At 42.3% G+C, this 121,896-nt stretch overlaps 2 protein-coding genes and 1 long non-coding RNA gene across 6 annotated transcripts in view; all 3 read right to left on the bottom strand.

Annotated features, from left to right (window-relative positions):
* Positions 1-14,464: 14,464 nt before the first annotated feature.
* On the bottom strand, positions 14,465-54,520 carry LOC113949402. The gene is made up of 6 exons (XR_003528443.1): positions 54,425-54,520; positions 29,760-29,873; positions 27,909-28,024; positions 25,659-26,289; positions 23,773-23,815; positions 14,465-14,949 (listed from the first exon to the last, which is right to left on the bottom strand). It is a non-coding gene; the product is annotated as an uncharacterized LOC113949402 (long non-coding RNA).
* Positions 54,521-92,766: 38,246 nt separating this feature from the next.
* Positions 92,767-96,262, bottom strand: ADRA2A (adrenoceptor alpha 2A). The gene has a single exon (XM_027647929.1). The coding sequence runs from the start codon at positions 96,056-96,058 to the stop codon at positions 94,724-94,726; it is 1,335 nt and encodes a 444-aa protein (XP_027503730.1). The 5' UTR covers positions 96,059-96,262; the 3' UTR covers positions 92,767-94,723.
* A 13,945-nt stretch (positions 96,263-110,207) lies between these two features.
* Positions 110,208-121,896, bottom strand: part of SHOC2 (SHOC2, leucine rich repeat scaffold protein) — a 64,612-nt gene continuing 52,923 nt past the window's right edge. For all 4 annotated transcript variants that reach the window (XM_027648036.1, XM_027648033.1, XM_027648034.1 and 1 more), the window contains exons 5-9: positions 120,689-120,877; positions 119,573-119,695; positions 117,277-117,414; positions 116,683-116,800; positions 110,208-114,806 (exon numbers count right to left, since the gene is read on the bottom strand). In XM_027648036.1, the coding sequence (XP_027503837.1) occupies positions 114,598-114,806; positions 116,683-116,800; positions 117,277-117,414; positions 119,573-119,695; positions 120,689-120,877 (777 nt within the window). In that variant the 3' untranslated portion in view covers positions 110,208-114,597. The remainder of the gene's footprint in view (positions 114,807-116,682; positions 116,801-117,276; positions 117,415-119,572; positions 119,696-120,688; positions 120,878-121,896) is intronic.

Genomic DNA, 121,896 nt, shown 5'->3' with positions numbered 1-121,896 from the left:
AGACTTTCAATCCTTCTATTGCTGCAGGTGCCTACATATCACACTTTTGTTAAACACAACAACTGTGCAAGGGGACACTATGTCTCAGGAAGAAAGAACAGCTTTTAATTTCCATAATTCTCCTTGTTTTGCTCTGATTTCCTTCTTGGCTTTATGCAAGGGAGCAGCCAACAGAGTTTATATTCTGATTGAAGTATTGCCAGCTTCTCTTTCTTGGCTGAACAGAACAGTTCAGTGACCCCAGAGCTGAAATCAATTAAGCAGCAAACCCTACATACAGAGCATTATTGATAGAAATGCATGTTTCTCATGAAGGCAGCTATTACTACCCACTGCTACTACTACAGGCAATGCTTAACCAGCCAAAATCCCAGTGAAGAGGTGGTTCAGAAGAGCCAATTCCTTTGCAGAGGTATAAATCTCCAGTAATCAGTGGAGACACATTCACACACACATGAAAAAAAAGAAAGGGAAAGAGATTTCACTGTTTACCTGCACAAATAGTGAGGGAAAGGGCTTGTCCTCCTGTAATGTGACCACAATATGGGTCAGAGGAGGAAGCAGGAGGTATCAGCTCCTCCTCCTCAGGAAAGAAGGCAAAGCTAAAGCTCTCAGGAACCAGTGAAAAAATTCTTGATGATCTTATAAGAAAAGCAGCAGCAGAAGAAGTAAGTAAAAGTGCTGGTGTCTTGAGAGATTCTCAAACAGCAGCCCCTGCTGCTTAGCCTCATGCTATGTCATTAATATGGAAAGTTAGCAACATATCCTGTGGCACTCCCCTAGAAGAAGGCGCCCTCCCAGTAGTAGGCCTTGTGCAGCCAAGGATCAGCTCTGTGATTTTGGTGAGCTAACAAAACTTGCCAGCCCAGCAGGAGTCCCTTTTTGAAGGAAGGGAGAGCAGCAGGGACTCCAAGCTGCAGCAAAGCTACCATCAGAAAGCACATGCCACCAGCTGCTGGCATGCCATGTCTGTCAGTGGGCCCCTGGGATACGAACAATGCGGTTTTCTGTATCTCACAGCCAGTGAAATCAGTGGGTTTTGGAGTAGGTCTGAATCTCCTTTCATGAAGCACACATTGAAGCACTTTGATTGATTGAGACACTTTAATTAAATTTTTTGTGGTATCCTGCTCACAAGAAAAATTGGAGCCTTAAATCCAGCCTGTCTCTCGGCCTCATGCAGTTCTCGCAGACTTCAGAACTGCATTTCTGACTGCTGGTGAAAAACACAACACAGTTACCATTCAGTGGTAAATCATTACAAGAGGCTGACATGACCTTGGTTCACTGGGTCTGAAATAAGGCATTAAACATTTCTCACTGCTCATTTGAATTAACAAAAGAAAGTGAGAATGTAGAGGCTGAAGTTAAAAATAGTTGAAATCGTTCTTAGGTATATAGATCCAGACCCACAGTTATTTAGGCACTTAGCTCCTAGAAATCTCTGTGGCATAATGTCTGTAGAGTCCTGTTATCATGTCTGACATGAATTCTTACAGCTTTCTGTGTGCAAACTGAAAGCCCTGCTAGGGAAATGAAAGGTGCCACTGTGGAGGAAAATGATAGCAAAGACAAGACATGGCCCTGAGGCACTTGCCCCTCCAAATGATTGCTCATTTGGAGTACTATATTGACAGAGATCCCTTATTCCCCACGTGGAAACCTCAGGTCAGACCTTATTTTAGGAGGTGAATTAGAGCTTGTTTTAAAGGTGAGTTCTGACATGTCTTTATCTTTTGAAGCCTGAAAAAACACAGGTTTGCAAACACTGCCATAGTGCTTTCTCAAGCAGAGACAGCTCTCAAAAAATCAAGGTCCATTTCCCAAGAGCATGATTTGGTTGGTCTCCCTGAATGCAAGTTAAAACAGAAATCTAAACCAGAACTGAGAGAAGAAATTGCATTAGTGGAATTACAAGTATTCAGAGACCCTTTTCTGGTTCTCAAGATACACAAGAGGACAGAATAGAAAACAGAAAGCATAAAAATTCCTACATGTACAATACCACTGACAGGAAAGTGTTCATCTTCTGGGTCATATGCTACATTGATCCCTGAATAACACAAAGGTGGAAGATGCAGAGGGTGTACTAGGCAGCAGAGGAAAACAGTGGCATGAATTTCCTTTCCCCAGATATTTAATTGCACACTAGCAAGGACCAACACAGTGCAACTCCAAAGACTTATCTACAGAGGGCATCTGTCTCCTTAATATCACACCCTTGGAGATGGAAATTATTTGATTCTTTTTTCATTTAAATTCCTTTCATAGGAAATGTTGCCAACTCCCATACATATAGTGATTACTGAGAAACTAAATTTGTCATTTTTAGCCTCTCAAATGTCAGCAAGAGAGTCAAGGAAAAGGCTGGTTTGTTTAGAGACATTTTTAGCATGATGATGGAGAATAGCCAGCATAAGACAGTTCATCTTTCCTACCCATTTGCATGTCTCATTATGAAAATTGAAACAAAAAAGATTTATCTCCAGAAGGTAAGGTTTTGTCAAATGGGAATAGTATCTGGGTCATTAAGATGCCCTCAGTGACTGCTGGTGACAGCAAAAATTTGTGAGGAATGCATGTGCCTTGAGCATATCCAACAGAGAGAGATGAGCCCATCAGTTTAGTAATTGTGTTTAACAGCCTACTGGAGCACGAACTGCCCTTTGCAGTGTCACCATGATGAATCTCCTGCATAACCTCCACTGGGTTAAGGGCAGCCACACGATGGTAGAGAGGAGTTGTCACCCTTGTGGCCAAGACATCGGAACACTGGAAATCTCAGCACAACTTGGATCATCAGCTCTCAATGGCTGGCATAAAGGAAGGCCACTCTAACCCTTGGAGACTGGCTGAATGTAGCCCTGTAACCCAAGGAAGCATTTGTTCACCCTTTTTGTAATCTGCGCACACACATATGAATGCAAACGTACTCTGCTTTCTAGGTCCTCTTCATCTGCATGCTGGGCTCCAGCTTACATAATTTAACTGAATAAATATTTCATTACCCATTCTTCTTAGAGATGGGATGACCTGTCCTAGCTCCCAGGGAAGGCAGTGAAAGATGACACTAATCTGAGTCATATTATTCTCAAGAAGTTGGGGTAGTAGAAGGCACTAGCAGATGGATCAAGAACCTCATTAAGTCCTTCAGAAATTTACTCCCTCCAAGAAAACACCCTCAGAAGTTGCTTTTTAAGTCACTTAAAGGAAGAAGCTGCAAAACAAAAGCAAGACTGAATGTGCTGCATTATTCTGAAGGAATACCAGTTAGTTTTAGTTCATTAGTGCCTTTTATTTTGAAGGATTGCTAATTTCTTTGCAAGTTGAAATACAGTCTGCGCACCAGGATCCTTTCACCTGCCAACCAAATGCAGAAGTTTAAGTGCATTCATCTACTACAAATGAGGCTTCAGGACTGAAAGCAAGGAAAACTATTATCCACAATGAAAAACCAAGACATACAGGTTATACTGTCATGCTCAATTTCAGCCATAGGAACTGAGCTGATCTATCAGAGAAAAAAATCCTGACTTTCAGGGGGAATAATTTGGTAATAAATGATTGACAAGTGTTTACATTCTTTAATTGACATGAACTAGTGAATCACTTATGCTCCAAGGAAGAGTGGCAGTGCAGGTATGTCTCCTGGAAGCTGTTATCCACTGGCTTCTGCTAAGCCTACATAGAGTCCTCTACCAAACCAATGTCCTGAATCACAATGGCACAGAAAGTTTCCTCCCTAACCTTTTTTTTTTATCACTCCCAAGGGTTATCACTTAATTTCTCACAAGACTCAAGACAACTATCATAATTTCTCTTCTTGATCTTGTCTTTTATTGGGAGCAAGAACTCAGGAAGACCCAGGAAGATCTTGTGGTTCAATGATCATCACGTAGTATATAACTTCTGGTATCTACTAGACATGTATCTATTTCAGCTCCCTCTGGCAGAGCACACACATTCCAAGCTAAAGTCCATGGACACAATCCCCAGTGTTGATGGTTCTTACAGCAAGCCAAAGGCACCCAGCTGTGATACATTACTGTTCTATGACCAGAAACTATTAATAAACTGTAGGATCTACCAGACAAAAGAGATGTTGCTTGCTGAACCATAACAACTCGGGCTGTTTAACTTCTATCCTGAATCCTTCTTGGAGACCTGCCAGCATCTCTTGATATCACAGTTACTTAAAATGTTTGCTTAGAGGAAAAGATACCGGGGTATGATACACATAGCCCTTGCTTACAAAACAATATATGTTTTGTAAGCAAGAGGGTTTCCTCATAATGTTTGAATGATTATACTAAAAGAAGAAGTAGATGTAACAGATAACATTATATAACATATGTATATATTTTAGAGGCTAAGACCTCCTGCATCCATCCTGTCTCATATGCTGAAGTCACTGTGATGAGATTGAAGGGTTTTCTTTTGCAACATCCTGATCCAAGCAATGAGGCATCTGAAGGTTGTTGTGGCAATTACCATCCTTCAGTGGTAGTAGGTTTCTAGTTCCATGGCAGATTGCAGCATCCTTCCATCAGAATGCATAAAAAGGCAGACATTTTCATGCAGTGCTTTCACATTCTACCTGCATTGTCCCTGTGAGGTTAACCATTGGCTCCTGAATTATCTACTTTTGAGGAACTTAGAACAATTCCACTTTAAACAGGAGTCTGATGTTGTCCTTGCTCTACCCTCCTGCCATCCTTCTAGATTCTGGAATAATTTGGTTGTCTTGATACAGATAGTCAGTTTTGGATGTAACACATCACTCATTTCTGTAAATAAGGATCTTTGCATATCTGAAAAGAGTTAGCTATTCAAAATCCTTATCAGGCATGCTTGCTTGCTTGAACTGTATCTTGGATCCTTAGTTATATACCTTGCATATATATACATTAATACCTTTGCAGTCTTGGTCCAGTGATGATCTTCCCAGGTTCTTCTGGTTGAGCCTGCTGTGAAATAGAGCACACAGCGTGGTAGAAGGAGTGCTCTCTTCTGGAGAAAGAGAACAGTACAGAAAAATAGAGAAGGTTACAGATGCTTTAGCAAAAGTGACTGTTAAACTTGCAAAATCTTTTCACTCTTGGCCACTTACACAGGACTGACACCTGGGGGTTCTTGCATAGAATATGAAGCCAATTTTGCAAGACTTTTGCCATAGCACGGATAAAGACAAAGCGAAGCTTATTTCCTTGGTCACTGTCAACCCAGTTCCAGCATAAAGACTAAAAGATCTCTTCACAGGGACCAAAGGATTTTTTTGATTTTTTGTGGGTTTTGTGGGATTTTTTAGTGTTTTCATTCTTTGTTTGTTATTGGTTGGTTTCTTTTTTTTCCTTTTTAAATGAAAATGTATCAGAAAAAAGCAAAGTTACGGAAAGACATAAAAACTGGGCTTGGTGGATATTCTGCTTTCTTCTATCCATGAAAAACAGTCACATTTTCTGGGTAGTGCTTTGCTGAGTGAGAACCAACTAAAAATCTTTGTACTATTGGATCATGTGCCTAGTTAAGTGGTTCACGCAGAACCTACTGAGCTGTACAGGCTCGTGTTGCCTTGCTGAGTTTGGGATTTGTACTTTACAATAGTGTTACACCAAGACTCATTGGCAACTCTGTCTATACAAAGAATGCAGAGCAACAGTCCCTGTCCCCGGTTCTAGATCCTCTGGGAGGACTTTGGGAACATAGTTGCTGCTGTCTGTGAGAGCAGGATCATGTCCTGTGACCTTACCAAGTTTCCTATGCTCCTCATTCTCGCCTCGTTTAAAAACCACTTATGAGACTTTACTCAAACTTTCCAAATAATTTCACTTTTAAATACAACCAAGCCTGGGAAAATTTCTATTAATGGGAAACTTGGGAAAGTTGTATTTCTGCAGAAAAAAATGAAACCAACAAGATGGTATAAAGCAAGCTGTCATAAACCTTTACTCTAGTGTTTCTGTTAGCAACTGTTTTAATGACAAAAACAAAACCAAGGAAGTATTGGAAAGGGATACTTGCAGATGCAAAGGAGGAGCATCACAAGGAAGTCTTCCCCATTTTTAGTGAGTTGGGATTTGTGTAGCAAGGAACATATATTTCTTAGACTGGTTGGGGAAACGTTTTGACTGGCTGTGATGAGCAGATGTATGCACAGCACACAGCTACCTAGGAACAGAGGGAATGGAGTCAGTGGTATAAGAGGTTTTTTCCATGCTATGCATCTTGCTTGAATAGGCAACTGTTAACATGCTGGGCAACTAACAAGGCCAATGGTCAGGCACAAGGTAAAATTAAAGCCCCCTGTTTGATCTCCAAACTCTAAGATGTTCAGGTTCTTAGGGCTCAACACTTTGACTAATATAAACAGCCTGGGAGATAACAGTCAGTGTTTCATCTCCTCCTATGGAAATTCAATGGTTATTTGAAGAGCTTTTCTTCATTTTGTTTTGTTCTACTTTCAGGAGAAGGACTTAATCCTTTTGCAGCATTTATTTATTATAACTCTTTTAAAGTGACTTCTTGCAGTTTTCAGGTTCGCTTGAGATTTTAAAATGTTAAAGGAAACACTGTAGAGCCTTTTATTCTATTTGTCAGCATGAGAAAAAAAAATCATTAGGTTTAGAATTCTAAATGAGAAGATATATCAAGGAGAAAATAAGCCACCAGTATAAAGAAAAAGGATGTGATGCTTACATTCTTGGAAGGACTGTGGAAAAAACTAAAAACATTCCTCATACACAAATGCTTTAAGGCATTATGAATGGATCTTTAAAAATTCATTACAGTTCAATCCAGACTTTCAAATTCTAACCTGAGGTTACTGAGATTTCTTTGTTAAGTACATTTAAACAAAAATCTTTTTATCTTCTCCTAAACTAACAAGAATGGGAGAAGAAAGATTAGAAATGTACAATTGCAAATGCTTTTGACCCTGAAGGTCTTTGACTCTGTTTTTAAAGAAAACCTAGCCAATACTCTTCTCCAAAAGTGAAGATTAAGACAATAACAGGAGCTCAAGCAACAGTGTTTTTGTATAAATGGAAGACTTTTTCATCACTTTTTTCTTGCTAACTTGGACTTTCTTTTCCTCCAGGACCAAACAGAGTGAAAGGAACTGAAGCTGCTATTCTGGCTCTGCAAGTTCTCTTTTTCTGTGTTCCCACAGTGCCTAGAGGGTTTCTTGCACGCTGTCTGCAGACCGCTGCAAAGCCAAATGGCCCAGAAGTCTTTGAAGCCCCTCAGGCAATCAGTGTTCACCCTCCTGCTCCATGAACCTGGGATGGAATGGGATGTGGGGTGACAAGAAAGAACTCTTGCTCTCCTATTTACAAGCTAATAATGTAGGCACTGAATTCTGCTCCATCTGTCCCATCATCCCTTCACCTCTCAAAATAACTAGCACAATACTTTGACATGTTGCAGCAATGTGTAAAAAGTCAGTCCTCTGAAGGTTACAAAGGGCCTGTTCATCATCTCAATGTTTCTGTGACTGTTGACATCCCTCAGCCTGCATTCTTCTCTCCAAGAGGAAAGCTTTATGATGGGATTTCCTGACCAGAGACGTTGTGTCATCTGATTTTGAATGCCAAAGAGTGTTTATTCCTTCAGTCCTGTACTTTGTAATAATGTCATAGCCAAAATCAAGTTCTCAGAGATGAAGAAAGGAGACATGCTGTCTGAAGATGCTTTTTCTCAAATCTTACTCTGCCTGCAGCCCCCATTAGCCACTAAATCATATCCACCTGATGAATGGACCCGAATTGGTCCTGATTTGAATCAGAATTAGACTTTAACTAGTTAATGGTGTGACCCAAGACTGGTACTAAACTTGTAGGAAATGGCTTGAACAGTGCATAGCTTTGGTTGCTGACCAGAAGCAGAAACATGAAAGTAAAATAACATTGCTTTGCTTCCATTTTTTCTTCAGCAGTCAGAGCAGTGACTTGAATAGAGAACTTTTCCTGAGGAAGAAGCCAACCAAAGGAATAAAAATCAAGAGTCTCTATAGAGCAGATTCCCAGAGGGAACTAGAAATCTAGCAGCAGTTGGCTTTCTGATTCAAACCAAGAAGGAAACGTGATTCAATTAAAATGTTCTCTCTGTTATTTGGATCTGATATAGTCCCTTATTTTGCCACATACCAGAAGATCCAATGAATTCCACTAGACCTGAATCTTTTCTGGACAGTTTGCTCAGTTGGAGGCAAGACCTGACAGTAGAAATGCAAGGGAATTTATTTAATTACTTTTGACAGTATATTGCAACACGTAAACCAAGATGAACAAAATAAAATGAAAAATTTTATAATTTAGACTGATATTTCCCAATATTTTCCTTTAATTTTTAAGGTGAAAATTAATATAACAAAGATTACTTGATATTACTTCAATATGTAATGACCAATCCATATTTATGGATTGACTAATTAAGACATTAAAAGAAAATATCCAATATTAAATAGAAAATAGAAAAATAAATCAAGGAAAGTGTCTGAGAAATAGTTGTTCAATTATTAAATGGCTTGAGATTGACTCCTCTTCTTTCATCAGCATTACTATTATTATGTTTAGTGGTTCCCATTCAAACTATATGCTAAACCTATATATGAAGTTTTCTGAGAGGGAGTGCTACTGGTGTGTTTTAGGATGGGATGAATAAAACCATAGCTGCCATTAGGAGGATCCTAGAAAATTAGCATTTATTTCTCTGTAGATGGTGATGGGATTTTAGGTCTCCTCTGCTTTGTGAGCCACCTCTGGAATAATAGCATTCCAAACACACACACGTACCCTGCACATGCTGGTAACAGGCTTGGTGACTGTGAGCAGAGCAGCCATCTGCTAACTCTGAATGGTTTGCAAGTGTGAGAATGTTGTTTGTCTGGGTAAGTGCAATGGGGAAGTCCAGGTGCACTTTATGTTTATTTATGTTCGTGCAGTACCTTTACACAACACCAGGGACCCTGACTCATTACACTGGTGAAGTTATTACATTTGAGAACAGTTGCTGAACAAATTGTGCAGCCTAAGGCCAGATGTACAGAGAAATATAAGTACCCAGGTCTTCCAAGACATCTCTGAGATGTTGCCTAATACAGAGATTTCTCACTCCTGCTTGTTCAAAAGTCTTCAGAAATGAAACTCTGCAGCTTCTCTAAATGCTGATGCAAGGCACGTGAGCTTCTGAACAGATCAACAGAATGAGCACATTCCTGCTCAACCTGAAAGCAGGACTTGATTTTGGGCACCTCATCAAAGCTTTCCCATTTCTTACTGCTCTCATTAAGAGATGGGTTGAAACCCTGGCTTTAATTAGAGCAGGCATGGTGAGATGTTGAACCTGGTCCTGGGTGACTTTGCATTCCTGGACAAGGGTACAGGATGAGAAGAGCTCGCCCCTATTCGCTGCATTTCACACACAAGAAGAGACTCAGACAATTCTCTTAAAGGAGCTACCCATGCTGAGTAGGATGTGGGCTCCTTCTCAGCCACACAAAGACATCTGAGCTGCTGGCAGACAACATTAGGTTCATACTTATCTGCTCAGTGTTTCTACCAGCATATAATAAGCACCCAATAAGGGTGTCTATCTGTGACTTTCATTTTTGAATAACACGTTCTACAGACAATTCGGTGCCTAATTCAGGAAGATAGAAGCACAAGAATAAGGCTAAACAAATTAATTTATGGGGCCCTACCTACAGATCATTCAGTGATTTCCCATCTGTCTGCACTGACTTTAGGGCAGGAGCTCTGGAGTTCAGCTACAAACCCTGCCTGTAATCACAGCACTTCTCTATGCTCATCATGCGCTCATTACTTGTACCAAAAAAACCATGCTTGACAAGGTCCATCAGCTCCTGTTAAGCCAAGATCCCTGCAGACAACCTGTTTGGAGAGGGGTGAAGTAGTGTCCTCTGACAGAATCAGTTCTTTAATTCCTACCCCATAAAACTGCACTGCACAACAGAACTTCATGTCCAAGAAAGTTCTCTGTGTTGATTTGCCCTTTGAAAGAGGTCTTAATGAGAAAACTGAGAGTCCCTTCAGTGGAATTGCATTTGAAAATGGAAGCACAGCAAGGCAATTTACCTCAGTAAATTTCTGATGTCTGTAACTAGAAGCATCAATACTTTAGCAGCCACTGCTTTGGATAATTGGAAATTAGGGTGATTCTTTCACAGAAACTGGTGTGAAGGCTGACTCAGCCTGGATTTCCACGCTGTGGGTTCATTTTCAGTGTCAAACTGAAATGACTTCAGGAAGGATTCTCTACCCATGAATCAGAGGAAATAATTCATTATTGAGTTCAGCCCAGGAAAAAAATCTATTGCGAAAGCAAGAAGAGGTAGGGGACTGTGTTTAATTTGAGTAAAGGTTGGTCAAAGTTTGTTTAAAAAAGAAAAGCTTAAACTGTTCTAGACCTTTCAAGCATTAAAAGTTCATTAGCATTGCCAAGGTAGCCAGAAAACCTCAGGGTGCACCGTGTCTTAATTTGGTTATGTCTACACACTTTTGGCAAGCCATGTTATCTCTTATCATTTATTACACAGAGTGGAAAACACTGCACAAGCTGGCAGTGTGTGAAGCCGTGTGAGTCCCAGAGTGATGTTTTTTCAGAGCATATATGAACCTTTCCCTCAGATTTTAGCACATGGAAACTCAAATCCTTACAGGACTTTGATAGGGAGAGGTTGAGAAAGTTTGCAAACCGTGGACTGTTTGTATTAATGTTTCCTTCTTAAAGCACAGAGAATTCCCTTAACAGAATAAGCCATTATTATTAAAATGGAAGTAATCAGCAACATAACCACTAAGAAAACCATATTGTCAGGCAATACATTCAAAGTTCTATAAAACTGACGTGCATGCTGCTTTTACAATCCTGTCTTTTTGAAGCAGCAGAGCAGAAGTGTACACACTAGGCCAGTAGCAGTCACTCTATTGTAGCCCCGAATACTTCTAAGAGAAGACATTTTTTCTTCCTTGTGGCAGCTTTTTTCCTTCAGTCTGTGATTGTGGCAATGTCAGCACATCTCCTGAGGGAGGTCTGGAGAAGCTGGCTCCAGAGTGTTCCCATTCACCCAAGATCAAGGTTGTGTTCCTGGGTATTTCAGTGGGCTCTTGGAGCAGCCTCTGCAAGGAGTAATGGGAACTGTCAGTACTGTTCCCTCTGTTCTACTTTTCCACTATTTTATTATTCACCTCTACATTACACCATGATTTGCAGATTTGCAGTTTGGCCTGGGGGACTCTGTCTTACCGTCTTGCAAGTTAATGAAATTTTGCACATTGAGGGTTTGCATCTTTGGGCCTCTGAGGTTTGCAATATGTAATCACAGATTTACCCAGAGGGGCAGGAAGACAGAGGTCAGTGTCCTCCACACTAGCTCTTCTTGTAGCACCATGTACTTGAAGTCATATCACAAGGAAGGGGCTGTGCCTTTTATCAATAATGAAGTGACACTCACTCTAGCACAGGTGACCCCATCCATATCAGGTGCTAGAGCAAAACAAACCATCCCAACATTAATCTGCATGGTCTGGTCTCATTTTAGGATCAGAGGTCTTTTCTTATCATCCCAATAGCTCCCTGGGTTTTGTTTTGTTGACATTTCACAGAAAACACCTTGATCACCACTGACATTTCAAATGTAAAACAAATGATGTTGCAAAAGTCTCAGAATAAATCACTCTTCACATACAAGTGACATAAAATTGAACGAGTCATGGCTCAAGAACAAGCTGTAGTAAAAAAAATTCTCTGCTCTTATTTAATGAGCATAATCCACATGAATGTAGATATTTAAAGTAAATATAATTTAATGATTTCTTATCTATTCATACAGCATTATCTTTTCTCTCTACAGTGAAGAGATTGTGTTCTCCCTTTAACTATATCATGTTCAAGAAAGATCTGAAATCATACAAGAGAATTTGCTTAATAGTCATAGGTTTAACTCCAAAAATTTTTCAATCCATCTGCCTCCATCTTAGTATTTATAAAATTTTAGTCATAGTAGGCTGCAGATTTATTTCACATATATTTGGACCCTACATTTTTCAAACTAAGAAATTCAGTAAACAAAAGTACTATTCCTTTAACACTTTCTTGTTTCTATAATTCCTATTATTTTTCTAGCTATCACATAAACAGTAATTCCCCAGAAGCTGAGGTAGAAGGAACAAGACAAAATGTTTCACCAAGCATGAAGCATGGGTAGTGACTCTTATCACCACCCAACAGAGCAGATACTCTTTGCAGAGAAATGTAGCATCATAGATGGCTGCAGGGCTCTCCTTTTATGATGGTGAGAGCAGACCTTGCTGTAGTAATGATGATAAAATGTACTGAGAACATTAGGAAAAATTTTTTCATACTGGGTGATCTCTCCAGTACTTTAGTGCAGGATTTTAAAGATCACTGAAAAGCTCTTGAAATCAATGACCACTGCACCAAACCGAGGCCTGGTCATTCCCAGGACTACTACAGAGAAAGTTCAGTGCAACCTGGCTGATGGTTCCCATGTGGCTACATATAAGTTGTCTCCAGTGGGTCTTGGCTGCTTCTGCCAACCCATCTCTCAGGAGCAGTCCTGTCTTCATTCACTGCTGTCTGCATTGCCCTTCAGAAACCCAGCTTCCCTGATCATTTTGGCTAAGTGCCTCAGTTTGTTTCCCAAAACTAAGAAAGGAGATGAGCAAATCCCACAGGCTTTTCAGCCCTTGAAACATATATCTCCTGTTCCTTCTCCATAAACCATAAAAAGTAAGAAATATTTTACAATGAGGGTTGGCAAACACTAACACAGATTGCCCAGAGATGTGGTAGATGCACCATCCCTGGAAACATTCAAGGTCAGGTTGGACAGGGCTCTGAACAACATGATCTAGCTGAAGATGTTCCTGCTTTTCACAGGGGGTTGGACTAGGTGACCTTTAAAGGTCCCTTCGAACCCGAACTATTCTATGATTCTATGACATGCTCCGCTGGGTATCCCAAAGGCTGGATCCTCTGATCTTAATGAGCATACATTCCATGTGCATTACAGCACTACATTAACCCAACAGGGACAGAAGATCGGTCAAGCTCCATGTGGGAGTTACAAAGCTATGCTGAAGCGAAAATGGCAATATCCAGACTCACATCAATGTTCTCAGTGTTATTCAAGCTTTGCAAAAGCAGAATTCACTTTTTTATTTTCCTAGGAGATGCCTAATAAAATCACACTTTTGGCTGAAAGTTTATATTGGAAGCATTATCATTGCATCTCTAAAGAACAGTTCTCATTAAGCGAAAGACTGAACGGACAGATATCCTAATAATAGCTTGATTTGAAGTGCAAAGTGGGTTGAAGCACTCAGCATGCCATCTTCTAATCAGGAATGAAGGTTTTAATGCAGGGCTTCCTGACAATCACAATTTTGTAATGCTTACATAAATGACTTTGTAGATGTGTGTATGGTTTTTTAATTTGGTGCATGGGTAAAAGAGTGTATTTCCTGGTGATGCAAAGGATCTGACTACAAATTCAGCAATGCTATCTGCACCTGTGAAAAAATCTGGGTGATCACATAAGAAAGTTCCCTTATTTGCAGAAATACTTAGTAGTCTGGGGGTTATTTGTCTTAACAAAAATACAGTTAAGGATCTGTTACCTTGAATGTTTTGTACAAGTATCTGTACATATATTAAGGCAGCATTCCAGGTGTTTGCACCCTAAAGTAACCTCCATGTACCTTGAACTCCTAGGCACAGCTCATGTAAAAGGTCTCAGGATTTCAAGCTTGTGTCCTCAGGTGACAGTCAGAGGCACATAACGCCTCTGGGGAGATGTTCTTCATTTCACTCACCTTAAACATGCCTTTCTCTCCCTCCTCCCTCAATATTGAAAGGCACCTAGAAAGCTGTTGCAAGGGCCATAGCCACAACAAGAACTGATTTGTGGTTCTTCCCTCAGCCACACTTAGCTGCAGTGTCAGGTCTCTCAAACTTCTGGCAAATTAGATATGAAAAAATTCTTCTTCATTACATTGTGATAATGGAATAACCAATAACGATGGGGGAAATGGGACAGATGTTTCCTACCAAAGTATTTTCAAGCTCCATTTCTGCTAGGTTGATCCCTTCCAGAAGTCCCTTTCAGCTTAACTCACCAGTATTCTGGAAGTCCTCTAAGGCTGAAAGGAGCAAGTTACATGTCTTGTGGTCACCCTCTTAAAATAACTCAAGAAAAATCGGTGCCAGCTCCACAATGTTTTTCCTGGTTAATGATTAGTCGAGAGGAGAAGTCTGGCTGCAAGGTCTTTGATTCATGAACATATTTGTAGTAATTGGGGTCATGGCAATTCCTGTAGCTAATGCATTTTAAAAGGCCAAAGTCAGTACCCCTGAGTAATTGGGGCTGTTACTGAGCAAATGACATGCTTTGAAGCAATGACATTATATTAATTATGTGGGGTGAAATCTAGAAGTGAAAGTTTGTAGGAACAAATCAGAGCTTGATTAAAACTTGGGATAAACCATTCAAGTTTAGTCCAAAATCCAAGATCTAGTTGGTGAATGTCAGTTTGTTGTCCACCAGTAACATCAGTTCAGGAAGGACCCCCGGAGAAGTCACTTCTGACACTCCAAGCCATGAAGTGGAGCCACGTGGCCACAACAGCACAAGGTCAGTCAGCAAGAGAGGGGAAGGAGAGTGCTACTAACCCAAACCTCTCCTCAAGGGTTGAAAGGCTGGTCTTAGTGAAGTCAGGGAGGAGGAGGGAAGGAAGAAGCACTGCTTGTGGTCCCAGCTTCACCAAGCTAACGCATCTTGCCAGTCCAGGATCTCCCGCTGAGAAGTGTTGCACTTCAACCCCTCCAGAAGAGTAATTGCAAGAGCAACCAGGACAAGGCATACAGCACCAGTGGTGCATCTTCAGCTCACTGCCAGGGAACATACTGCTGTAAGAGCAAGAAAATAATCCAGGCTTTAAAAAGCAACCCTTCAAAAGAACAATGTTCTCGTGTCCCCAAGAACATAGTATTATAAAGAAAAAATTCACGCACTTCCATTAAGAGATTTGATCAAACGCACTATCAATATGAAACATACATTCCCATCCCCAGATCCTGTTTCCCTAAATATTTGCAGAGAGATGCAATAGTGCCAGAGCCACTTTCATAGGTGACCAAAAAAAAATTCACCTTTTTTCAAGGATTAATTATTAAGTATAGCAAGGATAAATTGCAGCAGCCAACAATTGTCTTATTCTCCCAAGTCCTATTCATAGTAAACATGATATTATATGGAAATTTAACTTGTATAATTATAGCCATATGCACTTTGGAAATAGTACAATATGGGCTAGGATATGGGCCAAACCATGCCCCTTCTGCATCTGCACAGTAATCACTCCCTTTACATCACTGTTCAGATATAACTATTGCTGAAAGTGGTCTGGAGCACTGGCAAGGAAAGATAGGGCTGTGCTTCTCAAGGGGACCATCACTCCAGGGCCCTGATGTATTTGTGCCCCACAGCACTCTCTGTTGTGCCACAGCAGCTGAGCACACACTTCAACAAGCCATTCCCATCTCTCCCTGCATGACAACTAACTACTGCTCTGTGGGTAGCTACTCTACTAACCAGAATTTAAGGCACATGATTTAAGTTGCTTTTTTTTTTTTTTCCCGAGCGTCTGCATTAGAGGCCTATTTCTTCATCTTACATATTTCTCACTATACTGGAAATTTTCAAGCAGAAGGCAGATGCTGGAGGAAAGACCACTGTGTGATATGCAGTGAAATGAAGATGGAATATTATATACATAAATACTTATAAACACATGATGTAGGTGATGTTTGAAGACGGATTTCTCCACACAGCATTCAGCTCGTTGGCTGACAATAGATTATTGATTCATTACACTTTGAAAACATCTTTTACTTACATAAATTTTCCTCTTCTGATGGGGACTGAACACAATATACATTCTCCCCACTGAATGAAGGCTATTATTTAAAGGATGGTGGATAATCCTGGATCCATCCCTGCCCTGGTCTTTCTGAGTGGTTCTGCTTTGCTGTGGTCTTTGCCTCAGCAAACACATGCCCTAATGCAGTTGGTTCAGAGCAGCCCAGAGATATTCTTCTCCCTTCCCTTCCTCTTTGCTAATGGATTAACCTGCTGACATTCACCTATGAAGGAGTCAGCTAAAGACCCTTCATGTTACAAATGAGCCCCACATCTTTCTTTTCCACCTCCCTGGGTTTTGGCGTCGTAGTTAAAAGAACGTAGCTGAAAGTCAGTAGAGATCTGACTTTAGACACAGAAAGACCAACTAGAGTGAGGTCATTGTTTCCTGACTTTTCCTTAATAGAATTAGTTTGAAGGTAGTAAAAAACCCCACATCTGAATACTTAATATTCATAAGAGGTTTATTCTCCTTTCAACAACTTTGAATAAATGATGGAGAATGTGATAACGCTGTAGTTACAGCTTATTCTAATGATCAAAGCAGTTCATCATTAGGGAATAAATGTTCTACCTAAGCAAAAAAAATGTTAATCCCTAAGCAAATTTATTACTTAGAAGGAAATTTCACTTAAAATTGTCCCATTAACTCTGTAAAAAGAAAGTAGGTGGTTTATATTGTATCATAGATTTTCTAACAGTCCTGCAGTATATTTAGCTGAAACAGCTTGAGTGAAAACTGGGAATAAACATTAGTTTCTGCAGTTTGAATATCATTGTGGCATTTTCCCATCTGTACAGTGCAGTACACAGGACACCGTGCTCACAGTACTTTGCAAGATTCTTTCCTCTGAAATGACACATAAGCTGGGAAAAGAACTGACCTTTGGTTTAATTTATATGTAGGATTGATCCATCTTCTCCATGTCAAAGCCTTTAGTTTTTGACCTACCGGTCTAAACAGATCATTTTTACATAACTCAGCCCTTGGGCACTGGAGCAGGCTCCCCAGGGCAGTGGTCACAGCACGAAGCCTGACAGAGTTCAAGAAGTGTTCGGGCAATGCTCTCAGGCACATGGTGTGACTCTTGGGGATGGTTCTGTGCAGGGCTAAGAGCTGGACTTGATGAGCCTTGTGGGTCCCTGGGTCCCTTCCAATTCAGCATATTCTGTGATTCTGCAATCTCCAGCTTTCAAGTGAAGTCACTACTCCTCTTCCTCAAGGCAGCTTGCTTGGCAGATTTCTTTCACCCTGGCAGGTTCTTTAAGCTCCATTCCCACCTTAAAAATAATTTTAAAGCTCTTTGTTCAAAAGAACCCCCTTGCCAGTGAATCCTGAGTGGTGTTCAAAAAGCACACGCTGTCCTCAGCCTTCCAAGATACACCTCTGAATCTCCTCTTAGGAGCAAGTGTTCCAGCTATAGAACCTTTCTACAATTTCTCTCTCTCTGTCTCTCTCTCTCTATATATGTGTGTGTGTATATATATATACTTTCATTTCTACTTCTGTCTATACAGGGGTGGCATCTCCTTTGGAAATGTCCCATTCCTCTATTTATGAACATGGCTGCAGTAGCTGGCATTGGAATGATTTCTCCTTGTATCTCACCTAGATTTCTATTTTCTATAATGAGGCAGTACACCAGTTTGGGTTTTTTTTAAATAGACCATATTTTGTGAAGGAGAAACCTTTGCTACTGGAAAAGAATGTCAGGAGAATAATGTCTGGCATGACTAGTGCTGATTCATAATCACTAGCAAAATCAAAAAGAAAAAGGTACACTTATGAATTTTAATTCCCCTTATGTATTGGGAACTGAATTGAAACTGAAAAAAAAAAAAAAAAGCTATAGACAAGCAATACTTACAACTCTATGAATACAGTTCTAGAAAGAATGTTATTAATTAGCAAGCAGATGGATGGATGGATGGATGGATGGATGGATGGATGGACTAATAACATCCTGAAAAAAGCTATGATCTTCTGACAAACCACCTAAACAAAAAAGGTGGCTTTCTCTCTGCCCTGATAGCTTTCTAATCCATATTAATGCTGCAAAAATCTCAAGTAAAATCCTCTCATCCAGAACTTGGTCTTTCATTCTTGATAGGTAGAGCTGATATAACACAACCTCTTCCCACCCTTATCAAAATAGTGTGCCAGTGAAGCATAGTGGAATTAAAGACAAAAGGAAATTATTCATTGTCAAGATGTACAGCATTTCCATACTACAGAAGAAATAGTGTGTGGTTCTTTTCCACTTTTTTTCTAATCTAACCAAGCAGCTGTTGTGCTATTAATTTGAACTTACATCGTATTTTTCAGTTGATTTTTATTATGCCTGGTGTTACTGATGCTGATCTAGACTCCACTGTGTTTCTCTAGGATGAAAATATGGAAAGAGAGGAGCTAATACCCAGGAGAACAAAGATAAATTAGTGGAAATAAATTATCCAGTTTCACGTATCAAAGTTTATTGGAAATAAAAGGAAAAACATTTATCAAAAGGTCTAGGGAACACGTGATCATTGACTGTCAGCCTGTATTAATTTAAAGAAGATTTATCATTCTCAGGGGATTAATAAATTTTTACGAGCACTTGACTAGTTAGTCATTAATCATTGTATGTTTTCAAGATCGTAACTAAACCAGAAATTCAAAAATTAATAATTAACATCTTTTAAATTATACCCTTATGAGTCTTTATTCACAGGGGCACTTGGGGACATGACATAGTTGTTGATTTAACAAGTTTGCTTATCCATCTGATTGAAGTTAATCACCTTTCTGAAAGTTATCTGTACCTTTCAATTCCATTGCATAAAAGCAAGCTGGATCAAAAGACTACTTCCTTTTCAGTGACTTTAATTGACTCTCTGGTGCTTTCAGTACAGCAAGTGGTGTGACCACTCATCTCACAGACTGAGTAGCAGTCCTAGAAAATCAACAGTAAAAGCTGAGAAGGATGGTTGATACCTGTACATGGAGAGGATGAATCACACAGAGCCTCTCCAACTTGGAAAGGAAATAAAAATATACCTAGAGCTGCATCAGTTCTCGTAGGCACTGTTGTTAAAATGCTTCCTAAGCATCTTTCCCTGGCTATGATCAGAGACAGGATGCAGAGGTAGGTGGACCTCATTTGTATATTTGTAGCCATCGTTCCTGCAGAAATCCACAGGCCTGTTTCTGTACTGACCCGGGAATTAACCAAGAAACTTTCCTCTTGGTAACAAGTTTCTTGACTAATTTCTAATAAATTTTGAAGAACAATGGGAAAAGATGCTGTGCTGTTTATTATTTTTTAGAAGGTATTTTCTGTGTTATTTCTCTATCTTTCCATGTTTTCAAATTGTGAGCAGCATTCCTACCAATATTTGACTTCATTCAGCATTGTCTTCCCTGATTCTCACCCCAAGCAAACATGGAAAAAAATCAGACATTATTATAAACACAATATGAATTACAATTATTGCGGAAAAAAAAATAAAAAAAAAAGGAAAGCTGTTCAGTGCTACACATGAATAAAAGGTCCTTGTTATAATTAGTTTGCAGTGTAGGGAAGAAGCAAAAAAATAGCAAAAAATACAACACAAGAGCTCAGAAATCAACAAGAAGACAGCATGTAAAGATGTTTAGAAGCCAAAATCTTTGCAGAAGGGATTTTGTTTTTTCTAGGAAGAAAGAATTGGTGCATTCCTGCATTTTGTCCAGGGATGCCAGCCAAAAGCCAATCCACCTGTTCTTTTTCACTCTTACTGGTAGCTGGGGAGAACAGCATGAAGTTCATTAGAGTCCACCTCTGCTGGAAGATACAGCTAAGGTTTTGTGCGCCCAACCAGCACAGTTGATACAAACCTGATACAAACTTTAGGCTTTATACAAGCAGTTATTTTGTGTCAAAGACAATTTTGGATCAATCAGCTTGTATTTCTCGAAGAATCATTGGAAAATCTGGATTTCACATGCCTATGCTTGTCAGACCAAGAAAAATTAAAAGCCTTAGAAGACATTATGTAATTTGTAAAAACCACTTCCCAGAAAACTTCTGATTGCCCTATTTGCCACACCACACCTGGCAGAGATGCACTCCTGAGCCTTAAGGCGACAATATGAAAGGAATTCCTTTCCTTTTGAGAGTTTTTTTAATTATTTAATGCCCATGGACTGGATTCTCTGAACCCAAAATGTTCTGGATTCTGTAAAAAGGAACATACAGTGGAAAATCAATGGATTTCAACTTTGTCTACGTAAGCACCCTAATTATTTTCCAGTTTCATTGCTCTGCTTGATTGCAATTGCAACACACGCAGCACTCAGTAGCCTTACTGGCATTACAGAGAGCCAACTTTTGGATTGCTTTTTTGATTAATCACATTTTTATGCTGAAGTCTAAAGCTAGTTAAAGATTTTTGAGGGAAACATATCTTTCTGTCAGAAAATGTGCCAGACTAAATTTATTTCATGGAACACATTGTTTTCAGTAAAACTGAGCATCAAAAATGGAAACAGAGTGTGGGACATCTTGTACAATAATAAAACAAACAATGCAAATCTAGAGTTAATATTGGAAAAGCTGAGATCCAAAGTAATAGATTTTCAAAAATGGTATTCTTGATGCTTCAAGATAAAGGAAGACTTTTTTTTCAGTTCTTCTCATGAAGTGTCTAGTCCCTTTTAGCTCTCTTGAATGGGGAGTTTATCAAGACTCGATATTAAAGTTCCTACATTCACTACCACCTCACACTACTTGGGCTTGTTTGATAAGAAGAGCTACTGCAAATAACACACTAGTACTCTTAAGTGAGGCACAAATGCACCGGGCTCTTAGAAATCATTTAGCTTCAAGTCAGAAAAAAGGAGAAATAGCTTAAGTATCTCAAAAGGTCTCACCAATATCTCTTCAGCTGTCCCTCCTTTAGTCCATTTTGAGATGCAGATCCATGTTTAATAAGTATTCAAGTATGTACTTGGTTTTAAGCACAAGTAAGAGCATGGACACCTACTCATGGGCTTGGAATGATATGTATAATTATACTTTACTAGTAGAGAAATTTATTCTAGAAGATCTTGACAAAGACAGTGTTTACAAGTGTATTTCCAAAACTCCTGGTACATCTAGTCCCCATCTCAACGGGAGGAAGAAGGAACTACAGGTGACAAATACAGTTTGCTTAAAAGATGTTTTTTTAAATCTGTAACTCTCCTCTGTGAAGAGGAAAATGCAGATACTATTTTCTGTGTTCTTTAGGGTTTATACTTTTCTGTTAGATTCTATATCTTTCACTAACCTTGGGTTCAACAAGGATCATTTCTGCCTATCCAAACCCCTCACTGGGACAGCTTTACTGCCTAAGTTCTGTTCCTGTAGAGCGTCTCTCTATGTTAAGCTGCTGACAGACACAAGGAAGGAAAAAGCTCAGATTTGCACAAGTCAGTTATTTGAAATTCTTTACATTCTCTTTTGCATGACCCTGTTACACTGCCGTCAATTTTTTATCAGTCTTTACTCTTTTTATTTTCCAAGCAAATGTAATTTTCAAGGAACTTATCCAGCTGGCAAACGTGGAAAATGAAACACACTGTCCAAAGAACAAGGTTTGCAATGTTATGAGCTTCATATATTTTGCATCAAATAACAATGTCCCACCAGCCACCACCATGACTTAACCACCTCAGATCTAGGTGAGCTTTTCCATTCCTGACTTTCCTGTGCAGACCAACAGACAACATGTTTTTCACTTGTGCTGAATCTTTCTGTCATGTCCACAAGTAACCAGTGCAAAAATGTTCACCTCCTCCCAAAACAATCATCAGATAGTCAGTGATGCCTGATGGTATAATCCTTCTAGACTCTGAGTTGAGCAGGATTTCTGCTGCTAAAGGCAGCCCCTTGAGAGACCACTCAGTATCTTTCACTATCCTATCATACCACTGCATGACTGCATTGGAACTGAATTTACATAATACAGCACAGGGACAGTTCATCACTTCTTTCTATAGTCTTGAGCCAGCCTTGTCTTATATCTTTATAACTCAGGATATTTGACAGTTCTCCCCAACAGGATGCTTAACAACAAGGCTGCAATGGTGCTTAATCACCCTGCTGTGAATCTGGTTGGACCACAAAGCAGTTCTGCTTCCAGTTCAAGAAGGAAATTTAAAAAGTAATTTAAAAAAGGATTTGTACTTAACAAGAAATAAAACTGTAACCACGTTGCTCCCTTTCCTGTTCATTTCATCATGAGAAGTATGGAGTTTAAACAGAAGGAAATTTGAGAACTTAAATAGTGTGCCAAGATCTCTCTGCAAGTGCATTCTTCCTTACAGCAATGACATTACAGCATGCAAACACCTTGAGGAAATGCAGGTGCATCAGCTGTCACAATACATGGAATAACAGAATTTTTAGGTTGGAAAGGACTTTTAATGTCCAGTTGTTAATCCAGTATTACCAAGTGCAGCACTAGGTAGGCCATGTCCCTATGTGCCATGTCTACACATCTTTCAAATACCTCCAGGGATGGTGACTCAACAGTTCCCTGGGTAGCCTGTTCCAGGGCTTGACAACTCTTTCAGTGAAGAAATTTTTCCTAATAGCCAATCTAAACCTCCTCTGGTGCATCTTGTGCTCATTTTCTCTCATCCTCTCATCTTTCATAACTTGGGAGAAGCGACCAACCCCCACCTCACTACAACCTCCCTGCAGGTCAGTACACGGGGTACCACATCAAAAAATTATTTATCAAAAAATAATTCAGGAAAAGAAAGTATTCCTGCCAATATAGCAGAGAAAGAGTTCAGAAGCAGACAGGCTTTCCTTTGCAGATAGAATCCTTGTCTCTAGGACACAACTTGAGATTCACGCTAAGCCCTTGGCCTTGCCAGTATCCTTCCTCTGTTATCAGAATCTTTGCAGATCACCCTATTCTGTGTAGCAAAATTTGAACATTACATCAGATATTCCCAGGGAAAATGTCATTTTGTGGCCTGTCTACTGAACCTGTTCAACTATTTACACACAATAACCCCCATTTCAAAGCAGGATCTGAGACACAGCTTAGCCACCAGAGACAGGTCTTTTTATTTTCAGTTTATTTTGGCCACAGTTCATGTGTGCTTTTGTGTATTGAAAGTTACAATCCTTGGCCAAGCCATTTCACCAGATATATTAAGAATCTGATCCATCCCTTGTTGAATGGTGGCAGAACTCCCACTGACACCATGAAAACAGGATTAAGCACTAATCTTTTGCGTAAAGAATGAATGTATTTTTTTCAGCTCCTAAAGTGCAAACACCACCCAGGTCCCTGCATTTTTCTGCTGTACATTGTTTAATATTTGCCCAGTGTTGGGTTTGTTATAGTTTTTATTTAAATCCTCTTTAAAAAGGGAAAAAAAAAAAAAGAAGAGAGGAGATGGAAGTGTAGCATTCACAGCTTTTTTAATTATGAGAGAAATCATGAGTTCTTCCTGACACTAATAACAACATGTGGGAATTATGATGAAAGAGGTTGCTGAAAAAATCCTGTGATTTTTGCAAAGAAATTCAGAGGCCAGCAGAAGAAGTGTTATGGAAAATAAAGCAGGATAATAAAGCACTAAAGGGAAAAATGGGACAGATTGTATCTAAAGCAAATTAGCCCAAGTTCATTTGACTTCAGTGAAATTATTAAAATTTACCTCAGTTTTGGCCCATGTACTAATTGCTCAACTTATGAATAGCAATGAAATTTGAATATTTTATGTTTAAATTACAAAAATACTGGCTGGATTTTGAAAGACTATAACAATTTGAATTCATACCTACCTTATCCAAACTGCTGGCAGTTTAGCATAAATACTAAATATGCCTGGAAAAGGGGAAAAAGAGATTAAAATATTTAACTTTTTTTTAAAGTTTCTTGAAATGACAGATAGCAAATACACCGTAAAAGAAAACAGGACTTGAGGTAGGACTGTGAACTCAGCTATAAATCTGGAGTGATTTCAGTAAAATGATTATAGATTTTCAGCTTAAAATCTTTCTCTGGACTTTTCAATGTATTAAAAGTAAAGGTGAGTGGATTTGGGGTTTTTTTAGATCTACAGTTGTGAAAACTCAGGAAACAGAGACTGATAGCAAAAAGCACTACATTTTATTACTGTTGATGTTCAAATTACTCATCAAATACTGTTTTATTCCATTTGTTGAATTTTACTGTGAATTTTTACTTTAATAATAAGGCACCAATCGACTTTTTCTGGTAAAAGATAGGAACCCTCACAGTATACAAGTAACCCATCCCAGCTGCCCGGGAGCAATATCTGCTCTACAGCATATGGGCCCATCCTGCAACAATCAGAGTCTTCTCACATCTCTGACTGTGGGGACAGTGGGAAACACCCAAGGAAGCAGAATTTGCCAATTTGGTAACTAAAAAAGTTGTGTGAGAGCACTTGGAAGAACAGAACAGTCAGAGACATGAAAAAACCTGCCAGGGAGCTGTGGCAGACAGTGCACTGAGATTGCCCTGCTCTGTCATATACCACATCTTCGTGTCATACCGCACTGGAGCAGGAGCTTGATTCCCTTTGACAGTCAGGTTATGGGGTTTTATTCCTGACCTCTGACAGATTTTTTTCTATCTTCATCCCACTTTGCAGCACGGCTCTGATTTTCAGCTGAGATAACTTCTCATAGTTCTTTCCCACAGCCCTGGCATCGCTGCACAGGGGGTGATACAAGACTTATGTGTTGCTATCATGCATGAAACAGTCCATAAGGCCTCAGCACTATGAGTGTTGCCACCTGGAAAATGGAATTTTTGCAATTCCTATCTGTCTGTTTTAGGCATATTTCATCCAGCAGAGAGAAAAATGACCTCAGGTACAGGTACATCTATGACTCTACAAGGAGGGATGAAAACTCATGTCAAAAGGCACTGAGTATCTCTGTGCAATTGTTCCTTGGTTCTGTAAAGTTCCAGGAATGGGCCACAGGGTCAGTGTCTCCTGCCAGGGTACTGGCACATATCTCACCTTTTCCAACAGAAGAAGGAATAACAACTGTCTTCTATAACCTTGTAGAAGTCATCACACCAGAATGTTTCCTTGGCATAAAGGAAAAAATCACTCCCTGGTGTCCTTTCTTCTTCTCTTTCATTGTGCTTTGTGGTCAGGACTCCACGGCTTTTGAAATGCCAGCTTCTGGGCCTTTAATCAAACACCTGGTTCTTTTCAAAAAGAAAATCATAAAAACAGTTCTTGAACATTCCTAATGCTTCTTCTAATACATCTTAATGTCTATGAATGCTCTTTCATGGCTTTTTGCATCCAAACAGAAGGACAGCCCAGACATACTGTGAATGCACAGTGAAACTCTGAGCATGTTTGTGTAATGTCAGGTCATCAACGTTAGCAGTGCACCAAGTCATTTCTGAAAAGAAATTAAGAGAAAATACCAATCCAGTCCTAAAACCAGCAACATCAATGTCTGATTCTGAGATGATACCAGGAAATTCCCTAAAGCCACTGCTATTCCCTTAGAACAAAATTAGCACAGAAAGTGAAGAAGGCCTGCAGTCTGCTTTGAAAAAGGGAAAGCACAGCTTTGTTTTTATTTTAGCCAGTACAGTAATGAACCCCAGCTCAAAAACACTCCCCACCGTTATTTAGACAAAAACAGGGCAGGCCCCACTTGTGTAGGAACTGCACCTGTTCAGCTCTGGAGACAGCAGACTGGGTGGCACTCGTCCATCCAAGCAAGACCAAGGGCAAAGGTCCTTGCTCCCCTCCTCCTGATGTGTTTCTGAAATGTCACGGGAACATGGAATTTCCTGGTGGCCCCAGAATTTCCTCCAAGGATGAAGGCACCAGAAGCATGTGGCTGACCTTGGCAGCCTTGTTTGTTTTATGCATCCTGCTTCTTAAGGCTTGGATTCATTGCTGAGATCCAATGTCCTTTGGGTATTTTCTTGCTGGAAGGGAAAGTTTATGCGTATTTTGGGAAAGTATGTTTTGATTTGGTTTGCTTGTTGTCCCTCCTTCAGGATCTATTTTTTCCAAGTGTCAAAAAAATAAGATGCTAGGTTTCAAAGGGCCCTGCAACTGCACCAAACATGATCCAGATGCCAGACAGAACACACTCATTGTATGAAGCTGTCAGCTTTGGTTCACCCAGCCACCACCACCTCAGCAGCTTTCCCCATAGCTTACTTTATCCTCTGCAGCAGGTGAATAAAATGCCTGTTGGAATGATTTGCTGATAAGGTAATAACACTTCTCTTCCTTCCAAAATATGTTTACCAATAAGAAATCCATTCTGACCACTGTACTCAGGTTGTTCCTGGCAAAAAAAAAAAACAAAACAGGAGGGAGGGGGAATCTTTAAGGAGAAAGCGGCCCAGCAGAGCAGGGCTCAGCCCAAGCAGAAAGCAGACATAACAGTGAAGTGAATGCTATGGACCATTACCCTGGGAGTTGCCTGGCAAAATTCTAAGGGTCCTGCCCCAATGTTCCTCTGCCCAGTCATTAAAGAGAGAGGCAAGTTGGAATTAATAGCTTTGACTGCCCTTAGACACAGCCACGTGCAGCACATGACAGGCAGAATGCTTGGAAAAGAGGGAGACTGAGCCACATCCATATGCCAAGCTGCTCAGCAGCTACTTCTGCATTCTCCATCTGAAAAACTCCCAAGGTTGTTTGATTTCATCCCATACTCTTGAAAGCCTGGAGTCCTGATATGATGTGCCCCAATCATTCTACAGAGTTGGATGAAAAGCAAAGTTCACTGTGTACAACTTTCGCTTCCTGGCTCTGCAGCTCTCCACCTCCAGCTGCAAGCTCAGCAACACTAAGTATTCAAGCACAGCAAAGCACTTTGCTGCAGCTGTGCCCAGCAACAGGAAAGCACTTCCACTAACTTTTCCTGTCAGTCTCAGCACTTGCCTGCTGTTGCTCACCTCCCCAGGAGAGCGAAGCTCCCACTCAACTACAAGAGCCACCTGCTTTCCCCTCAGCAAGCCGCCCATCTTCTGTCATGCATCTTCCTTATGGACAAGGTTTGGTCCCCCAGCCCTTGTTCACCCAGGTCGGTTTGCATTGTTTGAATAATGAGCTCCATTTCAGGAGGATCTTTCCTCCAGATGGATCCAAAGTATTTCACAAACTGTTAATTAAGCAAGCCAAACTCAGCAGAGAAAGCTCTTTTTAACACTGCACAACAAATCCCTTTTGGATGTTAGGAAGCAGATGTTTTACCACCAGCCCAGCACAAGTAATGAAGGCTATGGGTAAGGAAACTCAGTCCAGGGAGGAAATACCTGAGTGTATCACAGATATCAAGTCAGATTATTTATGATTTCTTCTAAACAAGAGGCACCATAAAAAGGAGGCTGCTTCTTTTCCTCCTCTGCTACCAGGGAGGGGTTGCTCCAGACCCTCACTGAGCTCCTGGAGATGCATGTCCCGGTTCCTGCCTCCGTGTTCTGAGACAGTGTAGTCTATGGGGAATAAAAGTTACTAAAGGGTTTTTCCTGCTTTTCAGTTTTTCATTTTCCTTATGGTCTGTTTTTTCCCCAGAGGCTAAAGCCTGGTTCTTAAAGGCTCCTAGACTCCATAGTAGTGATGGGGGTCAAACCCCCTGAATTCCCAATAAGATTTTTAGACTGTAGTGTTGGAAGAAGAAAAGTGTCAGCAGAAGAAATAAATATCTGCAGATCTAAAATCCTCTCACTCCATTGGCTTTGGTCATGGCATATGGGCCCTACAAGCGTAAGATGTGTCCTCAAATTATCTTCTGCCTAATTCTTCGACTTTGCTGGGGATGGATAAGGCCCTTGCTTACCTAATGTAACCAAAGAGACAAAGCATGCCTGCATGCATGTCCACATTCAGGAAAGCTATGGAATGCACCATTTCCCATGGGAAAAATGGAGGACAGCATAGGCCAAAATGTCCACCTACCTCTCACATGGCCATGTCTCCCACCACTCCCCATGGGTCGGTTACACAGGAAATGTCAGCCAGGAAGACTGAATTGAGGTCCCTCTTACCACATCAAATGCCAGGAGGACAGAGTACTGTAAGGCAGAATACAGGGATTTGCTACTACTATAACACTGAGAAAACCCTGGTCCAAACAGTCCTTGTCCCAGAAACCTAGAGTGAAGGTACCTCAGGAAGTATGGAATTTAGCTGGACACCAGAGGCCAGCTATGGAGATAACCAAGGATGTTGTGCCAGGAGGTCAAGGACAAGTGGAGATTACTGCAATTTCCCTGTCAGGGAGGAGCTTTGACATTGATAGTGCCAAATTAAACAAGGCTCATTTTATGCCAGGATGGGGCTTTACTAATCATACTTGTATCTGATTGTGTCCCACTTCATGTTTTCGAGGCACTCGAAAAAGCTATGACTAAAGAGGTAACTTCAAGGGGGAAATTTCCATTTTAAACTAGCATCTTGCAAAAATAGAAAAAAAAATTGTAATATAGACAGCTGACCAAAGGCTATCCTATTTGCATAATGAATGCTCCCCATCAAACAGAAAAATTAAAGCCCTTTGAGTTCAGATTTAACATTAGCTTCACCCTTGAAAACTGCCCCAGGGTGCAGAAATATGCATAAGTGTTTCTACTTTGGTACCAGAAGTGATTGTACCTTCAGGAAATGCTTTTTAAACCAGTTTCTGACTCTCACTTAAACTACTTAAACACCTTCTTGCAGTTCCCATGCTGAGTTTTGTTACAGATTCCATCATAAATGCTGAATCCCAAACAGATCTCAAAGTACTCCCTTTTGAAAAGCATAGGAAGTCACACAGGGATGAGGGATGCTCATTTCCAATAGGATTTGCTACAAACCATAGACCCCCGCCTATGTCGGATGGCTTTCCGAAGTCCTCTCATTCATGTAATAATGGCATTGATCTGCAAAGCTCCTTGATGCCTGGGAGGCTTGAAGAATGGTTAGAAGTCTTGTTTGGGAAGTTTTCTGAAGTTTCTCATTTTTCTACTGTTTGTAGGAAAGGTTTGTATAACTGCAAGGTAAGAAAATTGTTCTTCATGTTTCATTATTGAGAAAGCAGCCACCACTGAGAAGACACAATAAGACTTTCTCTCTTTTCAGGTAACAGCCCACTAGACAAATTGAAGTCTGTTATTTCTGCAGAGTTCCTACTAATATGGAATATTTTCAAATAAGCAGCACATTTTAGAACAAGACAATACAAAACATGAGAAAAAAAATGTGTCTCCTGTTTAATTTCCCTGCAGTACGGAATTTGGGTTTAAAGAAGGAGAAACCTGTGAACACAGAAAAAGACATAACTCCGTTTTTACAACGATAAAAAAACAAACAGATAAAAACTTGTCACTTGACTTGCTATTTACCCAGAATTTTCTAAATTCTGCCAATGAATTTCTAAATTCAAAGTATACCTAATATGAAGAAAAATAAACAAAGCGTCCCTATTAAAATTTTTTATGAAAAGCACATAGTACTCTACTTCTTACATTGCAGCTCTTTCTGAAATGGCACAGAGGAGTCTCGACATACAGTGATCACTTCCACCTTTTGCATTGTCAGTTACAAGAAAATCTAACCTGAAAGAGGACTTTGGTTAGGAACAGGGGTATACTCCTCAACTTCCTACAAAACATCTGCTGAAGTAGGAATCAGCATCTTTTCCTTGGTAAAAAGGAAGGGTTTACCTTTTACAGGCTACAAATACTGATCAAATATTGTTCTGTCTTCTTGTGATTCTCCATTGTCTCATCAGCAAAATGTACACAACTATTTAACTATAAGCATTACCTGGGATAAGGACAATCAGCAAAGGGAATTGGCAGGCTCTCTGTTTCTTGGTGTCTTCTGGTTAATACAGGAGTCAGAGCAGGACTAGAAGCTCTGTTTTGATGACCTGCTGGACTGCAAATAGGTTTAATTAGAACAAATGATGTGTTTAATATTATAAATACCTCAAAGGTCAATTATGATCTTAAAATCTCACTTGACAGCCTATATGTTAGCTTGCAGCTTGAACTTATGCTTGAGCTCAAGCCCTAGACTTTCAGTTGACATGATGGCTGCAATCTAAGACAGACCAAGTATCTCAGATGAAGTTCACACAATCAGATGAAAGGAATTGGCTTGAACTGATTTTGACTCATAATTGGGGCACATGGACAGTATAGTGGATTTGGGTATCATTTTGAAAATCATAGCTTAAGAAACATAGCAGACAGGAAAACGTTTGCAAAAAATCTCAGTGCCTGCACTTCATGATCAGCTCCACGAAATAAACAGATCAGCTCTAAGTAGTCTGTGGTTCTAATTGCTATACCTTATCCCCCATATTAAACATTTCTATCACTTGGCTGAGGAGCAGACACTGTCCTGTGGATTAGCCATCAGTAACAGCCCAGGAGTAACAACTGATAAATGGCACAGTTTAAGATCCAGCCAGTGTTTTGCACTTATTTCTAGAATATTATTACATAATGACGTGCAGTGAATAGAGATGGAAAACAATCACAGCTTTGGCATGGAATTTCTGTATATACAAAATGATTGCATTTACAGAGTATATTATTACTGACACCTAATTTAGTCTGTCAGAGTGGCACTATGAGGGACTAATTAAAGTCAAAGTAGAACAAATGCTTGTACTTGAGAAAAACACCAGGGATAACATGGACAGATTTTACCAATCTGCACGCCTCGTTCCTGTCAGTGTGAAGAGTTTCTGAGGTGGTACATTTTACCTGCTTTAAAGCAGAGTCTATTCCATGAAGATAGTTATAAGCTTCAAAAGAGCAGATCACTGGTACTCACTATTTGACCAGTCTTGCTCACTTGAACAAGCTTAAGATCGTGAATTTTGAGCCTCCAATCACATTTTTAAAGTTTTTGCTTGCTTTTCATAATCACAGAAATCTATATCCCAAATATGATAACTTTCCCATGCCAAGAAGGAGAAACCAAAGCAAGCAAGCAAACAAACAAAAATGACAGGCAGGACAAAGAGAAGGAGGGGGGGAAAGAGAGAGTGTGGTATTCCCAACAAAACTGTGGGACCAACTGTCAGTTGCTTGTATGAAGCAAAGCCCCACAGCTACCAGTGTATTTTGCTGGGCATTAAATTCATTCAGTCTAGGGCTGTGGCGAAGGGAGAAAGGACGCTCTCTGTATTTGTCAGTATGAGTGTTCTTGTGTAGACATTCTTCATGTTTCTTGTCCTTACTGACACTACCCTGGACCATGGAGGCTGCATCTTTCAGTGATAGAGGGACAGCAGCCAGCACACAGCAAATCTGCCAGACTTTATCTTGCTGAGCACTGGGCAAAAAGCCCAGTAGCCCCTTCACAGGAGCAGTCTTGTATGCAAGGAATTGGGTGCAAGAATTCAAGTACAAAACTAATTGAAAGAAAAAAATGGTATTTTTCATGTAATTTTGATCCCTGCCCAAATATTAATTTTTATCACATATATTCACATGTTCTGGCAGGACAAACATGTGTGCCTTGACTGCATTGGTCAGCTCATGTTAATGGGCACATAATCCAGAAAGGTATTTCTGCTGCACATCAAGCAGGGAGGCCTCTAGGCTTCTGAGGCTGTTTATGCCAAGCACTGATTATTTCAGCAAATGAGGATCTTTCTCACCAGAGGTCAATATTTTGAGGATGCCCTGAAAAGATATGTTTTAAAATTCACTGAAACTACAGAACTTCAAGACAACTAGTTATAGAGAGATTTCATCTAGTGACTGGGCTTCTGCCCTCAAATGCATTTGTAATCATTGTCGTGCTTGTTTTCACCATCTCTGGCTGGAACCACATACTCCTGAATACTCGTACCCAAAGCCAACTGCTTCCCCACCCTTGTGGCTCAAATTCCTTTCCAAAGGTAAGAAGAAACTTTGTTTTAAAGCTGGAGAGAACAGAACAGGTTGAGGTGAATATGTAACTTTGTGACTGCTCGTGGTCTCTTGGAGACTTTTGATCCACTGAGCGTTTCATTTTTGACATGACATGCTGTCGAAGTTTGAAAATGTGGCAAATGACCTGAGCAGCTGGGCAGATCCCACGAGAATGGTACTAGAGGTGGGTGTACAACATATGCATCCAGGTAGCATGCCTTTTCTTTCTACGATGCCAGCCAAGCCTGAAGGGACAGTGTCTGGTTTTAGAGCAGTCCTGTCTTTATTTATCCTGAGATGGCTTTCAGAAGGGCAGGAGCTGAGCTTTCCTAGAAGAATAGTCAGAGGCTGGCGTACAATTACACTGTATTACACTCAGTCAGATAAATCACTTTTGGGGGAAGAGGTTCATAACAACTCCAGACATGCCTAATAGTTCCACTGTGAGTCTCTGGACAAAGCCCGGGACTGGAAACAAAATGAAATCATTACATAAAATTATTTGTACTCCTGTAATGCTTGAGAGCCCCAGCTAAAATGAGACCTTACTTCAGTGAGTGCTGTGCAGAGTCAGCCAGAGGCAGTTCCTGCCTGAAGTATCTGCTATCTCAATAGAAAGGAGAAGGACAGGGATGCACTTTTTCCCACTTTTCCCAAAGGCATGGGCCCAGAGGAGGTCTGGGGCCAGCCAAGGTCAATGTGCATGACTGCAGAGAGTAGGGGTTTTGTACCACCACATAAAACAGGTAGTTTACTGAGCCTTATTTTTATTGCTGTTATTATTAAATACATTATCAGAGCCTCCTCAAGCAGTGTTAATCAAGATGATTTCCTCAAGCTACACTCCAAGAGGTATATTACACCCCCTACCAAACTTATTGAATTAAGTGAAGTATGTGCATTATCTTTGCTTATGGCTTTCAAAGCCTATGAATGCTACTGTAATTGTTTTCATAAAACAGATCAATAAGTAGAGTCAAAATAGGCTCTGCTTGCCTCAGGGGGAAGGCATTAAAAGTATCTGGATAACAGCTTTTTCAAGAGGTCTTTCTGCCTGCCAAACAAAGGGAACTTACTGCAAACTCTCACCTTCTCAGGAAAAGACCTTATTTGCAAGGCAGTCTATGAACTGGTTTTGAAACAGAAGATGGCAAGAGCTTTCATTTGGAATTAAGGAATCAAGTTAGCTGCCTAGGATTTTTTTAAAAATTCCTAAATCCTAAAGCATTTTAAATTAATTCACATTTTAAAGTACCTCCCTCCTTCCACATGAGTGTTGGCAGATTTCATGTCACTTGGATGCAAACAGGGATCTGCTAAATACTCCACAAAAAACATGCTGGTAAAGTTTATGTTCCCTTGTGGACAATGGGAAACACAAAAGATACCAAAGGCCAATAAAATAAATGAAATAAATCTTCACTTCTTGCTATGTTGAAGAAACTTTTTAGTGTGTTTATCATTTGCTTCAAGACAAAATATGCCTTGCTATTTATGCAGCAAGTTACCACATTTCTAAAGACATAAATAAAAATATCAAGGTGAAACACTGAGGAGTTTATTAGCTTAGTTATTAAGAGCTCTTTACACTTAACAACCTAAAGCACACACAGAGCAATTTGTAATCAGCACTTTTTAAGCTCTGAATAATCCATTCCTTAAGCAAGCTTTCCTGCTTCCTTGAAAACATCTTTCATGCCTTCAAACTTTCAATGAGGAAAGCCAAATTCATTAAAGCAACCTCTTCACTATGCTTTTCTCTCTCTCCCTTATTCCATCATATCTCCTGTTCTCAAGTGAGCTAATTACTTGGTAGTTGGAGCTACAAAGCCTCCTGCCAGGGCAGGGCTCAGCCCTGGGAGAACATCTCTCAAGGATGGGATTCAGCTGGGTAAGGGACCAGTGCAACCCAGGGATGTGACAACTGGCAGAGCTATTAGCACGAGCCTGAGACACTTGGTCCCTCTTCCTAGTTACACCCTTTCCTCTAACCAGAGATCTTCTCCTTCAGATCTCCTCCTTCCACTGCCACGTCCTCTTCCATCAAGAATGCGTTCCCCTACTGCTCTATTTCTCCCTTATACACAAACTCCCATCCTCTCCCATCTCCTTCACCTCCTCCAATCACTGCAGTACTTGAATACCTTCTCTCCCTTTACTAGTCAGTTTTTTATATTTCATCCTCCTTCTTTCTTTTCCCCTTTTCTTTATTGGTTTTCTGTCTTTTCAATACAATCTACCTTGGAAAAAATATTTCTGCTGCTAACTAGAATTTGTGAGATGTACTGTGCTTATTCAAGCCTTGTACTCACAATACCCCAGTTAGGTTAATATATTCTCTTAATTATCTTACTGACTGGCTGCAATACATCATCTTAAACCAAACTAGTAATATGTAGTGCACCTAAAGATATCTCCTAGAGTGTAAATGAACCTACAGTTTCTTGCAATGATCATGCAAGTGAGACACCTTCTGGCAAGGGTAACATGAAACACACACAGATAGTTTCCAAATAACACCTTTTTTTTTAAGTAATCCATGAAAACATACCCAATGCCAAGAGTTAAGTAGGATCAGAGAAGCAAAATTCATGTTTCAGATGTAAATCCTGAAAATCTGTGCCAATTTTACAGACTTCCCTAGAGGTGAGAATCACAGCATAGGCACTTCAGCTTCTTTCTCTGGCTGTCCGTTTAAATGAAACTTCTCTCGTCCTCTGGACTGGAAGGTTTTAGGGATCACCTTGTAGCAGTTCCTTAAATTTTCCTCAGATTTAAAAGGTGAAGAATATGTGTGTCTGCAACACCCACCTGATAGCTTTCAGGATAGCCACAACACAATCTGGCACAAGAAGATATTCTTTGACCTCTCCTATAAGCTTTAGTTTGCTCTTGGTGTTTTTAAATAACATTAGACAGAGAACATTTGGTGGGGGAATCTAAGAACCTAATACAGAGAGCCAATTCAACTACAGTTGGTGGGAGAAGGGGTGGATTTGCAAGAAGACAATGAGAAAAAGAACCAGTAAATAGATGAAATATTAACTTTATTTATCATGGGCCAGGCTAAGGATCTGCCTCCCACCAAAAAAGCACTACTAGAGCTATGCCAGGGAATATCCTGGGCAGCACCTTATTTGTCTTGACACAACAACACAACAGCAAAAAATCATGCTGTAATAGTCAGCTCTTTTGATTGTTTTTCAAATCTATATATTTTCTGGTATTTTATGAACACATTTTCTGAGGATGAGGAAAAAATGAGACCCAGGATTTTTGTTCTGAAATAATGCAGTATTTCCCAAATCTGTAATGAGTAGAAATATTTTCATGATTTAACTTACTTAAATTTTGAAGGGAAGATCTTAAAAAAAATCCAAATATTTTAGTAAGGTGCTAATGCAACAGCTCAGGTTAAAAGTGGCACCAGTGTAAACTAAAGGGAGCACTAAGTCCACATTCTTACATTTCTGTTACCAACACTGAGATCAAATAGGATCATGCTGGCAACAGTGTAGAGAAAAATGGTTATCCAAAAACTAATCCTAAGCAGCTAAAACATAAGATACATTACTGAAATAGAAGATGACACATACATAGCATCATCACCGGAATCATTTAATTTAATGTAACAACATCTTGAAACATTAAGGAAAGCTAAGTGTATAGGAAATTTCAAAACACACATCAGCTTCCTAAACTCTCATAACCTCTTCCTAACCTCAGAAGCATATTAGACATATACAAAAAGAGTCTATTCAACTGGCTGTAAATAGGAAAAGAACAGATTCTGACACACAGCTCTGTTTGCTGTTTATGGATGTGATTGAAAACAAGACCTCCCTTGCACTGTATTTGGATGATTGACTCATATAGTCCTTGTTTGTATTATCAAGGTTTTGGAGACCATTGGTTCCGAATGCAGGAAATAATTTTCTCTCTGTTCAGATTGATTGTAATTTAGTGCAGACAGAGGTAAGGACAGTTTTTGCATTTTTCTGCAGCATGGTATATATTTTCACAAGCATTTTCCATCCTTTTTTTCCTCCCACAGTAGTTTTAAAACATTCTTAGCTTTGATGGCATCTTTTTTCCTTGCTGGTGGTACCTGCTGGTGATTAATGTGTAGTTAAGAGTTTACACAAAACCATCATTGAGCAAATTAAAATGATCTAATAGTCCTTACCATCTTTATACTTTCTGAAACCTTTAGAGAGGCAAGCATACCTGTGCCATTGCAAGGGAAAAGATCCTGCAATGTTTAATCTGCTTGTGATTTCTGGGAACCCGTCCAATGATGTATGAGTGCCAGGGGAAGACGGTACTGTCTCTCTGGGGACTCCACTGGAGCAGGGCTTCCTGGTACTTCCTTAGCCTCCACCGCACAAAGTCCTTGTGCCTGAGGTGGCTTCCCTTAAAGGGAGACTGCAGTGAAGGGGGTTATTTGCTGCCTTAAACTTAGGCAGAGACTTAGGCATTCCACAGCAGCACCAGGAAAGCATAAAGGACCAAGGAAGGGACTATAACCCCTATTTTATAAAAGGAAAATGTGGCTGGTAAAACCTTGTCTCCTTTTTCTTCTCTAACAATTTTTCGTTTTGTAGCAATGATCACACAGGTCAGAAGAAAAAACTTGGGGTAGAATAGCCCATTGTGGTTCTAATATTGTCTGAAGGAAGGTTGCCTGAACTTTAAGCCTTCAGAGACCTGACAGTTCAGCCTAAGGGTGTTTTTTAGACTTTACTTTAAAAAGAAAAAAAAAAGGAAAAAGTAGCTATTTTCCACAGGAAAAAAGAAATGAACATGAGTTTTTGTAAGAAAAACAATTTTTATAGATTTCTTTAGGCTGAAACAATAAGTTATTTGGGCTTGGGTTTCTGCAAGAAGCCATAGTATTGTCTGGAAAGTCAATCAATTAATAATAGTTAACACCATGGGAACAACTCCAGAGTAAATTCCTCATCCTGCTGTACGAACTTCACAGAAGTTGTGAACTACAGACAAGGGGGACCCAGATCATTTCATTCATTCCATTCTTGACTTCTAGAAATACCCACAAGCTGAAAACTCTAAACGAGGTGGAAAAACCCTCAGACACTAATTTTTTACCCTGCTGGGTCTTGTGAAGGGAACAGACTGATCTGCCTGGTCTGCAACCCAGCAGACAACACAAGAGGGCTCTGTGGCTGCACAGAGCTAGCCCCGCCACTTGCCACTCCACTCAGCCTTGGATTTTTCCTCACCTGGTCCTTCTGAACCGGTCACTGCTGGCTGCTGGCAGCCCGTCTCCATGGGCACAGTGGGAGAACGAAACCTCCTTTCTCCTGCCTCCAGCTGGCCCCAGCGCTTCGCTCACTTTGGTGGGGGGACTGGGATTCCTCTCAGCAGCATTAGCTGGGGAAGTGACCCAGCAGCAGAGCAGGCAGCAGACCTGCCCTGGGGGGTGATGGGCTTTGCAGACAAGCCGTGCTGAAGTGCCTTCTGTGTCTCTCTACAGAAGATCAAGGCAGGCAAAGCTCTTTGTTTCATTTTAGCTCTTTCTCTTCCGAGATCATTAAAACTTCAGCTGCAGGCTGGGAACAGTTCCCTCTCAAGCCTCCCTGCTCCCATCTCATCCCCATCTCCATCCTGGGGTTTCTCCCTGGTAGTGCAGTCACTATTCTTGCTGCAGGAGCCACAGTCTGAGCTGTGAGGTGGCTCTTTATCTTCACTGTTTTGCCCCCACAGCTCATTTAATTTTTCTCAGAACACCTTTCTGGAAAATTTCCCTACCCATCTCAGAAATCTACGGGATTCGTTACAGAGAGAACAATCTGCCCTTCTCGCTGACAAGCTCTGACATTTGCTGAGGGCCCTACTCAGCCCCAGGAATATCAGGTAGTTGCTGGTCCGATCACAGCTTTGGCATTGATGGGTTCCTCCCTGTTCCTGCAAAAGCGTCACAGACACCTGTGAAAGCCCTCCTTAGAAAATTCCCTTGCAGCACAGAATGAGGGCTCTTGTCTTGCTAACTGACTTTGCCTTTTCAGCCCATCAAAAGTCATATATGGCATTTTTTCCAAACTCTCTCCTTTATTCTTTTGAAGCTGACACCAGTGAAAATCCCAACCTATTGATGGGAAAAAAAATTAATCCGGTAGAAGCCAAAAGTCTATGGAATGTCTCTCTGGAGTGTGGAAAGTTCTATTATAGTAACTGTCGCAGTTGGTCAAACATCCCTGGGCTGCCTCAGTGTGAGCATTTTAACAGTCTCAAAGACAGGGTAACTCGAGCACATGCAGCAATGTCTCTGTTCAGAGCTCACAGGTGCATCCATCTATGCAAGCAAGAGCAGCAGGAGTTTACAGTGGGAATGTTTTCAGCATTAACTGGTATTTGCTCAAACGACAGACAGGTTGTAACCACGTGTCAGTGCAGGGCACTGACCCTTACACAGGGCTCCTCTGAGTGTGTGGCTGTCAAAACTCTTTCATCTTCATCTGGTCTCACCTGCACAACATACCCAAAGGAAGGCCTAAACACCTCTTCTGCAACAGCTTATTGCAGAACAGTTATTCAGTAAAAACATGTTATCACTATTGTCCTTCTCCCCCCAGCAAAGGGCAATGCAGTCCACACCTCCAGCTGGGTGTCCATAACTGTGGTACCAAATGGCAGAGTCAGGGCAGGGCATGGGATAGGAGCAGGCCTGAACCCTGCCTGCCCCCTGCCCCATCTCATCCATGCACAAGCCTTTTTCCTGGTTTGTTTCAATGAACACACTTGAATCTCTTCTCTGCAGGTTTTGCAAGAAGATCCCTGGAGCCTGCTGCACTGCTAGGACTTGTGCATCCTCTTCCCAATCCATAACATCCAATAACAGCATCCAGCAAGTCCCAAAGGATTGGGACAAGAGGTACCCATTCTCCCTGCAGCAGGGTGACAAGGGCAGAGACAGGTATGGCCAGGGGAGCACAGGTCTTGCCCATCTGCAGACACACATCCCTGTCAGCCAAGTTTCCAGGTGGCAGATCAGAGGAGCCAGCTGCTCTGATGTAAATGAACCTGTTTTCTCTCTCACACACACAAACACAAGCCATGGATGAAAGAAGTTGTGCTGGAAGTTTCTATTTGCAAGGAGCAGTTTAACACGAATAACTCAGACAGAATGTGGAAACCAGTGCTCAGGCTGAGATCCCAGATAAGAGAGGCAAGGGGGAGCAGGCCCATTTCTCGACATATATCTCAATGTGCAATGATGAGAAAAATGTTGGGGCCAGCTCAGGGCTCCCAAGAGCAGAGGCATTATTGAAAGGTCTTCCTTCACAGCTGGAAACAGCCTGCTGTGGAGACCACAAGGAGAGACATGGGACTGCAGTGGGACACATTGAGGGGCAAGGAGGGATGGAGAGGGTGATCCTGTGGTGAAACTGCCACTCAAAAGCCATTTTGTCAGTGCCCAAACTTCAGCCCTGCCAAGATCCTCACAAACATTTCTAGGCTACTGAAATACAAATAGCATCCTGAAAGAAAGAGCCTGGGAAAGGGTGGAGACTGGTTGAAAGCCAGAGCAGCAAAGCAAAGGGAGGTCATCCTCATTAAGTCACTGCTCTGTGCCTGTGAGCTGCTCAGTGCCCAGTTCCTGCCACCCCCAGACTCAGCAGTGATCCTTCAGCCATGGAGGAGTTTGGAGAGCAAAAGCGTACAAGCAACTGTTCCTTGAACATGTTTGGAGAAGGGCAATGAAGTTTCCTTTCCAGAGTGGCATCACATGGAAAATCCTAGGCCAGAGCCTTCCACAACTTGCCCTCCACAAAGGCACAACCTCCTTCTCTCCCTCTCCTCTCATTCATGCTTCTCTGTGTCCGTGACTGAGCTCTGCCTGCAAGAGACAATTCCATTTCAGTGCAACAGATTCAAACCCTAATTGAGTTTTCCCATTTAAATCAAGGCAGGAACAGCTCTGCCAGCCTGCAGTCATGAGAGCTATTTTTGAAGAGAATGTTCAAACTGGCCAGGAAGTCAAATACAACATTTTTAAACCATTTTAAAAAGTGTGTGTGTGCACACGTGAGTGCATTTCCCTCTGCAAGGAAATTGCTCCCTGTGCATGAGAGGAGCCAGGTTGCTTTAATTGTGCAGCTGCTACATGCCTTCTTTGTGGCAGTGGAAAGCAAAAAAAATCTTCAGTTTATGTGTGTATTTCTGCTTTACATAACTCATTGCAATGGAAAAAAACATAATGCTTCTTCTCCTCTTTTAGCCCCATCTCATCCCAGACACCATCTATCTTCATGCCACTCTATGGCTGCTTGCACAGTGGTGTCTCCTCCTTTATGCTCCTTAGTTCAAGTGCACAGTCCAGAGTTTATTTGGAACAGCTTATACCCCTCTCTGTATAGCATAAGGAAGGACTGTTTTATGATGAAGACATCAGATTAAGACTCACATCCAGCTTTCACATTCAATACTGATTCAAACTTCTGGTGGAACTCAGTTATTCATCTTCTATTAGGCAAAAGTGCAGTAAAACTTTGTCTTTCATCCTATTCTCACTCAAGGCATTTTCTATTCAGCAAGATTTCGCACAATGAACACCTATTATCCTTTACATTTACATTGTAAACCTGTATTTTCTATCACTTTCCTATATTCTCTTCTATGTATTGTATGCTTTTTAAAGAGCTAAGTGAACTCCTTGGTAGATGTTTAGATCTCTACTTTAATAGGCCTTTACAGTTAAATCAGTGTTAGGAATAAAAGTCAATACATGCACACTGAGATAGTTTCAATTTCATTGATTCTTTAGTAAGAAATAGTCATGAGAGTGATTTGCAGAGTTTACCATCCTACAGATAAATTGACTGACATGTTTTGAAGATTCAAATACTTTAACAAAGATGTTTTTCCTTGGACAAAAATGTTTGCAAAAAAGCCTGCATTTTGCTGTAGAACAATTAACAATTAAATGATGATGAGCCCATCATAATTTTGTGCTATAAACATATATTCTCAGCTACAGTGAAGTCTTGCTTTGAATTTGTCTCAAAGCAGTATTCAGGATTTATCAGTTCCTAGTGGCCTTGATGATATTTGGCATTAGATAACATCCTGTTTTCTTCGTTGCTAAAATAAGTTGGTTGCATACTCCAATCAAAGCATCACAGAATGGGTGAGGTGGGTGGGCACCTCTGGAGATCCTCCAGAGCCCTACCCAGAGTAGGGTCAGCTGCCACAGGTTGTTCAGGGGTGTCTAGGTGGGTATTTAACAATTCTAAGAATGATCTTCCACAGCCTCTCTGGACAGCCTGTGCCAGTGTTGAACCAGCCCCACAGTAAAAGTGATCTTTCTTATGTTTAAATGAAATTTTCTGTATTTCAGTTTGTGCCCTTTGCTTCTCATCCTGTCCATGAACATCACTGAGAAAACTCTGATTCCATCTTCTTTACTCCTCCTTACGTGTTTGTACACATGGACAAAACCTCTCTGAGCCTTCTCATCTCCAAGCTGAACAACACCAGGTCTCTCAGCCTCTCCTAATGTGCCAGATTCTCCAATCACCTGATCATCTTCATCACCCTCTGCTGGACTTGATCCAGCATGTCCATTTCTGTCGCACTGGGGGGCCCAGAACTTGAACCAGGACTCCAGATGTGTCTTAACAGTGCTGAATAAAGGGAAAGAATCACCTCCCTTCACCTGTTGGAAATATGCTTTTTAATAAAGCCCAGGATGCCATTGGCTTTATTTGCTGCAAGAGCACATTGCTGCCTCACATTAAACTTGGTGTCAACCAATCTCACCACGGCCTTTTCCTGTACTGAACTTCAAGAGATGGCTGTTGGCTCATTTTTTCCCCTATTTCTTCAGTCCCTCTGAACAGCAGGGATACACTCACCCAGGGTATCCACTGCTGCCACTTCTGTATCATGTACACTTGCTGAAGCGAGTACACTTTGTCCCATCACAAAGGCAATTAACGAAAATATTAAACAGTATGTAGGACCCAGTGTCAACCCCTAGAGAGCACTACTAGTGCTGACCTCCAGCAGGACTTAGTACTGCTGGTGTCACCCCTTGGGGTCCAGCCATTAAGCCAGTTTCACCTCATGTCATTTCTATTTATTGGCCCCCTAGTTCATCAGCTTGTCTCTGAGGACCTAATGGGGAACAGTGTTGAAAGACACTTCCTAAAGTTAAGATAAGCAACATCCACCCCTCTCCTCCCATCCACTAAACCAGTTATCTCCCTGTAGAGGCTATCATCATCCGTGTAGTGAGGAAGGTCTGAAATCCAAGGTCATGGCATTGAAAGGCCAGTTTTATTTTCCCACTGCTTGTAATTGTTAGTCCTTGGATGAGTCAATTCTGGCATGAGGAAGGTAGATGTGATTTCTTCATTTCTGTTTTACATTAGTAGATCTTGTTTACCCTCAATCTCAGATATTTAAATGCATTGCAATATTCTGGGTATAAAATTGTGCTGTGACCTTTAGAAAAGGATCCTGAGGCTAAAATATCAGTTGTGCCATTCCAAAGACAGCTCATTTCCCCATACGGAGCTTTTTGTGTTGCTAACAAGGAGCCTGGTTTTTATGTTGTTCTCCATGAAAACAGAAGCTCAGCCTTGGCATCATCTCTCCTTCAAGTAGCCGAGAAGTGAAATTGGCCCATGTTTTATGCCAAATGTAGTTGATAGCTTAGCTGAAAATTGGATTTCCTTTAGAATAGAAAGCAAAGAGCAGCTCTTTGAAGATGGGTTTTCTGGGAGAGAGAAGTGGTGATGAACTAGGCCCTGAAATTACTTCCATAGTCTAAACTCTGAAATATTTTACAGTCAGATTAAAGAGGAAGACTCTTCCTGCCACACTTAGCCCTTCAAAGCCAGCTCTCTTCAGAGATGTAAGAGTAGACAACATATATTACCAATGCAGACTTATTCAGAGATCTGGAAATAAAACTACATATGTTTCTGGATTTGGCCAACGTTGCTCAGAGCTCAGACATACCTGGTATGTCACTTGAGCTGAAGAAACAGTCCACTCTCATCACTCTGAGAAGTAACATACAAGAAGTAACATGGTTTGCTGACATCCTGGGAAGGGCCCATGAGTGTGGTTGGGAGCTGAAGGCACAGGTAATAACTCTGGGAGGACAAGCTTAAGGAGGAATTTGGTAGCTGTTTTCTACTACCTGTAAGGATTTTATGAAAAAGCAACCAGGCTCCTCTTGTAGAATCACAAGGATATGATGAGAGACAAAGACCACAAGGATACAAAGAAATAAATCTTCACTGTGGAAGACTTTACCACTGAAATACAGGGCCAGTGAGTTTGTGGACTCTCCATACTCAGCCCAAAATCCTGAGCAACCTGACCTGCCTTTGGAGTTGGCCCTGCTTTGGGCTGGAGCTTGCACTGGGCAACCTCCAGACGTCCCTTCCAGCCTGAACCATTCCTTGATTCAGTGGCCCGGAAGGGATGTAGCAGAGCTCCCATTATCTTGGGCTAAGACAGGATATCCAAACCCTTACTGCAGTTTAGAGATACACAAGAAGATACTAAGCTCAGTAGGAGTCCTGTTTGCATCAGAAAACATACTGAAAACTTTGGTTAAAGATTCTATCAGTAGGCATTGAAGTTTCACTAACTTTCTTGTAATAACTCCAAGTCTGTTACTAATATATGTGAATATTCAGATTCTATACATATTTTCAAATTAGCAGAAAATTTCAAAGTTATATCTGCTCTTCACATAGTTTCCCTGATAGTAAAGTTGTTCTTCCTAGATTTGCAAGAATTCCTTCACAGAAGTGTAGTCTAGATACACTAGTATGTTTTTCACTTATGAGATATTTTTAACAGATGTCGGTTATAGATATGATTTGAGAGGAAATGCTCTTTTTTCAGTAGTTTGTGGTATCACATGAAGCATCAAATTCTGGACAAGTATAAGTTTCCTTCTGATAACTGAATATGAAATATATATATATATCTATGATATTGCAAAGATATCTGTTTTAAAAGTCTCTCATATACAGAACACTCTCCCTTTGCAGTTGCTGCTGCTTTCTCAATAATTTATCTCTAATTAATTATTGAGATAACATTTTTTTAAAGTATAAGTAAAATCTTACAGCACAAAACACAGAACCATGAGTTCAATGTTGAACTGCTCAAGTAGAGACTGAGCAGAAAGGCAGAAGAATTGCTATTAGTACACAAATAGATGAGATAATGGAAAAGGGAATATACTGCTCAGGAAGCAGTTTTATAAATGTTATTTTTCAAGTGTTCTACAGGTTGGAAGTCCCCATTTAATAACAGCATTTTAAAATTGTCATTAAGGTCTTAATCCTTTAATGTGCCACATGTGGGTGGCTGCTGTCCAGATGCCAAGTGAGGCTAGGGAGGATGTGAGCTTCATGAGACATGGGACTTCTTCAGCTAAGCATCATCACATTGTCCCTCCACCAACCCCCTGAGACAACAGAGAAGATTTTCAGCAAAGCGTAACAAGAGGAATTAAAAAAAAAATTAATGGGGGAAAAAGCATCTGAAAAGCATTCCTTTCAGCAACAAACTCAGATTTCTAAGGTTTCTTTATAATTTGTTAGCAAAGGTATGGTCACACATCCCCAGTAACCAAGAATGATTTTCAATACTGATATATATTGAATTTATACTGATACTAATACATATTTAAATAATTTACTTTCCCTTAGCTGAGCCACAGAAATTGAAAGCTATAGTGCTTCCAACATCCTGCAATGCAGCATGAAATGGATTATCTTAAACAACCTTTTCTGGAAATGGTCAGCAAAAATGTATGCAAAAAGTTGCATCCCCTCACCTGAGAGATGATAATTTCATTGCTTGCAACTATCTGACCATAATTTTAAGGAATTCTTTGTGGACCTCAAAAGAAAGCTTGCATTGCACTTTTATGCCAAGGCAACGGACACAATCTGAACAAGGACAATCCTCACTGAAACACTTTTTAAAAGAATATACAAAATTCCACCTAACATCCTGTATCCTTGGCCCAGTCTAATCAACGTGGCCAGTATCTGAACCCCAGGAAACTGTAGAGATCTCTGGGAGTGAATGTCACACTGGTAATCATGTAGAAGAGCTAATCACTTTGCAGAATACAAGGATATTTTTGTCTCCACATACAGGCTGAGCACTGTAAGTCAAGCCATTGAAGTAATTACAATGGAGTTCAGCAAGCTGCATTTCAGGCACAGAAGAGTTAAATTAAAGCCACTGCTCTCAACATTAGGAAAAAAAAATGCAAAAGCATACCTCAAGGATGTAAGCTTTTTATAACCTTTGAAGAAGCAAATTTTTGACAATACTTCACAGAGTAAGTACTGGAATACAAACAGCTGCAGCAGTACACATCATTGTCAGTTAAATTATGAGATTGCAGCTGACACAAAAGTCAAGCCCAGCAAATCATTAAAACTTCCAAGAAGAGCTTTATGCCTATGGGGTTCATCCTGAAATTCACCAGAGCAATTCACTCATGGAAGTCCTCATGCCTAAATATCTGCAAGAAGATATTTGTAACTAGGGTGTTCATTGTTCAGATTTAGGTCAGAAAGTTAAAAGAAAATTGGGACTAACATAAGGTTCAGCAAAATAAATAACACATGTCACTGACCTACGTATTTAGAGCAACTCTATATCTTTTATCTAGTGGGTAAAGTACAAAATATCTCGGGACTCCTTGATCCTACCTCTGGTTTTGATATTAACATATTTCCCATAGTTACACAGGCACTGTAACCTAGACATATATGTGCCAACAGTTCAAATTATTGGTGCCATTTTATGTGCCAAAGCTGGTTTCAAGTTGGTATCAATATAAGAAATGAAACTTAGTGTAAATAGACCAAACTACCTGAAAAGTGACAAAAAAAGGCAGCCAAAAAGTTCTGGGAACCTGAGAGAGCAGAATTTCTTTCTGTGTTGCTGGATGACATGGCAGCATTCGAAGGAATCTCCCTTTGAGATAGATCACTGCCAATCCTGTTCCAATTCTCACCTTTTGATTGAAATATTTCTTGACCTTGAATACCCTCCCAAACATCAGGAGTGAGAGGAATCTGAAAAGGGGGAAATTTAATCTTCTGTGCTCTATCTTTTGTCAATGAAGAGATATCCTTAGTACCTCTCCCCATGGCTATCTGTAGCTAAACTAGTAACCCAGTACTAAAATTCTCTTTTCCACAAATTTTGCCCACAGCGGAGGTCACAGGGACTGTGCAGTGGACAGATTTGGAGGCTGTAACAAATGAGGCCCCCAGGTGCAGGACCCTAATACACTGCAAAGCAACACTGCAACAAGATGTCCACCAAAACCATCTGAAACTTGTGCTGACAAGGATTAAATGGGGGAAAGTAAGAAGGGAAGCTGAAGAAAAAGGGGGAAAAAAAATCAAAACAAAACAACAGAATGGAGAAAGAGAAAAGGATCTCAGTGGAAGAACTTCTGAGTCTGAGTCACTCGACTAAAACTTTCTGTAAAGTTCAAAAACCCAACTGCATTTTATGTGTGAGCCTGAAAAGATGAAAGGAGCAACGAGCAGAAGGTTGTAACTTTCATGTTTATACACAAATGCTCTGAAAGAACCTGCCTCTGCCTAACACCTTCATTCAGTACTTAGAAGTGCAAACACAAATTAAGCAAAGGCTTTGAAGTCCTCAGCTGTGCAGAAGTCCCAGCAGAACAAGGAGTTCTGAGCTGAGGCAGAGGCAGGAAGGTGCCTACAAGTGTTGCAGGAGCACAAGTGGCGCGGAAGCAGAGACAGAAGACCTGTGTTTTAATCCTCTGCGTTTTGCTTGTACCAAGAGTCTCATTGAATCCATAGGTAGAATTTGTCTTGGAATACCAGGAAAGTCCTTGTCCTGGCCTCCCAACATCATCAGAAGCCTCTCTGTCAGCTATTGTTGGCCTCAAGAACACTTGGTGAGCACACACTTGCCAGGGCTGGCAGGCTGTGAGTGGATGCAGCAGGAAGGGAGACATCAAGGGGAAGAGGCTCTGCTCACCCTTCCCAGTGCTGCTAGGCACAGGATTGCCTTGGGCCCAGCAGTCCTCCACACCTTCAGCAACAGGGCACCACAAGTACCCCAAGAGAGTCCTCCAAGCAAAAAAGCTCAAAATACATGGTATTCAATGCACCCTCTCCAGCCTGTACTGCCTCCATGGGCCCGCACCATCCCACCCCTCTGACCATATTGCTCTGGCTTCTTTGATTAGATTGCTCTACTCAGCAGATACACTACAACACTGCTCTAGCCTTGCCCCATCCACACTTTGACGAGAAGAGTGCTACTGAGCTTCCAACACCTGTCAACACAAGGGAACAAGAAAGAGGGGAAATAACTAACCTAGGATCATTGGAGATGTACCATAACTATCCAAGTTGGTAGAGAACACCAAAGAGAAAGTCAAATTCCAGTAGTGTTGATATGCACGCAAAAACCAAAGCCCTACATCCCAGATGAGAAGCTAACTCAAAAACCTTCCAAAAGTGAGTTCTTATACTTGTTTTTGGAGCCTGAGGGCTCTGAAAGGAAATATTGACTTTTACAGAAAGGAAATATTGACTTTGGCAGCACAGTGTACATCCTCTAGGGCTCCAAGCCTCTTCCCATTCCCCCTACTTCTTTTCTCCCATAAAATCCTCTTAGGAATGAATGAACTTTGTAATAATAATAATAAAAAATCTGCTTAATGAGTTTTCTCATGTATGGCCAAGAGCAAAAAACAAATGTTTAACCTCTAACCTCAAGGCTAAATTACAGCATGGTAAGTGATGAGGACCCACTGCTTACTGTTTGCTTTAAAACACAAACAACGTCACCATTTTCAGGTAGCAATTAACACTCCTGCTGTGTTCAGCACTGAAGTGTTTTTTTCTCAGTGGAATAAAATAGTTCAGGGTTTTTTCCCTCAAATTTACAAAATATCTCTGTAAATGTAAATCATCAAATTCCTGCTGAGTATCCAGATGTTGCTGTTAAAATACATGGTCATATATACATATATGATAATTTATCTATATATATGTGTGGATATATAATCTATATTCATCTAAGTTTAAAAAATGTATAAATATGTCTATGTGTGTCTGAATATACACATGCAATGGAAGACAACTTGGATCCCATCTTGGACACATTAAAAATTCATCTGGATATGGCCCTGGGCAACTGGTTCTAGGTGTCCCTGCTTGAGCAAGGAGGTGGATGTTCTGCAATCCTGCAATTCTGTTTTTCTTCCCAAATGGAATTATTCAAGTTGGCTGTCTTCTAATGGCACACATCTCTAGAGCTTATGAACAATTTAGCAGCATGTTTATCCAGTTCCTAAGGTCCAGGAAGAAGTTTTTCTTTGTATTTCTTTGTTTTTCCTTTTGAGACCTGCTGTGAAAAGTTCATTGTGTTACTGTTAGCAGTTCAATAAGTTTCCGACTGAAGTACTGAGCCCAATGACAAAAGTTAACTGTCCCTACAGTCAACAACTTCATGGAAGATTTTAATCTCCAAAGTAAAATGCCTCTACTGCTTTTCCCAGAAGGACAGATTCTGCAAACACAAATTTTACAAAAAAAGTTTTTCTTCCACTCAGTGGTGAGCTTTTCATCCTTACAGCTGTCTCTAGGTCAAAATTAGATGGAAGAGAAAACTTTTCTAAGCTTGTCATGAGAAATTTTGTGTCCCAAGTTACAGAGAAATATTAATGAGTGTACTAATGGATAGAATAAGGAGCTTTAATGACTTACATTTGGCTGCCTGGAGCCTTACAATCTATGAAGGACTGAAAGAAGGCTCCCAGAGGGTCTCATGATGCGCTGATTCTCAAATCAATCCTTGGATGGGTTTCCTGGGAGTGCTCACAGACTTAGTAGTTTCAGGCACCAATTCAAGAAAATTGTCTTATTCACTATCTGCCTTTGTGAGATACTCCAGAGTTTTCAGCACCCAGCAACTGAAACTGGAAACTTCTAATTTCTAACAATTCTGCAATGTGCTTAAATTCAAGTGTAGGTTTCAAATCCCTGGATTAGGCCATATTTTTAAATGTTTTCCATAGTTTGTCTGACAATTTTCTGAACTGGGTTACACAGTTCTAAATCTGGTATAATATGCCACATAACCAAGTTAATTCCAGGCTCTTGCTGTTCCAACCAACAGGAAGAGATGTTAGGTTGATTTGGGATCCACAAGGAGCTTTGGTGCACAAACTCTATTTGGTGTCTGCTTGGAGATAATTTCAGTTGTAGTTGCTTTGTAGGCCTCAAATATGATAAACAGTTGCCACTATTTGCTATGGACTTTTTTAATTTTATTGCCTTCTGGCAATAAATATGTTTGCTTAACCACAACAAAGCCTCAAGGACTCTGCTGCGAGATCCTTGAAACCTCCAGCAAATAGGAATGGTCTCTTTTCTGGTCTTCTTTACATCTAGGGCAGGATCCAGTATTACAGTAGAGAAGAATGAGGGATATTTTTTAGGAGATTTTCATCTTTCATCTTAGCCATTTGAACCCCTGCTGTTCCTGCCACAACAAAAGAATGTCTTGAGTTCCTATAAAAACATAAGCCTGATAGAATACTTGAGAGTAGAAAACCAGGTAGTCCAAACTGTATTCTTGCAGTGAATGACAAGAAAGAAATCACAGAGCTGAAAGGAAACCAAGATAATCTTTATGTGGTTTAAAGGATAAGTCTGGCGCCGACTGCCAGAGAATAGAGCAATCAATGGCACCATTGGCCTATCGAAATGGAGAAATGATTTTCATAATGCTGCATAATGACAAAAGATGGCTGATGGCTAGATTTATTGCTTGTGGTTTCTTATACTGAAGAACATAAGAAATGCCTCAACATTTTCAGCATCGGATGGAATTCCAGATCTTGACAGGCAACAACTGAGCTAATTATGAGGAACATCTTGGAGGGAGGGAAGGCAAAGGCTCCTCCCAGCATGTCAGAGCTTTCATCAATCAGTTCTTGGGTCATTAAGAAGGTGGAAGAAGCAAATTTTGTTCCCTCAGTCTTGCTTCTGTCTGATCTCCTTGTGCCCCTCAGATAATCTGAGCCTGCAGTTCTGCCAGAGGGCCACACTAACCCTCAGCCACTCTCCACAGCTTTGCTAAGGCACTTTCTGTAGCAAAATAAAGACACCGTTTGCTATGAGAAGCTGCCAGCATGCACCCATTTTTGGAGGTTTGCTTCGATTTAGGCACCTGGTTTGCTTTTTGATTCCCAAAGACCAAAACGTCACAGCCTTTGGAAGGGTAAGTAGAAAGCTCAGCCCCAGGATTTCCCCCATTCCTGCTCCGTATCTATAGGGAGACTAGATTAATTCCCCCCAGACTCACTCCATGACTCCTCTGAAATCCACCTGTGCTTTCTCAGTTAAATTTCCAATCAGCATGTGAAATCTCTGTCTTTCTCCAAACCATGAGGTATCTGCTGCTATTTACTATCAAAAAACCAACTCTGAAGGCTTGTACTGAGGTGAAAATCTCTCTGAATTACTCTCTCTTGCCAAAGATGAGACATTTAATATTTTCTTTTTCTCCCTGGAGACAGTAAAGATGAGAGAACAATGAAAACAAAAATACAGCAGAATGTATTATCTCCATGAGGTGGAATCTGTTTGGGTTTTTTCTGATCAGTACTAGGCCCAGGCCGGTGGTGTCATCAACCACAACTGAGCTCCTACATGCACAGGCTGCATAAATAACAATGACTGCAGAAAGGCTGGAGGTGCTCACTGACCAACACATCTCCCTAACTGCAATCTGAGGATGTGACTCACCCTGCTTAGGCTGTGCTGCATTTCATTTTAATGTGGCATAGAGGGGTTTGCTCTACCTGTACTCAGTTTCTGACACTACAGATATGTCTCCAGTGGAGACCACTCTCCTTTTTTACTTCATTTTTGTGATTTTTATAAGACAGAACGTGGGCAGTGTACAAAAGCTGTGATTCAAGTCATTTCACAAGTAGCATTGTTACACCTTTGAAGCACTCTAAAGAGACTTCAGCCCATATCACAAAGCTCAAACAGCTCTCAGTCTCCATCATATCAGCAAGTCCTGTGGGTTCCTCATTTCTTTTGAGACTATTCTGTAAGTGATGTACAACCAAGGAACAAATACAATTTCTCAGAGTACTTAGTTTTTGCTTTGGCACAATCTGTAGATGCTATGTTCCAAAAATCTCATGGGAATTGAATTATCCCCAGTTCTACTGTCCTGGGCCCCTTCATCGGATTTAGCTGAAATTGGTTAATATGCTCAGAAGTATGACATAAACACACACCCACAGAGAATGAGACTGTACAAACTATATTGAAACAAGCAGCTGTGGTCCTCCTGGGACTCCTTGCAGTGGATGGTCATTTTCAAGAGTCAAACAAAAATGTTAGGGAAGCCTCTTCTAGAAAAATCAGCATCTCCCTCCTGAATGATGCTCAGTACTTGCCACAACCATCCCTCTGCGAAATGTCCTGACATGTTGATTTACATGAGAGATGGGTAAGTAGGTCCTTTGGATCAAGGCACAATAAGGATGAATGTGTTTATTCCAACTCTTAATGTCATTAATTATTAGAGTCTATTAGCATGAATCAACTTCATCCCTCTCAATCCTTGCCAAAGTGCCACCTTCCACTGGAAGGTCCCTGTATTATCCCTGTAGGAACCACCAGAAGACATAAAGTATGACATCAAGAGGGTAAAAAGGGCCAACGAAAAAATAGAATAACCTTCTGAAAGCATCTGGTAAGGTTGGCAACTCTCTGGGGAGTGTGAATCAACACTAGAAAAACCTCTGCCTATAACTGTTAGTTCTACCTTTCCCAGACAGCCAGTCTTTTTCCATGGGTTTTCCCAGCTTTGGTAATCAACTGGATAGTACAAAATCTATTTACCTGAATTATAAATACCAGCAATATTTCAGGTGACACCTTAGTCTTTTGGGGTTTTTTAAGAACTGGCCAATCTAAACTTGCTTCATACTTTTTAAATTAGTTGAATTCCACCATGGAACTAGAAAACAAATTGAGTTTTGTGTTTAATATCTCTGCATTACTTAAAAAGAGAGCAAGACAGAGAAAACATAATTTCATAGAGCAAAAATTCCCAGCTTCCATGCCCAATAAGCCTTTTTTCCTAGGAGCTATTAGAAAAAGTTATGTCTAAAATTACATAGAATTGACCTAGCTTACCATAAAGCCTGAACTCTACAGGAAACTGAAGTTCTGACAAAGCAGTCCAGATTTTAACCCAAATAACACATACCTGGAGGTACTCTTTGGACTCCATTTAAACACTGTTGTCGGTCTTCATGAATGAAGGGGGAAAGGCGTTGACTTTGAACACTACTGAAAGCTCAGGGAAGTGTGGGAGTTTAAATGACAGGTGCTTTTGGTAAGAAATACATCATCATCATCATTCATTTCATCAGCTGCAGGAAAAATGAAAAATTTCATAGAAACCCAACAGAGATTACAGTTTAAGCGTCTAGTAGTATGTGTACTGCAGGACATTTAAAACACAAGGATTGTTTAAACATTGAATGATGAATATGACCTTATCTCACTCGGGAGGAGTTAGTACAGCTGCATCCTGATGCCAAATGTAAATAAAAGCAAGGCAAGACATGCAGTGAATGCTTTGGATTTGCTTCTCTGTATCCAGCAGTGGAAAGTAAAGCACAGCAGAGACTTTCCACAGTGAGGGGTTTCTGATCCTTTCTTAAACTCTTTTCTTCTCATGGTGGTTTTGGATGCTAGTTTTGTGTTGTTCTCTTCCAACTATTTATTTTCCATAATATAGTTTAGCATTTGTAATAAGTCTGGCTATTGCCACAGTAACTGCAAATGCTTATCATAGGAAATTCATACTTGCCTGAAACATTTATTTCTTTTTTTTTCTTTTTCTTTGTACTGTAGATGTCCACAGGATTTAGTTTGTTGATTAAAAGTTGTGGTAGTGTTTTGTGCAAGTGATTGGAGTTATTAACATGGATATTTTTCAACTTTAATGTATAGTGAACATATCACCATGTGTCCATATCAGAACAGGGCTAAATGAGATTAAAGCTTCCAGAGAGAAGGATGGAAGCAGGAAGAAGTATGTCCAGTTACTGGTCTCTTTTATCAGTTAAAAGCATTGAAAATCAAAAGCCACAGTATTCTGACCTGGTCTAATGGAAGGTGTCCCTGCCCATGGCAGGGGGTTTGGATCTAGGTGATCTTTAGGATTCCTTCCAAATGAAACTATTCCATGAGTTGGAAGAGAGCTTCCTCAAGAGCACAGGTTCCCCACTGCCATTCCCATGTTGGCTTTTCTAACAAGTTCTTTTCCCCATCACAAGCACAAATAAATGCCTCCAATTTTCCTATTATCAATATTTATGAAAGATGAACTGAAAAGCAGGAAGGCGAGTCAGTGCAGAATCAACTTCAAAGCATTTTAAATATAATAAGAGCAACAAGAATTTGAGCCTTTTTAGGAAGGAGGAAAGCGGAAGGAAATAGATGAATCTGAACATTAAAAGAAGTCATAAAGTTAGAAAAAAAATCAGAGATTTCATCAAAGAATATGCTCAGATATCAAGGAACGGGCAATTTTGGAAGTGGTCTAATGTCAGGACACCAACTCAGCAGGGATCAGATCTCTGAATCAGACAAGAGACATAATAATCATTATTTGAGAGACAAGTGCTCTAAAGAGCCTTGAACAAAAGAGATTTAGATATTGACAAGAGATGCACACAGAAATCCTGACACCAGTAACCACTACAAAGCAGGGATATTTCCTCATCAAAATGTTCAGAATAATGCCATAAGCTATGTAAGGGAAGAGATTGATAGGCAGCACAGAGTTAAGATTAATGATGAGTCTCTAAACACCTAATTGCAGCTCAATATCTGAGTGCAGCAAATCACACCAAATATAGTGAATATAATCAAATGTACTTCCTGGGCCTTGATGTGCAGGGAAAATATCTCTCCGGTGCTCCTGAACATCCCCAGTTTCCAGATGAATCAGTGAGATGCCTGTTTCAAGCTTCCAAGACTCAGTTAAAGCTGCTGCTTATATGAGGGTAATTATTCACAGAATGGTAAAGCCCATTCACTTGGGGGTTGTCTGGGCTCTTTCTGCCATGGCTGATCCTTGGCAGAGGTCTGTGGCTGCAGTGTTACACAGGATCAGAAGCCCCATTGTTGTTTTTTTCAGCATAAGTTTTTCCTGCACTGTTTTCTCCAGCAACCTGATCATCACCATGAATCCACCTCTCCCTCTGTGCCACCAAACTGCAAGAAGTAGATGGTCCTGGAAATGATCCACACATAACCTGGACATAACCCTGGAAATAACTCTATAAATGCTGTCCCTTATTTGGGAGGACTGAGTGACTGCATTGACATTGCTCTGGGGAGAGAGTAAAGCTCACACATTCTGACTGTTGATCTGTACACACTGTAGCAAATTAAAATTCACACGCTCTCCTATAAATCCAGCCTGGGGTTCTTATCTCACCTGGGCAATGGAAGAAGTGGATCCAGAGCTTTTCAGCAATATATCACTTCCTGTGAATCCGGTAGCCCACCTGGAGGAGGAAAATGGGATCAGACAGGATTGTTGCTGCCATCTTCTCCCGAAAAAGGAAGGAACTTTCCTATTGCACAAGGAGTATCAGAAGGGTTGCAGGCAGTTTTATCTCCATGGTAGATCTTGGCTTTGGGAACAAAACTGCCAAGAAGCCTTAATTTTATTGCCACAGATTTCAATATAGTGTTGAATGCTAAATGATGACTGTTCACGTTCATGTGCTGAGTACAGTACCTGTCTGTTCTTATCTAGGGACCTCAGAAAAATAGATGTATTGGCAGTTACTTCTTTTAGTACAAATATTCTCACCTGTTGAGACCAGGGAAACCTGTGTTTCCCTGATCTTCAAAGCCTTTTAGAGCCATGCAATGGTTAGATTTACCCTAGAAGCATTGTCTACATTGGGTAGACTCCTTAGGTCCTTCCACACAGTCTATCTTGGACTCAGATCTTCACAAAGACTCACTGCACCCAAGATGATCCAGGGAATATTGTATTCAGTTCATAATCCACATCTAAGGAGAGTTGGAAATAATCTTTGCTTTGACCCATGTGCAGTTTCAAGGTAGCCCTAATTATTGAAGAACTATAGATCCTCTCTTATACAAACCAAAAAACACTGAATTCTTTCTGGTTCCTCCCAATTCGCATTTGTCAATGTTTTAGACCACCCTCAGAAAAATTATTGCAAGATAAATATACACAGATGCAGTGATTTTATTTGCTATTGCACTATTTTATGAGTGTGTATTGCAGAGCCTAACTTCAAGGCAAGAAGATTTATGGTGTAATTACTTTAGTATATTGTTGTACAATTTGCAACTAATGGAAAAGAAATTTACTGGCTACACTTCAGCTGTCAGAAAGTCTGTCTGCAGAATAAAAGTGAAAGGAATATGTGCTTCTCTCTTTGAGTGGAAATGTTAAATGACAGGCATTGCTCAACCAGATCAAATATTTTAAACTTGATCAGCTACCCATATCATAATAAGTAAATTTTCCTGCAAAGAAAATTAATTATTCCTCATAAGGAAACAGAAGCATTTGATATCAAGAAGCAAATAAAAAACTGCCCAGCACACCCACTCCTAGGAGAGTCAAGCCCAGTCAATCAACTTTCCAGCCAAGTGTATGAATTAAGAATTCCACATCCTTTTTTAATTGCTTTAATTGGCAGTGTTTCCCAGTGGAGTTTCATGTTTCATTTGGCCTTTTTTTCCCCAAGTTGAAAAAAATGCATTTGATTAATAATCATGTAATTGGATTTCCAGTTCAATGTTTAATGTCTAACATCCAGTACTTAGGAAAAGCAAAAGCAGAGACTTGTCTTCACATTTTACGTAAGATCTTTTTGATGGAGAAAAAAATCATTCATATCAAATGTTTTGCAACTTACATTTCTCAGCATCTTGCCTATCAGTTCAAGTTAGATGCCTGGTAGTAAACACCCCTTCCATTAGAAACACATAAATTGGAAGCATGAAATTGAATGGAGGAGCCTGGAAGAGTTCAGTCACAGTTTTCAGTAACCTTAACACTCAAATGACTCAATTTAGAAGAAACCCAAACTCAAGTCCCTTGGAAATCAAATCAAAGTTTCCTGTTGCAGCAGAGAGGAAAAAGCTGATGCAATCTGATGGGCATCTAAGCCTAGAGTGAATTTAGCCTATATAAAATCTCAGTGAATGTGAAAAATTTTTGTTTGATCCTTAGATTTGGGACAGTTGCATGCTCTCTGAAGCAGAGCAGGCAACTATGGCTGTATCTGTTCCTTTCCCCATTTTCTACCCTCTGCTCACTATGTTTGTATTATTCTGGTTAACAGTTCCTATCAGTCTGGTGTTATACAAATTGTAATATAACATGTCCACATCATAAAACTTCCCCTTACACAATTAGAATTAGATCTATAAAAAAACAAACATTAAAATACAGAAGCACCTTTGTTCCATATTGAAAATGCAATGAAACTATCGTAAACTTGGAATCAGTCAGGCTCCCATCCAGGACTGTGCATAGTGGGCAGGTCTTCACATCCTCTACTTCAGTCTTCTTCCTGGTCCATTTAAAGTAATTATGAGGGTATTAGACAGATCTTGAAGGAAGGCAGACTATGAAGCCTTGTAACCATGTCCATATCAGAAGAAAACTCTGCGAAAGTTTTCAGGCCCAAATATCTCAAAAAAGCCTTGCAAGTCACTTTAAAATAGACAGCCATCATCTCATCACACATGCAGCTAAGAGGAACTGAAAACACTGAAACACTATCATATTTTGAATTGAAGTTTAATGGTGATGATCTGCTCTTTGATAAAGTTCTCACCCTACGTGCTAGTTTTCAATAAGGACCCTTCAAAAGGCAGTGAAGTGTTTACCTTGACTTCTTATTGCTTGTTTACCACTCTCCAAGTTTCTGATCATTTCACATGTACAGACTATTTAACAACACTCCTCTGACCATGCCCTGAGCTGACGGACACACCTAGAAAGGAACAGAGACAGCTCAAAAAGACTCATTGAGAAATTCAGTCCAAAAATTTATATGTAAATAAATTAATATTTAGTTGTAATATGCAGAGGTGACTCTATTTCTTCAACTTCTTGTCTCCTCCCAGTGGAAGTGAATTCAATTTCAAGGTATTGTTCTGGAGCAGGTTTATAACTCATACCGAATAAATCAAGGCATTACAAAGGTACCTTACCCTGCAGTCTGAAACACAGGGATATTTAAGCACATTTTAGTGTGCACAGCACATTGCAGGCATAGGGCAGTCTGTGACCCAAGACAGTCCAAAGCCCAAAGGACAGCCTGTTCTCTCATGTTTGGTCCTATTCCTCTGTCCTGTGGGACTCCAGCATGCCCAGAACATTGGCCTCCAAGGTCACATCTGCCAGCATATACCTTTCATCACTACTCTAAGAGAAACTAATAAATCATTTAACTTCTTCCTTGACTGATTTTCCTTTGCATAGAAAAGGCAACGGTATTGTTGTCTCTTTCAGAATAACGAAAAAACTCCCACTCAGATGTTTATGCAAAAAAAAAAAATTATTTCTGGGGCAAAATGGAAATTATTCTGGAGAAAAGGAACTCTCATTATATAAGTTTATTGCTAATGACAATTACACAGATTTTTTTATTTGTATCTATAAAGGCAAACAAAAATGACATGAGCCTAGTGGCAAAGGCCTGAAACAGAAAATTCAAATATTTTCCTAACCATTAAGAGTCTTAACAGTGACTTGGGGAAGGGTATTTATGGGCCCATTATAATTCTCCATAGCTCTATAAACCTGAGATGAGCATTGACTAGCATATTAAATTCTTGGTAGGGATTGAATTGTTAATGTAGACACCAAGATATGACCACACTTTTCAGCACACAGGTCTGTGAGACTATTATTGTTGCTTTTCTCTGAGTTAGCTTTCACCCATGTACTTGGGTTTGAGAGAGGAAGTGGATCTTTTTCATGCTCCACTGAGCTGGAGACAAAGAAATTACAAATGAAGTTAGACCTTCTCAAAGGGTTACTTTCTTTAAAACTCCAGATTGCTGTGAGGCCTTTCATATGGGCAGTCTTCTCTGTTTCCTATGAATTTAAATATGGCTTTTAAAAATAATGTGAGTTTGGGGGTGAGCAGATCTAAATAATCTTGCCCTGATAAAATTATTCATATGACATTAGTCCATTCCTGAGCCATTACACTAACAAGCACTGTGCAAATACAGGGAATATCTATGTATGACATATTGACCTGAATGCCAAATACCTGAGCCTTCTACATTAACAAGCTGATGGGTACTATTATAGTAATTATGTCAAATAAACCAAAGCTGACTTTGAAGGTCTGACTACAAAATGAGAGCCAAGAACGTAATGATTGATGGAGTCTGCAGCTGTGCAGAAGCTTATTCTCTATTAAGCCCCTCATGTCATTTTATTTTGGTTTGGCTTGTAGGATATCTCCAACACCAAAAAGTTCCATTTCTCCCTTAATTCAGAGCACTCTGCCTAGTAGAAATGGGGAATCAAGCAAGAGGGAAGCCCTGACCTTGGCTGTGGTCTTCATGCTGATGTGGCTTCTGACCCAGATTTCAGGGGTATACCTTGGTGATCCCATTTGCCCACATCTATCATTTGCAGGTCTCCACATCTACACAGTGAAGAGGTCCACAAGACTTTTTCATATTTGCTGCCTCCTGGACTAACCTGGGCTGTAAGACTTAGAGAGGGTATTTTCTGTCTCAGGAGAGGAAACAACTGCCCTGGCTTCTTGAGTTCCTTCACAAGCAGGCTGTCTGGGAAGTGAGTACAGCCCTTGTACAAATTCCATGCAATGAAGCAGAGGAAGATGAAGAGTTAATATATCTCTTGACCAGAATGGCTATATCTCTTTTATGTAGCTGTACCCACCAGATAACACTGTGCTCCAGGAGGAGCAGCTTTTTTCTGTCCCATATCTGATCCAGGCTGACTTACCAGAATAGATCTGACTCACACGTAGCAGCCTGTTCTCTGGTAGGAGTGAGGGATGAAGACACAGCTTCCCTCAGATGGTGGACTTCACAATCTGCAACTTTCTCCTCTGTTTCCAACTCATTCCCTTTCATAAATCTCTCAACATCCATAAAGAAGGGGTTTGTGATACATTATATGACAGGAGATGAAGCACTCAATTGCATGTAACTAGTTTATATCTCCAATTATTTTCTCTTTTTTTTTTTTTAAAGCTTGGCCTTCCCTCCCTTTTTCCCAATGCTAAAAGTGGTCAATATTAACACCACTGATGGTCAATGAACCCAGAATTATATGAGATAATAATCTCACTCACACACATACACAACCTTCCTCTTTTCCTACAGCAAAACCACTATCAGCTACTAGCCCATCTTTCCACAAAGATCTCCAAATTACTCAATTCCCTCAAATCCCAAGGTGAAATGACATTTCCTAATGAGGTGAAGTGCATAACTTGTTTTCGACAAAGTAAAAAATGTCCATGAGTCATCATCTCCCCACATCACACATCACTTCTTCCCACATCCCACTAAACCATTCCTTCATGTAGTTTGAGAAGTCCGTCCCAGGTAAAAAGTATCAAAAAGCTGGTAGAAAGACATTGATTTTCCAGTGAAAATGATGGCTCTGTGACACCTTAGCTGAAGGTCTGCTGTGGTATGTTTGCACAGCAGTTTGTTTGGCAGAGCCATGACCTATTTTAATACTAGATCAAAAAGACAAGTAGCAAGAAACAAAGTGTTTCTTGGATTCCATAATCCAAGACCATTTCTGGTCTGGTAACATATTTATTACTACAGGAAACCCCTTTTCTTTCTGTTAGTCCCACACATCACATATATGATTACAGTATCAGTAACAATAATCATAATATTGTTAGGAAACATAAAGCAGGTTGACATGACACACATTGTCCAGAAAACAGGAAAGAGAATTTATCCAATGCCTCTTTGCTCCAACCTTGTTCATATCCTACTGCTCTCTCTGATTTCTTCATTATCTTCCTATGCTACATCCAAATTGATATTGAATTGCAGTTTCTTCAAGATAAAAAGCAAAACCTATGACTTTATTTCAGTATGAACAACTTAATACTATTGCTTTCCTACTCAAGACAGCTCCAAGAAAAGATTCTTCTTCACATTGCCCTGCTAGTAGTCCCTATCAGCCAAAGTCCTGTTTGTACACAGTGATCAGCACTAAATGCCTCAGAAAAGGTTCCATAATTGTGCAATAATTCACCTTAGGGAAGTTTGTTCCTAGTGACAGGATGCTGGTGGTCAGCTTAAGCATTCATGTACAGAGCTAATGGAATTAAAGACTATCTGCAATGTTCAGGATGCAGCAGGCAATACAGTAAAGAAGGAAACAATGAGATGCTTGAAAAGCACCTTGGATCACAGACACATTTTCTTGTTTTTAAGCATTCATTCTGTTTATTTCAATAATTCATGCTAAGGTAATCAAGGTTCTCAGAATTTCTATGCCCAGAAATGAGGAGTGTTGTAGCATGCTATGAGCATCACAGTCCAAGTACATATATTTTAGGTACCAATGTTCCCATAAAAGACCATGATTTTCCCTCCCTGAAGACATAGTTCTGTTGTGAAAAGTGATTTTGATATTGCTAGCATGTCCTTACCCAGATCTGCTGCTTGGGAAAATGCTCAGCCAGGCTAGAATCACCCACTCATTGGTATAGGCAATGCCAGTGTGGTCACGCAGAACACAAGACAGGGAGGCACATTGTCTTCTGATGGTTCCTTCTTAAACCACTAATAATTGATGAGATGGAGACATGGTTGATAAGACTGTATCTTTTAGCACATGGTGAAGGCTTGTCAGTAAGCCCTCAAAATGGCCTAGGTTAGCCTGGAGTCCTCTCCAGCTGCCCTGTTAAAAGTACAGATCAAAGCTGCTATGTGCTGTCATCACGTGGGCTGTGAGCTGAACTGGGTTGGAAAAATAGCCCATCTAACATAATAGCTGTCACCAACAACAGCCATGGTATTCCATCAACACACCTTCACAGCCTCTGGTAGTTTGTGTCCTGAACTCAAGTACAGTTTCAGCCCCAACAACACCTTACAGCAATCAGTCCAATAGCACTTCCCTGACCTTCACCACCTTTGCTTAAGGAGAGGATACATAACTAAGCTGAGGCTTCCAAGGGAAATTTGAAAGGCTCAAATTACATACAAACTGTAAAATCAGTAATATGCACTTATGCATCTTAATAGGACTGACAATGGCCAATTTCGTGCACTTTAGGCCCCTATTAATAGCCAGGTTTCGCAGGCAGTGGAATAAAACATGCTTCCCTGGAGTGATATAACAGCAAGGGAGGACTGACCAGGGATGAATCCCGTTCAACTGAGTGGATGAATATGTAAACATAACAATAGTTGTTGCTTCATCAGTTCCTTCTGAGTTTATCTCCTGTAGAAAACGTTAAGCATATTGACCAGGTGGTGCCTTTTGTGATACGTTTATTTTATTAGTACACGTCCTTGAACTAACGCTGCACTTCATACATACCTGCCTGATAAGTGACCGAAAGAACTTGGCGTCTGGGACTGAGAATTCAGCAGAGGGAGGGAGGACAAGAGGGAGACAGGTGCATTTCAGTACAGATAAGGAGTTACAATTATCATGCTCATGCAAAAGGCAGGGACAGAAATGGCTCACCTTGTAGAGGACATATTTGCACACATTTTACTCTTCAAAAGAGATCTTGAAATAGCAGGCTGGAGACAGGTTCCATTATAAAATGTCCCTGCTTTCTTTCCCGATAATGGTGCCATCTACTTTAGTCTGTGAGGCTATCTCTGTTAGGTGAGACATTTTGGGATAAAAAGGCATACTGAGCTATCTCCCACTAGCTTATCCATAGCCTAGGATAGCTAGGAAGGTAAACCTGAGGAATTCCTGTGTGTGAATTGTCACTGATGATACTAACCCCAGGCTGGCTCTTTCAGGCTGGTGGATGAGCCATACCATGGCCATCTCCTAACATATACTGGTTTGCAGTCTGCACACACTACCTTTTGTGGAATCATTACTTCCAGAGGAGCAGCAAGCCTTGGACTGGTCTGGGCTCAGGCCTAGCCAAGCTTAGAGACAAAAATACTCTAGCACAGTGAAATGTTAATTAAGTTCTCAGCTGTCAAATTGAAGACTTACAAAAGAGAAATCAAGGCACACTGAAAAACATGTGCTTGGCACTGACTTTTCTGTCCTGTGGTCCCACTTTGGGGGTCTACCAGGCACATCTACAAAGTAAACCCAGCATCCTCCATCAGGCCACTGGCCTTCAGATTTAACGTGGCAGTCAAAGACCAGGTGGGTCGAGACCCACTCCAAGGGGTTCCCTCTAAGTCAGCTCTTCATGCTCTTGCTTAAGACGAACTGCTTCTCTTCCACTCTTGACCTTTCCTGGGCCTTTCTTCCTTCAGGAATGCAGCTCCAGCAACCTCATATAGCAATTATGACTGCAGCTCCCGCAGTCCTCTTTTCCATGTGTATCTCTATTACAAATGGAAGCACAGCAAAGGAAACCTTCTGTGGTCCTCAGAAGTGTCTCTGAACTTATATTGCTGCTTCGTTCCAGAACTAACAAATGCCTTTTATTTTAAGTAGCCTTTTTGTCAGGCACATATTTTAGAGGCCACTACGACACTTCGCAGTTGTAAATTATTTCCTTTGCATGTGTACAGATTTAGCAGCCAGAGTGATTTTCTTCATCATATCCCTCTAGTTGCCCACAGCTACTTGCCTCATCCAGATTCACTCCCATCTTTATCTGAGGGCTTGGTTTCACAGCTCTCCAACAGAAATTAAAATGGAGCTTGAGCAGATCAGATCATTTGGAAACTTCACGACTTGTGGTTTTGTGGCAGCTCACTCCTGCTAGAAGGTGGACACAGAGACCACTAACTCATTTCCTATGTCTCAGTAGCACAACAACATTCCCTAACAAGTGCTATGAAACGTGCTCTCTGCTCATCTGAATGCAGCTGGGGCTGAAGTTAGAGGTTTATTATAAACTGAGCACAATTAGCACACAGCCATCAGGTCTGTGATCCTGCAGCAGCAATAACTCTCCAGCTTCTCTCTGATTTTCCTCTCTTTTTTCTCATCCTCTGCCTCCACACCATCTTCTTTTCTTTCCACTTTCTCAAGCCTTAAAAGACCTCCTGTGTTTAGGATTTCTGTCTACTTTGTTTTTCTTTATGAGGGATTTACCCACCGTCTCTCAATTCTCTTGGCTACTTTCCATCTTCCTCATGTGAACCAAGAAATTCCTGACAGCTGCACTTCCCATCTTGTGTTTTGCCACCATCGTCATTTTGTTTTGTGTGCATGCGAGTGTGAGAGAAATCCAGCCAGCCTAGTGACATGGCTTGAATCCTACACTAATGGGAGGTGGAGTCAAATGCTCCATCTCTCCTTACAGCAGCTGAAGACCAACAGCCGTAGCTCAGTGATAGAGACCAAGCTCACAGCCCCGGGAGCACCTGGGAGAGCCCAGAGCTTTTGCTCTGACACGCACATTTACCACCAGATTTGTTGAAGCCGTGCAGCTGCACTCCTCCCTGCACAGTTCTGCTGTTGATCTGTGCTGGCTTTTCACTTTTATAGCAGCCAGCTGTGCCCCATGAAGAGACTGGGCAGAATTTAATCAATAAATGTTAAAAAACTATCCAATTTTTCCCTTATTCACTCTCCAGACTCACAGCACAGGCTGTTTTTTTCCTACATGCACTGGCTGCTTTTTCTGTCTCTCTCCCTCTTGCCCTCAGACCTGCACCAGCAGCTGTACAGCTTGTGCTGCTGCTGTGCCAGGGTCAGATGCTCTCCCACATTGACCAGAAATTACAACTGACAGTGATCTCGGACGAGCAAAATCATTGTTGATGTAAATCAATGATTTTGAAGAATAATAAATACTGAATCCTACAAACTCTATCTGTAATCCATTACCTCTGAACCATCTCTCTCTCTCTTTATGACTCAGCATCTGGCAGTCAGATGAATCCAAACTTCTCTACTATCCCATTAAAACCATCTCCAGAATGATTTCTTTGTGTATTTCCTAAAATTGTACAAAACCACAAGAGTAGTTGAGTGAAAAATGCAATAATTCACAGCTATCATGGCAACAATGATAAAATATGTGCTTCCTGCTTATTCATTTTGATTAAGAAAATTATTCACACAACGTCAGACGTTTGGAAAGAAATCCATCCTGTGGTTTGTTAATCAGAAGAACAGTATACTCTAGACTATTGAGAGAGGTAACTTTCAGGGCTGAAAGGTATTACCATTTGTTTTCTATAGAAAGATGGTAAGAATCTGCACACTTTTTTAGCCTGAAATTTGATGCTGCCTATCAATTAGCATTTCCATCTTGAAAGAACTTAAGCATACAGTTAATTTTAAGCGTATGAGGAGAGGCATAAAATTCAAGATGAGTATTTGTGACCTGTACATTGAGCCCGTTTTTAATAGTTCTAGTATTTTCAATGGCTGTGTTGGAACACAGTAGAACAAGCTTAACAGCAGAAATGGGTTTAGTGCCTCTCCTCTCCCTACCACCTCCATGTCCTGTATCACACTCAGTTCCCTGTGAGACCACCAACATTCCTTCCTTGGGCTCCTGACATCCACTTTGCAGTACTTTCTAAGATCCTACCTTCCTATGTTGCAGTCTCCTCATAGCATTTTGTCCTTGGGCTTGTTCCTGGCATTTTTTCCTTGCTGCTAGATACCGGATATGTGTAAAGGCCAAGTGAAAATGCCCATGTTAGCTTTTCATGCTCTACTCACAGCTCCACATCAACAGGCTACTTTTCTTCTCATCCTCTAACATTACTCTGACTCTTTGTCTTTATTACTGGCACATGCATGTGACATCGCCAAGCACTACGGTGTCTCACTTGAGGAATGGCTGCATTTCAGTTGTCTTTGCATAGATTATCAATTTTGGTGTTCCTTTAGGGTTCCAGGTAAAGTTCCATAACGATGTGATCTTGTAAATAATCCGTTATAAATTATTCTTTATCTGCACACAGGTAAACAAACATCTCACACCTTGCATATGTTGTTAGCTGTGGTGAAAAATCACAAGGTAGCTGTTGATTTTAGCAGAACAGTTAGAACAAAGTATCAAAAGGTGGCTGTGCTCTGCTCTATCATGTGGTATGATCAGCTTGAGGCAGATGCATTTTCAAGGTATGGTCTGTGTTTTGCAAAACAAGACAGTTGAGGACAGGATGCAGTCCTACAGGCATGGTGAGCAGACCACATCTGTCTTGTTCATCAGTTTTTCCAGCTTCTGGGAGATCCACTAGAACAAAGTATCATCAGAAGGACACATGTTTTATAAATAAGCAATGACAGGCAAAAAGCAATTGAATTAGATCCCCAAAGCTTTACTAAGACAGATGATCCTTGAAAGCACAGTTAGGATATTAAACATAGTGAAAGTATAATTCTTAATTTCTAGGCATCTGTGAGAATAATTACCATTCTTTTGGGAGCATTGTAGTGACTGTAGCTGGTACATGTCTAAATGAGACAATATTTCCTTTTGATATTGCATCATTAAGATAACTGATTCCTATACCCAGACAAATGTTTCATATAACTCTTGTCTTCCTTTTCCTAATGTGTGCAATTGTGAGAAAGCAGCACTGTAGGGATTTAGTGGTTGTATCTCTTTATGAGCCTGAACTGTGACATGGAGGACTCAGTGAGTTTATTGATTTTAATTTCTTATATTTGGGATTTATCTTCCCAGCTTTTACTTAACAGTTGAGAATACTCACAGTATTGACACAGAAGACTGTCTACCCAAGGGCAAATTTCAGATCCTCATTTCTCCACCTGTGCATTTATTTGTTTGCTTCTGGATGGATACCAACCGCCAGGCTTTGATCCAGGCTTTGATCAAGAGTGGCTAACGGGTACACTCTGTGAGAGAGCATTTCTCTCTCTTACTCTCTATAACCAGAGCTGGGGGCGGGGAGGTGGGAAGGGGGGGACTTTAAGCAGACTTCCATGGTTATCAGAGGGAAAGATCAGGTATTCCCTTTGAAGATACTTTGTTATTGAAATCTCGATTATCACCTATGATTTGGTCTGAAAACCCTAAACAACAAGGCATACAGGGGAGTTTTCTAGGGGCTAAAGTGATCTGAAAGACGGATTGATAGCTGTGGGTGCCAGGATATTTATTTTTCCCAGGAAGACAGCCAGAGTGGTCCTGAAAGCAACAGTATAGAAAACCTGGTGACAAATCCCCTTTTTAGGCTGTTACATGAGAGGTACCATCCTGCTTTGCAGTAATGAGGAAAATGTAGCAAGTTTTTGGTTTAAAGCAGACTCAGCACTTCCTGGGCCATTTCAGTATAGGAAGGAGTGTTGATTAATCAGGTTAATTTCCTCACTGGAGCATTTAAGGACTAAGCTAATAAGGAGCTTTGTGACTGAGAATTCATGTGGCGACATAGAGAAGATGAAGAAATATGAAACAACAGATTGAGTGTGCCTGTCATTCCCAGAAGAGGTGTTTTCTCCTGTGGATGCACTACCGAACTTTGGTGCCAGGAGGAGCAATAGCTGTCAATGATTTGTGGTTCACCTTGCTCACTTACCTGCTCTTTGCTTCTTGGCACCATTTTTATCTTCTTCAACTTCCTTAACATCTATGAGGCACGCATTTGTACCCTATTGTGTCTCTACATTCCAGTGTGCAGAGCCATAGACTAGATGTTGCTGCAACATTAGGTATTGCTGCCAGAGAGAATTAATGGCCATAGGTTGCTAGGGGTAATGAACTCTAATGACTTTCTCACTTGACTGTCTTGGTTCAGTAACACAGGGATTGATGTAAGACTTTCTTTAAAAGGTATTTGACTTACATATTTTCTTGCCTCCTTTGGTCCCTCCACTCTCCCTTCCTTTACCTTCTCTCTTCCAGTATTTCCAAGCCTGGCAGGCCAGTGCTGCTTTCTCCATCTTCTGTTTTGAGATGGTATCAATACCAACCAGCCACAGGGCAGAGCTGTGTCCAACGCCATTTCCAGTTCTCCCCATGTGAAGGGTCAGCAAGCATTCATGACCATTATGGATGCTGCAGTGGACTCATTTGTGGACTTCCTTCTTTCTGCTGTGAGATTCCCTGGCCCTAGTGCTGTGTTTTCCTTGGCACAACGAGTAAGACAAGAAGGAATTTTTAAGCTGAAATTTCTCCGGCTCTGGGAAACATTTCCCCACACGCATGTCCTAGAAGAGATCTACTGCATCCTGAATTGCACTCAGCACTTGGAATGTGGTGACGTCTCCACATTTCATGACCAAACATAGTCTCTACCATTGCTCAAGAGTAGAATGGGCCCTAGCCTAAGGTCCTTTATCGACTGCTTTTGTCATGCTGTCCATTTGTACCTACTTGGAGGAAAGTTGTACTGTCTGCTGCTCATGATGCCAACCTGCCTGGCAAAAGAGATTTGCTGCAATTGTGGTATTTTTGTTCTTCTCCTTTCAGCTTTTTAGGCAGAAGTGAGTCAGTCTTCTGCTTCATGGTTCTCTCCTTCTCAACTCTTCTGGTCTCATGCAAGACTTTCCTAAAATCAATGAATACTCACTGCAAGCTGATCCCAAATAGGTTTAGCGCTTCACCTTTGCTTTCTTCCAGGGACCGTTTAAGTAAGCACAAGTCCCTGTTTTATCTGATGAGAGGATAATGCACAGGGGTGCAGTTCTACCATGCTGTACTTAAGCCCGGATGTCGCACAGAAACTGAGACCAGTGTCACAGTAAGCCTATTGTCAGAGGTACCAGAATGAACTCTTTGTACAGTAGCTTCAGATTAATCCTGGTATTAGTGAGTCCTGAAAACAACCACAGCATGTTTTAATCAAACAAAGCACAAACAGTTCTCACTTAGACTGGAGGGGAAATGATAAGGGTCATTTCATCCCTTCATGTCTAATGCAGACTATGACAGATGGAGGAACCATGGGGAATACTAATAAAATGGGATAGGAAGGAGACCCTTCACCGTAGGGAACACCTGACCCTTCAGTTATCCTTCATCCCAGGTACCTCTTGAGTGTTTGAACAGGAGTTACTTCTTTTGCAGTCATGAGCACACACAGCTCCTCCCACAATCTGGTCATGCACTGACTCCTGTCCAGCTCAGTGCTTCTGACACACACGTACCTTTCCTTGGGTAAAGCCACTTCAGATGTCCCCTCCCCTAAAAGTGAGATTCCTGTTTCCAGGATCAGACTGGACACATTCACTGCCAATGGTTCTATTACAGCTGTATGCTCACAGTGAATAGCCCCTGATGATTAAACACAGATGCAAAGTATCCTTTTAGCAGTGCAATTGGTAAAATCAACATTGTAAAACAAGAGCCTTCACATTTTTCCTTTGTTTCCTTAATCTGTGGATTTATTCAGGATAGTTTTTTTGTTTGCTACGGAAAGTGTAGCTAAGTTTGAATTTTGGATGAACATATTAATTGCACCCACCAGATTAAGATTTGTCACTGCTGATCTTCTAGAGGGGATAAAAGAACCCTTTAGTAGCCTCACAGTAGCTTGACTGAACTGTTTCCTGTGCTGACTAAATTAATAGGGGTTACTGGATAGCTTTCCACTGCATCATGCAATATAGATATAATTCAAGACAACGGAGTATCAGTAGCCTTTTAAGATTGCCCTTCAATCACATTGTGGGTGAGTTCATGAGTTGCAGTCCAAGGGAAGCAGTTTTCTCCAGGCATTTCTGTGGAGAGATGGATCTTGAATATGGAAATAGAGACAAATCATTGTGGGACAGTTTTCAGAGGGGTTTCAGACAGAAGGAAGAAAAAGGTTTGCCAGCAGAGAAGATGAACAGCTGAAGGCTGAACAAAGAGAAAGCAACCACTGTCAGGAATATTTCCACAGCCCAGAAGTCAGGCATCAGCATCAAGTCCCAGCCCCTTTTTCCATGCTCTCAAGACATTTCTAAGGAAAGTTGTTGGAACTGTGCACAGACAGAGATGTTTCCCTGCTTCAGTCCTACTTGAGCACACCAAGTCCTGATCCCTCCACAGGGACTAAGCCCTGCAATAAGGCTGGGGCAGCCCAGAGGTTGGAGCTGAGGATATGCCCTACAGGGAATGGTTTTCCCTGCATCACTAGACCAGACCAGCACTCATGGGGGAAGCATAATTAAAACACAATGCATTGACAAATAACTGCTTTAAGAAAAATATTAAAAAAAACAGATCTGGAAGATACAAATCTAAGGGAAAACAAATAACCCACTGATGCCCAGCCTGACAGTCAGGTTATCAGATGGCAAAAAAAAAATATTTCCTTATATAACTACTGTTTCACCCTTCCCAACACTTACTGTGCTGCACATTTCTTCCGGTTTTCAAGCACCTTATACCCCTTAAGCCCAGTTCCACGTTTCTGGGGAGGAAATGTTCAGTCCTGGCTGCATCTGCAATGACAAAAAAAGGGTTTCCAGGCAGAGAGGGACAAAAGGTATATAGTCCACCTTGCAGGTTACTTGCCTGCATCAGAAGAAAATTATGCAGGAAATGATCTAAAATGATCTAAAAAGATGAAAATTAGCTCCATCCCACTGGGGAAGGAGATTTCCAGCTTGCCTATGCAAACAAAGCCAGGGGTGAGTTCAGCTCATTAACTCAGCATAAACCAAACTACCTCTTTTCTGCTGTACTATTTTTTTCTGCCAGATTAGTGAGCTGTATCAGCATAGAGAGAGTCCTGCAGGTGCCAGAGCTTGCATAGATAAATGGCAAGATCTTAAATGTTGGATTGGAGAGGAAAGAAGCTTAGTGAGCAGTAGTCAGCAAGGAGACGTTCTTACCCCATCTGATGGTACTCTGAGTCTGTAAAACTGGTGAGACAGGGATTGAACTTCAGCACTTATGTGTGCTTCTTGATCTGTACTTATAGCTGGATAAACCAGAATTTATAATACAGCCAGAAATAAAGTATAACCTATAATGAACACAATACCATCTCTGCATGGGAGTATAATATAATCTCCATTATATATTTGGTGGGTAGATGCAAAAAGTGGTGATCAAAGTTATGTACAGGAGTTCCTGCTCCTGCAGGACCAGTGACACTTGCTGTGGATTGCACATGGACTCTCACAGAAGTCTGTTTAACATCTGATGGGTTGGCTCTTGCCATTGCCATTTTTTGCTCCTTTGTTATGGCCAAGTTTGCTCTGCACAGACCTCCTCCAGCTTTCACAGAGGATACCTGGCCTCTCTGGGACCCACTTAGCAAGATGTTAAACCCAATCTCCTGCCAGTCAGGAAGAGTGTCTGGCAGAGTCCCCTGCAAACACTCTCCTGTACTTACCATACCTACTGTCAGTGGGAGAGAGCTGCCTCAAAGACGTACATAGAGCAGGCTGGCTCTTCAAAACCTGCTCGACACACTCTGCCAAGTAGCTCCCTGGCAGTGCCAGGCTGGCCTGGGGTACATGCCACAGCCAAGTGGCCAGTTCCATCCTGAAACCCAGCCAACAGCTTCCTTGGTGCCCTGGTCATTCAGGAATGAGTCACAGTCTTGGCCATGGCTTTCCCATATTCCAGAGAGCCCCAGCATGCACATTTGTCACTTGCTGATGTATGCTTAGAGATTGTCTCTTTTTTCTGCCTTTTTTTCTATTTCTTTTTTTTTTACCAGATAGTGAAGCTTACGGTGCCTTGCTGTGTGATTAACTAACAGCCTCCTGATGCCTGTGGGAATTACTACATCCAATGTTTTTAGAGAAGGTATTTGTACTGCTTTTACCTGCCGCTCTCCATATTGATCAATTGCTGTTTTCAGGAATTTATTTCTACTGTACTTCAAAGATCACCTTACTTTAAATTCACTCTGTCTCCTGGATACATGTTAGCAAGAGAAGTATGGGTTGTGTTGCATTTTCTCTGACTATTATTCCATATTAAAAGAAGATTAATTGGAATGACTTCGCTTAATATGTCATGGTGCAGTGAGTGGACTTTCAGTTCCCTCAATTTAAAGTACTTAAGGCTATTCCTCCTGTTACATCCTGTGTTTGCATCATTTGTATTTTTTCCTTAAGTAATTTTTACTTCTGGTGAAGTCTGCTGGGCAAGAGCCCTGGAGCCTGCAGGCTAACGTCTGCAGAGCAGCTCTCCCTCACCAGTACTCTGAGAGCATCCCTCAGGAAGGGTGACTGCCAAAGGGAGCAACCAACAAGAAAGAGGGTGACGTACTTCTTCAGGTCCAGGACTGGCTCCCAATCCTTGGGCAGATATATGGATAATTGAACACAGAGAGAGAAATTCAAAATGAGCCCTCTGCCAGGTAAAAAATTATAAAGAACAAGTAATAAACAATCTCCTTTCAAATACAATAGAATGAAGAATACTTGTGTATAATCTTGTCTGGTACATAAATTATACAATACATAGTCTTATACTGCATGATATATAGGATATTTCAATGGGGCTTCAGTGTTTGGCAACAAAACTTCAAAAGAAGGACAATTTTCTAGTACTTTCTGATAAGGCACATTCTTCCCTTATAATATCCTAAGACTCGATCAAAAAGGATGCTGACTTTAGGTCAAACCTTCTGCTTCTCAATACATTCTCATACTGAAATTTATAAGCTTCTGCTCCTCTTTTTTTTTTAAAAAAATACTAAAAATTTGAAAGTGATCTAAGTCCAACCATTATTGCTTGGCTGCTCACCATTTTAAACAGAAAGCTGTTCAGAGGGGAAGAATTGACCGTTGCAGTCACACTAACAGGAGATATTTGTTCATGGTGAAGACTTCCTTGAAGACAACAGCAATACATCATTCGTAAATTTAACCTATTGCATCACTAGTTTGACATTCCCAGCAGCCACTGGCAGAGAGTTCCCAGGGACTCGGCGCTCACCCAACTTGTCTCCTGTCTGTGTCAGCAATAGCATGCCAATCAAGGATGAAGTGGGAAGGAAAGCTTTGGAAAATACCATCACATAAATGGAAAACAATTGAAAATTCCTAGTTTAGGTTAATTTCAGAAGTTGTCCAGACTAGAATCTAATGTCAGCATGCTGTCATATCGATGATGAAGTGGAAAAAAAAGCAAAAGGAAAAACAAACAAACAAACAAAAAACATTCCTAGCTGATGGAAAGAAAAAACCAGACATATATATATATATATATGAAAAGTCACAGAGATATAGTAGCTTCCAAGTCAGTTACTGGCAATAAAGTGAGTGCTGTTGACTGCAGAGTATCCAGGATATGTTATTTGTATATATTAATGAGGGAAAAAAAATAAATCCAAGAAATTGGGAGCATAGTGCAGGGAGAAACTTCCTGGGTCGTAAAGTCCAGACTATGAGTATCCCAGGCACCACATAATTGACTCCTTTTCATCTGAGTTATCTCTGGTTTTCTAGATTGATGTGGAAAATATGTAAAACAGGAGAAGCAATACTAGCAATAAGAAAGTAAAAAATGACTGTACCACAAACAAAGCCACATCAGCTCTGAGAGCAGCCATAAACATAACAATATGTAAGGCTCAGACAGGTAAGGCAAAGACTAAAGTGTAGTGAAAAGTCTGATTAATTTTTGAAGAAATGTGTTGTGGTCTTAATACACCTGTATCACAGGAGTGTCAGAAGAGCTTCAGGACAGAGGCACCAAAGGAGACAGTGTTGACTGGGGGGCTGTTTGGTGCCTCACTCCTACTGTGCTCTGGGTTTTCTTCCATGCCTGCCTGATAGTATGTGAACACTGTCCATCTTGGCTTCAGTCCATGGTAATGAAAAACTCAGCTTAATGTAAGCAGAGATTGACACAGATGGGAACACAGCTGTGTCCTGCAGGGTTAAATCATGTCTCTGGCAGAAGAGGTTCAGAGCTGCTGATTCACTACTTTTACCAAGTGGTTTAACATCCACTGTAACATCAGCATCTGTCCTCTCTTCCTTGTCCTGCAGTGTCCACTAAGCTGCACAGTTGCATTTCCATTAAGTCTTCTTGTCTCCAGCACCTTTAATTATTCTGTGAAAACTGAGATTTGAGAGCTCAGTTCTCCTTGGATAGAGGTGGAAATCAAAGTCTTTATCTTTTATCAAATCAAAGCCCAATGTCTTTTACAGGAAGGGAAGGAAAGGGAAAAGCAATAGCAAACTACATGAGGCAGAGGGAATTGATTGCAACCAGCCATATGTAATTACATTGTGGAGGACATTTAATATTTCATCTTGATCTTTGCTGTATCAGGAGAGCAAAGAAAATCAACATATGAGGAAAAGAGAGGCTGCAATGTTACTTGATTTGAATTGTAAATTCTCACAAGCAAAACCATAAGGTGCTTTCAGACAATCTGTACTGCTGTTGCCTGAATGTATGTGACCCAAATTCCAAGAAAAACCAGAAAGCCACTCCACCTGCTTGGAGACAACAGTGGCCCTAAGCCATCATGGCAGGTCCCCAGCACAGCAGGTATTTAATCCAATTGTCGTAATGAATTTCTCTCCTCCCTTTGCTCCTGGGCAGCTACAGACATACTGGCAAAGAGCTTTCTGGTTAACCACTGCAAAGAGGAAAGAGCTTTGAATCCCAAAGTCTTAAATAGTTCCATCCTCAAAGCCAGACCTTTTAAAGAGCACAACATGGGTTTTGGTTATGACTGGTATAAGCGATGTGCACACACATGGGAAGAGACAATTACTGCTTAAGAATGTTTAGTCTTAAAAGGAAAAGATGGGAAGGTAAACAGAGGCTCTGAAGCAAGATCAGACAGAAGAACAAGAGGAAGGGTAGAAGCAAACATCCCTGCTACACTAAGGGTATATATGTACTTAGGATATATGCATAGGTTTGCAAATCCTCCAAGAAAGCACACCCAGTGAATCCACTCAGCCTCCACTGCATTCTACTTCCAATGTCTGGTCCTAAAAAAATAGGCCATACATTTGCTGCGATGGGAGAAAGTCAGTGGCAGCACCTAGCAGGAACCTCAAGAGGGGAGGATAAGGCATTACTGAGCATCCTTACACACCAAAATACATAACCTTAACCTTATGACTCCGACTGGACCAACTTGTCTTTAGAGTTTGGCCACCTACCATAGAAATTCAGCCCCTTGAGGTGTTTCAGAGCTGGTTCAAGCTACGGCTTACTTCACAGAGGGAATAATTGCCCCAAGAGCTCCATGTACTCATCCTTCCTGCAGCCTAAAGCTGCCAAATACCTCTCTGTTTGCCTTGATGGCTTCCATACTCTGCCAGCTGCAACTCAGTTCTACATATTAATTACGGTAAAAGAGGGGGAGATTTACTCATTGCTCCAGATGATTAATCAGCTAGTCAGGCATAACACCACCCATGCTACTGTAATTGCAGTCAAATAATAATGTTATATGCACTGCAATCATAGGCATCATCAAACACCAGAGGAGCCTCGTAATATAAGCAGTGTCATCTGTTCATAGGCTCTACAACCCAAAATTATCTACAATCTGGAATAAATTCTTAAAGACAGCCCATGACATCAAGGTCTCAGTATGGAGAAAAACTGGAAACAGACCAATGATGAAACAATGCTGCCCATATGCATTTTTTTCCATTCTTCATTTCATACAGGAGAAATTTCTCCTCCAAATTTTTAAACTAGCAAACTTCTGAGAAGGTATTGGAGTCTTGGATTCTGAAGCTGGGCTGCAGCAAGGAGCAATTTTCACTGTAGCTATAGATTCATATGAGTGGTATGCATTTACTGGGGAATGCAGGTGAGGATGCCCCCAGGCCTTGTCCTGGTTAAACATATTGACCAGTGTGGTCCTCAGGGTCATACACATACACACAGTAGGCAAGGGTACTGTCTTCCACACTGCTCGAGCCCCTCTCAGGTTCCAAGGATGCTTTAAAACATCTTGTGCACTCGCATAAACTCATCAAAAGTTTGGGCCAAGCATCTGACTTCTGCCTCACCACTCAAAACAGGCTAGAAAATAATATTTGGCTATCCTGCACTTTCCTCTATGTGCAATATGGCCTCATAACACTAACTCACATGTCTTAGCACTGAAATGAAAAAACTTGATGATGTAGCCAGAGCCCAGAAGAAAGGATATAATGAAGAAGCAGCATGAGAACTTAGTCATTACAAAAGGTGTAAAAAAGTGTCTTTTGTGTTGTTACTTTTTTCTCAGTGCGTATTTTGTCCAAAGCTGGTGGTATTCACTTGTTGAGCAGCTCTTTGTTGGTCTGCAGGAAGCTGATCGGCCTTCTCAGTGGGGCAGTTTTAGTTTGGAACAGATAATTCAAGACAAAGGCTATCAGCCTGTTGTCCAGCTTACAAACAGTGCCTGAGCCTGCTCAAGGGCTGCCTTCCAGTGGAACTGACACAGGGATCTTTTCTCGGCTAAGTAATGAGCTGTATTGATTTTCCTCAAAAAGAAAATTGGACTTTTACAAACAACGCAACAAGCTGCTTGAGTCAGGATGTCACTGAAGTGATCCTGTGACCACCTCAGGCTCGTGGGCTTATCATGAAAGAGAGGGGGAAAAAAAAGCTCAGTAGGTTTTCTCTGCAAGGGTAGGTTACATAGTCAAAACCAAATTTCCTTTCTAATACGTTCAACAGTCACGAGACTAACCTGCAGGGACAATTGTCATTTACCCATTTGAAAAGCGTCTGCATGCACTTGTTCTTGTGTGTCAAGGCCCAAAGCCTGCACCAGGGTTGGACTCCATCTCTCTCCATCCAGTCTTCAGTCTCCTCACGGTCTCGTGGAAATGCTCCCACTGCTGACTGGACACCTCTGCAGCAAGGAGCACTGAACCACCATTTTGGCCACCTAGTAGACCACTGCTGTTCACCTCGTCAAAATAAGTCCAAGGACTGAGCTCCTGGCAACATCTCTCTCCTCTTCCCCAAGCTATTGAGCATTTTGCACCTTCTGAGGAAGTCTCATCACATGGCAGAGCCCATGGGATTGTCCTCTTCACTTAGACGAGGCTATTCATGTCTGCCCAGCATAGGTTTATTTCTTACCTCCTAAAGCTTAAAATGATTAGCTGTAACATCTATTTCAACTCCCAAACCTACAGCATATTCCTGAAGCTGACCTGACAGGAAGAAAGCATTCAGCCAATTTCTAAACTGTCAGCGGAATACAATTCCTGCTCTTCTACCTCTCCAAAAGTCTTGGTGGCCTTACAGCTCTTTCAACATTTCTGCGGGACAGGGGCCACCAGTACCAAGGTTGTAGGGTGGCTGGGAACTATCTCCATTTCCTTCAGCACACAGGGAAATCTTGCCTCTGCTGTCATAATCACTCTGGCAGGACTCAAGGTGTTCCCCATCCAGCACAGAGATCATGGTGCCCATGCAAGGTGCTGAGTGAACACTTGTCTGGCACTGAGCCTCCCACTATCACAGCCTATGGGGTCTTGCATCTGAGCCACACAACTGCAAGTGATGAGAGTATCATCCTGTGGGGCATAGGGGTGTGTAGGTCCAACTCGCACTCTCACTCCCTCTTTCCCTGCACTTTCCTCTATGTGCAGTCATCCTCACCAAGGGGCAGGGGCTCCTCAGTGCAGTTTTCTCAAGATGGAGGAACTTGCCTTTACAGAGCTTAGCCCTGAAACTCATCTCCTGAAATGAGAACAGGCCTGTGAGAATGAAATAGGAAAGTTCCAGGCCAGTTCCTAATGCTAAGTAGGGAGATAACATAGATATAACTTTAACTTCTTTCACCGAGGGAACAAGCCGAAGGACAGCAACTCAGAGAGGAGCTGCTCCTCGGGCACACAGCACAGAGCTGCACACTGGGGACCTGGTTGTGTGCACCAGCTCATTCAGGTTCATCTGGATACCTCCATCCCCTTGCTTTGCTCCCCACTTTCTGGGGCAGTGCACCCATTTCTGTCACAGAGTGTGCCACTCCCTGTGCTCCCTAAAAGCCAAGCCTGGGCACCCTCATTGGAAAGGATGGGTCAATAGCAAAGACAAATTCCCATCCTCTACTAAAAAGGGATCATTACAGAGCATCTGAAAGAAGAAACCCAACCATGATGTGACAGCTGCTCTAATGAGGCTGGGGTGCCCCCAGGAACCAAACCCCAGCAGGGGTTTGCATTGTGCCCCAGGCCCTTGGGGCTGCCACATCCTCACAGCAGCATCAGTGCTACCTCCAGTTCCCAGCTGAATGCTCACAGTCCCCCAAGAGGTATCACCAGCACCAAGGCAGGCAGGAAGGCAGTGAGGGTATTCCCTTAATGTGCCACTTCCAAGGCTTTGCCGAGCACTGCAGCCTCATGCACCCGCTGCTTCCAGTGGCCCCAGAAGGCAGCAAGACACCCACTCAACCACATGCTCTCCAGCAGAACAGGAGGCAGCTTCAACCTTGCTCTTAGCTCTGATAAGGTAATACCCAAGAGCCTTACTGTTAAATGCCATGGCATCCAATTGCTCTTTACAGTTTGACTCAGAAATCAAAAGATTCCTATCTCTGTCTTAAATGGTATCTGTGGACTCTGAAATGAAGAACTTACGGGCAGTAATCTCTCTGATCAGGCACGAACACCTGTAGAAACCTACTGGGAAAAAAATCCTAATCAAAGTTTGCAAAATTAGAAAAATAAGAAAAAAATTAATAGCAGTAAGCTCAGCAGGGACAAGAAGTCTTAATTTTGTGTTGGTAAATGGGAATTACAAGAAAATGGAAAATATATTAAATGTAAATTCAAAGTCACAAAAATCCCACAATTAAAAGAAGTAGCTGACACACCTACCTGTGCCAGAAAGGAATGCAATTAAGATCACAAAATAGGCTTTTCTAATATTTTTCATATCAGTCTTTTTTTGTGTTTTATTTAGTGCAATATAAAATCTAGAGAAATATTACAGTCTCTCCAGTAAACCAATATCTTATTATTTAGTTTTAACTCCTGATGGGAAGAAAGTTTGGAAAACTTTAGCTTATAAAACAAGACGTTTTCCTTTGTAATTCGATAAACAGAGATCATGGCAGTAAGTAAACTATAAGTAGCTACATCTGACCTAACTTTAAACAAAATAGCTTTGGTGATGTGTGTAAGGAAGAGGGGCACCACGTTGTTGTGATGTGCTCACCTCCCACCTGTCTGCCTGACACAGCTCCTGCACAGTGCATTTTCCCCAGGAACCATCAGCTACTTGCTATGCCTGACCCCATCAGCAGTAGGGGCTGAACAGTACATGGAAAGGAGAGGAGAAGGCTGAGAAGTAATCACCAGCTCACAGTAAAGCATAATAATCCCATCTTCCAAAGACTCCCCATTTACAATCTCTCCTCCTTTTAATACAGACTGTGTTGTTTTAATGATGAACGAGCTTCTTTTGACCTGGTTTGCGAAATAACAGGAGATCTCCAAAGCTCAGCCTAGAAATGTCTTTTCTGGGGGTAAAACAAAACAAAACAAAACAAAACAAACAAACAAACAAACAAAAACTAAAAAAAAAAAAAAAAGACAAAATTTGCTCCCTGCTTTCATATGAGATGTTGATTTCCCCTGACCATGTTCACACAACACCTGCCCTCCTTCCTAAAAATGTAATAAAAGCAGTAAAATATCTCCTCTCCTCTTGTTATCATCCCTTTAATAATTCTGCAGAATCAGGCCGAATGCACTGATTATTTTCCACATGCATTAATCATGGCTAAATTGTGCTAGAGAAGAAAAATGTACAGCCTGCTGTTCCCTCTCAGCATCTTCCTCTCACCGTGCTCTCAGAACAGTCTCAGCCTGGAGGGCATCCTGCCAGTGTGATTAACAGTGTGAAATGGGGAAGGGAAGGAGATGGGAAGATGAAGTAAAAAGACCTTTCCTTAAAACTTAGACATGGCTTTTGGCTTATGAGAACAGCAAAACCTCAAGATCATCATGTACTTGCAGCCACAAGCTTCCTCAGCTCATGAAATCCAGACAAGTGCATGATCAGCTGCTGTCATCTTCTGCAGTCTCATTCCAGTCCCTATCCGGAGCCCCGTTCCAAACTTACATATCCTACCCTTAGACACACAAGAAATGCCTACCAAGCTTTTCTCTTTTTCTGCTGTGGCTGTGCTTATTAAAATATTCAGTAAAGATTTAATAAATTATGAAGAGCTGCAAACGGTCAGCCTATTGCAATAGAGTTGGATGGAGCCCACCAGAACAAAAGGTAGGGGGAAAGCATGTTATTCCCTCCTTGGGCAGATTTCTCTTTCCCAGCATTGCAGTTCCACAGAGCAAGCATTTTCCTAGAGCTGGTCAGGAGGTTCCCTTCACCATTGACCAAGAGAAAGTGACTGGCTCAACTCACCTTAACACAGGCATCTAAAAGATGCTGAACCTATTAAGTCCTGAATTGGCTGGTCACTGCACCAAAGAGATTCCTATTCCATTTTGGCAAGCCTTGGAAGATTGTCACCCACTTGACCTGGATTCTGGAGGCAAAGTGGAACTGCATATGTCTAATTAGAGCTGTGAATGTCACATTTCAGGCTTGATTTGGCCATCACCTCTCTCTGCAGGGAGGCAGCTTATGCTGCCAAGCAAGGAGAGAAGCACAAGCTCTGATCCTCAGCCTGTAAACTCCGCCAAAGAGGATCCCTCCTCTGGCTCTCCTCCACAGCAGCTGCTGCTGTGTCAGAAGAATAGGTTCTACCTGGAAGATTTTTCCATTTTGCCTTTCTTTTGCCAAAATCCTTGAGGGCACTGTCACTTAAAAAAAAAATTACATCCAAAAGAAAGCAGATCTGAAGTGGAGACAACCTGGCAGAAGGAATGGATGATAAGGCCAGGAAGCGAGCAGTTAATGCTGGGCTCTTTCCAGATGCATTGTGGTCATGCCACACATTAATAAGCTGTGACAGGCATAAAGATGGGCAAACCTTTGCCTACAAAGTCAGCTGCTTCATACATAGATACAGTCACTGGGAAGCTCAGGAGAAGGTTTCTCATCCCTGTCTTTGCAGAGTAAGGCTAGGCAGAATAGAGGAAACCCAGAGTTCAAATATAAAGCCTCCAAAGGCTTTTGATGCAGCTGAGGATGCAGAAACACACTTAGGCTTCATGTACAATGGCAAAAGGGTTAAGGTGTCAGTGCATGTCAGAGCACTTAGTGCACAAGGCCTGAGTTCTTCCCAGGAAAGTGCAAAAGCCTCTCCTCCTGCTGCAGCGTCTCACAGAGACAAACGCAAGGCCTTGCAGAAGGGTTTTTGCTGAAGGATATTCCTCTTCCTCTGGCCTGGAAATCCAAATCTTCTAAGTCTTTGCATGTGAGCTTCACATTCTATATTAGCTGTTTAATGCCATTTATAGTGCTGTTTAATGCATCCAGAACATGCTGAAAACTTTGCGCTGTGAGGTGGATCAGGCCAGCAGCAGACGTTCAACATGGCCTGAAATTTCAGACTTGTTCTCTGAGAACAGAGAGACGTGCAGCAATCTGCTGTGACAGCAGGTGGCTTGAGGAGTATTTACTGAAAGATGGATTTTCCTCCCCATCGTGCCCAGAGCAACACAGTTGGGCAAAACAAAGTGATCACAAAAATTACACACAGTGATAGAACCAAAACATGTCACAAGAAAAACACCTTCTGGTGTTGTTTTGCTTTTGTGGGGGGCATCCCAGCCGGGTTCTGAAAAGCTCCCAGCACTCCCATCAGTCATTCAATCAGTTTAAGACTGCCCAAAGAAATATTGCAGCTTTCTCCCTATGACAGTGATCAGGCATAGTTTTGGGTGAAGGAGCTCTTCCTTTTAGTAATGAGGACTTCTCTTGAAGCAGTCTAGCTTGCAGGACATGCGATGTTCCAACTCATAGGGTCTATTTAGGTCCCATGAAGGTTAATGTGTTCCTGTGCGAGTCATCTTGGAGACAAGCTTACTAGACAAGGGCAAAGAGAGTGCTCTGAGCTTCCAAGAGGAAGAGCTTGCTCACCACCTAAGGGACTTGGTAGACTTGACTGCCTGGCCTTCCCTGTGCCACCTTGCAGCTCACTTGGTTTTGGGCATCTTACACAACAGGTTTGTGTAATGAGCTAACAAAGGTGAGAGCACCTGAGGCCACTACAAACCCCCTGGGGAAGTGCAGCTGACACCTACTGATCTTCTCCATTAGATCACCTGTTGCTGAGTACTGATGTGATCTTGACCTCTCAGTCCCGTCATGACATCATCTACGTTTTCATACAGATGTAGATGAATTAAATCCCATCTAGGAGTTCCAAGAGAAAGTTTTTCCTCCAGGCACATACTCTCTTTCACATTTAGGAAAGGCTCCAGTGCTCCCCAGTATAAATGCGCCTCAGGCTGGTTGCATCAGTGCCTTCTCATCGTGTTCTTCACAGACACTGATCATAAAGGAAACAGGTAGCCTTTCCCTAGCACACATTGCCAAGAGGAGGTGAAGCCATCAGACAGGGCTGGAGAAGCATGCTCTCTGGAGGGTGCATGTCCCTGTACTGCTGCCCGAGGTGGAGTGCTCTGATCAGTACATCTCAAATAAAACACACTCACATTCATCAGCTCCAAAGGAAAAAAAATCCTCTTATAATCTTTTAGCAGTAGGGCCAGAGGACTGCTGGGTCACTGTTTGGAAAGGGCAAAGTTGGAGCAGAGCTTAATATTAGATTAGCAAGAAGTCTATGAAAACACTCCAAAACTGCTTGTATGCTGTCTGAGTTAGTACCAAAGGGTACCCTGAAGGGTTTCAATCATTTGAAGGGCTTCAGCACTTGCATCGATGTTTGCAACCTGAACTCACTTTGAACACAGTGTTCCCAGCTGTTGGTTGATGAAAAAATCTGCTTGAGAGGCTGAGGCAAAGATGTGCAGAAAGAGGAGAAACCTACCTCACTGCTTCTGCAAGATTCTTAGGAACAGTGCACTGGAGAGGCAAGGAAAGCAAAAACAAGGGCCTGAAATAGTTGAACAGAAAGACAGCTCTGATATGGCCTCTCTTGTAAGGACCATTCCCTCTTTTTTTCCATCCTTTGATGTTATTCCTGTTTCTGCTTAAAAAAAAAAAAGAAAACAAAACCCACCAGAAGTTAACCGTGTGCAAATCCTTTTCCTGAGTATGTGAATACCATTGCTTATGGGAAACCATGGCCATCCACATGCCATTCTCCTGATTCTTAGAAACTCTTACATACTCTCAAAAATCTTTTTAGAGCTATGACTGAGAATGGCTGCCAACACAGCAACATGCGAACCTGCAATTCAGCAGCCTGTGGGCAAATGCTGCTTGCCTGCAACCAGGTTTCCTTCCAAAGCTGACAGCTTTGGATTCTGCACAGCCTGGTTTCTGCCATGTCTCAGAGCCTGCAAGCACATCCCCTACCTCCAATGAGAGGTCTCCGTCCCTCCTCCTCTGAAATGACAGGCTGCATTAGACCGTTCAGAATCGCATTTGCTTCTCGTTTTCGAACAGACATCCAAGATATTATTTTTAGAAGAAGCTATCCTGGTATTCGCAAAAAATAGCCTTCTTTGCTTTTATCCCAAATGGGGTCTTTTCCAAGTTTCTTTTCCTACTTTAGTCATATCTCTAAAGCTGTTTGCATTAAACAATCCGATTCTAGAAGCACATTAATCAGACTCCCTTTGGTTTCCTATTGCGTGTGCCTTTCTCTGTGTCACAAGGCAAAAATACAATCAGCTCAGCCATTACCTAATTCTCTTCTTCAGTAGAGCAAGCCCCAGTCCAGGGGCCATATATGGGTGACAGCAGGTCCATTCAGCATTTGTATGGTGTCACTGACATCCATGCATCAAGAAGGCAGCTTCCAAGACCTGCCCACACTGCAAGGATCCTGCCCTTACCCGTCCCTCCCAGTTAAAAATGCAGATCAAGAGCCTGGTGCAATGAATCAGAGAGGAGAGCCGCTAGCAAGGGCTGGCTTTGCCAGGTGCTGACCTGCCTGCCTGGCTGTGTTCCTGTGGGACCCCTCAGAAATCTGTTCTGGAAATGGTTTTCTCTGCTTGGCTATGATTACAGTTCTGAGAAATCCTGGCAGAACAACAGAAAAGACATCCCTGATGGGCGTGGGGGCTCTGCTGCCTGCTGGCAATGAAACTCAAGGTAACGCAGCAGCACAGAGGTGAGACATAGAAACAAAGATGGGTTTGTTTGGGTTTTCACAGCATATTCCTAGAAAAAGGACCTCAACTTAATGAGGTGTTGCAGCAGCATCCTGAGTCAAGGCAAGCATGGGGTGCTGGTGTCTGCAGATGAACTGGTGCTGAGCTGCAGGCAACCCACAGCAAAGGAACAGGAGAGCAGAGTAAGGCAGGGAACCCCATGGTTTGGCTTGTGACTGTAAGCATTGGGAATGCAATACCCCAAGCAAGGGCTATCATCATGGGCCTCTGTGAACCTTAAGTCCAGGCTCCCTTGCCCACCATCAGCAAGGTGCAGACCTGCCTTTCCTGGACACTCATGGACAGCATGGCCTCAGGAGCCCACCCAGACCAGGGATATCTTTCTTCAGCACAGGGGCTGTGTTCCTCCTGGCAGGGATCAGAAGCAAGGGTAGGAAACCAAAAGGGATGCTAAAGACACCAGAAGACACAGAGAACAATTACCACAGCAATGACCAGGCAGCAAATTCCCCATCCCCAAGCAGTCCCGGAAAACCACAGTGAGATTAGGTCTGCCTTACCCTCTGCCAAAAAGCTGGCCGGGCGCTGCCTTGCATCAAGCTGAATGAGATCAGCTTTCTGGTCCTGTTAAGCTTCATCAACTGGCCCATATTGCATTATTTAAAACCATCTTTTATTAATCTACCACAACTTTTCTCACTTGACCTCTAGCAAGTCACTTAACCACTCTGAATGGATTGCACTGGCTTCATCCCCACATGATGCCGGCAGTGGTGAGAGGGACGAGCCACAACTCTGTTACTGCTTCTGAAATATTCTAGATGCCAATAGACTAGAATGATCTGTTTGACAATGAGAGCGCTGGATTTACCCTCACTCTTAATGGGAGGTCTTGTCTAAACATACAGGTCATACTGCTGGGTAATGACTATACTTGTATTTAGAAAACTACTGCTAGGATATTGTACATACTTTTAAAACAAGCTTACTGTCCCCAAAACCAATCAAACACTGGCTAAAATATCACCAGTGCCAGCACAAGGGCCCAACACAAGCACTAAAATATTGGGAACTTAGGGGAATGTGTCCCCAGCTTGGACCCTTCCAGTGTCCATCATCTCCCATCAGTAGCCCCCTGGACATGTGACTGGGGTTGCCCACAGTACCACGTTGCCAAGACAGAAGACTCCAGGTGCCCCCGACACAGTGCAAGCTGTTCTGAAACCCTCCCTGTACTGTGGGAGGTGGCAGAAAGCCCGTGCATGGAAGCCAGGACAGTGATCTGTGCCAAGCCAGAAGCAGAGGTGCCAGGAGAGCAGAGTTTATGGTCTTGGGGTTCAGGCTGCACTGGGACTAAGTTTTGAGGATCTGCTTTTGAGACATGGGCACCTAAATTATGTTTATGTCATCAAAATTCCCTCTACACGCATGCAGGATCACAAAACTACAGTTGAGAAGGAGTTTGGGAAATAATCTAATTCATTGTCTTGCACCAGCAGATAAAGCCCTAAATCTTTCCTAACCCACCTTCTGCAAAGTGTGGTCTAGCATGAGTGCTGGGCTTCAAGATGAAAGACTTCAGTACGGCTTCATCAATTTGTTCCTGCTGAGGAAGCAGCCTCAGCCATTCAAAGTCCTCTTAAGAGCTCGCACAACTTTCACAACTTTCACTGGCACATCCCAGCATTTTTATTCCTCGGTCCCCTTTTGAACATCCATATGTGTTGACCACTTGCTGTGGCATGCAAGATCTTCACAGCAGCAACGTTTCTGCCTGATGTGTGAGGGTACTACCCAGTGTCAGCTATGTGGAGGTGGAATGACCCTGAATGTGGCACCAAGAACACTCAGATACAAGAAAAGCGTGGTAAAAGAAGGAGTAGACCTGGCAAAGGTGCCCTTGGCAAAACAAACCTATATATCCCCCTCATGCCCTAAGTGGCTGGAGAGAGCCCACAACTGGCCTTGCCTGTGAATCAAACATGTTTTAACTTCCACAAAAAATTCTAAGTAATTCAACTAAGTAAGTAATCTTGTGCTAACAAATGAAACTGTATCTAGTCCTGCAGGAACAGAGTGGATTTATTCATCACTCTATGTTATAAAGCAACATCAGGCTATTATAGATAAAGCATGACACTGTAAAATTGATCAGATATCTGAATTTGGTTTATAAATATGATAATTCCTCTCTCTTTTATAGGGAACTATCAAACCCTGCCAGCAGGAAGGCAGGCAGGGACTGCAGCTCCAAGCAATCTTCGGTTGGACCAAACCAAGGGTCATTTTTTCAATCTCCACTCACTGGTAGGAGGATATTGACAGCAAGACTATTTCTAGTTAAGTATCTACTGCCAGGGCCCAGCTGCTGATTTCTGACAGCTACATAGGGAGCCTTGGGCAGGAGAATTGGGTGACAAAGGCAGAAAGCAAGGACTTAATCCTTCCAAAGGTGATAAACCCTTTATAAAACAAGTCAAGCCCTATCCAGGGGAGAGTTGTAGGGGACCACAGAGGGGGAGGCAAAGCTCATTTTAATAGCAAAATAACAGACAATAAAGAGTCCAACCATCACAAACTGACCAGCATGATAAATGATAGGGCAGCAGCAAGTGGCCCATGACTAATTTGCAAGACTGTCCTTGAAGTTCATAATGAAAATCCAGATATTCTGGTTTATCTGGAGGTATTTAAAAGTTGTGGCACTTAGAGACATGGTCTAGTGGTGGACTTGGCAGTGCTGGGTTAATGGTTGGACTTGATGATCTTACAGGTCTTTCCCAATTTAAATGGTTCTAAGACCCCAACAGAATCTCAGCAAACCAGGCTCACCTGCCAGCAGGACTTGGAAACAGTGGTCCCACTCCCTCTCTGGTGAGGGTACACGGGAGCACCAGGCTGCACAACTGGTGGGGAATTAGCTGCCCTCCTTCAGGTAAGATGCCATTTTTTCTACATCTTTTCCTCTTCAGGAGGCAAGATGTAATTATTTTGTATGAAGCATTGTTGTTTGCTGCCCAGTTTGTTTTTGGCTGCCCACTGCCCTGAGAAATGAGAAGCATGAGAGAAAACCCTTCTCCACAAAGCCTCTTTCCCCACTGAAGATGAATGTGGCAGAAGAGCAGGGGTGATACTGAAGTGGTATCTGAAGCCCAAGTAGATGGGATAATAGTAGATGAATAAGCCCAGAGAAAGGAGGACCAGGTTCACACACAGGCTGACAAAGACATACATCCAAGAGAAATTTAATTCCTATCCACAGATGATGCTTCTGTGTAACTCTGATCTTTGAACACTCCCTGATATTCAGAAGATGTTCTAGCTTTACTGCCCACATAAACATCCACTGGGGCTTCTATCTGGGGGGAAGAGGGAACTAAATATTTAATTTCAGTCTATTTCATCAAATATTTAATCTATTTAATATTAATTAAATCTTGATCTGAATAAACAACAGCTAAAAATTCACCTCTTCCTCCAAACATCTGATAACTTGAACATGTCAGTCTATGCAATCCCAAGTGATATGGCAATTAATAAGAGGGGTGGGTCCTATCTTTATATTGTCAGTTACTGGAATTGCTGTGGTGGATTTTTTCCTCATGTAGCATTTCAGGCTGGATCTCTTTGCAGCTGGGTGTACAGTGGCATCATCCAGTTTACACCAACCATTTCCACAACCTGTTTCACTGTGTCTCATTTTCCATGGACTTCATTTGTAGCCCCACAAGTATGTGCCCTTCTCCCACTCCCAGATATGGTTGCATCCTCAGCAGTCAGAATCCATGAAGATAAAGTGATGAAAAAAGCTATTGGGCTCAGGGCAAATAAAATCCAGGCCTCTCACAGATGGATGTAGATGGCGTGAATCATTTCCCAGTGCCTTGACCACCTTCCTGACACAATTGCACATCTCACACATCACTCAGAAGAATGGCCAGGAACAGGTATTTCTGGGAACAATAAGCAGCAACTACAACAGGAGCAGATAATTTCCGATGCAAAGGATTTAAGCCAATAACACTGGGCTTTAAAGGTGGTTGCCACCATTGCATCTGTTGCTACAACCATCTTATTTTACTACAGGAAACCCTATTTGGACCAAATCCCACTCATACCAGCCAGAACACATTCCCTAATTAGGCTCTGTAGAGCCAACAGTCATGAAAGATTGCCTTGCATCCAACACTGCTTACCTTGCTCTCCTCAGTGCATGCCCAGCTCAGCAGAGCAGCACTCAGCTTTTCTTTTCCTCCCTGCTGCACCATTTCAGAGCCATCTCACCCAAACTCTGACTGGTGTCGATGAAAGTAATTATACTGCTGTTCAAAATGTATTGGATGTACCTTCATTATCCTGAGACAGCAACGCCAAAGGCCCTACAACGGTAAATCTTTCAAAGTAAGCAAGTCAGGTGATTCCATTTAAAGTGGCTGTTTTAACTCTTCTGGCCCCACTAAATTTTGAGGCTGGTTTAAAGCCTTGAGATGTTTTGGAAGTAACGAATGTAGGATTATTTTCAACTAACATCTCTGAAGTTTAAATCTTTGGGTTGTGCTTAGGTTACAGGTCAAGCCCCTAACCAAGAGAAACGAGGAGACTCCACTCTCACTTGGTGGACTGGAGTCATGTCACTGCTCTGTATTTTGAGTACCTCCTGGAGAAAAGTGATCATTCTAGTGATGCACTTGTAGCCCCCTGTGGAAGTGTGCCCTGTCTTGGTGACAGCACAGCAGAGAGGAAGAACATGGAGGGCTGTGTTTGTGACACGGAAAGGCTGCACAGCACCAGGCACGGCCATGCCTAAATTAACAGGAAGCTCATTCTGGCAAACCTTATTCAAAGAGCCATTTCAAGTAAAATATCTGCATCGTGAAACCAAGAACAAACTCAGCTTTACACAGAGAGGACTTATCACTAGATTACCCCCAGGGATCATGACTGCAGGAATAATTGCTGGGAAAGGGGAGGCTCCAGCAGGGTAGAAATCAGCAGTCAAGCTGCCAGGTCTGCCACACACAAGACCCAGCTCTGCAGGGTTTGGTCTGCAAGAGGAATAGTTTGTCCAAATTTTCCTGGTGGCAAAAGTTATTCTGGTAATAAAAATCCAGGATTTCAGTCTTTTAAAAAGTTCAGTCGATTCAGAAAAGCAAAAGGTTGGATGCAGTGTCTTAAATATTTACCTACACATTTCTTTTTTACTCAGGGAATCTTTCAGTAACACCATAAGGTTTTCAATCTTCAATGAAAGCTTTGCAGCAACTCCACATGCGCAGATGAAGACAAAGCAGCCTTCAGCAGGAATTATTGTATCAGAGATGTCCAGTGGTGAGAAGCTCATTCTTTTTTTTTCTTTTTTCTGTGGAGACCAATTGAAAAACAAACAGGAAAAAGGTCATAAAGTCATGGTCCAGCAAAACACAACTGTTTCAATCAGCAAAGGAGCAATCAATTCCTCCATGTAGCAGCTGATTTAAAATAAATGTTTCTCATGTCTGAGAGTGAACCCTGTAGCAGGTCACACAGCTCTGGAGGACCTCAAGGCTGCTCCTCCAAGCGCAGTGCCCTAGGCTGTGCCCAAACCAATGTGGGCCAAATGCTGCAGGCATTGCATGCAGGAAAGCAGGGATGCTCACATCAGCTCATCTCACGTCCTGACAAAACCTATTCACCCCATTACTCTCACGCACACCCAGTTGCTGGTTCTGACTCAAGTATGTTTTTGAAAGCCATCCAGACCTCCCGCTGCAGAGCATGGCTGACAGGAAACACATGTCAGTGGAATTTCTCCATTACTGCAAAAGGCACCGTTGGCCCCAGGAAATCCCAGAGTGCCTAATGACCCCCAAACCTCCTGGGGAGGGTTCTTCCTCTTCACTATTCCCTAAAATCTGCTACAGGCCGCTCTCAGAGCCACAGGAGAACAGGACCGCAGATACAAGCCAGCACGGATGCTCTCTCCTAACTCAGTCGATAGAGAGTTGACAATCATGCTAACAGACTAACCTAGAGCCAGCTTAAGCAGTTTTAAGCCAGTTTAAGCCAGCAAGTTTACACCTTTGCTGATGACACCTATGTTCAAGCAGGGGAGATGCCTTCCTGCTCCCTGTTATGGTTAGTTCTCCTGTGTCTTTGTTGGATTTGGGTGCTGAGACCCATCTAACATCTGGATATGAGATGTTGTCCTCAAACACTGGTGGTCCTCCTTGGGAAATGAGTTCTCCTGGGGGATAACTTAAATGGCCAAGAAAGTCCCCCAAGAAGGAAGGATGTTGAATGACCAGCTCAAGCATCAGCACCTCCAAGACCTCCCAACATCCCCTGTCCCACAACAGCAGGTCTCCTCCTCTTCCGCTTGCATCAAACCGCCCTCCAGGGACCAGCCATGGTCTGACCCAAAGAAGACATATTTTTTGGTGCTCCCCCACAGCCCTGTTCACTACCCCCTCTGCTCAGCCTTCATAACATTTGGGAGTGTGCTGTGACCTTGTACAGCACTACTGCAGCGTGACCCCTAACTGGAATTTCACCTGGACTTCCCAGGGCTAAGACTAAAACCCTTTCTGTTCACAGAGCAGTCGGAATCTGGTCCTGGAGCATTTGTGAGCTGAGCGAGTACTAGCGGCTAATGCAGGGGGTGGGCTGACACTAACCTTGCTCTCTCTTCATTTCTACAGCTTGGGTTAAGGCACAGCAGACACAGTTACAAGCATTTCACAAGTCACAGAGGTGTTCCTACAAACCAGCTGCAAAGAGTGATTCATGATAGAGGTGGTGAGAGGTCCAAGTGGAGCTCCAAGTGGAGCTGTCTGCAGGGCACTGGTTGTAATAAAGGAGCAATCTCGACAGACTTTGAACTTTTCCAGTGGTGAAAGAACAGGAAATGTTAAGAAATAAGACAAAGAGCTTCCACTGATAAAAGCCACACGGGCAGTGGGGCCAGCCACCCAACCCAGAGGGAAGCAAACCCTAGAGAAGCGGATGCAGGGTGGGACTTATGGCACGGGAAGGCTGATGGACACAGACTGAAACCCACAGAGGCTCCTCCAGGTCTGGGAAACTCATTTCGTGGAAGTAGAATGATTCAGGCCAAGTCCCTCCCTTGCTGGAACATTTTGGAGAGGCTCCTCTATGTGATCAGCTCCTTGCTCCCCAGAGAACAAGAACCAAAACTCCACAGAAACAAATGCATATATCAGTAGGCTCAGGGGGTCAGGGACAAGCCCTGGGCAGGCAGCCACAGGTCTCTGCAAGGGCAACCCTCCTGCTATTGCAGCTCACCCCTGGGGACGTTTTAGGACACTTGCCCCACATACCAACTCACACTGAACTCCTCCTGCATGTCCTTTGTTTGGCACCTTTGTGTTCTCCTCGGGGGTCCCCACACAAGGGGTAGAATGCAGGGTCACCCCACACAGGGGAGTGGTGGAGAAATGCTCTGCAGGGCAAAGCTGGCAGTGACATCTCTGCCTGCTGTTTGCTGTGCCAGCCTGGATGGCTTCACCCAGTGGGGGAGGCAGGTGCCCCTCCCCACCCTCACACCATTAACCTTTCAGCCCCCAAATAAAAGGTTATAAAAAACCAATCAAAGTTCATTACATCCCTTAACGTGTCATTTGCAAGGGAATGAGCTGGGAGTGATAAGGCAACTTTCTTCTGCATGGGAGGGAGTCAGGAGAGGAAAGGGGAAGAACTGAGCATCTGGACCTGTCAACGGTGATAGGGCTCAGCCCCACAACGAGACAGGGCAGGCATGGGGGTGAGCAGAGCTGGACATAGATATGGCAGAGCCAAAGGGAGCATCCCAGAGAAGCCCACAACCACATGATCACTGGCTCAGCAGCAGCAGGACTGGACCTCACCTACCAAAGGGAAAGTGACAGTGGTTTCACACCAGCACTTCCACCACACAGCCCATGGTGCCTGAGGGCCACTGAGACTTGGATGTGCCCATCCCCAGCAGGTGTAGAGGGTCCAGGACACAGCCGAAACCAAAATGACCAGCAGCTCAGGGGAAATAAAATAGAAGCCTTAGTCAGAAGACAGCAAAGGTAGTAGGAGATGGGAAGTTCAGACATTAGTCACAAGCACAGGCAGGCAGCTCTGCCCTGTCAGATTCAGGGAGCCGCTACACCACACAGAAGAGCCCAGTGAGAATTTCATTTGACTGGGCTGAACCATGAGGGCATGAGGCTGTGGGAAGACTACAGCTCTGGAGGCATTATTTCAGGAGTTTGCACCTTACTCTTCCTTTTGATGGAAAATCAGGAGCAATTAGACATTTCAGCTGTGTAAAGCTTCACCAACTGAAAGCCCAGCAAAGCCCCAGTCTCCCAGCCGCAAACCCAACAAAGTATTGTCCATATTCGAGATTTGGCTGCAGAGACATCAGACAGCCAGAGGGATGGGCAAGTGTAACAAATGGCTGCTGGATCACCTCCTGTCCCAGGTACTGACCCGATGTCTCCCACAGGGTCTGCTTTGTAAAACCCTCCAAGGCCAGAGAGAGGAAGGAGGACACTCTACCCGAATCAAGCCCCCCTGGCCTGCAAAGGCCACCATGAGATGAGCAAGATGTTCATCTCTGGGCCACCATTAGGTGCCCTACTCCCAGCAGTGATGCCTCCTGCCAGCCCTGGACCCCTCCCTGATTGCTGAGCACCTCCAAATGCAACTCCAGTGGCACTCGCAGAGTGGGGCTGCGAGACGAGCAGCTCCAGCATGGGGCCCTGGTCAGTCATTTCCTCGCCAAATAAGAAGCATACCAGGGAAACAGGATGACACCAATTAACCCAACAGTGGGAAGAGCAGGTGCCAGAGCTCCCAGACAGTTACATGTGCTGCCGGGCAAAACAAAGCCCACACTAAAGCATTCACAGGATTGACACCTTTAGTGTTCCCCACCTTTGGAGTTACCTGGCACTTGTGGCAAAGCTGAAGTTGATGATGAGCAGACCTTGGCATCCTCAGGGAGGCAGATAGCCTCAGAGAAGCAGTTCCACGTTTGGTGGGAGAACAATCCCTCATCACCTCCTGCAGGGAGGGTCTTGGCAGCCCTGGTATAAGGTAAAAGAACCTGGCTGGCTGGCTCCTGCAGGCTGGAAACAAAGCCCCACTCAGACACTCCTGCATACATCAAGAAATGTTTCCTTCCAGCCTAATCATTTCTAATCCCATCTGCAAGCTAATTATTAAAAACCTTCACAACTCAAGAGCTGTAAACACTGTGCCAGGCAGGCGTCCCCAGCAGTAGTGCCAGGCTGCATTTCCAGGAAGCAAATCACACCCTCAAACCCTGAGCTCTTTTCTTTAAGAAACACGTGAATGCTCTCACTGTGGCACAAAGGAGGAGTGGAAATAAACTGAAAAAATATTAAGGACTCATTTGTTATTATGCCACTGCACAATGAACGGAGCCATTGTTTCCTACCTGGGCTAACAATGCCTTTTCAGAAAACACAAAGCACTTTTCCCCCCTGTCCTTTAAAAAATGTCAAGACCAAGGCTGCTGGAGGAACAGTGAGCAGTTCGGAAAATAAAATACAATAAAATAAAATAAAGCAGCTAACAGATTGTTCAGAGGGTTTTCACACTTGATCTGTAAACACTCTTTTATTTAATAAAAATAATCATCCATTATAGCAACTTCTGCTTGTGGTTTGGTTGGGTGGGTTTTTTTTTTTACATTAAAGCACAGTTTATTTGCTTTCCTCACCTCTTGAGGATTCAGTTCTGAAAATGCAAGTGAATGTAAACATTGCTTTCCAGGTCCCAAGATGCATCTGAGGACCCTTGGAGTTAATTACAAAGTCAAAAGAGAGAGCAAAATCAACAGAACACTTCTCAAAAGTAAAAAGGTATTTTTAAAGTCTCTTCCATACGACTCCAGAGAAGGCAAATTCATCTTATACATGAAACTTACACAAACTTTGCTTTGTCCAAACAATTTCTATGACTTGTCAGTATTTGATAAAGCTGTTTTCATAACATTAAAATATTTGCAGACTCATTTATTTTTAGAAATAAAAAGTTTTTCCTATAAGTGTTCTCCAGAAATTTATTCATGGCACAAGGATGTTAGATTTGTTCTGTCCACTTCTGTTTTGTTTTTGGCTTGGGGTTTTTTTGTTGTTGTTTGGGTTTTTTTAGCAGAAAAAGCTGAAAGCCATTTCAGGAAAGACTGTAAAAGCAGTATTAACTCTCTCTCCTGTTGCAATCTCACAATATTTACACATATATTTAAAAAAAAAAGCTTAATTACACTATAAAATACTGGAAAAAATGTCAGTTAGGTTTCCCACTTCAGAGTTTTGCCCTGTATAAGACTGAAAGAGGGATGCCTTAATATGTCCTAGAAAAATGAGACTGGCAGGTTAAAAACTGAACTTTTCCCCCTCTGAGAAAGACGGAACGCCCATTGTGCACAAACCCCCTCCTCTCTGCAGGAAATCCCACAGGAGTTAAACTACCACAAATCAACACAGATGAGATAACTTGATATGCAGAGCCCTGTTATTTGCTTTGAAATGTTATCTATTTACAGTTGAGGTGGAGGAAGCAAGTGAGCATCGAACACATTTCGGTGCTGCAGACTGGTATAATATCAAACAAGATTAACTCGTGGGGAGCTTGGCTGGGTCCCAAGCCTCACGTTGCAGGGGAGATAGTCTCGGTTGCCTGGGACATCCCTGCCTGCACAGCAAAGGCACCGCTCCATCAGGGTCTGCTTTAATGAGTAACGAGGCAGCAGTTGCCATCTCAGCTGTATTGTATCACAGGCAACACAGCAATCAAACAAAAACAAGTATGATATAAAAAAATAACAACAAAAATAGCCAGTCTGGTGAGGTCTGTGATCCTAAGCTTTATAGCCAAAACACAAAAAATCACATTGAAAATTTTAGTAATATTATCAAACTGTCAGGTAGGGGATGGCTCTAGTTGTTCAGTGGTTTTGAGAAAAGGGTTTTTCAGGGGGTGGGAAGAGAGAGACTTTGAAGGTGTCAAAAATTAAAGCATTCACAGTTTCAAAGCTGCTTGCCTTACAAAAATTAAGACATTCAAATTCAAGAATACAATACTGTATTTTACAAGGGGGTCAAAATTCATACATATACAACAGGGAAAAAAAGATACAACAAAATAATAAAGCCAACACCTCTGGTGTGGCATACTCCCTTTTTGTTGTTCATCTCACAGAGCTGCACACTGTTTGTCTTTAAAGAGTCAAACTGAGCAGTCATGAAAATATCCACTGAGAGATTCTGGCAAAAATAAAAAAAAAAAACTAACAAAATAAACCAAGCAAGTCAAAGGCCATCCTCCCCTGGAAAGCCAAATGCCACAGCTCGGACCTTCACTTGCCTGCTGCTCCTCACTGCTGCTTCCCAGCACTTCCATAGGCTCCTCTCAGGTTTTAAAGGCTTCCTGCTCACAAGCTAAAGGAAACCATCCCATGCAAGCACAGCCCGAGAGAGACATGCTTACTCTCCTACAAAGTCTTGATTAGTCCTGCCCACAGCAAAGGCTCCTTCAAACAATCCTTTTCCTCTCTATCCTGCAGAGGATCCTTTTGAAGGCCCGCCTGAAGTCATGGTTGAAAATGGTATAGATGACGGGGTTCAAGGAGCTATTGCAGTAACCGAACCAGAAGAAGAACTTGAAGAGGGTGTTGGGCACGGAGCAGCTCTCACAGACGGCCATCAGCGTGTAGGTGAAGAAGAAGGGGAACCAGCAGATGACAAAGACCCCAATCACCACTGCGAGTACGAAGGTGAAGCGTTTCTCCCGGTTCTGCCTGCCCCTCCACCGGGATCCTTTGGTGTTCCTCTCCTCCTCCGTCTTCCTGGGCAAACTGTCCCCAGGCTTAATTTGGCTCAGCTTAGTCTTGGTCTTTCCTCTCGACGGTCTCTCTGACTTCTTACACTGGTTGTTCTCCTGGTGCTCGGAGGAAGAGGTCTCCTCCATGTCTATGCCATTGACCTCTCCCTCCTGTCCACCGCTGCCTCCTGCCGCCTTCTCCCCGTTGAGCTGTGCTGTGGCTGGCAGGTCCTCCTTGTCAGTCAAGCCATTCTGCTTCTTCTCAGGGCGCTCTGCTCGCTTGTTCGGTGGTACCCTGGTTCGCCTCTTGGCTATCTGGTAGATGCGCACGTAGACCAGGATCATGATGAGGCAGGGGGCAAAGAAAGAGCCAATGCTAGAAGAGATGATGTACCACTTCTCATCATTGATCTTGCACTCTGCCACCCCCTGGTCAGCCTGCTGCCCGCTCTTCTTCTCGATGGAGATGAGTGGTGGGAAGGAGATGACAGCCGAGATGACCCAGACGATGAAGATGATGCACTTGATGCGGCGTGGGGTGCGCTTGAGGTTGTACTCGATGGCTTGTGTGATGGACCAGTAACGGTCCAGGCTGATGGCACACAGGTGAACGATGGAGGAGGTGCAGAACAGCACATCCAAGGCCAGGTAGATCTCGCACCAGACTTTACCAAAGTACCAGTACCCCATCACCTCATTTGCCAGTGAGAAGGGGATGACCAGTGTGGCCACCAGGATGTCAGCCGAGGCTAAGGAAACCAGGAAGAGGTTCTGGGGGGCTTTGAGCGCCCGGCTGGTGAAGACAGCAATAATGACCAGGACGTTGCCGAAGACAGTGAAGAGCATGAGCAAGCCGGCCAAGCTGATGAGAGTGATGGTGGTGTGCAGAGGGTACGGCGTGCCCCAGCCCGGCCCGGCCCCGCTGTCGTTGAAAGTCCCGTTGCTGCCGGGAGGCGGGTAGCCCTCCTCCTCCTCCAGCTGACGCTGGTACTCCATGGAGGAGAAGAAGTGGCCCCTCTCCGTGAACGGGCGCTCCAGGTTAAACATCAACGCCGGCTGCGCGGACACCCCCGCCCTTCGCCCCGGCTCCACCCGCGCCGCGCCCGGCTCCAAGCCCGACTCTCCGCGTCCTACTGTGCCGCCGGCCGGGGCGGAGCGGCGCGCCGGGGGCCGGGGGGCTGCGGGCGCCCACCGCGCATGCTGGGCGCTGCCGCCGGGACCCTCCGAGCGCGGCGGAGCGGGGCCGGGGCTGGGACTGCAGCCGCCGCGGCTGCTCTGCCTCGCTCGCCGCCGAGCCGCTTTATAGCCCCGGATCGGGCCGGGGCTGCCGCGTCAGCCCCACGTGGGGAGCTGCCCCCGGTGCGCGCACACGCACAGAAAAACCCACACTCTCATGCACACACACAGACTCGCACACCGCGCACCCGCGCCCCGACACGGACACTCGCGCCCACCGCCCCCTGCAGCTCCCCTCGCTCGGCTCTCACGCCCGCCCGCTCCGCGCACACACCGCACCCGCTCTCCAAGCGGCCCCGCCTGCTTTCGCACCCCCGCTCGCCCCCGGCTCCTCAGCGCACACACACGCACCCCGCGGTCCCCGTCCCACGGTGTCGCCCAGCCCGGCTCCCCGCCCCGCCCGGGGAGAGGAGCGGCTCCCGCTGTCCGCGGGGATGGGCGTGCGGGGGGCGGCTGGAGGCGACCACCGTGCGGGCGGCTGCGCAGCCACCGCGGGGGAGCCGGGGGTGCCCCGAGCCGGGCTGCGAGGGGGTAAAAGCTGCCGTCCCGTGTGCCGGGGGGGACAGCGACGGGCTCCGCTCCGGGTGCCGGGTGTGCGGCCGTGCTCGCTGTAAGCCCGGAGGGCAGCGCTTCCCCACGGCCCCGCTTGTCAGCCAGGCGGGGCTGACCTGAGGACCCCGCTGGGACGGAGGGACCCCGCGGGACGGGCGGCGGCGGCCCCGGGCAGCGCGGCGGGGCAGTGGCACCTGGTGGCCACGGCGCCTCACTGCATCCGCCGGCCCAGGCCGAGCGCCCCGCACCGCAGCGTCCCGCCCCGACGGCAGGGACACGCTTCCCACTAGGGAAGAACAGGGCGGCAAAGCAGCAGGGGATGGGGGCAGCCCCCCACTGCCAGATCAGCCCCAGCCCAGCTCAGACCCGGCTGCACGGGCACCCACGGCGGCCCCCACGCCACCGCACGGGCTCAACACACGCGCTCCTGGACATACCCCCCGCGTTGCCTTCCCCTTTTCTCTCCCCAGGGGAAGCAGGCAGCTCTCCCACAGGGTGCCTCACACCTGGAAAGCCTCCTCAGATGCTCGCCGACAGCACAGGGGTTGGCATCATGCACCTGCATGGCTGCAACAGCAACATGGGAGCTTTGTAACAGCACGGGAGCAATAGTGACGCTCCGGGTATCCCGCCCAGCCCCGACGCTGCCAGCTCTCAGCCTGTACAGATCACTTACCCAGACTCCAGCCCCGGTCCTCTCACTAACACACTCTAATGATGCTCACTTCGTGCTCCAGATCCAGGCTGCTCTCAATTAATCGCCGTGCTGAATGCCCCGGCCAATGAACGTATTTCCTCTGCGAGATGGAGGAAACCCTGTCATCTTTGTCCCTGTGCCACACACCATGTTATAAGCCAGGCCTAGGAGCGATTATGCCCAAGAGAGGGAGCAGGAATGGGACAGACAGGGTCTGGGAGCCAGAGAGCACAGCCTCTGCAGCTAACACCCAGCTGGGAAAATGAGGGGGAATCCCACTGTCTGAGCAAAGGAGTGCAGTACCCACTACACTGGTGTGCCTGGGAAAAGGGCAATCTGCAGAGAGTGACTTGTAATCTATAAACTGAATCCAAGACAACTGATATGCCCCCACAAAACTTCTCTATATGAGAGTAAATGCAATGTATAACCACAGACTTCACTGCAAGGATGAAGGGACTCACCTAAGTCTATGGCAAGGCCAGGTGGGAGGTCAAGGAGATGATGGACTGTGTGAACAACTCCTGCCTTCTGCTGGCTACGGGGGACTGATGCAGTCTGCAGGAGGATGGTGTTGTTCTGCCCAGCAGAGGGTCTTCCCCTCCCTCAGATGTGGGATCTGCATCACCCCTGGCAGAAGCCTTCTTGGTCACTGCTTGGTGGAAGGACTCAGAGAGGGGAGGGTTGCAGGCCATGTCTCACCTGCATGGATAACCCCTTCTGTGATCAGTCTGAGCTCAGCTGTAACACCTGCACTAAGGCCACCAGGCACTGTCTGAGATACTTTGTTACAGACCTGGGCTGGTGCCTTTCTGGAAACATCCTGCCTTCCCCCATGCCTCCTGTGTTCCCCAACACAGGATGATTTAAATGATAAAATATGACCAGCTGCCTTGATTTTCTGTCCCTTTCTGTAGCTAGACACCTTCAGTCTGCCTGAAGCTAAACCCAGCTAATAACATTGCTCCTAAGCCACCACATTGCAAAAGCAGAGCTTTGATCAGTTCTCTTTGCTGGGACAAAGAGCACAAGGGGAACACATGAGGCCAAAAGAAGAAGAAAAAGGGTTTGTTCCAGAAACATTGCTAAAAAGAGAGCTCTCTGCAAGTGGGGAACAGCTGGGATGGCATTGTACTCATCTCAGAGAGAAAACCTGCTTCATCAAAGGCACTTTCCTCGCACCACCACCGTTGTTGTGCGTTGGACATATCTGTGATTTTATTGACACCAGAAGTGCTCAGCGCTGTCTGCAAAGTGACTCAGTAATGCCAACTTTCCCCTTGATTTTCTCTGCAGGTTACCACATAGCTCTGCACAATTCTTGAGATGAAAGGTGGTCAGAAACTGCCAGGGCTGGCAAGGACCCTGAAGATCTCTATCAACAACCCGTGGCACACCTTGACCTACTAGACAGTCATTTTTACAAGTCTATACCATTCCTGATGATAATTTGGAATATTCATAAAGGCTCCTATTCAACTCCCAGAGCCCTGGGATTAGGCAAGAAACTTGAATTTTTAGCCCCTGGAAGACTGTAGAGAAAAGCTTCATGGGGGCAAAAAACCAGCTAGTAAATAACATTTTTATATCAATCCCCTGGTGTTGTCATCCAGATGCTCAATTTTTGAATGCACGCTGCTGACAGCATTGATATGAGCTGTTAGGACTCTGCAATTCAAAATTAGTCAACAAGTGTCTGACAAGACAGCCCGGAAAACAGCCTGTTCTCTGGCAGCATCGCACAATGAAGAGCTGCAGGAGCCTGCCCTTTCCCCAGAAAGCAGCCTGGCTTCTCAGCAGAGCCCCACGAGGAACCAGGCTCGCCAGACAAGGGGGGATAGCCTGGGTGCGCACCAGTGAGTGAGGCTGGCGGCTATCGATCCTCCTCTGATGGCTCCCCCTCCGTCAGCTGCCATCCCAGGAGGGCAGCAATGCCCTTTCCGAGGCGCGGCGGCGAAGATCGCATTCAGCACGTGTCCCTCGGGCGCGTCCCCCGCAAACAAACTGACCTTTCTGGCTGGTTTCAGGTCATTAATTAGGCACGCTGCTTCCGTGTTTATACATCTCTTCCGCCCATCAACTCCTGCATCGCTTCCAGCACGGTCTCCATTGGTGCAGGGGGAGCCAGGACCACACTCCCCTGCTGCCTCTTGGGGAGAAGAAGCTGTGAACCGTTCGTGCAGTCTCGGAGCTGCTCACAGCATGAAGCCAATCACATATGGAGAAATAATCTCTGGAAAGAATTGCTATGGTAATAAGGCTGCAAAATGTGTGTTTTGAACAAGCAGCCCCAGGAATTGTTTGTTTCCAGAAGAGCAGTGAGATTCTGGCAGGGAAAAAAAGTAACAAAAACCGCTGAAGGACTGAGGCTTGCTTTTTAGACAGTCTGGTTCAGGCCTGAAGAAGCTAGACAAACCTAAAACTATCTCATGGCATGGCAGCACAGACTCCTGGGGGGACCACATGAAAGGGGAAACCACTGTAACAAGGTGCAGAAATTATTGCTCAGCAGAAGCTTTCAAGAGCAGCTCTGTGCCAACTTGACAAAAGCCATTGAAGAGGGAAGCCTTGGAGCTGTGGGTGCTCTGTGTCAGGAGGTAAACAGCAGTCACAATTTGCTTAGTATGAGGAGGTCTGTGATTTGCACTAATCTCAGTATTTGCATATCCATGGCAGGAAGCCCTTGTTGCAGCTGTGTATTTTGATCATGCTACTGGGTGTATCTGAATATATCAAAGCAGGGTGTCTTTCAGGAAGATTTGCTTTATTAACTGTTTAGCTACCCTTGGAGTAAGGCACTGAAATCCCATGGCTTGTGACACCCTGTGCACTAATGATTGAGTAGCCCCTTCACAGCAGCTTCAAGTTGGTCAATTTTTCCACAGGCCCAGAACAAACTGGCAGAGATGCATCCAAGTCATACAAAAAAATGCTTTTCCCCTTTACTGTTAACCCCAGGAGGAAAAACACTATAGGAGACATCAGGAAAGAGGCACAGACGTTCTGCAGGCCAACCTGGATTTGCTGGGTATATAATAGTGCCACTGCAAAATAACACAGCAAGCACACCACCCCAGGTGGGTGTTTCAAGTGCTGTGATTCCTATTTTCCTTCCATTTTTAAAATTAATTTAAAAATTGGCTCTTGTGGCCACCCCTCCAGCTGCTTTGGGACCCCAGGCCCTTTCCCTTCAACACACACATTCAGACCTGTAGCCCTTTCTTTCCCCATCCGCTGCTGCATGTGAGAGTTTGGGTTTTGCTCTTTTCATAGATCTCACAGCAATGGCTCCTGCAGAGCCATATTTTTCAACAGTCTGTCTGGACTCAGCTGCTGGATGTACTTTTCTTAGTTATTTGAATAAACCAGTAGGAAATGGAGAGCTGTGGCAGTGGTCTGTTCTAGCACCTAATCCCCTTGCAAGCAGTGACACTGCACATTATCAGATGTTCAGAGGGGAAAGAAAGGAGGCACACTGAATATTACCTATGGTGGCAGTTCTTCACTACCTCCATCTGCAGACAGCTGGCTCAAACCAGCACAAGATGGATCCTATGTGACCACCTGCTCCTCAGGGGTTTTTTTTTTGCAAACAACTTGAAAGCTCTGCTTGCCTTTCCTCTGCCTTGCAGGTTGCCTGCCCTGTTCAGCAGGATTTCAACTACCAGATTTGACTGCACAGCCCTAAACCAACAGCCAAGAGGAACATTTCCACGCTACAGATTATAGCATAGCAGAGTTGGGGGTGAGGCTGAGACATGGGGACAGTGCTCATGCAAGCTTCTGGTTCATTTATTCAGTATTTTCACTTTTTTGCTTCTGCCCAGTGTCTCAGTGGCCTCTGCAACATAAAAGGCTTGTTTTGGCACTGCTGGAGGAGTGATGCACAAGAAACTTCGCTGGTTGCCTGCACGTTACTGGCCTTGTGCCCCTCAGGCACTTCACTGCCTAGGGGAGAAGAGAGAGAAACGAGAGAGAAATGTGCATTTTCTCTCTGTAGCACCCACAAGTACATATACACACGTGTTCCTCTGTGCCAAGCCCACGTGACTCTGTTTTTATGCAGTGCTGTTTTCTGTATTCAGTTCCCTGTCTGGGAATCCTCCCTCCTTGCTTCATCCTGCAACGTGGCCAGAAGTAAACACCAGGGGGCCATCCCTCAGTGCTGGGGAGCGTCTCTGTTCCCCTCTCCAGGTTTCCCATCATGCCAGCTCACAAGATGGATCCCACTGAAATTAGCCAGTAACAGTGGAAACAGTAGAAAATAAACCAAACCACACCAGTAACTATCACTCCCGCACTCAGGGAACTGACTCACTGCTCCTCATAAAACCCTTAACCAGACTATGATGGGCTTTTCCATACATAAGAGGACCATATAGCCAAAGCACAGTAAAAACACAGCCAAATCCTTTGAGCCCTGGCTAGAGCAAGGGAAGGTGATACTCCCCAACATCTGGCCCTGCTACCTCTCAGAGGCTGCCCTCACACAGCCTGTAGGCACTCCTGATCTACTCCAGCACAAAGGCTCCCAAAGCAGCAATGCCCTACTGAGCAATAACCAAGTCAGAAGCACTGCCACGCTCCTGGATCCAGGGCTGGCAGGTCACTGCTCCAACCAGCTGCAAAGGGAATGGCTGTCCAAGCCTGCACTGGAACAGGTTGCCCAGAGAGGTGGCAGATGCCCCATCCCTGAAAGTGTTCATGGGCAGGTTGGATGGGACACTGAGCAACCTGATCTAGTTGAAGATATCCCTGCTCATTGCGGCGGGGGGGTAGACTAGATGACCTTTAAAAGCCCCTTCCAACCTAAACCATTCTATGATTCTATGAAAAGCAGGTAGTCCTGGAGAGAGTTTCTCCTGCAGAGAGGGACCCAGGACAGCATTCAGAGAGCAGAAAGGTTGGGCACTAATAACTTTCCTTATAACCTTCCCTAAATGAAACCAATCAAGTTTCTGCAGCTCAACAAGTTCATGATCAGAGTCAGTCTATGTTCAAGACAAAATTGAGACTGCCTCACTTTAAAGCATTTAATTTCCCAACTGGGAAGACATTGGCATTCAATTACTCAGCCGAGAAGTAACTCATTTGTTCAAGTTCCACTCCCCAGGGCCCGAATGTGTGTATCTGCCCTTTCCCTCTCCGTTCTTCACCATCTCAGTTGGAGACTGACACAGTAACGCTACCTCTGGGCCAGGGGCTGCCGCCAGCAATATTCATTCAATCCCTCTTGCAAAGGCAGAAGTGCCTCAGGTGAGCTGTAACTCTCCAGTCCATCACACATCCTCAGCAAACTCCTCTGGCACAGCCAGGTCAAAGCTTCCAGTGGAGCAAACAGCTCTGAAAAGAAAGGACACAACAGAGAGCAGCCAAGCAGGGATTGTAATTCCCACCTACCCAAGTGTGGGTCTCATAGCAGGTTCAGATCATCATGGGAAAGGGGAAGCAGATCACATACCCCCTTTCAAAAACCAGACCAAAGCAAGCTGCTACAGCAGGAAGCAGCTTTCCATGCATCCTTGCATCAGGCAGGTTTGCTACCTGTGTCTAACACAGCTTGCCATGTCTATACTGATGCAGGGTGGCAGCACTGGAGTTAAAAAGATCCAAGAGTCAGGATGGCAGCAGCAGTTCTTGAAGGCTGAGCTGAATAAAAGGTCCAGGGGATAATTGCCTGAAATTGCCGGGTTCCCAGAAAGCAGAGCATGTCAGTGTGGTTTCACAGGGACTGAGGCCGCCGGGTAGTAAGACTTTCTGTGTTTTCCCTTGTTCCTTATTTCACCATCTAGTGGCAAAAGCAAGTAACACTGAGAAGCCATCCAGGAGCTGCAGTGGCTCTGGAAGAGCTCTTTGCACCAGCTCCTCCTAGTCAGACCCACAGCTGCCTCAGCTGGGGACACAGAGAAGGACACAGCCAGCACCCAGAGCCCTGCAAGTCCCCCAGTTCTAAACCATGGCCCTGTATAAAGACTCCCCTGCACAAGCTGACTCCCATCCCAGATGGACCACTCTGCCAACCCCGTGCTGCTGTGTCCCTGCTATCCCCCCAGCCCAGCTGTAACCCACAGGCTCCTGTAACTTCGCCCCCAGGCACCAGTAGCCTCCTCTCCTCAAAATCACCCAGCCCCAGCTCCCAAGGGGACAGAAAGCATAGATAGGTGCAGAAGATCAGCACTGGGGAGAACAAACTCAGGTCTCCCGGTGATCAAGCCTAGATGAGCTACTAATGGCACAGGCTGAGCCAAGACCCCAGGAAAAGACATCATGGTGAGCAGAGTCCTTCTGAGTTGAGACTTTTCCTTCCCCACCTCAGCTGAACTGTTAACCAGGGCTGCAGTGGGCAGAGGAGAAAGAGTGTTGGAAAGGGACACAAATACCTCCAAGGAAAAACCTTTACTGTGGACTCAGCCAGGTGCTCGAGTGCCTGGGGTGCTGAGGAGAGCTTGCCTTCATCAGGTCTCCAGAGCTGCTTTCTCCTTTGGCTGCCCCTCTGCCACCAGGCCATGTCAGAGGGGAGATTTCCACCAAGGTTGGGTTGCCTTCCCACGCCCTGGCCACAATCCACCCACTTGGACATGGCAGGAATATTTGCACGTGAAACTGCTCCGTGGGAAGGAAGGAGAGGGCACCTGTCTCTGCAGGGAACTTCCCAGAACGGAGAGCTCACAGAGTGGGGGCAGCCCCCACAGCAGGGCCAGGGGCTGCCCCACATTTGAACTCCAGCTGGTGCATGGTCCAACACCTTCCCGGCCTGTGTGGTGACAGCCAGGGGAGCCAAAAGCACAGAGAAATATTCATCATCTAGTGAGAACAGGAGGGAGGGCTCTTCTCTCCAAAGCCAGGTTTTCCATCCTCACGGTGATTTGCAAATTCTGCATCCATCATTGTTACTGTGCTCATTCCCACACTGCCTACGACACAGTTCCCTGTGCAGATTGCATAGGGATATTGCAGACTGCAAGGTACAATCATAGGGATATTACATAGGGATATTGCAGATTGCAAGGTACAACTTTTTTTATCCTGAGAGGCTCAAATTAACACTAGCTTTTGATTTATTGCTTATTCAGCACTGTCAGTTGCTTTTCAGCAATAAAAACTAGCTCTCTCCCCAGGAAACATTTATCCTATCTGGGAATTGAGGGTGGTAATGTGTAATCAGGACAAAGCACTTAGAGAATGCAGGCTGAGAGAAGCGCTATAATACATCTCCACTTGTGTTTTTTCAACTCAGACTTTTCTTTTCCCTGGAAGCATTCTAGGTACCAAGGGAAATTCCTGCTATACAAAATTCAAGAGTAAAATAACCCATGTCATTCCCTGAAGTGTCACAGAAAACCAAGCACATGTCAAAAAGCATTAATCTCTGCTGCTACAAACTCTTCCTTTTTTTTTTTTCTGAGAAGTTGTTTTCAACCCTGAACAAAGCAACGGCAGCAAATGCTTCTGCCACAACTTAACTTGGCACTCTGATGAAGGATAGAGCAGGTCAGTGCCTAGGACTGTTAGGATGCTGTCCCTATCTTCACAAGGCTTGATGTCTTTAACACCCCCTACTACTCCCAGAACAACTGATGGGAGCCAAGCCATTTGCTTGGCACAAAGAAGTGCTTCCACAACAAAGTGGAAATTGCCATACAGCATTCAAGCACTACCAGAGGTTTAGTCCCAGTGAAATCAGGCACATATAGAAAAACAGCACAACTGAAATCTCAAGGCTTAACAACACCCTCTCATTCTAGCTAGGCTAAAAATATTCCCCCCAAATCCCCAGAAAGGTAGCTCACTGCTACTGCAACTGGCTTCAGTTGACAGCCCCTCAAAACTGTTTTGTCAAGGAGACCTTCCTCGCTGCCCTGCAGGCAGGACGAGTGGGATCCAGCACCCACCCATTTAGCCACCAGGCTCGAGTGCTATGTAGGAGGGTTCCCAGTGTCTCTGAGCACTGGGACACCTCACCAGGCCAGTAAAGTCCTCTGGAGTTGAAGTCCCTGAAGATCACCATTGATTCATCACTACAATCCGATCTCAATTTTCCTTAAGCAGAGCAAGAGACGAGTGGTAAAAAGGAATCGTGGCAACTTTAACAAATATCTTAAAAAAATGTAAATTTTTAAACATTTCTGGGGAATTACACGTCTTTTTGAAATGAGAATGTCATTTTCTCTTTAATATTTTACTAACAATTTAATTGTGGGAGCATGTGGGTTTTCCTAAAGCAAAAGCAATGAATACTATTAAGCATTACACATATTTCAGAACTCTTTACCAGACTGTTAAGCACTCTGTGCCACTTCAAAAATTAATACATTCATCCTTATTCCTAAATGGTTTGAAGCACAGATTGGCCACAGAATTGTCATTTAATCAAAATTCATTCCTTTCCGAGTCTTGACATGTATCCCAAGCCAAATCTTTTATCTGGCAAGTACTCAGACATCAATCCCTTCACAGGGACTCTGAGACACCATGTAAAAACCTGGCTGGGCTCTATAAACAAAGTGTCCAAGGAGCCAACAGAGAAGCTGTACAGCAATGCACAGCTGTGCCATGTGCAGCTGATCCATCTTTTTTATTTCCCTCTCCCAGCCATCTGTTCCCAAATCCTGTTTTTCTCTTGGTGTCTCCATTCTGCAACAGAACTAGAGAAAAGGGGCTCATAACCAATACAAAGCAAATTCAGAAGAACTGGCAGCACCAACTGAATCAGAAGCCACTGGTCCCACACCATCTTTTTGTTCTCCCTGCCCTCCTTCACTTACTTCAGCTCAAGACAGTGTGGGAGGCACAAGGGTGAGATATGTGGCTGCTGGCAAGAGGGAAATCTGATGTAGGAGAGATGGCAGGTAAGAGTGCAAGTGGGGAAGCGGAGATCAGATGTGAGACACTACGAGTTCACAGGGAAAAAATCATGCACTGCCAGAGAAGCCCCTCCTTCTCCAGGAGGATTCTGCCACTTCCAAATATGGTTCTGTTTTGAAGTAACATCAACCCTCCCCAAATTTCAAAAAGCTTCTTCAGAGGAAGCAGTGGCCTGGCTCCAGAACCATCCATCTGGTGGAGCCACAGACCCAAGAATCTTGGCTGCGTTCTCCTGCCTAGCAGGCTGTGCCTGGAGCTGCAGCCGGGTGTGGGCTGTAAACTACACCAACCAGGAGGGTGGCTGGCCCCAGGGTACCAACCACCCTTCACATTGATCAATTTGCTTTTAGGGAATTGCCTCCAGTGCCTTTTACCCTTTCCAGGCAAACCTCTGACTCCCTGGTGCTGCTGGGACTCCCACCAGAACCATCCGGCGCTGTGTGATGCGGCTCCTTGGGAGGCTGGCAATGCCCGGCCGGCCTAAAAAGAAGTGCTTTACTTGGAGATGGTTATAGAGCCGGAAATCAGAGCTGCCTTGCTGACCAGCAGCTCCATACGTAGTTGAATTTCTTGCCTGCTGCTGCTCTGGCAAGGATAGACAATTATAACTTCTCAGTTTTAACTTTCCACTCAGTTAACATATTTGGCAAGGGCCAAAAAATGCTGAAGGGTATCCAAAAACCTTGGGTCATATGGAGAGAAGTTTTACCACGCTGTCCTTACCATGGCTATTTGCAAACAAGGTTTTAAGATTTTCAAGGAAAAATGTACTTCCATCAAAACTGTCCACATGAAATTTGGAAATCACTTCAGGCAGCACAGCTGCAATAACGCAGGACAAAATGCAAACCAGCTATTACTAGGGCAAATGAAGCAAGTATCAAACTACAGCAAATTAAGAATTCATTATGAATCTTAACAAAGAAATACTTTACTAATAGAAAGGAAAAAGAGGGTATTGTGGAAAGAGCTTTTAAAAGGGAACGCTTGTGTGCAATTTTGCAGATAGCATCTTACTCGGAGGCAGTCGGTAGATTGATCTCTAAAGACTCTTAAAAGGTTTTGCAGTGGAAAAAAATAGTTGCAAGGCACACAGTCAGATCATTAACTGTGGAGCCCAGGCTGCCAGCTGCTCACTCAAATACTCCAGATGGCTCCTCCTCTAAAACATCATCATTTGATCTTGGTAATCAAATTATCTCCCACTCTTACAATCCTAAGTGAGGCAAGGCTTGAACGAAGAGATGATGTATTTTATTTGACTGAGATGGATTGTGAAAACAAAATAAATTAGCTTTCAAGGCACTCAGCCTCTTCTAGTTGTATCAAAGCTAAACATCTCCAGCCCTTTAACACCTTTTTTTCTACCATGGCCATTGGACACGGTTCACAGCACTAGCTATGCCCTATAAAGATGCCCAGCATGCAGATTTTATAGTGTTTGTACACTAAACAACATACAGTAGTATCTAAATCCAAAAGTTCCCAGCATTGGAAAGCAGGACCTGTCACTGGAGAGCAGTGCTGGGAGACTCAGTATCCTGAAGCACTTAGGCTGGATTAATTACACAAACATGTAATATGTTTGTCTCGCCACAGACGCACAAGACACCGTCTGCATATTTTTGAGGCCTTTAGTACAGCCTTAAGGACATAAGGTGGCAGAAATGAGACATTTTCTTCACTTTTCACTCAGTTATAGCCAACATGTGTGAGTCTTCTGAGGCCAGGCTCATCTGGGGATGCTCACTTCAGCCATCTGAGCAGAAAGTGGTCACGACCAGCAAGATCCCCCCGTCCAGGTGGCTGACACCGATTATTGGCAGGATGCCACTGGGGCAGGGCAAGATTGCTTTTCTTTTTTTATTTTAACTATGGGAATTTCTTTCCTTTTCTACAAAGGCTACAAGGAGGAAAATAAAACCCAACCAGTGCACTGTTGGTCTCCAACTTTTCTTCCAAAAAAACCGTAACACTAGAAATTTCACAGTATTTCCGTAAAACATTGGGCTTTCACAGTTTAAAAACACCAGCTGAAATATTCAAAAGTCACATCTTCCAAAATGATGCACTCTTACTATAATGAAGAGGGTAATTTAAATGTTGGCATTATTTAAAGCAGCACCCTATGGAAAATTTAATATTAATTTTGTTTTTCATACCTAGTTGCAAGAGATGATGGAAGTCAGTTATAGCTAATCAGAGGTAACAATTCATCATTGCAGTGGGTGGCCTGCATCTAAAGTATAAACCCCAACCTGATCCTTGCCTAGCGGGATTATTCCCTATTGGAGTTTAGTACTAAACTTTATCACCCACTCAAATTTAATTTTTATAACAGAGCTACTGTACTTTTATTTCACTAAGTAGAAGTACAGAAAGAACAAAAGAGCTTGCTAAAGGCCATGAATTAGGGGGAAAAAATCAAAGCTGGGACTAGAAAACCACAGAGAAAGGCAGCAAGAATCATCATGGAACAGAAGAGGTTTCATTTGAAAAAAAGCTAAAAAACTAGAACTTCATGACTTGGAGAAAAAAACTTCAAGAGTGGTAAAAAGCAGATGAACAGGAAAAAGACTGTTCATAAAATTCTCAGAATACAAGAACTAGGAGTCACCAAATGAAATAAGGTGGTGTGGTTCGAAACAAACAAAAGGAAGTACTTTTTCACCCAGCACATAATTGTATTGTAGAATTATTAGACACAGGATGTTGCAGAGGCCAGAAATACAAAGAGATTTAGAATTAAAAAAAAAAAAGGGAAAGAAAACAAAAAAGAAAAAGGAAAAAGAAAAAGAAAGTTTCTTCTGTGAATTTGCCTAATCCATCAAGAGCTACTAAATCCAGCGATGCAGATGCTGTTTCCTTTTTGCAAGCCCTTCAGACTGTGGTTGGTGAGGTCTGGAGCAGTACAACAGAGGAACTGCAGGTCCCTGTTCTGCACATCTGTACAGGGGATGGATGGCATGTAGTCCAGCATCACAGCACAGGACAGCCACTCCTGTGGGGCGACTGGCTGGTTTTCAGATTGTCAGATCACTTCTGGTAACAGGGAGCTACTCAAACACAGACCATTAGGTAGGTTGCTCAGCCCCTCTACTGATTTTAATCAGCAGAGATCTGATGAAAGGACAGGAGCACTCACATTACTGCAGGAGTGACTGTTCCACACTAAAAGAACCTGTTCTAGCTTTTTAAATCTATAGTCCTCCTCTGCCTCATCGTATCCAAACTGCTGAGGTCCTTCTATTCCAACTGCAAAGGATACTGGCTCTTTTTTTTTGTTTGTAGGACAAGACGTAAGAGTGACCTTCTTGAAACAGAGTCTGCAGTGATGAGCCTTACAGAGCTGAAAGACATCAGACATCTACGACACAGACTGGTGTCGTAGCATCTGGGAAATATTGTCTTCTATTAAACCAGAAGATTAAATGCTGGTGTCTGTCTTTTAGGCACCACAATTCTGTATCTACTTTAATTTTGTTGCTGTTGAAATGCATTTTGCACTAAAATCCAAAATTTTATTTCCCTTTCAGAGAGAAGGTTGTGGGGTTTTTTTTACTGCATGCCCTACTATACTGTAACAAAAAGAATGTAAAAGCTTTTACCAACATTTGCTTTATAGGTGTCCAGTCCACATGACTGTGAGTAAAGCAGTAACTATCATCCAACTTTTGAAGTTTCTTGTAATTGCTCTATATGAAATTATATATTTTAATTGAGATTTTTCAAAGAGTGGTAAGTATATAATGAGAAAGCAGTTCTTGATAATTTGAGATGCTGCAAAAGTATGACTTACATCCAAGTTAGTGTCAGACTAAAAATACTAGAAAACTTTCAAAAGACTCAGTGGCAGCTTATTTACAAATATACTATTTATAATGAATGCATTGATACAGAATGACTCTTATAAAAAAGCAAGGCAATCTTTTATATAGACATAACAATCAACATTACAATAATTCAGATTAAAAGTACATTTTTATAGACTGTTTACACTCTTGCTTAGCTTTTAACCACAAAATTAGTGTGGTCTGGTATTTTTTCCACAGCAAAGGTCCTGTGCAGTCCTGGTTAAAACCTAAATCAGAATAAAAAACCATAATTTTTTGATATTTGCTAAGGTAAAAACAAAACCCATTTGTAGATACTATCATTTGTTTATAATCATCCTTACTGTGCCTTGAAGTTTGTGTTCTGCAAATTACTGCCAACTGCACATTTCTAACTAGAAACTGTTCTGGCATGTCCATTGATACAACTGAGGTGTGAAACATGAAAATTCTTAGTTGCATCCAGATATGAAAAGTCTCCTGATATGGATTTGTGCTGATTCAGAAATTTAATTTATTTTTGGGTTTTTTAAAAAAACGGGGGGGGGGGGGAAATAACCTCTCGACATTTTCTAATTGTTAAATAAAAGACATTTTTCAAACTCCCAGGATTAAAGATGACACTTCAATTCCAGGTGACACAGTGGATTTAAGCACTGACCAGAGGGACACTCTAAGTACTACTTGTCTAAATCATGTACATGGGCAAACACGACCTTCAAAAAGTCTACACATGCATGTTCCTCACCTAGAAAAAACCTAAATCAAAGAGAGGCACCGAAGCAAATATTCTACAACCCAAATCTCTTTCTAAAAATGGTGCATGAAGGTCACATTTCCATTGGCATCTGCCAAACTGAAAAGTCCCAACTGCACAACTGTGTGACCCAACTTTACAAGCAGCATTTCCACTGCATTTATACTTGACAACTTTGGTGACAAACTAAAATACAGGACAGCGAGAGACACAACTTTAAGGGGTTTATACTAAAACATTTTTGCAAAGAATTATAAAACATCTTCCTATTTAGTAAATTAAAATTCAATATGTAACCAATATGAGTCACAACAGCAATTATTCCTTCTTTTCATTATTTAGCAAATCTCTGACCTGCTTTATACCTTACCAGACTTCCATAATACTATATAGTTTATAGTAGCTTCGCTTGTTTAATCAAGGCATAAGTCAGGATACTGTCTTTATGGGGTGTGTGTATGTATGTACATAGGCACAGACACATACAAAATTGATATTTTGTCTATGGACAAGCAATCAAGGTCATGATTTTCACCCAAAGTAAAGATTGTCACATTTTTCAATAACCATTCTAAATTATTTCCCCCAGTATGGCAAGGGGGATAAATATTTAATGCAAGTACCTAGGAATCACTTGTTTTCAAAGATGCTGTAAATAATTAATTTTTCCACCTTGTCTATGCTTTCGTACATCTACAGATACACAAATACATTTTTGTATGTATGTATACATACCCTTGTCAGAGTGAAGATCTTTCCATTCATACTTAAACTGCTAGAGGCAAATAAAATTCTTAAAGCCAGTATGTGTGTCCAACTGAATGTCATCAGGCACCAAATACAACTTAGAAACCATACCAGTTAACAATCCAGCATCCTGGGAAATGCAAAAAGTCTGTTATGTCAGGATGTAAGACTGTTTTGAATGATCAACCATCTGGATTTATATGGATCTACGTACAGATTTGGATATAAAACCATGTAAGTACTTATATGTATTCCCAATCCATGCCAGATATTCATTACTTAAAATTAATTTAAAATTAAAGGATAATTTTAAAGAACTGTCCTTCTGTGTTGATTTTTCCTGTACCAGAACTTCTCTCACACTGCTTTCATTCAAATCTCTCTTGAGAAATTGAAAAAATAAGCATTCACCTCAGAGTGTATAAAATTAAACTCCTAAAACAGGGCTCAGTATTATCTGGCATTGCAACAACCATACTAATACAAGATAGTTTGAAAAAATATCCTGTTTTTAATATAGTAATGAATTAAAACATAGCTTTATTTATTCCTATAAGTGTACTGAAAAGAATAGTTTGTTTTTAAGCGAGTGTAACGAGCACTATTTTGGTAGCCAACTTCTCCACAAGAATTTATGTGAGAGAGGGTCAGCTCCAATCATACAGTCATTAACCATGTACCTTAACAAGGTGAATAATCAACGTATTTACAAACTAAACAAACTCAATCCCGTCAACTCTTATAAAAATGGGATTGAGGAGCAGACAGGGAATGAGACCAAGACGCTTGAAAACACAAGGGGTCGACACTTTTGTTTCAAGGAACCATAATAATAAAACCAGTTTCCCCTAGTGACCTGAGGGCACAAATATGGACTTAGCAGTATATTCAGAAGTTAGATTACAGTCTTGATACTAAGCAGTTCAGCATCTTCATATTTTAACACCTTAATGCTGAGAAAGATTAACCCAGGCAAAACTGTAAGGAACTAGCCTTTTATAAACTAAAGTCTAAACTGAAAAGCTACAGTAGATGTAAAAAAAAAAAAAAAAAGGGGGAAGGGAACAGAGATAGAGTGTATGAGGAAGAACAGACATTACTTAGTAAAATCCAGTGACATCTACAATACTTTTACAGCATGTTTAAGCCCTCTAAGGTTTTATATCTCCACCTGCCTTCCATTTAAACTTACTTCTTGTTAATGAAAAGATGTACAACAAAACAAAATGAAAATAGATCAAGGGAATACATCTAAATAAGCATGCCTGAAAGCCAGAAGTAATATTCCCAAACTTCTGCATGTGAAACAGATTTCCCATGGCATCGATTGATTTGATTTTGTGCAAAAGGTACAGTCCTCTAAGTCACACTACGCCAGCAGCAATTCCAACGAGTATAAACTGAACAGTTCTTGGGGAATCGTGGAATGCAACCACCTCGAGTTCCTACCCTCCTGAAAAAGGACAACAGGCCCTACAAGTGCAGCAATAGTGTAAATCTCCCTGAAGCATCTTCTGCCTTTTAAATGACCGAGAAATTAACGATAAAACTGAATGTCCACTACTTACAGTGTTTCTCTTGAGCTACCAGCATCTCTGCACAAATGAAAAAGGTGCCTCTTTTTTAATAGATCGGTTTAATACTGAAACAGATAGGATGAAGTTAAAAAAGAATAATCAAGATACTGAACTGAATATTTTGAAGCAAGTGCCCCAGCTGTGGGGAAAAGTGCATTTAGTTCAGCAGCAAAACAGCACAGTGTGAAGATATTGTGCTTGGACACAGAAGTTCCGTAATGGAAGGAGGTACAAGGCAAGTCAAGATATAAAACCATAGTACATTGTTAACCAACCTTAAAACTTACATATATTGCAGTGTTTAAAAGTAAGACACATTCATTTATTGTACAAGGTCTAGGGAATCCTTAAAATTGCCTGTTGTAGTTTATGACTCAACATTGTAATAAAAATGTACATATATATTATTTCCTTGTCACTTAACTGTACTGTTAGACCTCATGGACTTGTTACTTCACACAATGAAAACCGTTCTTCACTGAGAATACTCGACATTTTTACCAATCTGGAAAGGTTTACTTGTGCTAGAAAAGACCAACCGCAAAAGGCTCAGTTCAGATATGTTATGCCTGCAACTGATAACTCAGGGAAGCAAGACTTAAAGGAATTCAAGCTTTTTTTTTTTCTTTTCGTTTTGACTGCATCCTTTTCACCTGCCAGTTGTTCTGATGAGTATATGCTTTTAGTATACAAACAGGTTGATAAAAATTCATCAGCAGAGGCATATAAATTCTAGATATGATTGATTAAAACAGAGCAAATCAGAATAAAACAAGATCCAGTGATTTACTCTGACTGTAAACAATATAAAAACACCATTTGCTTCAAATCTCAAAATAAGTTAAAACAAAATCCCAACCTTAGGGCACATGACCCTTTCAGGTTTTGACACAAAAAAAAAAAAAAAAGGTGGGGGGAGGAAAACAGAAGAGTTCATTACATAAAGGTTATACATTTCTCTTAATTGAAAGTAAATTTAAGCAAAACTGGTTTTGTCCCTTAAATTTAAAGTTTGAGTTCATTGGCAATTGCTTTAAATGAACTGGCAATTTCAGATTATTCAGACAACTTCCATCAAGTTCAGCAAAGAAAACTTAGACAAGCATTTTTACAGAATAAAAAAAATCTAAATGGCTATGATTCCTCTATTAGCAGAAACACATAATGCAGTCTTAAATTTGCCTTTTTATATTATTTATATATTTATATATATATATAATATAATATAAACAACATATATTATATTATATATACATATACAGACAATTACAACATTAATGCAGTTTGTATTTTGTACAGTGTATTGGACAATTCAATTAGCATCAGACCATGGCACGATATGGTCCCTGCATTTTTAGGAACTGAATGATGAAAGAGGGTCCTCCTGCAACAATCTGAGGTGGAAGGTGGCTGAGCGGGCAGTTCTCAATACTCATTATTGACAGTTTGCTGCAAAGAGCCAGCTCAAAGGGAAGGCTGTGCAGATTGGGGTTGTCATTCAAATACAGTTCTTCCAGATTCTCCAGTGTACCTGGTTAAAATAAAATAATAAATACTAGTATCTTCTTGATTCATGCACTTTATAACTTTTAGATAGAGGCTCTGAGTCCACTTGAAGATTTTTTCCTATATAGAATACTAAGTCACTCACTCATCCAGATCCCTGTTTTCAAGCACAGCAATTTCTGGTAACTGGTACCTAAGCAAGAACCAATTTGCTTTAGTTTCCCTGTAAAAATATCCATTACTGCATCTCCTTTAGATAATAACTGAACTGTGAATCTAGAGAATAAGAGAACTGAGAGGGGCTTCACCATAACCATTCAGTCAAGAGCTATGCAATTGCAAGCAATATTGAATAGCTATCTAGTCAAAAGGACTTAGAAAATACTTACACCATACAGTATCTATCATCTCTTTAAAAATAACTATGTCATACCTTTTATGTAAATAAAAGCCATATATTAAAGCTGTAACTGTCATGTATCACAGGAAGAAAGCAGGAGTGCTCTCTGCACAGCAGTGAATTTATTAAATGGAACAAACAAGTGTGAAAATTTTTTCCTGAACTAAAATTTTTCAACTTGCCTCTACTGCAGATACTGCAATACAAATTAGCTAGAAGCTGGAAAATAGAGCAATTTCTTCATTCTTACGTCCTCCATTCATCCTTTGAAAAACATAGGAGTCCTCCTTAAAACATTTTCCAATCTTATATACCATAAACATCTCCTGTAACCTAAGAGACTATTTAATCTTTCACAAGAGAAAGCAGTAGCCAGGACTCATGGCATGGAAAATATATAAAAAGGAAAAGCTATAGAAGAAATAATGAGAAATAGTTGATAGCAAAATACATGAAGCAGTCACATCTGAAAATAGTTAACTATTCTCTAATCCTTGGAGACAACCAGCTTTAATAACCAAACTGTACTCCTACAATAGTATTTAAAATGTGCTTACTGATTTTAATTACATAGTTCGTTTTCACAGCATCCAAAATCTCTCCAGTAAATTATGAACTACATTAGTTTACTTCAGGTTTAGACAGTTTTAGGCTTTTCTCACATTTAGGCATATACAAGATGAGCAGATGCTGTAATGGCTCTTCACTAAAGATGCTGTGAGAGACAGAGCGTGCCTTCCTCATCTGCACATCACTGTTTCTGACCACATTTTGCTTTGTGTAGCTTGCCCCATCATTTTTTCCTCCGGAATAAGCTTAACTGTAAGATTTGAACATCTACTGGATGCTCAGAATCATACTCTGGACATATATCCTGGACACTAATTATAAAACAAATGTGGACTCTCAGCTTCAGATGCTCTGAACCCATCAAGTCTGAATGTCTCAGGTAGACCAAAAAAAAAAATCCTATTCCTTCCTTTCTTTCTGTAGATTTCCTCCACTTCCTCTTCTTACCTCATCAAGGTGAAGAATGATATGATGGCCTATAAACAAAAGCATGTGCAGAGGTACTTCCAGCAGAAACATCTGCTTCAGCTGTCTACACCTTACATAAGGTTTTTGTTTACACCATGGCATTAGAGTAGGATCAGTGCATTTCCTTTCTCTTTCCAAGAATAGATTCATGAAGTTGAGTGATGGATAATACAAAAAAATTGTGGGAGAATTCGGAGAAAAAAGGAATACATTACAAGTTAGTGTGTGTTCAGCAGCTTTCTGCAGCAGAACTGAGAAAAACAGAGAAACCTTTTCACTACAGTTCAGGAAGATAAAGATCATACACTCTAGTGCTGTTCCTGTGGCACATGCTTCACATCAGGTTGTGCATATTTAGAAGTTTCAAATGAATTTTGTGGCTTTTACTTATGAGCAGAGTAGATGCCTATCATAAGTGCAGTGGCTCAGGCATGCTGCACCAAACCAGAAAAAGGGATCTTACCAATTTCCTCAGGAAGATGTGTGAGAAGGTTCTCTCCGAGCCCAAGGTGCGTCAGATTGGTAAGGTGACCGATACCTCTGGGAAGGGTGGTCAGCTGATTGTTAGTCAGAACCAATTTCTAGGGGAAAAACACATTTATAAAAATTGTCTTAAGGACTTTTGCTTGGAATGACAGCAAGTAACAAGATATAAAGCTGATAAATGGATGGGTTCTACTCTCCTGCATTTGAACAAGAAAAATTTCAACCATTCAACAACATTTCAAACCTCTATTAGGCATCACTAAACTTAAAAATAAAATAGTGGATAATATGACACATACCTAAGCATAAAAGATTCCATGAGCTTGACTGAAATCAGGGGCTATTCCTGTGGTGGTATCGTAGTTATGGTACAACAGTTAAAAGCTTCAAAAATTGTTTGTTCAATATTAACTAATAAAGCTGGGGAACAATCAGTGGGGATTAATTGTGGGTGAAGCTGCACAAGATTCTTAACTTTTGGTTCTATGTCCAGTCCCAAACAGCTGCAATTAAATCAGCATGGTGTAAATAAAGGGCATAAGATGTTTATCACGACCAATTATTGTTTCACCTGCAGATCCTTGAGGTAAGCTATTTCATTTGGCAAGGATTCCAGTTTGTTTTCCTCTAGATCTAACTCTCGGAGTTTCCGTAGATTTCCAATTCCATGGGGAAGTTTCTTTAGGAGATTGTTTGACAAGATAAGAACCTAAAAAAACCCAAAAAAACAAAAAACAACCAAAGACACAGAATTTCAGCAACATAGTAAGTAAGTAAGTAACAGGTTAAGACACAATCTTTTTATATTTTCAGGCAATGAAATCCAACATTAGCCTACACTTACATTATATGGAAGTAATGAAAATTAAAAAAAAAAAACAAAAAAACAAAAACAACAACAACAAAAAAACCCCAACCAACAACAAGTCAGTGATTTAACATAATTTTTTCAAAGTCTTTAATGATACAAACACATACATTTAGGGCATACTTCTTTCAAATATTATTATACGTAATAATAAATGCAAAGCAAAACCAAAAATTACCTTATTTCTTCAAATGACCAAAGAAAAACAACTTCTTCCTGGACTTGCCTATCATTTTGTAAGCTTCCTTATAGCTATCTCATAGTCATGTTTTATATTATTTGCTGTGCTTGCCAAGACCTCCTTAAAAAGCTTAGTATTTCCTCTTCTCCCCATGTCCCTTTGGTTAGGAGCAGCAGCAAATAAACATACAGAAGGGAGCACCTAAGCAGAACATCAGCACAACACAGGTACCCCCTGGCTTTCCAAAATAGTCTCCTATCGTACACCCATCCCTACTACAATGCTATCCTCTTGTTTTCATCCTCCTTTATAAGTTGAAGTATAAATATCTCAGGTTCAAGAAATGTATCCCTATTTACGATGTCAACAGAGTTATTCATTATTCCACAGACAAGTTAACAGGAGGTTACACTAATATACCATTTTTTCTCCAAAGAAGTCCTGCAGTTCTTAAAAGTCATCAAGCCTCAGCACAGCGAGTAGTCGGGTAATTAATTACTGATTAAACAATGCTTATATGTAGTTATTTAAGAAGGCACATTGAAACAAGAGCACGTGACAGAGCAGCCAGTGTGGACCCTGATCCCAGCCACACACAACCAGCCAAGGTTGTAAATGCCTCTCCCAAGTCTCACTGGCTTCATGTAACATGGAAACACCAAAGGCAGGAACAGAACAAAAACAAGGTTAAAATCAAAGTGAAAATCAAAATGAAAAAAAGCCAAAGCATTAGCACAAGCAGTATTTCAGTGACCTTCCTTTATGAACTACGATATACACAAAATGGTAAGAATAGTAATGTTTTAATCACGTACAAAAAACAAAGGCAGGAACAGAAAATATTACCTACGTGCAAAGCAGCTGACTTAGCACTGCTGTGGGAACCTTCCCTTTTGTGTAAACACTGCCCAAATAGCTCTTTGTATTTGGTTCTTTAATTACAGAGAAAAACAGTGGCAATGGATCTGTAGACCATGCAGCTCACCAGGTTCAGCAGCAGACAGACCACCAGCAAATCCAGTTGTTAGGTTACTAACTTCCCAATCACATCAACCACAGCCTTAACTTAAAAGGGAACTGGCCCACTAAATAGCTGTTACTCTGTCATATAAATTTTGCCCCAAATTACAGGAATAATTAATCATTCACAGGTGAAGTCACATTGGAAAAATCACAATTTCAAATATGCCATTTGCTGTTGTTCTTTACCAGATTTTTCCCAGCAACTCATAGAGGCTACAAAGTTCCCTCAACTGCCCAAACAAGTATCTCTACCTTTATGTCCCTCCAAGGCAACTAATTTGTCTCTGCTGACGGTACCTTGGGAAACAGGACAAGGGGACACAACAGGTTTAGTTCACGGCTTCAACCTACAAGTTTTTCCCCCCTCAAAGGCTGAGAATTCCCACCTGGCTGCCTACAAGGTTCACAGCACTACATTTAAGACACCTCTGGCCATAGACTATTTAATTATGTTTTTCTGATCCCTGCTGCTTCCATGATGGTCTCCAGGAATTGAACCAAGTACAGTGCCACTGCATTTATGAAACTAACTTTCTGTTGAGAAAGATTTTCTTTCTACATAGCTAAAAATATATCTGTGCTTAGTTGTTTGTGCACAGACACTCATCTAGAGCTTAAAAAACAACATTCAAAAAGCTGTTGATGAAAGCCATAAACAGATGCAACAGCAGATTAAGTAGCACATATACACATTTATTTGGTTTTATTTGACCCAAAAATAATATAACTTAAACCTGAAGCAAAAAATGCCTATTTTGAGGGATTCACTTAGCTGTTAGTTTACACTCTTCTCACCTCAAGAGAAACAAGCCCAGATACATCCTCAGGGATTTTTGTGAGCTGATTAGTCGCTAAGTTCAGTTCTACCATACTAGTCCAAGTCCCGAAGTCCAAGGGGAGAGAGGTCAGCTGATTGTCCTGTGATTTAACATATCAAACACTTAGGGTCTGTGCTTGCAAGAAGCTGGCAAGAGATTAAACAAGCTGCTTACAAAAATACTTCATAACAACAACAAATAGTCGATAATTAAATCAGAAGAATACATTGATAATTGGCAAGGTTTTTTTTCAAAATCCTCCAAACATAAGTAGTACCATCCTAGAACTACAGATCTGACTCTCTTGTCACTAATATGGATATGGACTGAAGTAGAAAAATTAAAAGTAAATTATTCTCAAGAATCTGAACATCTTACTGCTCAAAATGTTGCTGTAATACTTGATCTAGACCAGACATCACAAAATCTTTAAAAAAAATGCTCATACAAAGTCCTCATAAACAAATGAGTATATGATAAAAACCAGTCAATGCAAATTGGGATTCCATTTGTGTCAAACTATATTCTAAAACAGTAGCTGATCTTCGCTACTGCTCAAACATTTCTTTTTTAAAATAATTTAAGAACTTGAAATAAATCTATTAATAGAGAAACACCGTTTCTTTTCCCTACTTCTCTTCACTCTATATAGCACACTTAAAAAGTTCCTTTGCTGTGCTGTACAGCTACTGCCCAAAGTCTCTAAACTTACGTTTTGAAAGAATACATAAAAAAAAATACATCATTTCATTTATAATTTAAACTGTAACAGTGTGTGAGGGAGAAATAAACTTATCTACATGTTTGTGTCCCACATGAATATTCAAGAACCTTGCAACCAACTTTCTTATTTTCATTGTTCAAACTCAAGCAAATGTGACAAAATCTTAACTAAAAAACATTAAAGACAAATTAATAACATCTTGATAATACAGTTTTTAACTCATACAGAATTGTTTCTGTATGTGACAGCAGCAGCCTCCAGTTCAGTGTGATAAATTCATTCCTTATATCATTAAGTCTGCCAGAATTCATGGAGCAGCAAACAGTGTTCCTCATTGATTTTACACAGTAGCATGTTTCTGTGCCTCACCTTCATGTTCAGCTTACTTAATACTTTAGCTCTAGAGAAAATTCCAAAGGGGATTTTATTGATGCGGTTGTGCTCCATATTGAGAGAGTAGATTGTGGAGAACTGGGACGGGCCACCCACAGGATAGGACTGGAAGCAGTTCCTGGCCAGTGTTAAACTAGTCAGTTTGACAAGGCTGGATAAAAGACCCTGTAGAAAGAAGAAAACCACCCAGGAACTTAGGACAGATTTATTTGAATACATCTTGCTTCCCTTATGGGCCTAATTAGAAATGTTTTTCCCCCCTCAATTCCATCCCCTAAGTAAGTGTTGCAACACACAAACCAGCGTTAAATTTGATAAAACTTCCATCAGCAACAATCTCTGCTCACAGTCATCAGCCATTACCTTATTTCCCCCTTCCTCTTTGCATATTGACAGAAACAGACAAAAAAAAAAAGTACCACATTTAAAATCACGAGTTTAGGAGATTTTGGAACTCTTTTATCCTCTGAAAGTAATCTTTGTAATGACACATTGCTACAGAAGTGCAGGGACAGCATGTCCATCCTGAGCAGCAGTCTCAGCTCCAGCCAACGCTGCCCACCTGCTGCTCACCCAGTTCTGACACCACAGCTGAGAGTGGGGCCCAAAGATGTATCAGCCTCATGCCCTAGCTTCCACAACAGGCCTTTGACACTTCAAGTGCAAATCTTTGTTAATTTAATAAAAATCCATATTGTGATCACAACTGGTAGAAGCTTCTTGTCAGGTTGGGCTGTAACAGTTTCAGATAATCAGACAGAACAGACAAAAAGAATGGGAAGGGTTTGGAAACTCCATGTTTTTTTTCCAGTTTATAAAATATTCCTAAGTATTTAGTACTCCATCTTTTTTTTTTCCTTTCCCCCTTAAGAAATGAAAAGCAAGAAGCCTGAAGTTACTCTGGTTGTCCATTGAATCCAGAGTTTAATTTCTCTTCAGAGTTTAATTAGATTCTGAAATCTCAGCAGTGCATATCTCAGTTTATCTGTCAGTTACGTGCCAAGCACGTTGCTGGAACTGTGGAGATGAATAATGAGATCTAAATTACTGCTGAAGTGCCACCTTTGCTTATTACTACACCAACTTGAATTCAGCCCTATTTGATTAAGTATTACAAAAATTGGAGATTTATGCATGGCATTACATACCATAAATAATGCAACATCTGCAATCAGGTACAAGTG

The sequence above is a fragment of the Corapipo altera genome, unplaced genomic scaffold, assembly GCF_003945725.1.
Source record: "Corapipo altera isolate COAL_440 unplaced genomic scaffold, ASM394572v1 56, whole genome shotgun sequence".
Lineage (NCBI taxonomy): Eukaryota > Metazoa > Chordata > Aves > Passeriformes > Pipridae > Corapipo > Corapipo altera.
Note: the sequence above shows the minus strand (reverse complement) of the source record. Positions and strands in the feature narration are given on the sequence as shown.

Coding starts and splice junctions, on each gene's coding strand:
- ADRA2A (XM_027647929.1), bottom strand. CDS start 96,058: ATGTTTAACCTGGAGCGCCCGTTCACGGAGAGGGGCCACTTCTTCTCC.